Genomic DNA, 141228 nt, shown 5'->3' on the forward strand with positions numbered 1-141228 from the left:
AAGCCGGTGAGGGGAGGCTTCAAACTCTGAGTCTTTCTGGGGTTACTGGGTGGCTCAGTCGGTTGAGCGTCTCTTTTTTTTCTTTAATTTTTTTAACGTTTATTTATTTTTGAAACAGAGAGAGACACAGCATGAACGGGGGAGGGGCAGAGAGAGAGGGAAACACAGAATCGGAAGCAGGATCTAGGCTCTGAGCCATCAGCCCAGAGCCCGACGCGGGGCACGAACCCGCGGACCGCGAGATCGTGACCTGAGCTGAAGTCGGACGCCCAACCGACTGAGCCACCCAGGCGCCCCTAACTCTTGATGTCAGTGCAGGTCGTGATCCCAGGGTCGTGGGACCCAGCTCCACGCTGAGTATGGAGCCTGCTTAAGATTCTCTGTCTCTCTCTGCCTCTCTTCCCTGCTCACGCTCTTGCTCTCTCTCTTAAAAAGAAAAAAAAAATCAGACTTTCTGAATCCCAGAGCTGCATGGTCTCTATTCTCTGAGCAGCTCAGACTATGGAGCCGAGTCTCCCTGCTACGGGCTCTCTGCTTGTGGCTGCTTCTGTTCCCCTGCCAGTATTACATTTGAGGGAAGCAGGGACTCCTACAGAGCCACCCTCTGCCCCACTCTGTCCCCTGAAGTAACCCATCTTCCAAATACGTCCCAGATCCAGCCGCTTTCCTCCACTGGGTCCGAGTCTCCCTTCCCCTTCTCCCCTCCGCTTCCTTCTGGTTGGGATATAGTTCACATATACGTTAGCCGAGGTTCTCTAGAGAAACAACACCGATAGGGGTAGGGATAAAGACAGCGATGGGGTAGGGATCGGTATAGATACACGTAAGAGGGGATGTATGAGGTGCCCGGCTGGCTCAGTCAGAAGAGCGTGTGACTCTTGATCTCAGGGTTGTGAGTTTGAGCCATATTAGGTGTCGAGATTACTTAAATAAGCAAATAAACTTTTTTAAAAAAGGAGATCTATTCTAGGAACTAACTCACATGGTTATGGAGGCTGAGAAGTCCCATGATCTGCCATCTGCAGGAAAGTCCGTGGTATAATTCAATCTGAGTCTGAAAGCCTGAGAACCAGGGGTGTAGATGGTCTAGTTCCGATCTGATTCCAAAAGGCCCAGAAGCAGGGGCACCAGGGTCTGAGGGCAGGAGAAGATAGCCGTCCCGGCTCAAGCAGAGAAAGTAAATTCTCCCTTCCTCCATCTTTTCTGTGCTATTCAGGCCCTCAGCGGGTTGGGTGATGCCCACCCACATTGAGGAAGGCTACTTGCTTTATTCAGCTCATTAATTTAAATACTAATCTCCTCCAGAAAAACCCTCACAAGACAAATCCAGAAGTAACGTTTCACTGGCTATCTGGGCATCGCTTAGCCGAGTTGGCATAACACATAAGATCAACCATCCCAACGTACTAAAAACTTCACCTTTTAAAATTCAGTGAATTTAATATAGTCACCAACTTGGGCCATATCATCACCATCTAACTTCCAAATTATTTTCATCACCCCCAAAAGAACCCCCCTCATCTGTTAGCAATCGCACCCTCCCATGGTCTCTCCCCCTAGCCCTGGTTAACCTCTTATCTAAATTCTGCCTCTAGGATTTGCCTACTCTGGACATTTCATATAAATGGAATCACAGAATACATGGTCTTTTTGTTTCTGGCTTCTTTCACTTAGCGTAAGGTTTTCAAGTTTCATTCACATCGTATCACAAGTCAGTACTTCCTCGTTTTTTTTTATGGCCAAATATTCCATCGTATGGTTAGACCACATTTTGTGTATCAATTCGCCAGTGGACAGACATTCGTGTTACTTCCAGTTTGGGGGCGTTATGAACAAGGCTACGATGAACACGTGTACAGTTTTTGTGTGGACACCATTACTTCTTGCCTGAACCAGACCACTAACACCCACGCTGGAGTCCAAGCTCCTGCCCTTGGCCCCCAAGGGTCTGTTCTCACAGCAGCCAGAGGGGTCCTTTGAACATGGAAGTCAGGTCATGTCATTCCTTTGTTGTAAACCTCCAGTGGCTCCCCATTACCCTGAGGATAAAGTTGAAGACCCGGCACAATCTGTACCCCACTTCCAGCCCCGCGGTCACCCGAGGGTGTCTGTACTTCTGCTTCCCTGGCTGGGTCTCAGTTCCTCAAACGAGCTATGATCCTTCCCACCTCCATGCTTCTGCAAGTGCTGGCTTTTGGTTGGGAGCCTTCTTCCTGCTCCTTCCTCTCTTCTGTCTGCAAACTCCTCATCATCCCTTAGGTCCCCTGGGAAAAATCACTCATATTTGCAGACAAGCCTTCTGTGACCTTCCCACTAGAAGGCGGGGCAATCGGGTTCAGCAGGGCAAGGCTGGGGGGGTTGCCTTGAGGCTGCATTTTGGCAGCTATAGAAGATGCTGTTGGTATTCTGTTCGGGTCCCTCTTCCCAGCATCCATTGTCCAGACACTAGGAGCATTGCTGCTTCTTTTGCCAGAGAATTGCCTTCATCTAAGGGGTCTTGCCTCACCTAGGAGGTTCCAGCACCTCCTACTGCTCCCCCCCCCCCCCCCAGCAGCCTGCAGGCAACGACTGATACAGGGACGCAAAAGACTGGATGTCATGCCTCAGTGTGGGACAAATCTATGGTGTAGTTTAGACTCCAGGGCACCTCGCCCTCTGCCCCAGCTGTGGTAAATCAGGCCAAGGCTAGACTTTCTCTAGCCCCTCTCCCACCCCATCCTGCTTCCCTCACTCCTTCACTGGCACCTGCCTCAGACTCAGCCTAAGATAATCACATTTTACGTGAGACTGAAAAATTGTCCGTGTCAATATCAAATACATCCCCTCCCGGCTTCTGCTGATAGAAATGATGGGGAGGAAGGCTATGCCCTTCCCCAAGTCCCCTTTGGCACTGACCCTGTGACTGGGCACCCCATCGGTACTCCCAAGGCGTCATGCACTTCCCTTTGTGCCCCTGCATATTTCACTGGTTTGTTGACTGTCAATTGTCTCTTCCTCACTTGACCTTAAGTTCTCCAAGGGCACAAACCACATCTGTGTCATTTTCTACCTTATCCTCATTATCCACCGGGCACCTTGGGGGAGCTTAACCAATATTTGGTGAAGGGTGTTCCTTGCTTCAGCGCTCATGATACCAAGAGGTGGGAAACAACCTAAACGTCCGTGAAAGGGGAATACCTATCCGTGGTACTTGTACGAGAACCCCTGGCCAGCTGGCTTGCTTACCTAGCAGGTTGCTTCCTTGCTTGATTTCATTAGGTTCACACGCAGCCGGAAGCTCTGGACTCCAGCTTTCTTGATGCCTTACATGGAGGCCACAGAAGTCAGAGAAATCTCAAGGACCCTCCCAATCATCAGCCACCCACTTAGGAGCCAGCATAAGGCAGAGGAACCGGTGTGGGACTTATTCGGCTATATATATTCCACAGCCACCCCCTCCCATAAAAGTACGCAAACACTTCGACCTAGAAATTCCGTCACTAAGAACGCATCCTAAAGGAAAATCGAGGATTATGCACCAAGGTTTAGCCGTAAGTATATTCACCGAAGGATCACTTTGACGGTGGAGGGAAAGTGGGAACAACCGTCACCGGGCTGGGGGTGGGGGGGACTCTTGCTATACTCTTTCTGAACAGCGTGGCCTTAATTTACTTAACTTCCCTGGACCTCTGTTTCCTCATCTATAAAACGAGGACACCCGCAGACGCCCTGTGTTAATCAAGATTGGCTCGCTGCTGAAACAAACAACTACGAAGTCTCACTGGCTTAACCCAACCACGGTTCATTTCTCTCTTGTGCCAAGTCTGATGCAGATGTTCCTGGCTAGGTAGACAAGCCTTCTGCCAAGTGATAGACTCAGGGATGGGGTTGCTTTCCATCATAAGGGTCCACCGTCTTAAACTCCTTTGTTCCCTTGCATGTGGCCGGGAGAGAGAACATGAGAGGTGGGGCGGGATGTTTCCGGGCCAGGCAGGGTGGAGTGGACATCCTTTCCAGCCACGCTCTACTGGCAGCACAAGGCACACGGCCCTCCCTAGATGCAAGGGCGCTTGGAAACGTGGTCTAGCCAGGGCCCAGGAAGGGAAGGGGGTGCAGTGAACCCTTGGCTTTGTTTCTGATCCACGCCTCATGGTGGGGGGGCTCCTCTGAATGAATGAATGAGCTTAAATGAAGTAGCGCATAGTAGGTACTCAGGCTTTTCCTCGTTCCCTTTCCTTTGTGATTGATTCTGCCCTGACTTTTCAAACACTGGTGCCCTCCAGATAAGTTTTGTGTAAACTGAGGCAAGATGTTTATGCTGGGTTGGGGGAGAGGGGATGGTAAACTGGAGGTCAGGGTGTCCATTTAAAGGAGCCCTAGAGAAGAGGTCCTCCCATCCGCCACTCCACCCTCAACCCACCTAGATGACTCTCCCCCCCAAAATTTATATCCTGGGGCACCTGGATGGCTCAGTCGGTGAAGCGTCCGACTTCGGCTCACATCACGGTCTCGTGGTTCGTGGGTTCAAGCCCTGTGTCCGGCTCTGTGCTGACAGCTCAGAGTCCGGAGCCTGCTTCAGATTCTGTGTCTCCCTCTCTCTCTGCCTGTCCCCCATTCATGCTCTGTCTCTGTCTCTGTCTTTCTCTCAAAAATAAACATTGGGGCGCCTGGGTGGCTCAGTCGGCTGAGCGTCCGACTTTGGCTCAGGTCATGATTTCACGGTTCGTGGGTTCAAGCCCCGCGTCAGGCTTTGTGCTGACAGCTCAGAGCCTGGAGCCTGTTTCAGATTCTGTGTCTCCCTCTCTCCCTGCCCCCCACCACTCGCGTTCTGTCTCCCTCTGTCTCAAAAATAAATAAACATTAAAAAATTTTTTAAATAAAAAATAAACATTAAAAATAAATAAATAAATAAATAACTCTTACCCTCATTAAAAAAAAAACCAAAACTGTAAATACCACGATGTTTCTCTTCTTCTTAAAGCCTTCAGTGGCTTCCCATTGCTTTAAGGGCCAATCTAAACCCTCCCCCTGCTCGTGGGGTCTGGCCCCAGCTCACTTCTCCAGCCTCCTCGCCCTTCGTAGCTTTCTTCATCCTGTCCACACTTCCTTAATTTCTAGAATGTGCCTTGTTCCACACAGCCTTTCCACGCTACGGAGAGGCCCACCCAGCACTTCCTCAGGAAAATCTCTCTGACTCCCCATTCTAGACGCGGTTCCACGGGCCCTACCCTCATGGACTCTCTCTGCTTTTTCTCCATGGTGACGAGCTAATTTTTTGATTTAACATTGGTCTCTCCCACCAGGCCGTAAGCTCAAGAGGGTGGGATTAGTGTTCATTTATTTACCACTGTAAGTACCCAGTCCTTTATCTTCCTCACCTGTGAAATGGGGATGATAACTGCTAACGACTGAATGTTTGCCTCTCCTCACTTAAATTCACAGATTCACAAGTTGAAGCCCTAATCCGCAGTGAATGGTATTTGAAGATAAGGCCTTTACAGAAGTAATTAAGGTCAAATGAGGTCATAAGGATGGGGCTCTGATCCAATGGGATTAGTGTCCTTCTAAGAGACACCAGAGAGCTCATTCTCTCCTGCAAAAAGGACAGGTGAACACATGGTGAGGAAGTAGCCGCCTGCAAGTCTGGAAAAGAGCCCTCAGAATGAAACCTACCTTGGAGCGTCTGGCTGACTCAGTGGAGTGTGAGACTCTTGATCTCGGGGTCGTGAGTTCAAGTCCCACACCGGGTGTAGAGATTGCTTAAAAATAAAATCCTAAAAAAAAAAAAAAAAAGAATGAAACATACCTTTCTGGCACCTTGATCTTGGACTTCCAGCCTCCAGAACTGGGAGAAATAACATTTCTGTTGCTTAAGCCACCCAGTTTGTAAATATTTGTGGAATGAATAAACAAATCCTTTTCTGCAAGTTTGAGCTCTTATGCGACGGTTTCCTTAAAGTGAACCTACCTGCATTACCATCCCAGAATATTCAGACACAGATGAACTCCTTAAAAAAGGACCCTATTGGGGCGCCTGAGTGGCCCCGCTGGTCGAGCATCTGACTCTCGGTTTCGGCTCAGGTCATGATTTCGGGGTTAGTGGGTTTGAGCCCCACATCGGGTTCTATACTGGCAGTATGGAGCCTACTTGAGATTCTCTCTTTTTCTCCCTGCCCCTCCCCTGCTCTCTCTCTCAAAAATAAATAAATAAACATAAAAGAAAGGAATTTAACAACAAAAATACAGTCTTAAGAGGCTGTGTGTGTGTCAACTCTTGGTTGTTTTTTTTTTTTGTTTTTTTTTTTTTAGAATGCCCACCAGAGGGCTCCCTGAGGTCTTTCTCCTTCCAAATCATGATTGGCCCCCGGGGAAAGGACCACTACGGGAAGGAAGAGAAGCTGTGTTCTCATCGGGCTTACCCCACGGGAGTAAACAAATATATAAACGAAATTGTTCAGTATGTGCTCGGTGTTGCCTGACTTCTCTCGCTCAGCATAATAACTTTGAGGTTCATTCACGTAGTTGTGCCTGAACGAGTCATTCGCGAGTCATACTCGATTGCATGGAGAGAACACAGTTTATCTGTCCACTGGTTGATGGTCTCTTGGTTCACCTCTCATTTTTGGCTATACGAACATTTGTGGCACACGTTTACATGTGGGCAGGTGTTTTCATTTGTCATGGGTAAATACCTAGAAGTGGAGTGGGAGGAGAGGGTAGTTACGTATTGAACTTTTTTTTTAAATTTTTTTTTTAACGTTTATTTATTTTTGGGACAGAGAGAGACAGAGCATGAACGGGGGAGGGGCAGAGACAGAGGGAGACACAGAATCGGAAGCAGGCTCCAGGCTCTGAGCCATCAGCCCAGAGCCCGACGCGGGGCTCGAACTCACGGACTGTGAGATCGTGACCTGAGCCGAAGTCGGACGCTCAACCGACTGAGCCACCCAGGCGCCCCCGTATTGAACTTTTAAAGAAACTACAAGCTACTTTCCAAAGTGGTTGTACCCCCTTACGTTTCTAACAGCAGTGCACCAGGGCTCCAGAAGCTCCGTGTCCCTGCCAGCACTTGTTACGGTCTTTTTCATTGAAGCCATTCAAATAGGTGCGATTTTGGAGTAAGCACTTTTTCTTTTTCTTTTTTAATTTTTTTTTAACGTTTATTTATTTTTGAGACCGAGAGAGACAGGGCATGAACGGGGGAGGGTCAGAGAGAGAGAGAGAGACACAGAATCGGAAACAGGCTCCAGGCTCCGAGCTGTCAGCACAGAGCCCGACGCGGGGCTTGAACTCACGAACCGCGAGATCATGACCTGAGCCGAAGTCGGACGCTTCACCGACTGAGCCACCCAGGCGCCCCAGTAAGCACTTTTTCTATGCAGAGCAAGGCTTCTTTAAAACACAGTTTCTCGGGGCACCTGCGTGGCTCAGTCAGAGGAGCATGTGACTCTTGATCTCGGGGTTGGGAGTTCAAGTCCCACGTTGGGTATAGAGATGACGAAAAAGAAATAAATGAAAAAAGATGAGGAGGGAAAGAGTATGAATAATCACACCTAGGTAATAATAAATTAGCTCATCTCACCCTCATATAAACCCCAAGGGATTATAAAGATCTTTAACCAAATTGCAGGGAGGAAGAAACAGGCTCGGAGAGAAAATGACTTGCCCCAGGTCACACAGCCAGATCCAGGATTTGAATCCAGACCCACCTAGTTCAAAAGTTTGTGTTTGCTCCTCTCCTACAGACGCCACTGTTTTGGATGCCATGATCTTAGAAGATTCCCACCTCGCTCCAGAGGTAACAAAAGTGGGGGTGGGGGCGGGGGGGGGGTGGCGAGGGAAATTAGGGCCTTTTCGCTAGGAAGAGAAAACTAGCAGTGGTGTGAAAATAGTCTTCAGACATTTGAGGGACTGTATTTGGCCCAGAACACATCATTTTTTTTAACTCTCCCTTCCTCTAGATGATAAAAATGTTTTCAACTAATCGTGTGATAATCGACAAAGATCATCATTTCTCGATTCATTCTTTCATTTTAAAATAGTCAACAGTTAGGAAGTAGGAATCCGTTTCAATTTTAAAGACACTGTTGAATTGAGTGAAAACACCATACGTGAACTAAAATCAGCACTGACCACCAAGAGTGTTACATCTTGCTGTTCACACGGTGCTTCGCGGTGTTAAATGTTAGAAACAAAAATTCCAAGTGGCCACGTAAAATGACCGAATTCGAGGTAGGCTGAGTTCTGTTTCTTCGTCTGTATAGTCACTGTATTCTGCTTTTTTTTTTTTTAACCCAATGACTTTATATTATTACAAACTTACTCTTGAAACCAAGATAGCTGAGACCAGCCATGCCACCAGCTGTATAACTGGAATTCTCCGAATTAACTTCCCTACGAGTACTCTACGATATTTAAAAAAAAAAAAAAAAAAAAGGTAAGTTATTTCAAAGTGCTAGTTTTACGTTTATATTACTTGTGTTCTATTTTTAAAAAGTTTTTTTAACGTTAATGTATTATTGAGAGACAGAGACAGGGCAGAAAGAAGAGGAGACAGAATCCAAAGCAGGCTCCAGGCTCTGAGCTGTCAGCACAGAGCCCGACGCGGGGCTCGAACTCACAAATCTCGAGATCATGACCTGAGCCCAAGTCGCGCTTAATGGACTGAGCCACCCAGGCGCCCCTACTTGTGTTCTATTTTAATTTATAGTGTGCACTTGTTATATAATCGTTTATATTATTAAAACCCAGCAGTAATTGAAGCAATTGTTTATTTTATTTTTTAAAAATTTTATGTAGAAATTTTTTTAATGTTTACTTATTTTTTTTTAATTTTTTAAATTCCTTTTTTTAATGTTTATTTATTTTTGAGAGAGACAGAGACAGAGCTTGAGCGGGGGAGGGGCAGAGAGAGAGGGAGACACAATCCGAAGCGGGCTCCAGGCTCCGAGCCGTCGGCCCAGAGCCCCACGCGGGGCTCGAACCCACTGACCGTGAGATCATGGCCTGAGCTGAAGTCGGATGACCAACCGACCGAGCCACCCAGGCGCCCCTTTAAAGATTTTATTTTTAAGTAATCCCTGCATTACTTATCTCGAGCTCACAACCCCGAGGTCAAGGGTCGCAGGCTCCACCTTGACTGAGCCAGCCGGAAGCCCCAGCAGCAATTGTTTTCAGAACAATTAAACCAACTCAGAGGGGAAAGTATTTTATCACTCGCATTGGTGAGAACTTCTGCTGCATTTTGGCAATAAAAAACTGCTACTGTACTTTGATAAAAACTAACTTTGAGCTGGTTTCCCATTATGTTAAAATTCTCTACACAAAATGTTCCCCTTTGTTGATAGCTGTTCCCATTGCCCCGCCAGTGGTACGTGACCGGTCCCATGGACGAGAGACTGGCCATCTCGGGTGGCATAGAGGGTAGGACCCAGGTGGGTGGCTGTGTATAGCTGTGCAACCTTGACTTCCCTGAACCTCAGTTTCATCATGGCTAAAATGAGCATTTCATAACATCTCTTTTAAAGGACAGCTGTGAGGGGCACTTGGGTGGCTCAGTCTGTTAAGCGTTCTCCTTCGGCTCAGGGCATGATCTCGCGGTTCGTGGGTTCGAGTCCCGCATCAGACTCTGTGCTTGCCAGCTCGGAGCCTGGAGCCTGCTTCAGATTCTGTGTCTCCCTCTCTCTCTCTGCTTCTCCCCTGCTCCTGCTCTGTCTCTCTCTCCCACAAAAATAAATGACAAACATTTTTAAAAATTAAAAAAAAATTTTTTTTAAGAAAAAACCAGAATTTTTTCTTTAATTTATAAATAAACAAATAAAGGACAGCTGTGAGATCCAATGGCCTAATGCACGTGTAGATGCTTGCTCTGTCCATTGGGTTGATCCCTTTCCTTTGGGGGTCATAACAGAAGAGACTCCGGTCTTACTGATCTTTACCGCAGATGGGGACTCCTGAGTCCATACTGTCCTTGTCATCTTATTACCCACAGCGTGACTTGCAGTCCCAGTGACGAGGGCTTTCTTTCCCTCTCCCTGACCTCATGCCGCCTCACCTACCTTCCTCCGAAGCCACCCACACGCCTGGACCTTGAGTATGGTGGCGAAGACCTTTCCTTAAGGCAGCGGTTCTCCAGTTTGAGCCTGCTTCAGAATCCCCTGCAGGGCTTAGGAAACGCTGGCTCCCTGGGTTGGCTGGAAGATTTGCATTTCTAACAGGTTCTCAGGTGAGGCGGATGCCGCTGGTCCTCACCTGCATTTTGTGAACCACTGGCCTAAGTCAATTGTGGTAATTCTTTCTCCTTTCGCCCTCGATCAATCGATTCAGAGCTGGCCGAACCAAAACGGTGTAAGCAGCTCCTCCCTCTGCTTCTTCCCCCGCTAGGCCAACATGCCTCAGTGAGTGGTGGCAGCCACTTTGTCACCATGAGGGGAATCGCCAATCAGGGAGGCTCGTGCTATGGACGGCTGAGAAGGAATATGGCGAGAACCTGAGGTCCTAATGATGCCATGGAGTTGTCCTTAGCTGCCCTAGGGAAGGCTGTGGATGGATAAGTTTTCTGGGGAGAAGATGGAGAATTGATTTGATTTGAGGTTTGTTTGTTTAATTTATTTATAATCCCAAGCAGGTTCCACGCTCCACACGGAGCCAGACTTGGGGTTTGATCTCACGATCAAGAGATCATGACCCGAGCTGAAATCAAGAGCCAGATGCTTAACTTGACTGAGCCACCCAGGCGCCCTGGAGAATTTTAATCCAGGCTAAAAATCATCCTTTATAGCTTTAACTTTGCTTCCCTTGTTTCCAGAACTACACTTTTGATCAGCCTTGGCCTTTTCATTTTTTTTTTTCCATTTCCCCGTTCGTTCCTGAAATATAAAAAGGGCAAAAGTGAGGGTGGCCTGGGGACCCCCAAACTTGCAGCCGGTGTGAGATGAGGGTGGTCTTGTGGAAGATTGTGTCCCTCTCCTTGAGTTTTGCCAACTCATTGCAGAAGGGTCTGGCTGTCCACCTAAAATAACACCTCCTTTCCTTGCAATTTGGGGCAGGTATGAATTTCCACCACAGATGCTAGGGAACAACACTTTATTTTTCTGAAATTTTCCAATTATTCCTGACCCAAGACTTGTCTGTGTTCAGAGGGCGTCGTTTCATGCTGGGTCATAACTCGGCTTCTTCTTTTCAGTCTGGTACAAAGGTTGCGGGATTTTTGGTTGAGGGGGGCCTTCCGGCCTTTGGTCTACACTGGTTACGCTAATATGCCCTCTGTTCAAGCCTGTGGAACCACCCCCCCCCCCAAGGCTGGCAAGACCCTGTGCCAAGCTTTTGCAGGTGTCTTGGTTCAGACCGGCCGCTCCTACCCAGGATCAAGCCTCCTGGGGTTTTGCCTCCATAGCCGATCCTCAGGCCCCCCAAATCTTGGGATAGCTTCCACTCCCCAGAGGATGGGCTCTGTGTCAGCCATCGTCTCTCCCAGCTCCTTCTCCCGCCAACCTGCCTGGAGGGTCCCCCGTAATCTCCTTTCAACGGGCCTTTAGAACCGGCGCTGGCCTCTCTTCTCTGTGGGGGGCGTGACCCTGGAGTTGTGCAAAATGGCAGCCCTGTGATGTTCCCTTCCTCCCCGCCCGCCTACTTGTCTCCTACCTTTGCACAGCTCCCGCCCTCCCCTCCTCCTGCCACTCTGGCCATCACCCATTTCTGTAAAGGTGTCAGAGTCCCCACCGAAGCCCCTTTTTGTAAATTGCTAAGTGCGCAGTTCTGGGAGTCTGCTGACTATCAAAAGCCTTTCTTCTCGGAGTTTCTGCTGACTCGCAGAGGGGAACAGAGGGACTTTGGTCTCACCATCTGTTGACTCCTCTGGGGGCAGGAGCGCGGGGAGGATGGGGTCGGCTGGAGCGACGGGGGTTTCCATGCCAGAGAGGGGCGGCCAGTCTTCTCTCAGTGTATTTACAATCAAACCTATCTCAAACCACAGAGATTAATTTCCTTCTGAAAACATTCCCCCCAGTCTTCTGCTTGGAAATTAATATTTCCCCAAGTCACAGCATTTTGATTCCATTTCAGGAGAACCGGTAACCCTGACCTTATTATGCTAAGGGAACATTCCCCCTCCCTGCTTGGGGTCACATTACAAAGACTTCTCACATCAGCTGCTCACAGTTAAGGGGCCATGCCCAAATGGCTCCTCTGTCTTTGTGCGTGTGTGTGTGTGTGTGTGTGTGTGTGTGTGTGTGTGTTTCCCTGGCTACGGAAGGGGCAGAGGTCAATCTGGTTTGACCAGGCCACACTGGTGCACTGCGTCTGGCACATAGTAAGCGCGGAATAAATGGAGGTGTTATTGTTATCATTTGTAGCTAGTTACGCATCCAATATGCTTTGTTTCCATTTTTCCTTAGTAACAGGATCCTGATCTTGTCTAAAGGCCTATCCCTGCTTCTCTTACATCTAGGTGTGGCCACGTGACTGCATTTTGTTCAGTGAACTGTAGGTAGATGTACTGTGTGAGACTCTAGGAGTCTCAGCCTTTAATTCGGTTCTGACGCTAACTACCCAGGGTTGGTGCAGACCCCATAGACTAAAGGCTTAGTCCCGCGATACTGCCCCCACCTCGGACGCCAGTCACAGGTACTGGGTTCCCAGGGTACCCACGCTTCTGTCCGGCTTGGCCTCAAATCAGAAGCTCCCAGGACCCTGTCCTTAGGCTCAGTATTCTGTTGTAACAGCTCATAGGATTCAGGGAAACATTTTACTATCACTGGTTTATTGGAAAGGATATTATAAACGATGCATGTAAGCAGCCAGAGGAAGAGGGACATAGGGCGGGATTTGAAATGGTCCCAAGTACAGAAGCTTCTGTCCCCATGGAGTTGGGGGGCACCACCTTTGTGGTGCATGGATATGTTCACCAACCCGCCAAGCTCTCCCAACGCTCTCTCGTTTAGGGTTTTAATGGAGGTTTCGTTATGTAGGTATGGGTGGTTGAATCATTGGCCTTTGAGGATTAGCTCAGTGGGCAGCCCCTCGTCCCTCCTCAGAGGTCAGGGGTGGGGGTGAGGAAGGTGGGGCTGAAATTTCCAATCCTCTAATCCTGAGTTGGTCTTTCTGGTGATGAGCCCCCATAGTGCCCCTCCTCCCCCTCCTCTCCCCCCACCCCCGCTCCCCCCCAGCCATCAGTCATCTCCTTAACATACAAAAAGACAGTTTTATCACTCTGGAGATTCCAAAGATCTTGGAAGGTCTGAAGTCTGGAACCCAGGACTAAGGTCAAAGATTGTAACAGAAGATATTCCTATCACCCCATCACTCCGTTTTACAAGGATTTAGGGGCTCTGTGCCAGAATCCAGGGATGAGGACCAAATATATTTTTCTTACATCATCAAAATCACAGTCACCTCGGGGCACCTGGGTGGCTCAGTCAGTTAAGCATCCAGCTTCCGCTCAGGTCACGATCTCACGGCTTGTGACTTTGAGCCCCGCGTCGGGCTCTGTGCTGACAGCTCAGAGCCTGGAGCCTGCTTCCGATTCTGTGTCTCCCTCTCTCTCTGCTCCTACCCAGCTCGTGCTCTGTCTCTCTCTCTCAAAAATAAATAAACATTAAAAAAAATTTTTTTTAAATCATAGTCACCTCCATTGTGTGGTGGTCTGGTCTGCCCTGCAGCGGTGATCTCCAGTCTCCACTCTGCTCTGTGTCCCGGGGAGTCTTCCTGTCCCTGGTGGTTGCCTGGGGCAGGTGGGGAGACCCTGGGGCAGGTGGGGAGACCACACTGGAGTGGAGGTGGAGGTATTTGCTGCCCTCCCACCTCCTGGCTTGGAGTCACCTGGTTCCGGCCTCTCAGGACAGCCCTTTCCAAAGCACTGAAGGCCATTCCCACCCCTCACGTGTCCAGGTTGCCGACCAGCCCCAGCCCCAGCCCCCACCCAGATACTCCATCCCTCGGGTTTTTCTACATCTCCCACTTTGGTAAAGAGCCCCTTTACGGAAAGTCTCATCATCTAATTTGAGAATGCCAGCTGGATCCTGCCAAGGTGCCGTAAACATGAAACAGCACAAAAGAGAGGACTTCATCCCACCTTGTCCTCCAGTCCTTGGGTTCCCCGCCCCCCTGAAACAACCAGTGTTCCTAGGCTCCTTTGTCTCCATCCACCCAGAAACAGAATCACTGGCTTTTGGTTTATTTGTCCTGGATCATCAATGACTCGCGAAGCGTGAGGCCCACCGAGGCATGTGAATGGATGTGACTCCAATGCCAGACCCCGGGGACACCTGCTTGAGTTTGATGGAGCAGTTCCTTCATGTCCCTTCTCCTCACAGGGGCTCCATTTTCAGTGGGTGGAGTCCAGAAGCTACGGCTTTCTGGAATTGCCCATGTCCTGTATTGAGGCTGTGACTAATTGACTTTTGTCCATCAGCGATGCCAGGGCATCGGCACTTCCTGGTCCCCCGAATTCAGGTGCATGGGGGCCAATCTGGGAAAACTTGTAGGGCGAGGACTCTCGCCTGCACCTGCTTCCCACCCCTCAGCTGCTTTTTGGACTTGCTCAGCTGATTGGTCGACTTTTCTCCAAAGCAGCCAAGGGCCAATGTTCGTGACGGACACGGTAGTTTCGTCACCCTGAGGCCATTTCATCCTGGGGCTCAGAGCCAGGCTTCCTGGGCTCCAATTTCAGCTGTCACTTCTAGCTGGGAGACCTTGGGCAAGTTGCTTAACCTCTCTGGGCCTGTCTCCTCATCTGTGAAAGGGGGAGAATAATACAACCTATTTCACAGGGTTATTGTGAGGGTTGAAGGAGCTGATAAAGTAAAGCACTAAACGTGAGGCTTGGCACATGGTACATATTAGCTATTTTTGCTGGGACGAAAACCAACAGGTCAACGCCTGCTTGTCGTATAGATTAGTTCACTGAATTTATCTTATTGAATTATCCCACCCACCCTGGGAGGCCCACATCATGCCTACTTTGCAGGTAAGGAAACTGAGGCTCGACCTGCTTCTGGGACTTGTTCAGCCACACAGCTGGTACATAGAAGAGCTTTGCAACAGTTTACTCTGCGGCCAGGACCTTTGCCTTGCCCTGGGGCGGCCGAGCGAAGTCCTGGCTAATGTATTCATTTGCTTACTCTGATTCCTGTCTTTGTATTCTAGTAAGTGTCCCTGGGCTTCGGCTTTGCTCCTAAGGGGGGCAGAAGCCACATCTGAGACACCCGGGCAGCTGTGTGAGGCAGTTTCTTCTCCAACTTGCTTGATCCCGAGAAAATGGCCCAAGGTCTTGTTCAGAGAAGAGATTCTCTGTCATTTCTGTCAGAGTCCAATTCAGGAACAATGCGGGCGGGGCCTTGGAAACCGGACCTCTTTTACTCTGGGACTGGGGAGTTCATAGGAGATTTTTTTTTTTCTTTTTTTTTTTTGGCAATTTTTGCTGCGTGGAAGTAGAGCGCCCTCTTCTGTCAATGAGGAGGATGACATCGAAACAGACGAAGGCACTCTGAGCAGGGCCCCCCCACACCCCCTCTTCCACTGGTGTTTTTCGGCCTCACCTCTTTGTTCTACCCTGAAGGGCCCCTATGTGCCCATATCAGAACCGGGCAGGGGCAAGGGGGGTAAAAAGGTCAGGGTTCTCCTGCTTTCGCAGAGTTTACAATCTAATTTCACTGACAAGGTATCTTCAGAAAATCCTAGGAAACAGGTTCAGAAATCGTACTGGACTCCATCCCACGGGTACTGCCCGGGCATGTGCTGTGTATAGACCCCAGGAGTGTAGAATCAGAATGTATGAGCTCTGGGTGCCCAGTTGTAGACATACCGTGGGCTTTGCCACCAGGTGGGGATCCAGAGCCGAACACCTGAGATGGGAACAAAACCCTGGGTGCCACCATAGCCTGGGGAGCCTGGCTCTTTGGCAAGGGGGTGAGGGGGTAGGTAGGAATTACCAATTAAATAAAAATAACGTTATATTAGGGCGTCTGGTTGGCTCAGTTGGTAGAACATGCAACTCTTGATCTCAGGAGGTCCTGAGTTCAAGCCACATGTTGGGTGTAGATAATACTTTTAAAAAATTTTATTATTTTGGGGCACCTGGGTGGCTCAGTCGGTTAAGCGTCCGACTTCAGCTCCGGTCATGATCTCGAGGTCCTTGAGTTCGAGCCCCACGTCGGGCTCTGTGCTGACAGCTCGGAGCCTGGAGCCTGCTTCGGATTCTGTGTCTCCCTCTCTCTCTGCCCCTCCCCCACTCGCGCTCTGGCTCTCAAAAAAAAAAAAAAATGAATAAACATTAAAAGAAATTTTAAAACATTTATTATTTTAAAAATGTTTATTTGTTTTTGAGAGAGAGAGAGAGAGCAGGGGAGGGGCAGTGAGAGAGGGAGACAGAATCCCAAGCAGGCTCCGTGCTGTCAGTGCAGAGCCTGACGTGGGGCTTGAACTCACGAACCATGAGATCATGACCTGAGCTGAAACCAAGAGTTGGACGCTTAACCGACGGAGCCACCCAGGCGCCCCCCAACAACATTCTTTTTGATATAAAAAGTAAATATTCATGTTAAACTATTCAAATCATACAGAAAAGAATAAGCAAGAGAGTAAAAATTACCTGAAATCCCACTATCTAGAGATAACTGCAGATATATCTTTGGAGACCATCTTCCCATAACCGCTCACCGTGGTTTATACTGACACACGTCCACGCACCAAATCACTTCATTTTACATGTGGTGTCTTTTTTTTTAAGTTTATTTATTTATTTATTTATTTAAGGGCTTACCTATTTGGGCCACACTCCGGATCTACTAAAAATCAAACCCTTTGAATGTGCAGTCAGGAACCTGTATTTCTAACCCTCAGTCCGGGGTATCCTGGTCCTGCTCCAGGGAGGTAGGGAAGGCTGGCTAGTGAAGGCTTCTGTTGCTAATGGCAATAGGAGGGGTCAGAAGGAGGCCCGGGAGGATCTTCAGGACAGGTTAACAGGTGGAGGTGTCCAGGTAGAGGAAACAGCTTGTGCAAGAGCGTAGATGTGAGAGTTGCAGATGTGCTCCGGAAGTGGCCGATAGTGTGGCTGGAGTTGAGGTAAGGACGGCCTTGAATGCCAGAATCAGGGCTTAGCAGTCAAAGGGGATGGGTGACAGGGCCTCTTATGGGAAGAACTTCTGCAAAAGAAGAGAAAGCCTGGCCAAGGGGAGGGGGGCACTCGTGTTCATAACCATGTGACAACACTCTTTCGGTGGGGGGTGTGCTTACAACGTGCCCGTCACAGTGCCTCCTGTGTATTATCTCATTAATCTTCCTGCCAACTCACAGGGCAGATGGTATTTTCACCTCCACGTCAGCGAAGAGGAAACCGAGGCACAGAGATGTTAAGCAAGTGGCCCAAGGTCACACAGCTGGTAAGTGGCAGAGCCAGGCTCAAACCCAGGCAGCCACGAGTGGAGTCCGTGCTCTTGACCACTGTTTTATTCCTTGGCACCTTAGTCTCTTCATCTGCAAAACCAGCTCGAAAGTGTCAAGGCTGAGAGGCAGAATTGCCCAGAACCACCACCACCACCAAAGTAACAGTAACAGGGGTTTGGTGAGAGCAAACTGCCTCAAAAAAAAAGGTAGCGGGGCACCTGGGTGGCTCGGTCGGTTGAGTGTCTGACTTCGGCTCAGGTCATGATCTCAGGGTTCATGAGTTCGAGCCCCTCATTGGGCTCACTGCTGCCAGCATGGAGCCTGCTTTGGATCTTCTGTCCCCCTCTCTCTCTGCTCCTCCCCCGGCTCATGCTCTCGTGAGTGCACATGCTCTCTTTTTCTCTCTCTCTCTCAAAAGAAAAAAAAAGGTAGCATGGAAGAGTGGTTAGAGCTTGGACTCTGGCATTCGGGGGACTTGGATTCAAATCCTGGCTCTGCTATGCACCAGCTGGACAGGTTACATATCTTCCTAGAGCCCTGGTTTCCTCAGCTGTAAAATGGGATAGACGTCCCTACCTCCTGAGGCTGTTGAGGTGTTAAAGGAGAAAGTGGACGAACATTGCATACGCCAGCCACTGTTCAATAAGGGCTAAAGGGTAGAGGGGCTGGGAGGAAGAAGAGTCTGAGTCTGAATAGAGGGGGACGCTGAGATGGGGGTGGTAACTGATTTCCAAGAGAGCGCGGAGATTGGCTGAAAGGGCACCCCTCTCTTGCTGTCTCTGATGGCCAAGGGGGAAGCCTTATGCCTTCCCTGAACTTTGGCCTTGCAAATCGCTGCTCCCGGAGTGGGGCAGAATGGCGACAAAGCTCACAGCTACTGAGCTGAGTGTACTGAGTACCTACCGCGTCCACGTCGCTCGGTTATTAGGTGGGCAGGTCTCAGCCTGCGCACAGGTGCCCCAGGGGACCGCAGACCCTTTCAGAGGCTTTTTGAGAGGTCCACAGCGACACCTGCCGGACACCTTGAAAACTGCTAGCTCTAGGTAGTTCGCATTTTCAATGTCGGAGCTTCATTCCTTCGGATGATGTTGCAACTCGGTAGAGCTGGGTTGATGGCAGTTTCGATAAAAAACAAGTATAATGCGAAAATTACTGTGGAGCAGGAAATTAGGATGGTAATGACCAATCTAATTCCAAGGGTTGAGTTGTTGAGAGTCCAACAAGCTCTCATTCCATTAGGGTGTATTTAGGATTATTCAGGAAGGAACTAAAATATTACTCTTTCTTTCAGCTTTTGTGTATTTTGCAAGTGGCTACTAAGTTGTTAGAACATGCAGATTTAAGAGTTGTTTTGACCTTAGGGGCGCCTGGGTGGCTCGGTCAGTCAGGCGTCCTACTTGGGCTCAGGTCATGATCTCACGGTTGGTGGGTTCGAGCCCCACGTCAGGCTCTGTGCTGACAGCTCAGAGCCTGGAGCCGCTTCAGATTCGGTGTCTCCCTCTCTCTCTGCCCCTCCCCTGCTTGTGCTCTGCCTCTCTCTCTCCACAATAAATAAACATTAAACAAAATTTTTTAAAAAGGGTCGTTTTGACCTAATACTTACTAAACGTAACGGCTAGGTTTGATTTTGGTTTTGATGTTTTGTTTTGTTTCGCACGGGTGGGAGTAGTAGGTGCCCTGAAAAAATTTCTGAGACCCCGGGGGTGCCTCAAACCAAGAAAGTTTGGGATCTCTGCATTGCTCGCTTTACGAAAAGTCATCTTAAGCAACCCTAGGAGACCCATACCTCGTCTAGAAAGGCTAAGGTGGCCTGAGGCCAGCCAGGGGTGGGGGTCGGAGTGCGGTCAGTGACAAAGTAGGTCCTGTGTCATTCTCTAGAAGGCGAACAGCTCCTCAATTTAGCTTTATCTCCCGATTGTGGGGAAGGGCAGCCCTTTCTGCTCGTTGTTCCTTCGTCCCTGTGGAAACGCAGGGTCAGGTTCATGACGTTTCCCTTCTTATTCACACCAGGGAGCCCTACTCAGGGGACCCAGGACAGCAGCCTCTGTGGGTACTGGGACCGGAAGCTCCCTGGAGGCTCTGCCACCCCATCCCCCCCCCCGCCCCCAACCCACCTTCAGTTCAGAGTCCCAGGCTCAGCCGCCAGGCTGCGCAGCACACAGCAGTTAGAATTCAAAAGTGGTTCGAAGAATCCAGGCCCCGCCCTCCCGGTCCCTCCTGGGTGAAAGGTCACCACGGGGAGCTGCAGGTGGCCTCCCGGCAGGGGATAGCGGCCAGGAAAACCATGAGATCATGAAGGGGCAGCACACAGCATCCTGCCCTTCAGCTTGGACTTGAGAACCCGGCCCCGCCCCCGCAGCGAGCTGCCCGCTCCCCAGAACAACCTGCATCGGAGGAGAAGCCCTGGAGGAAAGGCGGGGTCCCACTTTCCCAAGGGGCAACTGCCAGCCTCATCCTGCGCAGGCGGGCTGTTGGCTCTGGGGGACTCTGAACCAGTCACTTAACCCCTCTGAGCCCGTTCCCCCCCTGCAGATGGGAACAGCAGCACCTACTAGGCGGAGTTGTTCTAAGAACTGAATGCATTATTAAAGCCTTTGCTTAGCGCAGAGCTAAGTATGCATGGTCCTTGCGCAGTGAAATTTAGCTAGCGATTCACTCTCAACAAATATTTATTGAGCACCTACCGTGTGTATGTACATTCTAAGCACTGGGAATACAGCAGGGCACAAGCCAGGCAAAAAACGCCTTGCCCTCAGGGTGCGTACCTCCTAGTAGAGTGAGACGACCATTAATAACAAACAGAATGGGTAAGTCAATTATAGAGCAGCTCCGTCCAATAGAAATATAGCGTGAACCATGTATGAAATCAAAATTTTTCCAGAAGTACCATTACAAACGTAAAAATAAACAGGTGAAATTCATTTTTCTAATGTTTAATTAAAAACATTTTTAGGGGCGCCTGGGTGGCTCAGTCGGGTAAGCGTCCGACTCCCGCTCAGATCACGATCTCATGGTTCATGGGTTCGAGCCCCTGCGTCGGGTTCTGTGCTGACAGCTCTGAGCCTGGAGCCTGCTCCGGATTCTGTCTCCCTCTCTCGCTGTCCCTCCCCTGCTCATGCTCTCTGTCTCTCAAAAATAAACTAAAAGAAAAATTAAGAAAAAGAAATTAAAAAAATATTTAAATTGTGTTTAAAAAAAATTGAAATCTCACCCAATATATCCAAAATAGTATCATTTCCACCAGAGGCATTAGCCACATTTCCAGGACTCAGTAGCCACGGTTACGAAGGGTGTTAAAAGATGACTGGAAAGATGAAGACATGGTTCAGGGCAAGGGGGACAGGAGCCCCAGGCAAGGGGGCAGATGACGGACAGAGAAGGTGAATTCCCGCGGACAGAGAGCTCTGTTTCAGCGGTCAACCAGCTCCCGTTCCTCTGTGCTGGCCCGGCCTGGCCCGCAGGAGGGTTTTCTGGCCAAAGACTTGTCCTCCCCTCCTCTGCCCCCAAGCATGACCCTAGCTCTGCAGAGCCCTGAAAGATGCACCACCCTGCTCATTCCAGGAAATGGCGTGCACCCCTTTTTCTGGGAGCTTGGGGCCACCCCAGGGGGACAAACTGCAGGAATTTTGTCAAGGATCTTGACCTGAACTGGGAAGAGGCTGGGGGTGGTGTGGTGTGTGAGGGACGAGTCCTTGCCCGGGGCTGGGATTAGCTGGGATTAGCTGGGATTAGCTGGGATTAGCGGGAGGCCAGTGAGGACTGCAGCCCGTCTTTATTTAAGATTGTGATATTTTAGGGGAGGCCGAGTGGCTAAGTCAGTTAAGCCTCGGACTCCTGATTTCGGTCAGGTCACGAATCTTGCCTGTTTGCGAGTTCGAGCCCTGCGTTGGGCTCTGCGCTGACAGTGTGGAGCCTGCTTGGAATTCTCTCTCTCCCTCTCTCTGCCCCTCTCCTGCGCTCTCTCTTTCTCTCTCTCTCTCTGTCTCTCAAAATAAATAAATAAACTTAAAAAACCCAAACAAACCAGGGCTCAATTCAGGGGCACCTGGCTGGCTCACTTGGTAGAGCGAGTGACTCTTGATCTCCGAGTTGTGAGCTCGAGCCCCACGTTGGGTGTAGAGATTACTTAAATGAATAAATTTAAAACACTTAAAAAATAAAGTGCTCCATTCCGTGGTTTTTAGTATTTTCACCGTTGTGTGACACTGCCTAATCAATTTTAGAACATTTTCATCATCCCCCAAGAAACCCCGGCACCCATTAAGCAGTCACTCTCCCCCCCATCCCCCCCCTCCCCCGCCCAGTCCCCCATCCCCACCCCCTGGCAACCACTAATCTACTTTCCGCGGGCATGGATTTGCCTGTGCTGGACGTTTCCGATCAGTGGAATCCTATGCGACCTCTTGTGACCGGCTTTTTTCATTTAGCGTAATACCTTCAAGTCTCAGCATGTCACTCACTCCTTTTTATGGCCGAATAATATACCATTGCATGGATACACCACATTTTACCTGTCCATTTGTCCCTCAATCGATGTTTATGTTTCTTCCCCTTTTTGGTTATTGTGGACCATGAACTATGAACATTCACAGGCAAGTTTTTGTGTGGACACGTTTTGAATTCTTTGGGGGCCTGCATTACTTTTGATTTTTAATACATTGCATATTTTTGTGTACTTTAGTACACCGAATACTTTTACATATGATTACTGGAGTTTTTGAAGACCCCTTAAAATTTATACTTGAGTCAAGTGCCTGACTGGCCTCCCCTTGCTCCCACCTTGCAAGTCCTGTCCCTTGCTAGCTGTGTGACTTTGGGCAAGTTGTTTAACCTCTCGGTGCCTTGGTTTCCTCGTCTGTAAAATGGGGATGATCCCTGTACCTACTGACAACGATTAGGGGGATACAATGAGGCAATATACACAGGGGGCCTGGTGTTGGGCCTGCACAGGTGGGTCTCAAAATGGATGTGACCTAGCCTTGACCTTCAGGAGAGCCGGCCCGCCTGCCTAGAACCCCTTGCTGCTTCAGTTCCCAAGGGAAACCCGCTATTTTTCCCTCTCTTGTCTCGGCCTGAACCCCCTACAAAGTCCTCGGGGCGGGACCGAAGCTGTTCGCCAGAAGGCCTCGGTGGCCCCCAGCCCCTTCCGTCCCAGCTGCCCTGCCCCCTGCCACGGCCTCCCCCACCCTCCCCGCTGCCCATTCCCGTTGAAGGCCTCGGCTCCCCCGTCCCTCTGCGCTGCCGTGAGGCCTGCACTTTGCAGGGCTGAAGTCCAAAGTTCAGTCCCTTCGCTAAGCACACGGATAAATATGAACCTTGGAGAATTTCCCCAGCTCCAATGTAAACAGAGCGGGCAGGGGCCCTGATTCACTGGCCGCTGGGGCCAGAGTTGGGGGTTGGGGGTGCCCACAGGGCTTGGTTAGTGGGGTTTGGGGGGGCAGTAGGCGCAAAGGGCCTGGTTCGTGACTGCCTGCCGATCGGCCAGCCAGTAGACAGCCCACTCGGTGGGGGAGGCGGCCGGTGTGGTGGCCCCAGGCCGCGTGGCCCGGTGGTGGTGGAGCCATGGTGTCTAAACTGAGCCAGCTGCAGACGGAGCTTCTGGCGGCCCTGCTCGAGTCAGGCCTGAGCAAAGAGGCGCTGATCCAGGCCTTGGGGGAGCCGGGGCCCTACCTGCTGGCCGGAGATGGCCCCCCGGACAAGGGGGAGTCCCGCGGCGGTGGCGGTCGGGCGGAGCTGGCCGAGCTGCCCAATGGGCTGGGGGAGGCAAGGGGCTCCGAGGACGAGACGGACGACGATGGGGAAGACTTCACGCCGCCGATCCTCAAAGAGCTGGAGAACCTCAGCCCCGAGGAGGCGGCCCACCAGAAGGCCGTGGTGGAGACCCTGCTGCAGTAAGGACCCCTTGCCCGTCCCCAGCGTTCAAAGAGCCCAGGGAGGCCCACCCTCGGCTCTCAACTAGCCCTTCGTCTGGGAGCTATGGCTCTTAGCCTGGCTGTGAGGAAGGGGGACAGGGCCCCCGAGAGCTCAGGGCGTCCTTGCTCAGAGGCTGGAGCCTCCCAGCCCCTGAGCTGGCCCTCGGCAAGGTCCCCAGTTCCCGTGAGCCAGGGCTTTCCACCCAGTGCTTGAGAAGGAAGGGCATGCTCCAGGGGAGCTCTGAGCCGGGGGGGGGGGGGGGGGGTGTGGAAAGCAGGAAAGCCCATAATTCAAGTGCCTGGAGAACCAGAGGGTGGTGGGAATTTTTAGCCACCAGGGCCATTTCTACTTCCCAAACCCTAACTTCCTGCTACGCACTCAGATCGCAGGCTCCAGGGTCAGGAAGCACTGTTAGCGAGAGGGGGTGCCGAGGTTAGAGGCTCCCTTAGCCACCCAGGGACTCAAGCATTAAGTCAGGAAAGCCCAGGTCTTACCTGAGCGAGATGGAACCTCGGAGCAGGACCTGGTTCCCGTTTCCTGCACAGTGTTAGTTAGGCCCCCACAACTCACCAGCAGGCACCATTAGAGGTCTCCCTGTGTACCCCCATCCACTGGCTGGCTCCCCATCTCCCAGAGAACTGGGTGGGTCTGAGCCCGATGCCTCCCCTCTCCTCAGCAGTGCTGACCTGGTTACTAATTACCCACGAGCTTTATTATTTCTCTTTTGTTTTATAAATTTATAAACGGTAAAAGGCTCTGATAAGGCCTGTGATCATTAACTTGTAAAGATGGCCTGGGGAGACCTGGGCCAACCAACCTCCCACCAAGCAGGGGTGGGGGGAGGGGGCCCAGGGGCTACAGGGACTTCCTCCCCAAAGGCTCCTACGCTCTAATCCTAACAGCCAGGCACTGTGCTGCAGTTTTACACGCAGATGTTCAGATAATGTTGAGATGAACCCTGGAAGGAAGCTAGGCATAACTCTGCTTCACAGATAAGGAAACCGAGGCCCAGAGAGGGAAGGTAGCTTGACTAAGGCCACCCAGCTGAGACTCCACAGCCACTCTGTTTGGTGCTTTCAACTGCCAGGACGAGGCAGCCAGAGGGAGAGTCCCAAAGACGCTCTCTAGGGGACCATCTCTTTTTCTGTCCAAGGTCCTGATCCCAGCTTGGGGTGGGGGAGCCCTCAGGGTCTGCCTGGCCTTGTGAGGGCCTGGGCAGGGGGCAGGGAGCAGCTTGGGCCCCCTGACTTGGCAGGAAGAAGAGGGCAAAGGGCCCTGCTGAGCTGCAGGGGAGGGGCAAAGAGTCAGGCATTGCCAGACCCAGGGCGAGGGCCACCGGGACAGGGTGGGGCTGGGCCAGACCTGCTCAGGGCCCCAGATGGGACTGGGGGCTTTGGGGTGGGAGTGGGGGCAGGAGGTGCCAAGGGCCTTTCTTACCTGGCTGGGTGGGGCCTGTTGATCAGCAGCCCCTTTAGTGGAATGGTGGGTGGGGGGGAGGCTCGATCCACAGCACTTGAGGGGGGAGCAGAGGTCAAAGTGCTCCCTGGGACCAGCAGAGATCCTGGAAGCTGTGAGAGAGAGAGAGAGAAGAGCCACTGAGGAAGAGAGAGGGCATGGGGGGGGGGCGGGGGTGAGATGCAGAGGCCTGGAGAAGCACAGGATAGCGGAGGAGCCAGGAGGGCAGAGGGGCTCACACCCAGCTGGGAGAAGGGGCTGGGGAGAGAGCGAGATGCCCCAAGCTGAGAGGAGGCTGGAGTGCTTCCCCGCCTGCCCCGATTGGGTTTTCTTTAATGCTAACAGCATGCTATTTACTTTCCATTTAAATTTGAGATGTTGCTATAAATTATCAACCAGCTCCTTGTTCCTGCGGAGTTTATAACTAACTACCTGGGTTACTTATTGTTCAGGTAACAAAAGGGATCTGAAAACGCCCCGAGGGGAAAAAGTGGGGCCTCTACCCTCAGGGCACAGGAGGGAGTGGGGTGGGCACCCGTGAGGAAGGCCTGGACAGTGGGGGTGGGGGAGGTTGAGGCCGGAAGGGATGGTGCACAGGCCAGGTTTCCAGGGGAAGCCATGTCTTTGGAGAAGACAGTGTGTGGAAAGAGGCAGGGTGGGTCCTAGGTGAGCAAGTGGTGATCGGGAACCTGAGCTCTTCCCTCAGACTTCCACCCTTAGTTCACCGTGTGACCTTGGGCAAGTCTCTTCTCCTGCCTCAGTTTCCCTAGCTGGCCAATGAATAAAATTTAAATTCTCTGTCCTGGTTCCCTGACCTCTTCTTGAGGGACCTTCTCTCCCTCCCTCCCTCCCTTTCCTCCAGTTATGTTGAATGTGCTGATTCCTACCTCAGGGCCTTTGCATGTACAGTTCCTTCTGCGGACACTTCTTTCTAGATCTTCCCATGACCGATTCCCTCTTCTCCTTTTGTTCAAATGTCACCTCCTCAGGGAGGCCCTCCTTGACTCCCTATCTAAAGGCAGGACCCACTACAATCATGCTGTCTTCCACCACCTTCTGTTACTAGCCTTTGTCCCTTAACTTTATTTATGATGATCTATTTTTGTGTGTTCTCTATCTCCTGTCATGAAAATAGAAACTTTTCAAAGCTTCTGTGTGGCCTGGTTTACCACCCTGATATCTAGCCCAGTGGCTAACACAGAGCAAGAATGAATGGGTGGCTAGGGTTCCCTGAAGCTCTGGGGACATCTGTTAAGGTCAAGGGAGGAACCTGTACCCAGGGCTCCTTCCCGGATCTCCTCCTGGCTCCTCCCTGTTCCTGAGCAGCTCAAACCACAACCTGAGGGTCTCTGATCCTCTCCATCAGGCAGCACCAGGGCATTGAGACCCAGGAAGACAGTGGTTAGGGTGGGACAGTCTGACATCTCTGACTGAGGCCAACCTGCGTGGGTTCAAATCCCAAATCAACCCCACCCTAACCTGGGCAGGTGATTTCATGCCTCTGAGCCCTAGTTTCGTCCGCAAGGCAGAGATGACAATAACACTTACCCACGGGGCAGTAAACGGCTACTATGAGTAATAGTCCCATTTTACAGATGAGCAAACTTAAGGCTCAGAGCGGCAAAACGACTTGCCCAAGGTAATTTACAAAGTACTAAGGCTGGGACTGGGACCCCAGGTCCTCCTAATCCCTGTGCTCTGCACAGCACCCTTGAGGTTGTATGCCCTTCCTTGATAAGCTTATTTCCTTTTTATCCTCCCGAGTTCTTCTTGCTCTCAACCTCCCGTCCACTCACTTCCACGCAGGGCTCTAGAGGTCACGGTGGCTTACAAATCGTGGAACTCATTTTCTCCTCCTGGCAACCTATGAAATACTATTAACCCAGTATCACAGCTGGGGAAATTGAGGCACACTGAGGTTAAGCCATTTCCTAAGGCCACTTGGATAGCGAGTGGCAGAGCTGAGATTCAACCTGAGATGGGAACACTCCCCCCTCCACCAGCCACATGCACTGAGAACTCAGCTCCCCTTCCAGCTGGTCTCCAAGCTCCACAGCCTTGGACCCTCTGAAACCCCCGGGGCCAGCGAGCCAAAGGCCCAAAGTCTTGAACCTCTGATTGAGCCCATAATGTGTAGCAGGTGGGAGGAGGAGACGTGCGCAGATCTTCACCTCTCCTGGGTCCTCTGCCCTCTGCTCTGGGGCTGGGGGTCCCAGGGCCACATCATCATGATGACGATGATGATGATGATGATGGTGACAAATTGTACTTACTGAGCATCACGTGCCAGGCCCCGCTCTACGCGGTTCACTCCTGTTTGAAACTCACTCATTTGTCCCAAGGGCACTGGGAGGCAGACGTGGGCTTCCTGCCATGGTACAGATGAGGCGTGGGGCACGCTCACATCGTGCTAGGACGCCGTGGTGGGATGTGAGCCCGGGTTGGCTTGACCCTTAAACCCATTAGAATAAGAGCAGGAGATATCTGGAGATGTGGCCTCTTTGTGCTGGGTTGGGAGAACTGCCCTGAAAAGGGTCGGGTCCTCTGAGACTGATGTGAGCAAGAGACAGAGCAAACAACAGAGACACAGACAGGAGAGACAGAGAGAAAGAGAGAGAGGCAGAGAGAAGCTAAGACAGATACAGAGAGAGACACGGTGAATCAAATGGACAGTGACAGATAGTAAATCTTTAGTGTGAGCCAGGGAGGCCCCCCCCTGAGAGAAAGACTTAGCTCATTCTCTCCTGAGAAGAGAGAAGGGAGGGAGGGAGGGTTGCTCAGGAGGGTGATGCCTACAGCGGGGGGAGGAGGGAGGCCAACAGGCAGCCTGGCTCCAGAATCAGATAAACATGTTTGCCTCGAAGCACAACACCGGACTTTGTACCTCGTTTCCCTCCTGGCTCTGACTGGCATCCAGGGAGCCGGGGAAGGGTTGACAAGGAGGATCCTAAATGCAGGGAGGAGGAAAAGCTCCAGGAGAGCTCTGGTTGGGGTGGGGGGAGGTGTCTGGAAAAAAGAGAAATATTCTGGAGTCCCAGCTAGGTCGCTTTGCACAAGCACTCCCTTTCCGAGGTTCTGTTTTCCCACCTGTGAAATGGGCACATAAGTAGCACCTGGTTCCCAGGGTTACATGGTAAAATGTAAATGACCGGCCTTTAGCGCAGTGCCTGGTTCACGGCAAGTAAGAAACACGAATTCTCACGTCGGTCATTCTTGTACAACTGGGACTTTGCCGTACCGACTGCCGGCTAACTTAAATCGAATGGCCCCGGCCTCCCTTCCCTCCCTACGCGTACGGGAACTGCTGATAAAAAGGAGAAAGTCACGGGACCCAAGCTGCTGAAAGGCTCTGTGCCTATCACACCTGAGAAGGGCATCATCAAGGGGGCAAGGCCAGGCTGGTTCTTTGGGAAGGAGGGAAGGGGAGAGGGCAGTATGAGGTGGGCCTCAAAGTGCTGGGTGGTTTATTTGCTTTTTGTTCTTTTACAATTTAGTTTTAAGTGTTACACATGCATGTATAACATATTGTACAACGATATATTACATTATTTTAAAAGTGCGGAAAAGCAACAGAGGACACCGTCCTCTCCCCCTGTCCCCGGCACTCCATTTCTATCTCAAGACCACTGGTGTCAAAAGTGTCTTCTGTGTTCTTCTGGTATCTCATGCAAACACAAGCAAATATGTGGAAATCTGTCACGCCATTTCACATTTTACACAAATCGCACAGCAGACCTACCAGAGGGGCTCTGTTCCATCAGGGCGCAGGGAGAGCTTTCTCACTGGGTTTTTACGGCCGCATCTGCTGGAGGTAGTGGTTTCCCGTATTTTGCTGTGCCAGACATGGCGATGAACTGCCTCCCACGCCTGCTATTTGTCACACGTGCGAATACCGGGAGGCTCAAATTCTAGAAGCGAACGGCTCAGCTGAGGAGGCGAGAGCCTCAGGCTCTGGAGCCACACAGAGCTGGGTTCAAACCCCGCCCCCCGCCCTTGCTCTCCTGTGTCAGCACTGTTGTGTGGAGCTGTTTTCATCCGACATATTTGTCCCACAAGCTCAGGGGAGGACAAGGCAAAGAGAGGAGGGTTGAGACAGAACAGGAGAGGGAGAGAGGGCATCTGTGTAGTACAGGCAGTCAGAGCCCCCCATTCTCCACAGTGAGCAGGGGATAAGAACATGAATCGTGGATGGCTGTCTCTCCAGTGAGAGAGTCTCAGCCCACAGAGTGGGATTCAGGTACACACACACACACACACACACACACACACACACACATTTTTGTATGGGGCCTCTGCACACCAGCTGGCAACCTTTTCACCTGGACCTGTCTGCCCCTGTGCTCTGGGAAACCGGCCAGGCCACAGCCTAGGGGTTAGTACAGATTTTCAGGGGGTGTTCTGACCCTATGTGATTTGTACCTGATAGGTTGACTTAGAACTGAACCCCTTCATATGGGATGGGACTCTGCTGGGCTGTCCCTGTGACCTTGGCCAAAAGATGTTATGCCAGCACTCTTAGCATCAGTGACCCTGACCGTAAAATGAGAGAATTGCTTTTCTCTCCTTGTTTTCAGAACCCCCCCCGCCAAGTAGGTCTCCCTCATCCATCCATCCATCCATCTGCTTACACCCCTATTCACTTACCCATCTCTCCTCCTATCCATTCATCAAACTACCCATCCATCCATCCACCATTCACCATCCCATTTACCCAGCCATCTACCTGTCCACCCATCTACATATTCCCCTATCTACCTATCCATCTACCTTCCTATCCATTCATCCAACTATCCAGTCACTATCTATCATATATTTATCATCCATCCATCCATCCTCCACTCATCCATCCATCCATCCATCCATCCACTCACCCATTTCTCCGTCCCTCTACCCACCTACCCTCCCATCCATTCATTCATCCACCCATCCACCATCCCATCCATCCACCCACTCACCCATCCATTCATTCATTCATGCATTCACCATGGGCATGCAGGCCTATTCTGGGTGCTGAGAACCAGAGAGTTCCTGCCCTCCAAGTGTTTACGGTCTCTCACAGTGGATAAGACACAGCCACAAACAACATTTTGAGGCAGGATGAGGTGGGGGGGGGGGGTCTTCAAAGGAGGCACAAAGGTGAGGATCTTCCCCAAGTGGCTTGTATAGCTTCTGGTGGGAGTCAGTTCATGTCTTCATGTCAGTCCATATGTCTGTGCATTCATGTTTCTAAACTTTTAACTGTGCCCACGTCTGTGTGGCACTGTTTGAGGCCTGTGTCCACACGTGTGTGTCTATAAGTCTCTGTTCCCATGTTCGTGTGTCTGCGTTCCTGTGTCCTGGCACGAGTGCCCCTCCCTTGCTGTCCCTGAGTCTAAGGGTAGGTCCCAGGCTCCACGCCTGCCTTCACCCCCAACCCCCATTCTCAGGGCTGACGGGACCCCCGACCCTGCCTGCACCCCCACGCCCAGCAGGCTCTGTCCTGGCCCCTCCTCCTAGGGAGGACCCGTGGCGCGTGGCCAAGATGGTCAAGTCCTACCTGCAGCAGCACAACATCCCACAGAGGGAGGTAGTCGACACCACCGGCCTCAACCAGTCGCACCTGTCCCAGCACCTCAACAAGGGCACCCCCATGAAGACACAGAAGCGAGCGGCCCTGTACACCTGGTACGTCCGCAAGCAGCGAGAGGTGGCCCAGCGTAAGTAAAGACCACAGCCCGTCCTCCCTGGCAGCTCTGGGGTGGGGGCCGGAAGCTCCTCCACCGCACGACGGGGATGGGCCGTCTGAGCGGAAGTCCATGCGAGTCAATGGGCGCTTAGTACCTGGTCCGCGCAAGGCACTCTGGGGGAGGGGAGTAGGTTGGTCCTGGGCATCCGCGGATGGGTGAATGGAGTCCTTGCCTTCTAAGTGTTCTGTGTGGATGGGAAGCAGAAAAGATCATCATGATACAGCGAGACATGTATTATAATGTGATAAAAACGACAGTAACGGCTAGTGTTTATGGAGCATTCACCGCGTGCCAGGCCCAGGGCAGAGTAGGACTGCGTGAAGTATTTCAAAGTGTTGAGCTGGCAGAGGACCAGAGAGTAATCTATTGTCAGCGGGGAGGCAGGGGCATCAGGAGGGACCACACCAGAGGCAGGACTTTTCAGACTAGGTCTTAAAGTCAGAACGGAATTTTGGCCCATGGAGGCGGCAGGGAATGGTGTTTGGGCCAAAGGAGCAGCCTGAGTAAAGGCTCAGAGGCAAGGTGTAGGCTCAGGGAATCCTCCACTGCAAACTCCAGGAGGTGTGGCCACGCTCCCTTCAGAGAATTGTGGGTTTCCTTACTCAGACCTCACACCCCACAAAATCCCAAGTGCACTTTCACACTACTGAGCCTATGTGTAGACATTAAAAAAAAAAACGTTTCTTTTATGATTTATCCAAGTTTTTTTAAAAAGGCAATACATACTTAATTTAAAAAAATAGGAGGGGGCACCCGGATGGCTCAGTCGGTTAAGAGGCCGACTTCAGCACCGGTCATGGATCTCAGTCTGTGGGTTCGAGCCCCGCATCGGGCTCTGTGCTGACAGCTCAGAGCTTGGAGCCTGCTTCGGACTCTGTGTCTCCCTCTCTCCGCCCCCCCCCCCCCCAACTCACGCTCTGTCTCTCTCTCAGAAATAAACATTAAAAAAATGTTTTTAATTAAAAAAATAGGAGAAAATAGAGTTTACAATAAAAATTAGGTGTTTTTCTCCTAAAAGACACCCTCAGTTTGATGTATACTTCCAGAGATATTTAATGCATATACTAGCAATATATATGTATTTTCCTCTGCTTTTTTCTTTTTAATTTTAAGCGAGATTTTTTAATTTTAAGTGCACATGGGTGGGGGAGGGACAGAGACAGAGAGGGTGAGAGAAAGAATCCCAAGCAGACTCTGTGCTGTCAGCACAGTACCCAGTGAGGGGCTTGAACCCGCAAACCGTGAGATCATGACCTGAGTGAAATCAAGAGTCAGATGCTTAGCTGACTGAGCCACCCAGATGCCCTTCCTCTGCTTTGCTGCTAGCTATTCTGTTATTTGGATGTACCATTATTTGTTTAATTGGCTCCCTACCAAAGGACTTTTATTAGGGTTTTTCCAGTGTGCTGTTAGAACCAATTGCTTCAAAGAACATCCTCTTTTGTATCTATTTGTGCTTACACGAGAGTGTCTATAGAATAATTTCTAGAAATGAAATTCTAGGTCAGAGTGTAGGTACTTGAAAATTTTTGATAGATACTCCCGTAGTTCCTTATGAAGACATAGCGACAATCTGCATGTTTGGTAATTAAAAAAATAAACTTTCCTCGCCATGCTTCCTAAACGTTTATTAAAACGTTAAAGTCCTAAATTTCACATATCGATTTGCTGTTTATTTACTTATACAAGCTGGAAATTTTTTAGAATGTTTATTTATTTAAAAAATTTTTTAATGTTTATTTATTTTTGAAGGAGAGAGACAGAACATGAGCAGGGGAGGGGCAGAGAGAGAGGGAGACACAGAAGCAGAAGCAGGCTCCAGGCTCTGAGCTGTCAGCACAGAACCTGACATGGGGCTCGAACTCACAATTTGTGAGATCATGACCTGAGTGAAGTCGCTCGCCCAACCGACTGAGCCACCCAGGCGCCCCTGTTTACATATGAGAGAGAGAGAGAGAGAGAGAGGGAGAGAGAATGTGAGCGGGGGAGAGGCAGAGAGAAAGGGAGACAGAGAACCCCAAGCAGGCTCTGAGCTATCAGCACAGAGCCCGATGCGGGGCTTGATTCACAAACTGTGAGATCATGACCTGAGCTGAAATCGAGAGTTAGACGCTTCACCGACTGAGCCACCCAGGTGCCCTTAAAAAAACAACTTTTAAAAGCTGCGAAAAACTATGATATTGGCATTATCAACAGGCTGATTAAAACATTAAGTGAACTAACATTTACCGAGCAAGCACTATGGGAAAGCATTAATATTTTCTTACAAAGATGATCACTGATTGCTTATTCGTGCAGAAATAGCAACACCTCCTGATGCCCGAGGGGCCAGTGAGTGTCTCCACCACGTGTATCTGCCAGGAGCATACTCTCGGGTCTCAAGGGGCTGGGACTGTAGATGACGTACTTTGAAGGCACCAAGTGCTTTTAGAAAATTAGCATGGCTTTAATTTACGCCTCCTTAGCAGATAAAACTGAAATAACACATAATAGACTCTTAATTTTAGAATAAGTGTTGATTTTCAGAACTTCTGGGCAGATGGTAGAAAAACTTCCAGTTTACCCCAGACCCAGCTTTCCCTATTATTAACACTAGTATGGGACTTTTTTTTAAAGATTTATCTATCTATCTATCTATCTATCTATCTGTTTATTTATTTATAGAGAACACAAGCTGGGGAGGGGCAGAGAGAGAGAGAGAGAGAGGAAGAGAGAATCTCAAGCAGGCTCAGCACTGTCAGCACAGAGCCTGATGCGGGGGCTCCAAACCACGAACCATGAGATCATGACCTGAGCCTCAATCAAGAGTTGACGTTTAACTGCTCAACCGACCGAGCCACCCAGCCACCCCTAGTATGGGACATTTGTCGTGATTAACAAACCAACACTGACACAGGATTATTAAGTCCATACTTCATTATTCAGATTTCTTCGGTTTTTCCCTAACATTAATGTCCCTTTTCTGGTCCAGGATTGTATCCGGTTGTGGAGACGCTGTATATAGTTGCCATGTTGCCTTAGGTTGCTCTGGCTTGTGACGGTTTCTCAGATTTTCCTTGTTTTTGATGGACTTGCCAGGATAGTTTTTAATGTTTATTTATTTTGAGAGAGAGACACAGTGTGAGCAGGGGAGGGGCAGAGAGAGAGCAGACACAGAATCAGAAGCAGGCTCTAGGCTCTGAGCTGTCAACACAGAGCCCAACGTGGGGCTCGAACTCATGAACTGCTAGATCATGACCTGAACTGAAATCAGATGTTTAACAGATTGAGCTACCCAGGCGCCCCGACAGAATAGGTTTTTTTAAAGCTGAAATATCTTAGTTTTCTGGGCCAAGTCATGTCTGGTACTCCAGATCTTGGTCCAGCCCGCTGCCAGGAGAGATGGCCAGCGAAGTCAGTTGGAATCTGAGTCAAGCGGGCTTCTGGTGGCTTCTAGGTGGGTCTGATCCCACCTGTCCCCAGAGCACTGGTGCTGGCTTCTGCCTCTTGAAACTCAGATGATGAAGGCACTCCTGCGCTATCCCCGACTCGATCTTCCTGCCTCCCCTCTCATAAAAATGGCTTGGCATTTATCTGTTCTATTCTCTTGGAGGCTTGCTCAGGGATAATCCAACAGTTTCTATTAATGTAGAACCAGCTGACAAGGGCTGGCTGGGTCTCTCCTCTCTTGGCCAACACTTGCATTTTAAGTGTGCTTTACAGGTCTGAAAAGTTTGAAATAGCTCTGAACCTACTCAAGAAATGTGGTTCAAGTTTCTGTTCTACTGTGCATCCCTGGAAAGATATTTAGCCTCTCTGAGCCTCAGCTTCTTCATCTGTAAAATGAGATAGCAAATGTGTTAGTTAGATCTGAACAAATGCCAATGCTTACCTGGAGCCCTGTATTGGGAAAGATTGCGAGCTTATGTCTTGGCTCAGTAGAAAACTGTGCAGGTTTTTTTTAAAAATTTTTTTCTTAGGAAATTTAAGATTTATTTTTTATGGGTTTTTTAATGTGTTTTATTGTCAAGTTGGCTAACATACAGTGTATACAGTGTGCTCTTGGTTTCGGGGGTAGCCTCCCATGATTGTTTACATACGACACCCAGTGCTCATCCCAACAAGTGCCCCCTCAATGCCCATACCCATTTTCTCCTCTCTCCCTGCCCCATCAATCCTCAGTTTTTTCTCTGTATTTAAGAGTCCCTTATGAGGTTGCCTCCCTGCCTCTTGGTTTGAAACTATTTTTCCCCTTCCCTTCCCCCACGGTCTTCTGTTAAGTTTCTCAAGTTCCAATGTGAGTGAAAACATGGTATCTGTCTTTCTCCGACTGACTTATTTCACTTAGCATAACACGCTCCAGTTCCATCCATGTTGTTGCAAATGGCAGGACTTCATTCTTTCTCATTGCCAAGTAGTATTCCATTGTATGTATAAACCACATGTTCTTCATCCATTCATCAGTGGATGGACATTTGGGTGCAGGGGTTGATTAGTAATGTCTGCCTTGGACACAGGTTAAGACAATGGTGGTGTGTGTGCTGTGTGACTGTCATCACTGGATTAGATGATTTCTAAAAACATTTTTTTCTAATGTTTATTTATTTTTGAGAGAGAGAGAGAGAAAGAGAGAGAGAGAGACAGAGCACGAGTGGGGGAGGGGCAGAGAAAGAGGGAGACACAGAATCCAAAGCAGGCTCCAGGCTCCGAGCTTGTCAGCACAGAGCCCGACGTGGGGCTCGAACCCACAAACCATGAGATCATGACCTAAGCTGAAGTTAGACGTCTAACTGACTGAGCCACCCAGGCACCCCTAAAAATTTTTTTTTTAATGTTTATTTATTTTTGAGAGACTGAAAGAGACAGAGCATGAGCAGGGGGGACAGAGAGAGAAGGAGACACAGAATCCAAAGCAGGCTCCAGGCTTTGAGCTGTCAGCACAGAGCCCGGCGTGGGGCTCGAACCCATGAACCGCGAGATCGTGACCTGAGCTGAAGTGGGGAGCTAAGCGACTGAGCCACCCGGGCGTCCCCGGATTAGATGATTTCTAAATTCTAGCTGTAAGCTCATTTGGCTCAGCACCCTGGGAATGAGAAAGAACCGGGAGCGTGGTCAGGAGCGGGAAGGCGGGAGTGGCCAGGGCCCTGCTGATGGCTCTCTGTGCCTACAGAGTTCACCCACGCAGGGCAGGGTGGGCTGATTGAAGAGCCCACAGGGGATGAGTTGCCGACCAAGAAGGGGCGGAGGAACCGTTTCAAGTGGGGCCCAGCCTCCCAGCAGATCCTGTTCCAGGCCTACGAGAGGCAGAAGAACCCCAGCAAGGAGGAGCGAGAGGCACTGGTGGAGGAGTGCAATAGGTAGAATGGCTGGTGGGTTAGCGGGGCTGGTTTGGTCTGGGCTGGGGCAAGGTTGGGAGAGGGTGGCTCTGGGGTCTGAGGGAGGCTCGCCAGTCCTTGAAAGCTCCTCCTGCTGGCCCTGGGGCACTCAACTTCCGCTCAGTGTCTGCAACCTAGGTCCACTCCTAGCACCCACTCCCCACCCACCCGAGCAACCCTTGCGTGGCCGCTCATCTCATTCACCCTCATCTAGCCTCATGGCTATTTTGCTCACTTTATAAATGGAGAGACTAAGAGAGGCTAAGTCACTTGCTCAAGGCCACACAGCAGAACTGGGATTAGAACCCAGATCTGCCAGTTTTAAACACTAAGGTAGAACCCTACCGCTCAGAACTCTCTTCGCCACCTCCAGCCCCAGGAGAGGGTTCCTCTGAGCCTGGCCTGGAGGCTCATGAGTGGCCATTTCTGCAGGGCGGAGTGCATCCAGAGGGGGGTGTCACCGTCGCAGGCACAGGGGCTGGGCTCCAACCTCGTCACGGAGGTGCGCGTCTACAATTGGTTTGCCAATCGGCGCAAGGAAGAAGCTTTTCGGCACAAGCTGGCCATGGACACATACAGCGGGCCGCCACCGGGGCCAGGCCCGGGCCCTGCGCTGCCAGCCCACGGCTCCCCGGGATTGCCCCCGCCCGCCCTCTCCCCCAGTAAAGTCCACGGTGAGTGATATGTGGGCAGGGGGGTTGAAATGTAGAGGGTAGAGGGGACACGGGTGTCGGCTGGGGAGCTGGGGAGCACCACCTCAGTGGCGGTAGCCACCCAAACCGCTCAGCACTTCAGCTTGGATCCTTATCACTCCACTCCACTCATTACAGTCTCTATCCAGTCCTCTCCTGTCCATCCCACTGACCACGCCCCTCCATTCTCCAGTCCAGCCTAACCTGACTTGGGTTACTTCCATTCAGTTCATTCATTCAAGATCAATTGAATTCAGTTCAATTCAATTCACTTCAATTCAATTCTGTTCGACTCCATATGATCCAATTTAGTTCCTTTAAATTACACTCCGTCTAATTAAATATAATTGGAGGAAATGAAATTAATTCTGTACAGCTCAGTTCAATTCAATCCAATTCTCTTTGATCCGATTCAGTTCAACTCCACGCGCTCAATCTAGCTCAGTTCATTTCAGGCTCAATTCAGCTGGATTCCATTTCACTGAACTAATTCCAGTTCCTTCTATTCAACTTGGCTCACTGCAATTTCATCAGCATCAGCTCATGTTGATTCAAATGCCTTTCACTGCACACCTACTGCCTATCACATGTAGTGCGAGGCAGTGGGGGCCATGGGGCTAATAAAACTCAGGTCTTGCCTTCAAGGAGTTGGAGGCAGCCAGCCCAGGAGCTGGCGGGAGGATGTTCAGGTGAAGTTTGCCGCTGGCACACAGAAACACGGGGCAAGTGGCCTAAGCACGCCAGTGTGGTTTGGGGTGATGAGGGCCAAGGAGGGCAGGGAAGTGAGGTGCTGAGGCTGGACGCTGCTCCCACTCCAGGCGTGCGCTATGGACAGCCGACAACCAGCGAGGGGGCAGAAGTGCCCTCGAGCAGCGGTGGTCCCTTGGTGACGGTGTCTGCACCCCTACACCAAGTGTCCCCCACGGGCCTGGAGCCCAGTCACAGCCTGCTGAGCACCGAAGCCAAGCTGGTGAGTGTCCTCATACCCCCCGGGTGGAGGAGCGCCTTCCAACCCCATCTTCCATCCTCCCTTGGCCGGGAGATTCTGGAGTCATCCCCAAGGAGACAGTGTGGGGCTCCACCCTCACTCAGCTTGGTTTCCCCTCCAAGGTCTCAGCAACCGGAGGCCCTCTCCCCCCTGTCAGCACCCTGACAGCTCTGCACAGCTTGGAGCAGACATCCCCAGGCCTCAACCAACAGCCCCAGAATCTCATCATGGCCTCACTTCCTGGGGTCATGGCCATTGGGCCCGGTGAGCCTGCCTCCCTGGGGCCCACCTTCACCAACACAGGTGCCTCCACCCTGGTCATTGGTAAGTAGGTGGGCATGGTGGGGGGGCACCCGGGTGGGAGGGTTCGTGGGGCTGCCACAGGATCCAGAACCTGGAAGAGCCACTGGGACTCATTCATTCATTCATTCATTCACATACTTATTCAGAGCCTGCGCTGTGCCAGGTACTATGCTACATCAGTGATACACAGGTGAACCAAACAGACTGAAATCTCAATGACTCCAGTGGGGAGGCAGACAGCAAACATAATGCAGACGTCACACAGTGTCTTGGAAGGCAAAATGTCTATGGGAAAAGTAAGCGGGGAAAGGGGGATCAAAGTTTTGTAGGTTTTGGGTTGCGTGTTTTTTTTTTAAGATGTCTTATTTATTTTTGAGAGAGAGAGAGAGAGAGAGAGAGAGAGAGAGCAAGGGAGGCGCAGAGAGAGGGAGGCAGAGGATCCAAAGTGGGCTCTGTGCTGACAGCACAGAGCCTGATGTAGGGCTCAAACTTAGGAACTGTGAGATCGTGACCTGAGCTGAAGTCGGACACTTAACCAACTGAGCCACCCGGCGCCCCTGTTTTTTTTAAGCCCAGAAAGACTTTATTTGTAGGAACCAGGATGCAGAGGCTCAATATAGAAGACAGAGAGACAGCTGCGGGGAGAGGGGGACAGAGCTAAGCTGTAGGGCCTTTGCACTGCTGTGGAACCAACCTAGTTGGACAAAGCCCCTGCCCCTATAATGAATTAAAGGCTCAGAGAGGGGGAGCGCCTTGCCTAGATCAAGTAAGTTAGTGACAGCTCCTAGGGCAAAGGTGTTTCCTGGTCGCCTCTTCCCTTCCCCCACCCTTTGGCTCTGGGAGGGAGGGACAGTGCCCCCAGGGGTCAGTGCGGGGCCAGGGGAGGCAGTGAAGGGGGTAGGAAGGCTGGCTCACTCCCATTCCTCCCGCTCCAGGCCTGGCCTCCACTCAGGCACAGAGCGTGCCGGTCATCAACAGCATGGGCAGCAGCCTGACCACCCTGCAGCCAGTCCAGTTCTCCCAGCCACTGCACCCTTCCTACCAGCAGCCACTCATGCCCCCCATGCAGAGCCACGTGGCCCAGAGTCCCTTCATGGCCACCATGGCCCAGCTGCAGAGCCCCCACGGTGAGTACCCCTAGCCCCACGCTGTCCACGAGCACGGGGTGGGCGGGTGGAGGTATAGGGTGGCTTAGCAGCTGTTGTGGTCTGTGTGCGTGAGCGCTTCTGTGATGAGGAGGTCTGCAGGCCAGAATATGATTCAGTGTGTAAATATGCATGGTGTTTCTGTGCGTGGAAAGGCACGTGGGCGTTCACGGGTGTTTGCAGGGGCACACCCACGTGAGAGGACACCACACGTCCTTTCTCTGCAACCCACGGGGCCACATGTATTTCAGAATTCGCTACTTCTCAGACTTCACATGTGGTGGATCGCCGTATGTTTTATCACACTCCCAGCAGGGCTCGGGCGGTATCTCGTCGTCAAAGCCCTGGGATGTCTGCAGCAGGAGGTGGAAGGCCACGAAGGAGGTTAATAGAGACGGGGCACAACCTCACATCGGGCTCGGGTGGGAGTTTGCCACCAAAAGCGCTCTAGTGCCGACCTTATGAAAATCCGTGGGTTTTTCAGACCTTTTTGGAGTTCGGAACCGGGCCTGAGGGACTGTGCACCTGTGTATCTGTGTGGATTTGGTTCAGTGCACGTATTTATGTGCGTGTATGGTTTCATCTGCGTCGATGTGAGAATGTGTGCTTGTGTGCTTTTCTGCTGGTGTCCGTGTGCGTTCTTGTGGGGCCGGGCTGTAGGTGAAACTTTGGGTGACATTTTGGAGAGGTGTCCTGGAGGCGGAGCTACACGGCCCTCTGTCCCGCTCAACCCCCTAACGGGAGCTGCCAGCCTTTCCCTCCGTGGCCCGTACTTAGCACAGTAGCACCTGTGCTTCCCACTGCCGGTCACACCTGTCGTCCTCAGGCGGTGGGTGTGGGTTCCTGTCCTCCCCCAGCCTTCCCCCATGGAGCCAGCCTGAGCAGGGTCCTGTAGTTGGGGAGAGGGTCTAACCCCTCTATCTGGAGCTCCCAGCTTGGGATATCTGTCCTGAGTCCCCAACCACTGCTCCATCGGGCCACTTACCAGGCCCCGTGCCTCACCTCCCCCACAGCGCCCAGCTTTGAGGCCCTCTTGGGAGGGGCCCAGCCTGGCCCAGGGTGTCTGGTCTTGACCCCCCTCTCTCCTCCCTCCCGGCCAGCCCTCTACAGCCACAAGCCTGAGGTGGCCCAGTACACCCACACGGGCCTGCTTCCGCAGACCATGCTCATCACCGACACCACCAACCTGAGTGCTCTGGCCAGCCTCACGCCCACCAAGCAGGTAAGGCCCAGGCCTGCCTGGCCCCTCGCTCGGGCCCCACCCCACAGCGCACCCATGGGGGGCTCAGGAGGCCGCTCTGTTCCCCCAGGTCTTCGCCTCAGACACGGAGGCCTCCAGTGAATCCGGGCTGCATACGCCGGCATCTCAGACCACCACCATCCACATCCCCAGCCAGGACCCCGCCGGCATCCAGCCCCTGCAGCCCACCCACCGGCTCAGCGCCAGCCCCACCGGTGAGCCGCCTTTCCCTGCTCCCTCAGGCGGGGAGGAAGGTGTGTGCGGCAAACGGGAGGGTCCCCTGTGCTCCCCCGACGGGAGCCAAGAGGGGCGTGAAACCACAGGGAAGTGGGCCTGTCTTACAGGAATATCTCACTGACTAGGACGAGGAAAAGATTAATTGCGAGAGACAGGGGAGGGTGACGGTGAGGAGCGATCTGATCTGGCCTTGCTTTGGGCCAGAGGTGGCTCGCAGGCGTGTTGGGTGGCTCAGGGTTTAGCATGGAGTTCGTTGCCCACGTTTAAAGATGAGCTTTCACAAAGAAATCGTGATTTCTGGCTTTTCCTGGAGAATCGGAGACCCGTGTTCCCACGCAGCAACAACAGCGTGCGGGCTCTCTAGGTCAGCTATATCGCACTTGACCCATTCGTTTCCATCCCCCGGTGCCCCGAGCCCACAACCTACGATGTCGATGAAGGGCGGGCACCGGGGAGTCAGGCTGCTGGGCTCTGAGGCCGGGGGTGGCCACTCGCTAAGTGCGGGACTTGGGCAGCCGCTTCATCCCGTGAGCCTCAGGTTTCTCCGTCCAGCCCTGGTGGCTGCAGCGACAGGAACTGAGGGCTCCCTGCTCTACCCACGGGGCACGCGTCATCATCCCCGTTTTACAAATGGGAAAGCAGACGCCAAGGAGGTGAGGGACTTGGTCTTGCCTCCGACAGCTACTAGCAGGTGGCAGGGCCAGGACTTGAACCCAGGTCCAAACTCAAAGCCCATTCTCTTAGCTGTCGGAATCAGTCAGGGTTCTCGTAAGACACAGAACCAACAGGAATACAGTAGATGCCTGAACAACATGGTGTTTGAACTGCACGGGTCCACTTACATGTGGATTTATTTCATTGTTTTTTTAAGTTACTTTTTTTTTAAGTTTATTTATTTTGAGAGAGAGAGAGAGAGAGGGAGAGAGAACGAGTGGGATTGGGGCAGAGATTGGGGGACAGAGGATCCAAAGTAGGCTCCTCGCGGACAGCAGAAAGCCCGATGTGGGGCTTGAACTCACAAGTTGTGAGATCGTGACCTGAGCAAAAGTTGGAAGCTTAACCGACTGAGCTACCCAGGCGCGCCCACGTGGATTTTTTCCAACACAGCACAGGACTCAGGACTGTAAATGTATTTTCTTTTCCTTAGGATGTTCTTCTTTTTTTAATATTTATTTATTTTTGAGAGAGGGACGGGGGAGAGAGAGAGAGAGAGAGAAAGGAGGGAGAGAGACAGGGAAAGAGAGAGAGAGAGAGACGGGTTAAGAGAGAAGAAGAGGGAGAGAATCCCAAGCAGGTTCCCAGCTGTGTGCGCAGAGCCCGACACGTGGCTTGAACTCACAAACCACAAGATCGTGACCTGAGCTGAAATCAAGAGTCGGATACTTAACCGACTGAGCCACCCAGGCTCCCCTTCCTTATGACATTCATGATACTTTTCTCCCTCTAGTTTACCTTTTGTAAGAATACAGTGCCTAATACCTCTAACATACAAGATATGTGTCAATTGACTTGTTTATATTATTGGGCGACAGTAGCTATTAGTAGCTAAGTTTTGGGGGAGTCAAAAGTTACCTGCAGATTTGTGACTACGCAGGGGGTCAGCGCCCCTGACCCTCGCACTGTTTAAGGGTCAACGGTATAGATATATATTCAAGGAACTGGCTCACACGCCTGTGGGGCCGACCAGTCTGGCAGCAAAGGCAGGATGTGATCCTGAAATCTTGAGGTAGGATTCCTTCTTCTCTAGGAAGCCTCAGCTTTTGCTCTTAAGGCCTTTGACTGATTAGATGAGACCCACCCGTGTCAGCCAGAGAAATCTCCTTTACTTGAAGTCAACTCAACACCCCCACTGCAACACTTCAGTGTTTGGTTTCATGACTGGGCCGCAGCCTAGCAACGCCGAAGCCCGAAAGTAACCACACCGCCCCACCAGGGCTTCTCCGACGTTCCTACTAAAACGTCCTGAGGTGGCCACCCCCTGGGTGGCCCCGGAGCCTGGCTGGGGGTTAATAAGACCCAAGGGTAGAGGCGTGGCTTTGGGGGTCTGGTGATCTGCTGTAATTCAGGAGGTGGCGAGGCCCCGTGTGGCCTGTCCCAAGTGCCCCCAGGGATGGGTGCGCGAGGTGGGGTTGGGAAGGGCTTGGCAGACAGCCAGCTGTCTCACTTGCCCCTGCAGTGTCCTCCAGCAGCCTGGTGTTGTACCAGAGCCCCGACTCCAACGACGGCCACAGCCACCTGCTGCCATCCAACCACAGTGTCATCGAGACCTTCATTTCCACACAGATGGCTTCATCTTCCCAGTAACCACGGCAACCGCCCCCCAGGGGCCGGGCCCTGCCTGGAGCGCGCCTGGCGTACTTGGGGGGTGACTGGGACATGTGAGCCTGGGAAACTTCCACTGCCACAAGAGAGCGGCCTTCCCTGGAAAACTGCCACCCTGCTCTGTCAGCAACGGAAAGGAGGGTTTCAAGGCGCCCCGACCTCAGGAGGGCTGTTTCAGTGCACGAGAGGGGACTGTGGAGAGCTGGGAAGCAGAGCAAGACGCGGACGAGAGGGACTGTCCCTGCTGCTCAGGGTGAATCTTGCCACTTGGAACAGAAGGGGACGGCCTTTGGACTTTGGTACCTCCAGCCTGTGCCTGTGGAGACCCCCGGGAACCCCCAAGGGAACCCTTGTAGCCGCACTCCTCGGGACACAAGCCTGCGTAGCTGTGACTCACGGAGCTCAGTGAGAGGCCCAAGATCAACATGGCCCCGTCCTGTCACCTGTGCCCTGACCAGGCCCCTCCGCCCTGCCCCAGTTCCAGCTATTGACCCCTGCGCCCCACTCACATTAGCATTCTCCGAGTGGCTACCCAGTGCCCGGGCTGGGGCTCAGATGCCCACGCCCCAGGAGGGCTCAGGCTAGCAGCCAAGGCATGCAGGGCTCTCCAGCTTCTCTCGTCCTCAGCCACCCCTCCCCTGGCTTCCAAGATGGCTGGTCCTCTCGGCCATTCATCCCCCCCACCCCACACAGGTGTGGTAAGAAGGGCACCACACCTTCTCACGCCAGCCCGGCATCTCGCCTCAATGGGAAAGCCCCCCTCAGGACTAGGAAGTCCGTCTTGCCCCACGGGAGCCTCGTGACTCTGCGCCCGGTGCCGCTGTTGAGATTCTGATAACAGCTCCTCTGGCCCGTGGGGCCCTGCAGCCCCTCCCTGGTCTGGGGGACAAGCTGCTGGGGTCAGAAGGCAGCAAGGCCTGAGCAGATGACAGAGCTGAGGTGCCCAGAGGGTGAGGGGAGAGACGAGACCGGCGGAGAGGAGCTCCCCGTGGGGACGGGGCTGATGCCTGGAAGCTTGGGAGCTCGGCCGGCTGAGGGATGTGGAGGCCAGGGGGTCACAGCCACACCCAGGAGCCTGAGGTCCTGAGTGCCACCAGGAGGAACACTGTCAGCCCGGGGCTCTATGACCTCCTCTCCAGGAAGGGGCTGCTGCAGATAACTTGGCCTTGAGGGCTGCTCCCACCCTGGACGGAGGAAAGGGCCGGGGCAGAACCAGCACCCCCGAGGCTTGCAGCCAGCCAAGAGCCAACCTGTACTTTTATTTAACTTGTAGTAAAGGAAATGAGGAATGGAGTAGTGGAAATGCATACTGGAAACTTCTTGCTTGTCCACACGTTGCCCAGATGGGGCTGGGCAGGCAGAGGGAGGTGGTGGTGGGTCACCCTCTCACATCCTGCCTCTGTCTTTCTCGCTCTGCCAAACCTCAGAGTCAAGGCCACAAAGCCAGAATTCCACTTTAACCTTGAGCTTCTGCTCTTCCCCTGCAAAATGCTGCAGGTGTCTGAAAACCGGTCCACAAGTGCTGTGGTGCTTCTCGAAGTCTTGAGGCTGGGGTGCAGGAACACAGCTTGGGGTGTAGACAGGACTCCACCTACGTGAGGTTTATTTAGCATGTCTCATCAAGATTCGGCACGGACAGGGAAGGAGCACCCAGATCACTTTGTTATGTCTGGGGTCATTTATTTTCAACAATCTGGTTGGCTCAGAGACACGATCATGTGTGGCACATTCACAAATGTGGAGAAAGAAAATTCTGGCAGCCTAGGGGGGGAAAAAATCTCTCTCCTTCTTTTTATCAAGTCTGTGCAACCTGGAGGGAGAAGTACAAAACTCTTTCTTGGCCTTGTCATCTCAGGGCCCCTTCCCTCATTAAGGTGGTCTCCCACACCAGGTTGGGAAGGTGGAGGGGAAGGAAAAACTCTCCTGTCACTTACTCTCCTCAGACAGTGCTGGGAAGATGGAAGCTTTACCATGTGGCCTTCGGTCTTGAGTAACTGGAAGGCTCCTTTTTCCTGAGGCCATGGAATGTTCTGGCATCACAGGTCTGCCCCAGTTCCCAACGGGAGCACAGATGGGCAGGCCTTGATTAGGCTTCTCACCCCACAACCGTGTCTCTGTCCCAACCCTTGGGCAAGCCCCAATCATGGGCAGAGTCTGGACCTCTGTCCAGCCAAGTCCTTGAACTTGGAGGGAGGTGGGGCTTGGAAATGCCTCGTCCTCGGGCTAGTTGGGCCCCGTGCCTGTGGGGCTCCGATCAGTTGGCAGGCACGGCCACTGCCCTCTTTATCGGCGGGGATGGGGAAGCCTCGCCGGCCTTTGCTTTTTTCCTCCTTCTCTTCTTTTTGGTCCCAAGTGATGTCTGGTCTCCATTGAGCCTGGGTGAATGCTTTTCCTGCTTCCCTATGGTGGCCCCGCTTGTGGTGGTGGTGGCGGCCGGGGCGACCGAGTCGGCACCGGCCTCCTTCTTGGCTTTCTTTTTCAACTTCTTTTTCTTCTTCTTTGCCTCTTTCTCCACTTTGACAGGGCCGTGGATGGCAGATTCCTGGAGGATGTCGGAGGCTGACACGGCCGCCTCCCGGCACCGCTGCCACTCGTCGTCGCTGTCCTCACTGCTACAAGGGGAGGGCACAGAGTGGGGACAGGGCCCCAGAGCCAGCAGGAAGAGGTCACGGCGGGGGGGGGGGGGGGGGGGGGGGGCGGTGCTAGAAAGCTCCAGCTTGGGAATGAGGCCGGCCTGGGTTCCAACATTGGCTTCTCCGCTTCCCAGCTGTGTGATCTCATTAAGTGACTTAACCTCTCTGACCCTCAGTGTCTCCATCTATGAAATGGGTGCGTGGGTCTCACAGGGATGCCCCAGGAGTGAGGTGTCTGGCACAAGATGACGCTCAAAAAGCAGTAAAGATCCAAAGCCAACTCCCAACAGAACCCTCTTCCCTCTCCCACTGAGGGTACTACTTCTCGAGCTCCCTGACACGGCTCCTTATTGGCCTAGATCTGACCAGATTCTCCATGGCTATTCTGGGGGGCTGGCAAATGCAGACGACGGGCAAAAAGGAGGGAACGTGAGGAGGGGGTGTGATACCTCACCTGGAGCCGGAAGGGAAGCGCTTTCGGCTGGGCTGGGGAGCAGCTTTCTTGCCGGAGTCTCCGGGGATGGATGTGAAGAAAAGGCGGAAGCCTAAAATCCAAAGGGGTCGATCGAGTCAGCACTGCCAGGGGCCAGCCCCTCCTCCCAGGTGCCAAGGCTGCCCCGCCTCTGCCCTCGAGGAGATCCCACAGATGTATGTTGAGAGGCACCGGGTGCCTCCTGGAGCCAGGGCCCGAGGTGCCAGAGGGGACGCGAGCTGCACATTCAGAGCAGCAAGCCCTCAGAGGCTTCTGGAAGCCAGGGGTTGAGCCTTCTGCCTAAGGCAGCTTCCAAAGTGGCAGGTGGGTTGGGCGCGGGACAGACACTCAGCAGGGAGAGGCTGTGAAGTGCCGTGGTTAAGATGCCCCTGCTTGGGGTTAGACAGACAAAGGTGCTTCAGACAAGTGACTTCGTTTCTCAGAGCCCCAGCTCCCATGACACCCTGCCCTGCAAATAGGGGTATCAGCATCATACCCGCCTCAGAGATCCCAGAACGTACCAAAATGTATTTCCCGGCTCCAGATACACATGAGGTGGGAGACAAGAGCTGGCCTTAAGAGTATAACCACTCACCATCATCCTCCGGGGGGACTTTCTGTATTTCAGTCTTTTTCGGCTCCTTCACTACTTCTGAGATGGTAATTGAGCTTCGGAAGGAGGAAATGGTTGATTAAGGATGAGATTTTGGGTAACAAAAAAATTTTTTTAAGTGGAGGGGACGGGGGGCATGTGATGTTAATGCAATGGCAGCAAGCACGCCGGCCTGATAAGAACAGTTAACGCCTACAGCCATAACATGCTGATCAGCCCCCGACAGCTGAAACTGCAATGCCTCATTTGTTTGAACCCCACTTTATTCCAGGAAGTACTGAAGAAGTTTTAAAGATACACACAGTACCACAGAATGAATGCAATTTTGAATAGAGCAAAGAAAATAGGCCAGGAGGGACAGAAAGTGCTGGAGAGCAGGCACATGTTTTGCTTTGAGCATCCCGGCAGCAAGCATGAAAGGGGAAATAGGACCGACCGATCTAGAGAACTGGTTCAAGGTCAGCTGTCACCTGGGACACAGTGTTTTTTTTGTTTTGTTTTGTTTTTTGTTTTGTTTTTTTTTTTTAAGACAGATTTATTTTTTAATTTTTTTCATGTTTATTTATTTTTGAGAGAGAGACAAAGCACGAACAGGAGAGGGGCAGAGAGAGAGGGAGACACAGAATCTGAAGCAGGCTCCAGGCTCCTAGCTGTCAGCACAGAGCCCGACACGGGGCTTGAACCCATGAACCATGAGATTATGACCTGAGCCGAAGTCGGACACTCAGCCGACTGAGCCACCCAGGCGCCCCTCTAACACAGTGGTTTAATGTAGGTCTGCAGGGCATATTAAGCAATGTCTGGACACATTTTTGGTCGTCACAACTGGTGGTGGTGGCGGGGGGTGGGGGTGGGGAATGCTATTAGGATCTGGTAGGTAGAGGCCAGGGATGCTGCTCCCCGTTCTATAGTGAAACAGGAAGAACCAGTCTAAAAGGTTAGTGGTGCCAAGGCCAAGAAGCCCTGATCTAACACAAGAGACCAACTAGAGCACCATTTAAGTCTCCTTGCAGAGAAACACAAAAACGCCGCAGGGAATGTGCTGACTGCGGTTGACACGCATCCGGCTGGATTTCCACCTGCGGAAAAGTCTGATGTGGATCATCGCAGTGCTGGGTGGGCCTTGTTCACCCTGAAGCCGAAGAGTCATGAAGAAAAACTGCACCCGTGTGTTGAAATGCCAACAGACCCTCCTACATGTTTACCACATTCTCGAGCTGGGGCACTGGTACTGAGACCGCGGTGGTTCAGGCTGCTAAGGTCTGGCCCACCACTCTATCTCAGAGCAGCTGGTTTACACTGTGATGGGACACGTTTGTCTTTTTCATGTTTCGGGACTGAGGCCTGAACATCCTCATTTCCCTTGCAAAATCTGGTAGGGCTCAGTCAATCAGGGATGGATCTAGGCCAGTGTCTCTTGAAATGTGTTCCATGCCTACGCCGATCGGCCTTCCATGGAGCAAAGCCACTGTGGCCAGATGAGTTTGGAAACTGCTGGGCCAAGCAAAGTCACGCATGTCCCTTTACCGCAGATTCTCAGAGCCTTGACTACGCTATTAGGAATCTAAATCTCCGGGGGGCACCTGGGTGGCTCAGCTGGTTAAGTGTCTGACACTTGATCTCGGCTCAGGTCATGATCTCACGGTTTGTGAGTTCGAGCCCTGCGGAGGGCTCTGTGCTAACAGAGTGGAGCCTGCCTAGGATTCTCTCTCTCCCCTTCTTTCTGCCCCTCCCCAACTTGTGCTCTCTCTCAAAATAAATAAATAAAGGTAAAAAAATATCAGCTCTGCTCTCTCCTCCCTATGGCTTCGAGCAAACGCTCCTTCTCCCAGAGAGCCTGTTTCCTCACCGGCAGACGAGGACAACGACAGGACCTACGTGGCAGATTGTGCGTGAGGTGACACAGCATGTGCTCCCCACAGCGCCTGCTTGCACACCCCAAGCTCCCCACCGACGTGGGCCGCTACTGTTCGTATTAATGGAAGCAGGGGAAGAGAAGGAACATTTTTGGTTACCTGTCCAGCAGGGCTCCCAGTTTCTTGGCTACGTGGGCTCGGAATTCAGGGGTGGTCTGAAGCTCATTGCCATCTTGTTCATGTTCGTCCGCTTTCCGCCTGCAACGCACACGAAAGGACCTCACTTCCCGCCAGCTCAGAGGCTGCTCCCCACCCCCCACCCACGAGGGCAGGGACGACATGTGTCTCATTCACCCCGATAGGCCAGGGTCTATCCTTGCATCTGGCACACAGTAGGGGATAAATATTTGTTTAGAGAATGGATTAAACTTGGACCCAAAGCACACAGTACCTGAGACTTGGCTGGCTGGCTGGCAACTGATTATTTGCGGCATCTGTGGAAATAACGAAAATTGAGGCATTTATAGAGGAAATGACAGGAACAGTATCTGCTGTGCGTCAGAGGTGATTTTAAGTGATTTACACGTATAACTCATTGAATGTTGCCAACAACCCTGTTAAGGGAGTTATTATTCCCATTTTGCAGAAGAGGAAACTGAGACGAGGAGATAAGATAACTCGGCCAGAGTCACACGGCTAATAACCGAGAGGGTTGGGGCCAGACCCAAGTCATCTGGCTCCAGAGCCCCCTCTTAACCACCATGCTGAACAAGAAAGTGTATTTGATTCCGGTATTTATTGAGCATCTACTGTGTGCCTGGCTCTGTGCTAAGTGCTGTGGGGACAGAGAATCCATTATGTAGATCACATTTTTTCAAGCCGAGACTGGAAATGGCTGGCCTGGTGATCATTCACTCAACTGAATACTGAAGCTCTAACATTACCCAGGTGGTGTTCTAGGTGCTGAACAATTTAGACGTAGACGCCAGTCCTCACGGAGCTTACATGCTGGTTGGTGGATACGGAGGACTAAAACACACAATTAAAATATAAAATTAGATCATGATAAATACAGAGGGGAAATAAACACAGCAGGAGAGAGAAGTGGTGAGGGCAGGCGGGGGATCATTTTATAAAGGCAGGTAGGGAGGACTTCACGTATAGGTGACAGGTGAATGGATTTCAGAGAGGCAAGGGAGTGAGTCAAGCGGGGAAGTCATCTGGGGAAGAGTCTTCCAGGAAGAGGGAAGAGCACCTACAGAGGCCCCAAGGCAGAAGCCTGCCTGGTGCATCTGAGAACCAGCAAGGAAGCCGGGGTGGCTGCGGCCCAGTGAGTTAAGGGAGCAGCAGAAATGGGGACCTTATGGGGGGCCAGATCATGAAGGGACTGGTGGGCCAGTGTGACGACCTGGGCCCTGAGGGAGGTGAGGAGCCACCGGAGTCTGCACAGAAGAGGGACACGAATGGACTTGGGATTTTACAGCACATCTCTGGCTGCAGTGTGGACGTAGACCCTGGTGGGGCAAGGGCAGAAGGAGGGGGACCATGGCAATCGTGGAGGCGATGAGAAGGGGCAGGACTCTGGATGTATTCTGAAGGAATCAACAGGGTTTTGCTGACAGATTCGATGGATGGTGCGAGAGACGTATGAAAGACGGTTCTGAGGTTCTTGACTTGAGTAATGGGACAAAATGTTCTTGTGAGTTTAAGGAGCCAACTGGTCAAAATGATCGCTTGGCAACTCTGGGCCCACAACAGGGCCATGTGGTGTTAAAACAAGTGCGGGGCACACAGTCCACATTGTGGTCTATGTCAAAAGCGCTGTGGAGCATAACACGGAATGCAAAGTGCCCGATGCCCCTGGAGTCGGAGAATGCAGATGGCCGGGATAGACCCAGAGTCCCTCCTTCTGAGCATGCCATCACAAGGAGGAGAAGCATTTCCTCTGTCGTGACTACGGAGCGAGGGCTGTGATACAATGTCACGGAACAGAAACAGCATTAGACCCCAGGCCTCAGAAGACAGGTTTCAGTTCAGTTCTGGTTCTTCCACTGTGACTCCGGACCAGTCCCTTTACCTCCCCGAGCCTTTGTTTTTAGATCTACAAAGTGGGGATAAGACCTCCAACTTCCCAGAGTCACTGTGAGGATACAGCGAAATTTTACATGGGTTTGGACACTTTGTTTGCACGTCTGTCTCCCCCTGGATTTGAAAGCTGCTGGAGCACATGGTCTGCGTCTTGCTTTCTGTACGGCTCCAGCTCTTGGCATAGTGCCTTGGTGTGAAAGAAACATTGCATAAAGTAATCACAGTGTACGTTGCCTTAAAATGTAAGTGGTTTGAAGTGTGGGTGACCAGTGCTTCATTACTGGATTAAAGAGCTGTATCAGGGGTTACAGTAATAATATAGTAACCTACAGGGGCGCCTCGGTGGCTCAGTCAGCTAAGAGTCTGACTCTTGATTTCGGCTCACGGCATGATCCCAGGGTCGCTGGAATTGAGCCTCAAGTGGGGCTCTGTGCTGGGCATGGAGCCTGCTTAGGATTCTCTCTCTGCCCCACCTCCACACTTGCGTTCTCATGCTCTCTCTCTCAAAAAAAAAAAAAAAAAAAAAAAAAAATATATATATATATAGTGACCTACATTTCCACATGGTTATGGACCAAAGGGTCAGAGTTTTGCCCACAATGGGCAACTGTCCGTGGCAGGGAGGGGCAGAGGGCAGTTAATAGCATGGGCTTGGAGGCATAAAGACCTAGATGGATGCCTGGCTCTGCTACTTACAAGCTGGAGGACCTTTCTGAGCATCAGCTCTCGCATCTGTATAATGGGGCTAATAGTTGCTGGATTGGTATTGTTGGAAAAATTAAACCAGACACCAAATGCGAAGTGTTTAGAGCAGGGCACACAGTAACAGCTCCACCCGTGGCGGCAATTTTTATTATCCCACGGCCCAAGAATGCGTGTCACGTGTTCAGGATCTTGCCTGGCACACAGTAGGTGCTCAATAGGTAACAAGACTTATCATCGGCAGTCACATCTACTTTGATCGGCAGAAGCTTCATGAATGCACCAAAGGGTAGGCTATAAAAGTGGTATCTTGGATGCCACTCCTCACATGTGCATTGCTTCACATGTTGGCCAAAGCTGTTCACGTATGAGACTCACCACAACCCTAAGGCCCAGGCGTTTTACGGATGAGAAAACTGTGGCTTTCAGAAATGATTTTCCTTGTCTAGGACCAGCTTCAGAGCCGGCACTTCCTATCAAGTGCTCCCTCCACTGCCACAGAGAAATCCATCCTGCCAAGGCGGAAGCAACTGGCCCGGAAATCTAGTTGGAGTCTTGGCCCGCCCCCCCCGCCTCATCAGAGAAGTGCCTTTCTGGCCAGGTCATTCATTCAAGAACTATTTTCCTGAACGCTGATCATGACCTGTGCCAGGCCCCGGGGGAGGGGATACCACGGTGAAGGGACAGGCCAGATCCCAGCCTTCATTAAGCTCCCGTCACGTAACCTCTCCCTTGCCATATTTGTGGAGCAAGTCAGGCCAGGTGCGGCTCAGGTCATGATCTCAAGGTTCTTGAGTTCGAGCCCCGCATCGGGCTCTGCGCTGACAGCTCGGAGCCTGGAGCCTGCTTCGGATTCTGCGTCTCCCTCTCTCTCTCTGCGCCTCTCCTGCTCGTGCTCTGTTTCTGTCTCTCAGAAGTAAATAAACCTTAAAAATTTTTTAATATGTGCCAAGCATTGCAGATGTATCATCTGGGTTACTTCTCAACCTTGGGGGCAGGGGTACCCACCATTATCCCTACTTGACGGATACCTTGCCCCAATTCTCACTGCTAGTGAGCGATGGAGATGGAGAGGCAGATCTGTAGACAGAGCTTGAATGAGAAAACTCCCGAGTTTTGGTGTCCAGAGATGGGAGGATATAATACTGTTTGGCATCTACCTATGGGACATACAATGTGGCAGGACAGCAAGAAGGGAGAGGCAGGGGGGAATGAATTACCAAAAGACTTGTAAGTCCTTTTATTTATTTTCTTTTTGTTTATTATTATTTTTTAACATTTATTTATTTTTGAGAGACAGAGAGAGACAGAGCATGAACAGGGGAGGGGCAGAGAGAGAGGGAGACACAGAATCCAAAGCAGTCCAGGCTATCAGCACAGAGCCTGATGTGGGGCTCGAACCCACAAACCTTGAGATCATGACCTGAGCCTAAGTAGGACGCCTAACCGACTGAGCCACCCAGGCGCCCCGACTTGTAAGTCCTTTTAAACAAAAGCAGGGGTTCTTAACCTTGCTTTGCTATGGCCTGTTCCGGCAACGTGGGAAAGCTTGGATCCTTTTTCAGAATAATGTTTTAAATGCATAAAACACAACACATTACAAAGAAAGCCAATGATACAGAAATTCAGTTATCATTAATAGTTAAAAACAAACAAACAAACAAACCCAAATTTGGCACATTAATAATATATGTGCTTCTTTATTAATGCATTAAATCTTTATGAATGCATTACGATCTACTAGTGGGCCCAAAAATGCCTGTAATTTTTTAAATGGATTAATTAATTGATTTTTGAGAGGGAGAGAGGGCACAAGCAAGGGAGGGACAGAGAGAGAGGGGGACAGAGGATCCGAAGCGGGCTCTGCGCTGACAGCAGCAAGCCCGATGTGGGGCTCGAACTCAGGAACTCGAGATCATGACCTGGGTGGAAGTCCCATACTCAACGGACCGAGCCACCCGAGCGCCCCCCAAAACGACTGTACTTTTAAAGCAGGGATGAGTGTCAATTATTTTTTCCCAACATTTTACCGTGACTAAAATGATATTTTGATACACATGCAGACGGTAACGGGATATGGAAATCTGTGATTTTGTTAGGACCAAGTGACAGGTACTGCCCAAACTGCTGTAGCACTAGATTGTCACCGTCAGACACGTGGAGGACCCAGCTCGCTGACAGCCCCAGGGTCTGAGAAGGTGCTGGAGGCGGGGAAAGGCTGGGTGCCAGCATCCGGGAAGGGGGGCTGTCCCAGCCATCTCGGAGAGGTGGCGGGCTGCCAGCGTGCGGCAGTGAGGAAGGACCGAAGGAAGCAGAGTCAAGAGGCATTCAGGTGCCTCAGTTTCCCCGACCGGGGTAATGGAAGTACCCTCCCTGTTGCACCGGCCCGCTCTCTTGAATCTGAGTCCCACGCAGTCCCCGGAGCTTTCTCAGGGCAAGAAGTCGCGTGCCGGTCACCCCCTCCTCACCACCCATCCTCTCAGACCCCAGGGGAAGACCCCACGCCTTTCGGCCAGACTCCCTGCACATGGCCTCCTACCGGCTCTTGGCTTCTCCGGCCCCCTCGAGGGATGCTCCAAGCCCCAGGCCGGCATCGCTGCCTCGCGGCACCGTGCCAGCTCCTCCTCATCGCTGCTGCTGCTGCTGCTGCTGCTGCTCTCCAAAGCGCTCAGGGGGCCACTGGGCGCGGCCATCTTGGGCCACCGCGAAGGATTGTGGGGAGCGTTCCACTAGCAACCCTTCTCCACCACGGCACTGAGGGCGGAGACGCGCAGGGCATTGTGGGGATTGTAGTTCTCAGGCTCAGTCCGCCCTCGGTTCCCCCGGACTGCCCTAATGGTTTCCTCAAATATGAGAGCTGGAAGGGCCTAAGAGGTGAACTCCATCCTTTTCTTGATGAGGAAAATGAGACCTACAGAGGAAAAGGAATTGCCTAGGTCATACCAGAACCTTGACTCCAGCCCAGACCTACTGAATCGGAACTTGCATTTAACCGTGATTGCCTGGTGATTGGTGTGCACATTAAAATTCAAGAGGCACAGTCCCGGGTGATTCTGATGCACAGTTTGGTTTTGAAAACATTCTCCAATTTTTTACCTCAGGACTTCTCCACTCAGCCTGCACATTGGAAACACTTGGGGAGCTTTTACATACTGACTCCTAGGACCCACCCAGGACCGACACATTAGAATCTCTGCAGTTAAGATACTCTGCTATGTAGGATGAACAAAGTGACTTTTGTCTTTGGGATGCTTCTCTTCATGTTTTACCTTTGAGGCTGCGTGTCAGAAATTGTATTAAAATAAACTCTCGGGGTGGTGGGGGGGCCTGGCTGGTTCAGTCGGTAGAGCCATGTGACTTGATCTCAGGATTCTAAGTTCAAGCCCCACCCTGGGGCAGAAATTACTTAAAGGAAAAATAAAATCTTAAAAACAAAAACAAAACCTCTTTGGCCTTGGGCTTTTCTATTATGAAAGAGAGGAAGGTGACTTATTCATTCCTTTTTTTCTTTTTTAAACAAGAATTTTCCCATTACAACGTGGGTACTGGGGGCACTATCAAGAGTAAAAGCCGGGGGGGGGGGGGGACCAGCCTGTCTACCCTATGGAAAGGAGGCAGTTGTTCTGTCCCTTAAGGCAAAAGAAGGCAGGGAATGGGTTACTATTGGTAAATTGCCCAGAGGCTGCTGAGAACCAATTATAAAGTACATTTTATATTCTATAGTAAGGGAGTAGTTCATCAGAAACCAGGGCAAAGGGGAGGAGTAAAAAGGAAACTTTTTACTGGTTGATGGGAGTAAACCTGATCACATGATCTCCTCTGATGATAAAGATACTGTTCTTTTCCTCAAGTCCTTGGACCATTATGTACTGTTTGTGTGTGTGCATCAGGAGTTGAAGGGATCGTTTTACACTTCATCGTCCTCGCTGTCCTGGGCTTTGTCTCTGTCTGTCTCAGTTTCCCTGCAGTCCTCGCCTCCCAGAGTTAGGAGGCTCAAATGAGTAAGCAAGAACCACCAGGACGGCATCAGCACCCGTAGAAAGAGATGACGACCACCCAAAGGAGAATAAACAAAGATGATTTATTTCCAACTTGCTATTGCAAGGGAGTCAGCCACCATCCCTCGTAAACTGGCAGAGATTCCAAGACAGGGAAAACTTTATAGTGGAAAAAAAGGGAAGGCTTCAGGTATACTCTGATTGAAGCTGTTGGTATGGGGAAGCAGTAGGCAGCTAATTAGAAGCAGGGCCTCCTCTGTGATTGGTTAGGGAGCCTATCTGGATTTTTCTGGTTGATTCTAAGTTGGAAGTGAGGTCGAATTAGGGAAGCTGGCAGTGATCAAGTCCTGATGATTTGGGGGTGCTTGCTGCAGAGGTGATAGTTTGGCTTCCTGGGCTAGGGGACTGCAGAGGCTGTGGGTCAGAATTCTATTGTCATGTATGGTCTGGCCATTGTGCATCGTATAGCAAGTGTCCCACATCCCTCCTGGCGGGGCTACGCTCACTATTTACAAAGCTGGTGAAGACATGGGACCTCCCCCAGGCGAGAGCTGGAGGAAGTGGTTGATATGCTGAGTCCCAGATTAGTTGGGCAGAAAAGGAAACTTTCCAGCTTTCTTCTTGGAGAGGATGAGGGTATCACTATCCCGGATACCATAGCTCCACAAAGACACCCAATCCTGCAGGACTTGGCCTTGGAACTCCAGCTGCTGCTGACTTGTGGGCAGCCCCTGCTTGTCTTCAATCTGCTGCTTCAGGCCCAGGATGAAGCTTTTGGGGTCAATGGCGTAGGCGTGGCTCCCACCATTGGGATGATTCACAAAGACCTGGATCTCGGGGGAGATGGTCTCCACCAGACAGATGCGGATGTTGGAGAAGACTCCGTAATAGGCCAAGGAGCACTGGCTATTGAGGGGCTGTCGCTTGCCACCAGGCTCCTGGAAGGACAGATGCTGTAGGCCCACACAGCCCCGGCTCTGCCAGATCTTCTCTTTAACCTTCTTTATGGGTTCATAAGGGTTCACCCTGAGGATCAGATCTGAGTAACCCCACTGTTCCACGGTCACTTGGATGTCTCGTGCCCGCTGGAAGGGAGAGAAGAGGGAGGGAGAGGGGTTAATTCCACCCTCCTCTGACATGCAAAATTTCCCTTTACCCATCCTTGTGTTTCCAACAGCAGTAAACATTTGGGTTGTGCCAACCACCTTCCAGGCCCTGGGCTGGGCACCTGTCACACTCTTCTGAATGCATTTTATTGTCACAGCAGCCCTACGACCTTGGTTCCTATTATCCCGTTGTACAGATGAGGAAATTGTGGTCGAACGTGGTTAAATAACCTTACTGACCATCACAAAGGTGGTGAGGAGCACCGTGGGTATTTGACCCAAGGTCGGTCAGATTTCAAAGTCTGTTCTGAACCACCATCAGCGGCCACGCTCGAGGGCCTGGGAGTCCCTGGTGGCTGAAGAACACCACCTGGAAGGTGCTGGGGAGGGTTGGACACCAGCTGATTTTTCAAGAAGGAACATGAGCCCGGAATCCCCAAGTCTTCTGATTTTACAAGATAAAAGTCTTTGCACAATGGGTTTTAGATTCAGGAAAAACCCAGAGGCACATACTTTTCAGTCTATCTGTGGGCCTCAGTTGGCTGGTAGGCCCCACAAAGACCTGGGTGCAAATTCTGGCTCTGCTGCCCCTTTGCAGTGTGATCTTGGTTAATTAACTGAACCTGCCTGAGCCTCAGTTTCTTCATCCCTTGAGGGTAGGGGTTAAGTCTTATTTCTGCACTACTGTTGTTCCATTGCCCCTCCCCACAGCAACCCCAAATGCCGGCACAAGAGAGCTGTTGAATTGACTCGCCTGCGCTCAGCTCATGCAAAGAATGCTCGCGAGCATGACTGATTCTCCAGGGGGTTGTGGGAAAGAGAAAGACAAGGAGAACACGAGTTTGTAAGAAAGGCTGAGGCTCAGAGGGTTGAAAAAATGTCCCCGAGTTCACAGAGCTGGTGGGTGCCCCAGCTAGGCTTCCAACTTCCTGACTGCATCGACACAGAAGTAAGTATATGCTATGCAGTTACCCGCTTCCGAGCTTCAAGCCCTTGACAACCCCGAGAGGAGCCATTACCTTCACGGTCCAGCTGGGGACTGGATTCTCCTTGTCGTCATAGCAACAGTTCTGTTTCAGGCACTGGGAGGCCCTCTGAGCGACGATGTCCCATCTGTACCCTTCTGCCACATTGTGGGTGGGGTCAGCTGGATCCAGGATGACAGGCCTGCAACACAGGGAGAGGGTTCTGTGTTTGGAGCCCTGGGCGGGCTGTCAGGCTGAGAGGACCCAAGAACATTGGTGGAGAAGAAGCGAGAGGGGATGATTATATTTCCAAGAATTCCTTTTGGGGAGAGGTGCGTGCAAGGTGTTTGGGGGGGGGGGTGTGGAGTGTTGAGATGCCCCAAGGGCATGGGTAGCGATAACAGGTACCCGCTTAGGCAGCTGGGCAGAGCTTTTGTTTTGCTGAGGCTCCATAAGTAAGTTGAAGGCTAGGGCTGCTGAAGTGCTTTGGACGATAGAAACACCACCACCACCACCAACGACTGATATTTATTGAGGCGCTGGGCCACACCCTGTGTGAATTCACCTATTTTAATCCTTCTAACAATTCTGAAAGGCAGCGACTATTGTTGCTGTTGTTGCTGTTGTCCCCATTTCACAGATGAGGGAACTGAGGCACAGACTTCTTTCTATGAGTTCTCACAGCCAGCAAATGGGTGTTCTCACCCATGGGCTCTGCCTCAGTAGAGCAGGGGTTAGGCTGCCACCAAATGTCTCTCTTCTGTATAAATGGTGAATGAATTTTTAAAGAATATTGGCTTGAAGGAGGTCTAATCACTTCCTTAAGTGGTGTGGCGTGGCCATATGTGTTGGATGCCAAGCCCATGATTAAGACCTGGCCCTCATACTCCAGGAGCTTTGGGCATAGGAGGGAGCTGTGACTTTATCCGTGACAGAATGCAACATCCCTGCATCCCTGAAATAATCCTGCCTGAAAAAGGGGGAGGTGCCAGGCTGTCCTAGAGGGTGAGATCACCTGACCCAAAGTGACCCACCAGGTGACCTGACACATAGCGCCTGTGCCCAATGGGTAGACTAGTTCCCTCTGGGGATTGGACCAGGGATGATGCAGGTTCTTCATCAAACGGAAGTAAGAGAGGAACAGGGCAGGTGTAGGGAGAGCAGCAGAGGTCATGGGAAGAAAGAGGGCGTGGGGACCACGAGAGAGACAGAGAAAGAGGGTGTCTGCAGGTTTGCCTCGGGTCCCAGTGGCTTTCTAACCTCACATTCCTGGACATCCTTATAATAAAAATCCCCTTCTCATCAGGAGATTGGGGTTTTCTTCCTTGGAAAGAAATAAAAAGACCCAATACTCATATAAGGGAACAATAAATATTGCTTGCAGCTACCTAGAGCTAATGTAAAGACTTGTTTCAGCTGGATGTCCCCAGAAGTAGGTGCCAAGAGCAGGATCTGAGTGCTAGGGGTTTATTTGGAAGGATATGTGGGGAAGCACCACATGTGGGGAAGCATATGTGGGCCACTGGCGGTCAGTTCCACTGCAGGGCCTCTGGGAAACAGTGTAGCACATGTGATCCAGATCCATCTGAGACAGGAGGGAGCTGGGGTATTTATCCCCCAGCTTCCACCAGTCATTAGGGGAGGCTGAAAACCCTCAGGCAAAGGGACCCAAGTGCTGACGCTTCAGGTTGAGCCAGCTTTCGCTGAAATGGTTGATGGCCCAGGGCTTGGGGGCGGGCGCTGGTGCTTTTCCTAGAGCTACATGTGCTCCAACGGCGTGAGCTACAATAATGAACATTTCCCCGGCATCTACCATAGACTGCACCCCATAGGCCCTTCACACTCTGACCCTTACAACAGCCTGCCCTGTGGGTGCCAGTTTCTCCTCTTTTCCAGATGAGGAGCTGAGGCTCACAGAGGTGAGACAAAAAGGCAGGACTGGGATGACACCTGGCTCTCCGTGATTCTTTCCATTTTTCCATGCTGTCGCTAAAACGCACCGAAATGGGCTTTTGGAAGCCAGAGAGGAAAGCAGGGCGAGGTTCCTTGAGGCACAGGGAAACGCCCCTCAACCCCTCCGGGCCCCTGCGAGTTTGAAAGGTGGCCAAATTTTTTTTTTTTTTTTTAGTTTGGATACCATTAATTTATTATAAAAGAGAGACATGAAAATTATTTACATGATGAAAGATTTCGCAACTTCACTGGAACAGGCCGCTTCACTTCACGCCATTTCAATAATGATTTGTTTCAGTCTACATACTTTCCGTCTCTAAATAAGAGATAATCCATCTCTAAATAAGAGATGCCACCATCTCTAAATAAGAGATAATCCTTGACGAGGCACCTGGGTGGCTCAGTGGGTTGAGCATCCCACTTTGGCTCAGGTCATGATCTCATGGTTCATGAGTTCAAGCCCCACATCCGGCTCTGTGCAGACAGCTCAGAGCCTGGAGCCAGCTTCGGATTCTGTGTCTCCCTCCCTCTCTGCCCCTCTCTCGCTCATGCTCTGTCTCTCTCTCGCTCTCTCCAAAATAAATGAACATTAAAAAATTTTTTTAGGGGCACCTGGGTGGCTCAGTTGGTTAAGCATCCGACTTCGCTCAGGTCATGATCTCACAGTTTGTGAGTTCGAGCCCCACGTCGGGCTCTGTGCTGACAGCTTGGAGCCTGGAGCCTGCTTCAGATTCTGTGTCTCCCTCTCTCTGCCCCTCACCCGCTCACACTCTGTCTCTCTCTGTCTCTCAAACATAAATAAACATTAAAAAATTTTTTTAATGTTTTTTTTTTTTTTTTTAAAAAGAAAGAATCCTTGTCATCTAAAACTACTTTGGTGCCTCCATATTCTGGAAGAAGAACTTTATCTCCAACTTTCACATTGACTGGTTGAATCTCTCCATCCTTTCCTTTAGATCCCCATCCACTGGCCACCACTGTTGCTTGCAATCCTTCTCCTTGAGATTTTTCTGGAAGCACAATGCCTCCGTGGATTACAATTTCGGCGGGACCCCTTTCAACTAAAACTCGGTCAAAGAGGGGAAGAAACTTTCTAAGCGCCTGTTCTGCCATCACTCCGGCCGCCCCAGTTGGTACTCCGAAAGACGGCCACCTGGAGGTGTGCCCCGAGTCACTGTGAGATTCCGGTTCAGTTTTACTACTTGATAAAGCCCAGCCATTCAGTGCGACACCGCTTTTGCCTCCCTTCTCTCTCCGGTCTCCGTGGGATGTGGCGAGCAAGCAGGGGCCCAGTACCTGTCTCTTTTGAACTGTTTTCTGACAAAGCCCTTGATGAGTGGGTTCTGGAATGTGTAGTACTTGGTCCAGTAGATGCAGAGGAACTTATACTCCTGGAGCAGCTCCATCACAGTGGCAAAGCCCTCGTCCAGCCTGAAGCTCTCGCCCTCCTGGGCACCTACTTCCCAGGCGTAGATAGTCAGCAGCTCAAGGGCATAGACAGGGGGCAGCGCCGCCCTTGGGCACTTGGCTTTCACGTACTGTAGAAAGAGACCCGGGAGAGAGAGACTCCAAGATTGTGTGTCAGGATCCGCTCTGGACGGACCACAAACTGGAAAACCCAACTTCCTGTGTCAGCTCTGCCACCTACTGGCTGTGTGATCCTGGCCAGTCACTTTCCCTTTCGGGCCCTACATGATTTTCCTGGTTTTAGACTTAAGGGGCTCGCTCAGTTGGCCCAGTGGGTTTCAAAGTATGCTTTTTTTTTAAGGTTTTATTTAAAGAATTTTTAAAATATTTATTTTCAAAGACAGAGACAGAGAGAGCAGGGGGAGGGGCAGAGAGAGAGAGAGAAAGAGAAAGACACACACACACACACACACACACACACACACACACAATCCCAAGCAGGCTTTGTGCTGTCAGCCCTGAGCCTTATGTGGGGCTCGCGAACCCTGAGATCATGACCTGAGACTAAATCAAGTCACTTTAACGAACTGAGCCACCCAGGCACCCCTTAAAAGATTTTATTTTTAAGCAATCTCTACACCCTACACGTGGGGCTTGAACCCACAACCCCGAGATCAAGAGTTGCATCCCTCAAACTAGGCTTGACATAACCCCTGGTGTGGACTTACAGAGAGATGTCCCACGGAGTGAGGGGTGGGACTCTGCTACTAGATCCCAGCCTAAGCAGCTCCATTTCTATCTCTCTTAGTGTACTGGGCTTCTGAAAGTTTTCCTTCAAAGAAAAGTCTTCTTAGCTGATAGAAAAAAAAAGGGAGGGGTGGGAGGTATCTATAGAATTTGTCAATAGCTGAGATTCTGCGGGGAACGCAGAATGCTCTAGCAGGCATCTCTTTCTTCTCCATTGTGTAGTGGCAATGCTGGTTGGAGGATGGGATTAGCATCCCCCTCAACTCCAGGGTGGATCCTGACTGGACAGGGTCATCAGCATAAACCTATTCCCCTTGCTGAGTGATTGGTTCAAGAGAAGCTTGTGATGTGAGCTGGCAATGTGAGTGAAGCCCAGGGGGGCTGAAAGGACAGAAATCTTCTCCCATGTGTGGATATGAGGGTAGAAATAGCTGTGGCCATTTTGCCATCCTGAGGTTAAATCAGCCTGAAATCTGAGTTGGGAGAGAGAGACAGAGACAGAGACAGAAAGAGAGAACTTGAGGCAATTCTAGAGAAAACAGACCTGGAGACCCCCCCCCCCCCCCGCCTCAAAACAGTGCCTGAAACCCCATCCCCACTGTTACAGGTTTTCACACATGAGCTGATAATTCTCCTTGGTGTTTAAGTCAGTCTGAGTTGGTTTTTCTCTTACTTGCAAAAGAAAGCATCTTAACTTAAGCATCTTAAAGAAAAGCATCTTTTCTTAAAAAGAAAGCATACCAGTCACTTCTTGTCTAAACAATTTGTCTAGTATTCAGTTAGAAAATGAAAATTTCTGTCAAACATCCAGCTATTTGGTTCGTGGATGTGACATTGACATCTTGCCCTGTGGCCACTAACACCCCATAGTCAAAGGGGGAAAAAAAACCCTACTTCGACTTTGAAACAAACAAAAACAGGTCATCTAAAGAATAACAACTTTATTCTCAACTTTTAGAAGCATTTTTCATTGAATTAAAATTTATTTACAAATTAATGAATTTGTTTTCATAACATTTTTTGAATTCACACTTAAAACTCAAGACTAATGTAATTTTGTTAAGAATTCAAACTCATAGCAATACAATTTATTTTCTCCAGTATTAGGGAGATTTTACTAGTGGGATTCTTTTTTTAAAAGTTTATTTATTTATTTATTTTGAGAGAGAGAGAGCTGGGGAGGGGCAGAGAAAGAGGGAGAGGGAGAATCCCAAGCAGGCTCCACATTGACAGAGCAGAGCCGGACGTGGGGCTCAAGCCCATGGACCGAGAGATCATGACCTGAGCTGAAGTCTGATGCTTAATCACCTGATCCATCCAGGTGCCCCTACTAGTGGGATTCTTAAAATTTAGATGATAAATATAATGCAGAATGCCTGTAATCGTAAGATGTAAGCCTTAGGGAACATGAGCCCTTTCATTCTCTTAGGAGCTTCAACAGACTATTTAATGGTACAAAGAAAAACAAAAACAAAACAAAACAAAACAAAACAAAACAAAAAAACCCAGAAGAAAACATCTGTGTTCCCTTCCAGGGCTGATCTTCAGAGATACTTTGCTTTCTCCATGTTCAGAATGTTTCTGACTCTTGCAATGGCGCCGTCTGAGATATGTCATGACCTTTCTAGTTATGATAAATGTGAGAAAATTGCCATTTTTCCATGACCAGACAAACTCTAAACCTAGTCTTGATAATTGTTGTTTCTTTAAACACCTATTATATTTTCCACTGGCTTAAGCCTTTTCTTCTGCAGTCTGATTCCCTGGCAAACTAGCCTGCAGGTTCTTATTTAATAAGTGACTTTTGTCTGTTAGTTTCTTTTTGCAGCAGGAGGTCTGTCTCACTGAGATTGTCCAGGAGGATTTATTTCCCAAATGACCTGAACTGTGTTGCCTGAGAAATGTACCCCATGGGCTTTGACATTTGGACACGCCCCTTTTCCAGCTCCCAGGGTGGACCTTGTGTGGCAACAGCTTTACCCTTGCTGATGTTTCTTTCCACCTTCCCCAATCCGACTGTTTGTACGTCTGATCCTATTTAAGTCTGATTCTTGGCCAAATCCGATTCTGGTTCGTGTTCTTACTTATTTGTACAGGGCCGTTTATGTCCCTTTTGGTGACAATGACCTGTGCATCCAGTTTTATGGTTTGACCATTTGGTCTCTATGGGGAGACAGATGATAGGACTTTATTCTCTGCTGGGTGGCAGTTGATGGGACTTTGCTTGTCTTTTGCATCTTTCTCTGTTTCTCTTTTGGTCTGTTTTTTTTTTTTCTTGAGGATTCTGGTATCTCCCAGGAGGCTCACTGTTGTTGTCTTACGAGTTTTTAAATTACTCAAAAAGTTGTCTGCATGTGTGAATATGTGTGCATGTGTGTGCACATGTATATGTGACTCGTGGAAAACAGCCCTATGAGATGAGGAGCTGACTGATGGCTGGATTTATTTTTGACCATAATTAAAGTAGTAAAACCAAAAGTTGTAGTTCTTTTTGTTTTTGTATATAAAAGAAGAAAACATTTTACAAAAGAATGATCTGATTACAATATAATCTACTGGTAGGTAGATTTCTTTCTTCCCACTCAGAGATTGGAAATTTATGGAGCATAATTGGGAATAAATTCATATTCCCAAAAGGGGACTGAGACAGAAGTTCACCAGATTCTTTTATTCCAGAAGCAGATGACTTCATAAAAGCAGATTGCTTAACCAAAGATCAACAAAATGAGAATTAATTATCCAGATTAATGTTCTATTTTTGATGGATATGTGACAAAAAAAAAAAGACCCATTCTTTCTTCTTAATCTAATTTCTATCCTCAATCTATGACTATACTTGGGCAAGCTAAGTTTAAACTTTCTTTAAATGACATATTATTCCAACACCTCAGGATAAAAAATGCCTATAAAAATTCCTACCATCGATTATAATCTAACAAATCCTCAGAAAAACAAAGATAATGATGCTGTAAAAGCATAGCATATATAAATTGGCCCTGTTTACAAAACTATTCAGAATGATGGTTAAACATTTACAGAGTGATTTTATTAACTTCTTTTTCATGAATACGTAGCATTTACATAAGTTCAATACAAATTTATCCTTCTTCCTACGAGGATAGGTTTAGATAAGGCAATGTGTCAATTAACCGATAACCAATAATAAATCAAGTTTATAAATAAAATTGTTTTCATGCAAGAAATCTCATTTCATTAGGTGTGAAAATTCCACTATTAAGAATCAAAGACAGGGGTGCCTGGGTGGCTCAGGTAGTTGAGCGCCCAACTCTTGATTTTGGCTCAGGTCATGATCCCAGGGTCATGGGATCGAGCCCCACATCAGGCTCTGTGCTGGGCATGGAGCCTGCTTAAGATTCTCTCCTCTCTCTTTCTCTCTCTCTCTCTCAGCCCCCTCCCCAGCTCTCTCTCTCTCACACAAATAAATAAAATTAAATTAAAATTAAGAAAAAGAATCAAGGACAGGGGCACCTGGGTGGCTTGGTCAGTTAAGTGTTTGACTCTTGATTTTCAGCTCAGGTCATGATCTCATGGTGGTGAGATCCAGCCCACGTTGGGCTGTGTGCTGGGCATGCAGCCTGCTTAAGATGCTCTCTCTCTCCCCTGTCTCTCTCTGCCCCCTCTCCCTCAAAAGAATCAAGGACAAAATAAAACAGACCAGAAAGACAGATGATGTATAATTCCATTTAAATGAGGGACCCAGAGAAGAGGCCAATTCACAGAGACAGAAAGTCAAATGATGGTTGCCAATGCCTGGGGAGGGGGAGGATGGGGAGTTACTGTTTACTGGGTGCAGAGTTTCTGCCTGTGAGGATGAAAATGATCTGGGAACAGACAGTGGTGAGGTTTACACAGCACTGTCAATGTAATTAATGCTGCTGAACTGTATACTTAAAATGGCAAAAACAAAAACAAAAACAAAAACAAAAACCAAAAAAAAACCCCAAATGAACAAAAAACCTTGTGTGAAAAGCACAACTAAAACACTGGGAAAAGTCCCATCTTGTTCCCAGAACTGTACTGAATTAAATACTTCCAAATATAAGAAACAAACATCATTTTGTCCGTAAAAGAAAAACAAAAACAAACAAAAAAAAAAACAACAAAAAAAAGCAAGAATAACCCCCTCCTCTTCACACATGGAAATGATGCTTATAAAATCCCTGCCAGAAACTGATCTGATACTGTTGCAAGGCTGATAGAAGCCCAGCATTATATAGATGGCAAAAATAACACTTTGGGGACAGGCTACGAGCATGAACACACTTAGACGTCTCTAAGATCGGTGATAACCTTACAGTCAATTTGAAAGATGAAACCCCCGAGGAGCTAAGTTGCGTGCTCCCTGGTCTCTGACCCCCTAGTTGATGGACTGAAAAGAAGAATGAAATACTTCTGAGCCATGAAAGCACATGACAACTCCTGGGACTTTACAAAGCCTCCAAACAAACAAACAAACAAACAAACAAACAAACTTCAATCTTTTAACCACAATGAGACTCTAGTTGTGTTTACCAAATAGCATGAGCTCTTTATGTCCTTCTATATTGACCAACACATCTTGCAACACTCAGCTAAACAAAACTAGTTGAACCAAAGATATCATCAAATCAGTAACACTGAACCAAAAAACTGTTTTAAGAAACCACACGTGATCAAATCCCTGTTTTAAGGGAGAAGGCTTGAATAAAAACAGAAGGGAGGATTGTAGAAGTAAAGCTGATATGTTGTCCCGTGGATATTACAAAAAAAAAATGTGTATATCATATGCAGGAAGAAAACATTCAGCGCTCAAACAGACAAAGCAAGCAAATGAATCATTCTTTTGGGTTCAAATTCTTCAAGTCCACAAAACCTTGCATCATTTCCTGTAAGTAATTGACTCACCAACAAAACCAATTTTATTCTTGGCTTTGGCGATGCTGGTGTGTGAAGATACATCACAACCTTGGTTGACGTGATAATCATGTAAGAAAATGCTATTTTTCCACCAAGTAACTGCAAACTTACTAACCTTGGAAAGTTTTTAAGTTCTTAACATTTATTTATTTTTGAGAGAGACAGACACACACACACACACACACACACACACACACACACACACACAGTGTGAGCGGGCGAGAGACAGAGAGAGAGAGGGAGATACAGAATTTGAAACAGGCTCCAGACTCTGAGCTGTCAGTACAGAGCCCAACCCGGGCCTCGAACCCACAAACTGTGAGATCATGTCCTGAGCCAAACTCGGATGCTCAACCAACTGAGCCACCCAGGAGCCCCTTGATTTAAAAAAAAAAAATACTTTTTTCTTAAAAAAAAAACAACTTCCTTTTTAAAAATGAACAAATCTTTCTAAAATATGACTTTCTGAACATTTATTTATTTATTAAAAACTTTTTCCTTACCATTTTTTTTAAATAAGAAAGCAGCTCCCCCCCACCCTGCCCTTTTTCATTTTTGAGTTTGTTTCTGAATTTTCCTTTTGTAATTTTAGAAGACTTGTTCATGTGGATATTTTGGAATATCCTTGGTACCTTGCAAACTATCACGTGTGAAATCTAAAAAGTAGCTATTAGTGGATATATTTAGTCAATAGTGGTTGTGATAGGAACCCAACCATTTGTGGGGGGAAATTGGTGTGGGTGCAATTAAACAAGACTTTCCTCTGGTTAGTCCTTAACCAGCTGAGATTAATTAATGTCTAGAGAACTCAGTGAAGTTGACATTAGCCAACATAGACCATAACTGGGGTGTTACAAACATTTGTTTACTGAAATACTGTGTGTTCCTTATTTTCCTCCTCCCTTCTCTGTTCCTCTTTCTCCTCCTCCTCCTTTCCCACCTTTCTCCACTGTTTCACTTTACAGTTTAAAAGATTAGCAGTTTCTTCCCCCTCCCCCAGTTTCCTGGAATGACAAATCAGCCCCCCCCGCCCCCCCCCCCCCCCCCCGCTGCTTCTGCCAGCGACCCCTTCTGCCCCCATCCTGGCAGCCCCCTCACCTGCAGGTACCAGTGTTTTACCAGCCGCAGGAGGCTTTTCAGCTTGGTTGGCCGATGTTTCACAAAGTTCCTCTGCAGCTCGCTGAAGGATGGGGAGAAATTTCCAGGGTAACCGTGGGCCTCAATCAGACTCACATAGACCTCAGGATGTGGCTGAGAGTTGGAAACAGAAGGCCCTGAGTGGGAGGAGGCAGAGGTAGAGAGTGGGGATTTAGGAAGCCCCAGGTTGATAAGAGGTCTATGGAGCTAGCCTGCTCATGCATTGGAGTGTCTCTCCAGGGAAACCTGAGACCTCACAGTCTAAGGGAATCAAGGTTTGCCTTGCTTGATTGTACTTCTGGAGAACCAAAAGTGGGCTTTCCATTCCTCGGGTCTCAGAAGACTGTGGTCTTCTCTCCACGTCCCAATACCCCAGGTTTCCTTAATGTCTGCTTTGAATTTCTTTCTCGGGGATTTATTCCAAACTCCTGACCCCAGAAGCAGAGAACCAGTTCCAGATAAGAAATCTGGGCTCCTCAAGCAGTGTGCTGCTGAACGCTGTGCTTTCGTGGCATGCATCACTAATGCATCTGGGCACTCTCTTTCTTGCTCACGTAGGATCCCACTTCTGACACCTTCTCTACAAAGCAACTCCTGGCAACCACTCTAGTTAACAGGAGCTGGCACAAGAGGAAACATGATCATCTGAGGTTGTAGCTGATACTGTTTACTTCAAACATCGAGGACTCTTTGCCTGAGGACAAACTAGAAGTGCTGGGGAGTTAATGGTCCTGGGAAGCAGCCGTCAGCCAAGGGTGACTGCGAAGTTGGGGCATAAACTCCAACATCCCACTTGGGATTCAGTTGAGGGGTACTGTACACAGTGACTTAGAGTTCTCCAGGAGCACAAAGCCCTGTGGTTCATAATGGTGACCTTACGATGCTTCTTTCCTCCCCTGTCCCTCTCCCGTACTTCCCTATCAGCATCTCCTGGGACTGCTTGTCCTCAAACCCTTGTCTCAGGGTCTGCTTCTGGAAAAGCACAAACACTACACCTGTGATAAATGCTACAGAAGCACCCCAGATTATGCTTCTAACACATTCCCCTCTGTGGGTCTCGTCTCCTCTTGCAATCATATATTTATCCACATGATTATTTGGTAAACGTTTCCCGAGTTGGGTGACACAGTAGCCCAAGTTGGGCCAGTCCTGGGCCCTGTGGTCGCTGAGCCCCCAGCTCAGAACATGGGTTGAATGGATGAATGCAGGTGTCTGCATGTGGTCATGAACGGGAGGTGAGGGAATTCGGGTCTCCCGGGGAGGGCAAGTGTGTGAATCAGATCGGCTTCCCCTCCCCTTACCCAGGGCCCTGTAGGCAGGCATGACGGTGACAGTGACGAGCTCTGCGGTCTTCCTGGTCTGGATGGTAAAGACGAGGGCATCGGGGACTCCTTGGACTATTTCCACGTTCTCGAGCCCAAGGGCCAGTAGGTCCCGGCAACACCACAGCTTTTTCCACATCAGACTCAGAACGGCTTGGTGGTACCTGGCCTCCTCCCGGAAGCTGTGGAAACAGCTCAGGAACACCACCAGTTCCACCTCCGAGGTTCTCCTGAGCACCGTGCCGTTCCCAAAGGAGCCTACCTGCAGAACACAGAGCCCCGTCACCCTGGGCCACTGCCCCTGCCAGGCAGTCCCTGAGGCTCTTTATAGGAATTATCCCACGTAATGTCCACCGCAGCCCAGAGGTACGGGTGGGGGTACCGCCATCCCCCTCTTTCCGGGTGGGAAAACTGGACTTTCAAGAGACTAAGTCACTCACCCAGGGTCACACAGTGCACAGAAGGGTCTGGGTCTGAATCCAGGCAGCCGGACCCCAGAGCCCACACTTCTTATTAATGACAACGCATTGCTTCTGAGACAGGGTATTCTCAACCTGTGGAGTGACGCCTCCTCCAAGAAACCTAGTGGCGCCTTCTGTACAGCGCATTCTGAGCCTTCTGGGTGTCTGAGTAATTTCATGACAGTAAAAAGCGGGGCGCAGGATTGCCTGGTGGATAAGAACCGTAGGGCAGCCTGCGGGATGGGGCAGCCTGACTTTGACCCCGATTCTTGCCCTTGTTTCTCAGCTGTGTGATCATCGTGAACCCTCATTTCTCATCTGTGAAATGAGAAGAGTAATGGCACTTGAGTCACTGGGAGGAGTGGATGACACATAAGGCATGGCAGGGGCTTACCGCGTGCCCGGAATGCAGGAGGTCAGCAATATATTTCTCATGCTCTTCTTTGTCTAGTGGACTGAGATCATCCCTTCTCTGCCTGGGATTCTGTTTCCCCATCTGGATGGAAGGGGCCTGAGCTGGACAAGTTGGAAGTGGTCTATTTGATGTTCTGAGAGTCTAGACCTGCTCTCCCGCCCCTCCTGCCTCTGTTCTACAAAGCCCCACAACTCTCCAGCCTCAGGTTGGGCGGTAGAATTGCTAGTGATGCCCCAGACCTCAAGTTGGCTACCGCTTCTGGGGGGTGGAGTCACCAAGGGTTGATTATAATCCAGCTGTCACGGGGGGTGGAGTCACCAAGGGTTGATTATAATCCAGCTGTCACGGGGTGAACACTCACTATATCACTGAAGGCCCTTTGCACATACAGTATCTTTTAATCCTAACACCCGCCGATTGAGGTGGGTACAGGTATGATTGTCCCCAGTGCACAGATAAGAAAACTGAGGCCGTGAGGATTAATCAACTTGCCTTGGACTCAGAGCCAGGAGTCATAGTCAGTCAGATAAAGGGGCAGAAGACAAGGGTGGTTCTTCTCCCTTTCTTTCCTGTGACCCAAGTCTCTGAGGCAGGCCCTGGTTCTGAGGAGAAGACTGCCATCTTTTCTTCCCCCGCCCTTTTGCATTCTCTTCCTTCACTGAGACCCAGCATTTCTGCCCCATTTGGCCGGGCTGGGGATGGAACCCTGTGTGTGAATGAAGGGCTCATCCCCCTGAAAGCTATAGGCTTCCTGCCGTTTTCAGTGGTAAGACCCAGGCAGAGAAGAAAGAACATTCTAGAATAATCTTCATGACTTGCTTCAGCCTGAATCTGTTTAAACCCAACTCGTTCAAGGACAAGCCCAGTAAATCAGGTTTTTGGGGGTGGGTGAGGGGGGGGAGAGGGTTTAGGGTCTGAATAAAGCAATATTTCTCATTGACCATTGCTTTTGGGCTATCTCTTTTATTTTGTGGTTTCAGGGAGGAGGCAAGGGCTATAGTCTTCAGGCAGAGTTTGAGGGCTGGGTAAATACCACTTCCTGCCATCAAAACTCGTCCTCTTTGTAGCATCCTATAGTCTCTGGACCTGCCCCATTTCATCTACTCCATTCTCTGGATTGTTAGGGGTGGGGTAGGCTGGGAGGCTCTGCCTGATTCAGAGCAAGAATTTATAACAACGCTTTTGTTTTTGAGCATGTACCAGGTGCTAATTTTTTTTTTAATGTTTGTTTATTTTTGAGAGACAGGGCATGAGTGGGGGAGGGGCAGAGAGAGGGGGAGACACAGAATCCGAAGCAGGCTCCAGGCTCTGAGCTGTCAGCACGGAACCCAACGCGGGGCTCGAACCCATGAACCGTAAGATCATGGCCTGAGCTGAAGTCGGATGCTTAACCGACTGAGCCACCCAGGCGCCCCCAGGTGCTAATCTTTTAGCTTTTAGCTTTTGCTGGACAAGGAGGAAATGGTGATGAGGAGACAGAAGCTTGAGAGAGAAGAGGAGTTAAGATCACGCAGCTGGTAAAGAAAACATGCCAAGAGTCAAACCCAGGTCTGTGGAAATCATACGGCCTCAGGCTCTAGGCGCTAGGGGTGGTTGTAAGGAAGGGCTAGGGACCTGAGATTTCTAAATCCTTCCCTGGGGTGGCTGCCCCTGGAGACAGGACTAGAGCACTGCGCTGGAAGTCAGGTGCCCTAATTCTAGTCTTGCTTTTGCCACTAGCTCTCTGTGTGAACTTGGGACACCTATCACCCTCTCTGTGCTTCAGTTTCCTTCATTTTTAAACAAAGGTGTGGCTGAGACTGTCTGATTCTCCAGGGCCTTTCTCGCTTTGACCTTCTTGAATTTTGACTCTAGCCAGGTCAAGAAGCAGCTGAAGGAAGGGCTTGGGGGGACATCTCAGTGAGGGCAGCCTGGAGCCCCGGCTGTGGAATCAGATAGATCCTGGTTCAAATCCCGGCCCCACCACTAGCTGTGTGACCTTGGGTAAGTCACCTCGCCTCTCTGAGCTTCCGTTAAAGAAAACTTCTTTTTTTTTTTTTTAGGTTATTTTCTTTCTTTTGAAGGCTTCATTTAATTTTTTTTTTTTAAATTTACATCCAAATTAGTTAGCATATAGTGCAACAATGATTTCAGGAGTAGATTCCTTAGTGCCCTTTACCCATTTAGCCCATCCCCCCCCCCTCCCACAACCCCCCCCCCCCGTAACCCTCAGTTTGTTCTCCATATTTATGAGTCTTTTCTGTTTTGTCCCCCTCACTGGTTTTACATTATTTTTGTTTCCCTTCCTTTATGTTCATCTAAGAAAACTTTTTTCATCTAAAACTTAAAACGTAGAAAAATAGAAAGAGAACACAACGAGCACTCATAGATCCAGGCAGTGAGATTCAACAGGTTTACACTTCTCGCCACATTTGCATCATCAAAAACACTTTAAAGCAGATTACAGATACTTTTTCCCTGAATACTTTAGGGAGCACATTTCCTCCCATAACCGCCAAACTGTTACACCTAATAAAGTCAACGATGGCTGTCTTAGATGACCTAATCTCCAGGCTGTATTAAAATGTCCTTAATTGTCCCCACACTGTTATTTTCCAGATGGTCTATTTCACACCTGGATCCAATCAGAGACCTCGCATTGCATTTGGTCACTAGGAACCTTAAGCCTCCATTGTGCTCATCTGTAAAATGGGCAAAGGACAGTGCATACCTCACAGGGTGCGTGGATTAGAGACAGGGTATGTTAAGGGTTTGGGCTATCACTAGTTTCCTTATCAGGCTTGTTCGGCTCAAGGCAGACAGTACGTACGTACTACAGGGTGCACGCGGCTAGCTGGGGTGTCCTGACGTGTCAGCAGCGCGGGCTGAGGATAACGAGGCGAGACGTCCCCAAGCATCCTCTGACGCGAGGACCCCCATGCTGTCTTTGCCGGGCCCTGGCCTGTGGATGGGAGGGACTAATCTCACCTTGACCACCTTCAGCACCCGCGCTTCCTGGTCCAGCCCATGCTCCCCCTCAAAGTGCTCTTCCCTCAGGAATTTTTGCACCGTCCGCACGGCCTCCAGGACCTCTTCTTTCCAGTCCCGGCTGGGCTGCAGCCACTGAGTCACGAAGGAGTCCAGCCGGGAGGCAGGGGTGTCATAGAGCTCTGGGGTCAGCGCCATCTCTGAATGAGGAGAGTACCACTGGGGCACAGATTTATAGCCAGGCACCTACCCAGCTCCCTGCACACACCCACTTCTTTAAGGGGGCTCCCCCTCGGCTGACTGCCAGCGTCCTGTGGGATAAAGGGACCAGAGAGGAGACGGAACCAGGGGTGTCTGGGCTGACCTGGGTTCCTCTTCTTGGAGACCCCTTGCCGCGGCGAGGACACTGAGGGACAGCGAGCCAAGCTGGGAGATCTGGGGCCACCTTAAAATGCTTGGCTTCCAGTCCACCTTTTTGCTGTTGGTTTCGATTCTCAGCTTTTAGAGTTTCTAGAGTTTCCCTTTCATGACGTTTGGAAACTGAAATTGGCTTGGGTTTGGCCCCAGAGGAGGCAACTCTCCCAGTAGGTCAGAGGGATGGCATCCATCGGCCCGGCCACCCCCTCTTGTCACACAAAAATGAGGCTCAGAAAGACAAGGGACTTGCTCACGGTCGGTTGGTGGTCGGTCAGGGTGAGCCAGGGGAACCCCAGAGTCCGGCAGAATAGACTGCCCGCCACACTCTTAACTTCTGTGACCCTCGCATAATTCATCTGTAAAAAATAATGCTAACCCCCCCCCTAGGAGGTTGTGCAGATGAAGCACTGAGCATTGAGCACAGAAAGCACCCGGTAAATGCAAATATTATGATTCAGTCACTAAACACCTATTGAATGCCTGCTAGGTGCCAGATGCTGTGTTAAAAAGACAATGAGATGTAGTTCCTGTCTCAGGGGCTCCCAGAGCAGTAGGGGAGCCGGACAAGAGACTCTGAGAGTCCAGTGTGAGCCTTCAAAGACCGGGGATGCGGCCAGAAGGGAGAGGGTGTTCCAAGAACAAAGTAAAAGTCCGGACGATCCCGGTGTGTGCCAGGGACTCAGCTGTCAACTATGTGTTGGCACAGAAGGTAAAGGGGGGGGAGAAGAGAGGGATGGGCCTGGACAGTTGGGCAGGAGTCGAATCTTGGCCATTCATTCATTTATTCAACAAATATTGATTAGCTACTACGTGCCAGGCAGGTGCTGGGGATACAGCAGTGAAGAGACAAAAATCCCTGCCTGCAGAAGGCTTGCATTCTGATGGTGGAGACAGACAATAAACAGGATAACTATGTCAAATTTTATAGTAAATAAGATGGTGAGAAATGCTAAGGAGAAAAAGAGAGCAAAGCAAGAGGTTAAGAGGTACCCGGTGTGTGTGTGTGTGTGACTGTTTAGATGTTCGGTCTTAAATGACGTGGTTGGAAAGGCCTGAAAAGGAGATATTTGAGCAAAGACATGAAGGAGGCTAAGGGTGAGCCACATATATGCTAGAGGGAAGAGGCTCATTCGTGGCAGAAGGAGCAGCAGGTGCAAAGGTCCTGTGGTATCAATGTGCCTGGTGGGTTTGAGGAATAACAGGATGACTGGAAGGGAATGACCAAAGGGGGTGAGTGGGAGGGGATGAGGTTTAAGTGGCAAAGGGTGGGGAGTAAATGCTATGGGATCTTCAAGACCAGTGAGCCTGACTTTTACTCTGAATGAAATGGGGAGCCACTGGAGAGTTTCAAGCAGAGGAGTGACATGGTCTGACTTTTTTTTTTTTTTTTAAGTTTATTTATTCTGAGAGAGGCAGAGACAGTGCGAATGGGGTTGGGACACAGAGAGAGGGAGAGAGAGAGAATCCCATGCAGGCTCCATGCTGTGGTCACAGAGTCGGATGCGGGGCTCCAACTCACGAAACCGCGAGATTCTGACCTGAGCCAAAGTCGGACGCTTAACTGTCTGAGCTGCCCAGGTGCCCCTCTCCTGTGTTATTTAAATGTGAATCCTAGACATGACATCATTTCCCTGCGTATATTTTGAATATAAACAAGTCTTGCTAATGGATAGAATATGATGTGAGACAAAGACTAGACTCAAGGACCACTTGGAAGCTTTGGGTTTAACAACTGGAAGGATGGAATTGTCCTTAACTGAGTCAGGAAAGGCTGGGAAGGGAGTGTTGTGGAATGCCTCTAACCCTCAGGATTCTCACCTGTAAAACGGGACAGAAGGTGTTAATCCTACTCCTCCATCTAACTTCCGGGGTTGGAGGGGGGGAGGGATAGGGATCCAATGACATCATGGTGGTAGAGAATCTTGATGTCAATGCCATGTCGACGCATGGAACTATGAATTTAGTGAAGAACAGAGAAAAAGAATTTTACTGAGCTGCAGAAGCAGACCTTAGTCAAGGTTTTGGGGCACACCTGATCCGCTGTGATCTGTTCAATTTAGACTGATGAAAGGTTGGGGGGGGGGATTCGATTTTTTTTTGTAATGTTTATTTATTTTTGAGACAGAGAGAGACAGAGTGCAAGTGGGGGAGGGGCAGAGAGAGAGGGAGACACAGAATCTGAAACAGGCTCCAGGCTCTGAGCTGTCAGCACAGAGCCCGACGCGGGGCTCGAACCCACGAACTGTGAGATCATGACCTGAGCCGAAGTCAGACGCTCAACCGACTGAGCCACCCAGGCGCCCGATTTTTTTAAAAGGGCAGGTCTAACAGCCCCCCCGCAGTGTCTCTCCCTGGGCCTGTGTAAGGGCTTTGGATTCTCTCTTGCTATGCGTGGCTCCAGTGCTCCATTGTCTGCGTGGAGGGGTGTCTTTTTACTCACCTGTAGACTTGAGCTGAGGCTGATCTGTTCTGACTGCATTTCTGCTTAGATGTTCACCCTTATTTAACTATACTGGGAACTGGCCCCACCCACCAGGACTCAAAATCTGATAGGCCAAGTAGAGCCAATAGACGGATTCTATGCTGGGTCAGCTGATTCCTTTGCGTGGTTGGGTTTGGACAGATGAGTGACGCTATTGGGTAGGAGCATGGAATGGTCTACGACTCCAGCACCGGGCTTGTATGGGGGAGAATGGGCAATCTCAAAGAATGAGACGTAGCTGGGGGACGGGTGGGGGAGCATTCCAAACCACGTGGTCTCCAAAACAGAACTGGCTTGAGACCGTCAGGAAGATAATAGGGAAGAATTCAAAGTCATTCTTTGGTTCGTTTGTTTGTTCAGCAAGTACGTGCTGAACACGTACATCAGGCCAGCAGCATTCTAGACCATGGGGACACAGGAATAAGGCTCTTGTCAAGTCTCTTTAAATCAGGGAGACTTATGATCCCCACGTGGGAACACAATGAGGGTCCCAAGTGCTTTCACGGAAGGTCTGACCTGGGTGTAGGGGCAGAAAATGACTTGGAAGGCTTGTTAAGACACAGATGGCTGAGTCCCACCACCAAGAACTGGCTCGGGTGAATCCGACATAGTTGTTGAGAAATCTCATTTCTAAGATGTTCCCAGGGGATATGCCAATTCTGCTGGTCTGGGGTCCACACTTGGAGATTGACTTAGAGATGTGCGTGTTGAAAGACGAAAGCATGGGGAAAGGAATAGTTGATTCACAGTCATGGAGGTATGATCCGGCATTCGGTGCTCTGGAGATGCAAGGGTTTGGGCACATCTGGTGTGTTTTGAGAGTGGTGAGGCGAGATTAAGAGGTAAGCAAGGGCTAAATTGTCAAGGACCTTGAATGCCAAGCAAAAGAACTTGAACTTTATTACATAGGTAATAGGGCCATTGGAGGACTTCATGCAGGGGAAGGGTCTATTCATATTTATGCTTCAGAAAATCACAGTGGCCTGGGTAGAAGGGGGTGGGTGGGGGAAGAGGGCCATAGAAGTCTAAATCATGTACAACCCGACCGTGGGCACTCCTAGGGGCCTGTGGCTTCTCCTAATGAGCATGATGGTGTCACAGTCTTTGATCTGCAGGTCTGAGAGGCTGCAGTGGTTCCTCAGTTTCCGATTCTGGAACTTTAGTATCTGATCCTCCACGTAAGGTCCTTCAGCCTCCTCAATCTTCTCTTTCAAGGCATAGATAGAGTCGTCAGGGTGGATGGCATAAGGCTTGCTCTGGCCGCTAGAGTTCTTCACGAAGACCTGGATCTCGGGAGGGAAGGTCTCCAGCACCCGGATGCTAACCTTAGAGAAGATCCCGTAATGGGCTAACGTCCGCTGGCTACTGAGCAGCTGCCGTTCCCCTCCCGGCTCCTGGAAGGAGAGACGCTGTTGCCCTCTGAGGCCAAACGTCCTCTTGATCTCCGTTTTCATCTTCCAGATGGGACTGTAGGGGTCCACCGACAATATCCAGGCCTCCTCTCCTGTCTTTTTCACCATCACCTGGACCTCTCTTGCTGGCTGGAAGGGAAGGAGGAGCAGACAAGGATATGTGATGGTCGTGGCTGTTGCCCCCAAATCCTCCTCTTCTTGTCTACCGATGATATGATGTATCGCCTACCAAGACACTTGGAGTAGAAAAAGGGGCTATCGATGATTATCGCAGCAACGGGTATAAACCAGGACTGTCCCAGGCAAAACAGAACATTCGGTCGCCCTAGGCTTACAGGACCACTGGGTCACCCTCTGTCCTGTGACTCACCCTGATCAGAGTAACAAGTGGCAACCGTTCTCCAAAGAGCCACTCTTCCTGTGTGGCATTATTGAGAGTCCCCACCTGTCACACGGGGATAACATTTGCGCCTACCCCACAGGTGCATCATAGGGTTGTTCTAGGTTAAATAACCTAACAGATGTCAGGCACTGGGCCATATGTTCAAGGATATTCACTGTTATGGCAAAAGTCTGGGAGCAGCCTAAAGAATCTTTCAGTAGGGTGGGTATGGTCATAAAAACTACGGTACTTTCATTCACTGCATCATGCATGACACAGCTGTTAATCCAGGGTGACCCGATGTTCCTGTTGGTCTAGGGCAGTCCAGGTGTATGTGCCTTGTCCTGGCATAATTAGCCTCACCCCATCTCATGCTCAAAAATATCCTGGTTTGGAGTTTATGTTAGATGGTTACGCAGATCTGCCTTTGAGGCCAGCCTCAGAATTTTCCCGCGAGATGTGACATGTGGGAGGGGCAACAAGATTTCTCTGGGAGTGGCAGGTTGGGGAGATTAGCTCTCAGATGAGCTAATAGTCCGGGTCTTTGAAGCCTGGATTCCTATGTAGTGTTCAGACCCAAGACTGCTATGATGGTGCAGGAAAAGCTGTGCCCAGGGGCCTTCACCACTGGTATCGTTGTCTGTGGTCAAATCCTATGTTCCTCACTGACTGTTTTGGTTGCGTCTATTAAGTCTCTTTCTCTTTCTTTTTTTTTTACATTTTTTTCTTTTTTATTAATGTTAAAAAAAGTTTTAAACGTACTAACTTATTTGGAGAGAGATAGAGACAGTGAGTGGGGGAGGGACAGAGAGAGGGAGAGAGAGAATCCTTAGCAGGCTCTGCACTGTCAGCACGGAGCCCGATGTGGGGCTTGAACTCATGAACGGTGACATCGTGACTTGAGCTGAAACCAAGAGTTGGATGCTTAACCGACTAAGCCACCCAGGTGCCCTGATCCCTCTCTCTCTCTCTCTCTCTCTCTCTTTTAAATGCTTATTTGTTTTTGAGAGAGAGAGAGAGAGAGAGAGACAGAGAGAGAGACAGAGACAGAGACAGAGTGCAAGCAGGGGAGGGGCAGACAGAGAAGGAGACACAGAATCAGAAGCAGGCTGCAGGCTCTGTGCTGACAGCTCAGAGGGGCTCAAACTCATGAACCGCAAGATCATGCATGACCTGAGCCACCCAGGTGCCCCTTGAGGGGATTCTTGGGGAGTTGACATGCGGTCATCATTGAATCATGACTGGGGGTTGGGGACAGGGACTGTACCTGTACATGCCAGCCCTGGCTGGGGTCTTCATTCCTACAGCAGGCCTGCCTCAGGCAGTGAGCAGCCTCTCTGGCCACCAGGTCCCATCTCTTTTCCTTTCCCAGGTTGTTGGTAGGGTCAGCTGGGTCCAGGATCACTGGCCTGGGAGAGAGAAAGGGAGTGGATCTCCATCACACTTAGGATCCTGGCCTCTGTCACTCAAGTCTATGGGATCGTACATGCTTGTGTGAAGGGAAGCCTTCCTGCAAGCTCAAGTTCTCGGTTCCTGATTGGATTAGGTTACAAACTGTAACCCAATCAGAGTGAGCCTCGGGGATTTTGCTTAGAATCCTAGCACAAAGGCGTACTCCCTCTTGCAGTGGAAGGAAGGAGTTCAGATGAGAAGACTAGAAAAGATGGAAGTCATGAAGAGATGAGCCTGAATTCCAAGGAAAACCTCCCCGGGAAGGGCAGATTTCACAGGATGGGACCCTGAGGACATAGTGAACATCTGGATCACATCACACCTGAAGCTCCATTCATCTCTGGACTTCTCAGTTACAAAAGCCAGTAAGTTCCCCTTATTTTGAAACTCGCATGAGTTGGGCTTTCTATTCCTTGCAGCCGAAAGTAATACTCACCTGCATTCCTTCAACTGTTGTTTGATGTAGATTCTGACAGTCTCATTTTGGAAATCATAGTACTTGGTCCAATAGACGCAGATGTCTTCATAATCTATGAGGAGTTCCATCACGGCTCTAAACCCTTCATCCAGGTTGAAGTTCTCACTTTCATCTGTACCTATTTCCCAGGCGTAGATGGTCAGTAGCTCCAGTGCGTATTTTGCGGGCAATGCTTTGTTTCGATATTTAGGTTTCAAGTACTGCAGGGTTGAGGGGTGGGGAGAGGGAAAGAGGGAGGGAAGGAGGGAGAGAGACAGAGAGAATGGATATGAGATTGCTACCCTGGCAACTGGGAGTTTCCAGTTCTGTTTCCAGGTCCCAGTAACATTCTGTCAACTTCAGGGGTGCCTGGCTGGGTCAGCCAGTGGAGCACTGACTCTTGATCTTAGGGTTGTGAGTTCAAGCCCCATGTTGGGTATAGAGCTTGCATAAAAATAAAGAAATGAAATAACTATTTTGTCAACTCCATTTTACATCTGGATTATGTAGCACATCCATGAAACCTGAAATGAGCCCAGCAGCTTGGGCTCTAGATGGATTATGTCCTGGGGCCATCAAAATTTCAACGAAAGAGGAAACCGAGGCCTCTCATGGACCTTCTGGGCCAGTGAGTCGGAATGGGGGAGGCCATATAATATAGTGTATATGGGAGCCAAATAAAAACAAAAACACATCGACACACTGAAAACATACAACAAAATCGGAACAAACTGAAAGATGGAGAAGGTGTAATCATGGGAAATTTTCAGTTCCTCAAAAACTAATTTAGAAATTTATTGTAATTACAATTAGCATCCCACTGGTGTTTTTTAGTGGGAGAAAAATGATCTTAAGATTCAAATACAGGAATAAATGCTTAGGAGACCCAAGAAAATTATGAAAAAGAAAAACAGAGAGGTTGGTATTTGTTTTCTCAGATATGACTTAGAAAGCAGTTGTCCCCCAAATGGTGTGTTTTTGGTGTCAGTATAAACCGTAGCCAAGTGTAACAGAACAGAGTGCCCAGTGGATACAGAAATTTAACAACCGGTAAGGGTGATGAACAATGGGAAAAAAACGCATAATCCAACAAATGATGCTGGCGCAACTTGTCCGCCAATTTGGAAGAAAATAAAGATGATCCCACTGTCACACCAAATACCAAAATAGATTGCAAATGGAGTAAAAAATATATATGAGACATATGAGAAGAAAATTAAAAGACCACCTACACACTGCCGGCAAGATAGAAAAACGACAACCCAGAAAAGTCAGCCCTGTTTGTGTAGTGTAAAAATTAGAAATAATTGTATTGCCAAAGATACGATAACTAAGGTCCACAGAGGAGTGGTCGATTGGTAAAAATATTTGCAACACATGAGAAATAATGGTAAATATTTACAAAAAGGTCTTTCAATTGATAAGAAAATGTCCCAGTGGGAGAAGATGCAAAATACATGAACAGGTTAAGTCCCCAAAGTTCAACTCCAAAGGTCCGTAAGCAAATGCGTTTTTGTAAAGAGTGTACCATAGAAAGAGTACACGTGATAGGATTCCACTTAAGTAAGCTCCAGGCATGAGCTGTGTGAACACAGATACAAAGAGGGGCGTAAGGTATAGTCTCCAAAAATGTTATTAGTATCATCTCACACATCTCATGTAAATTTAACAGATTTTTTTTAATGTTTATATATTTTTGAGAGAGAGACAGAGCATGAGTGGGGGAGGGGCAAAGAGAAACACACAGAATCTGAAGCAGGCTCAAGACAGCACAGAGCCCGATGTGGGGCTCGAACCCAGGAACTGTGAGACCATGACCTGAGCTGAGGTCGGACACTCAACCATCTGAGCCACCCAAGCACCCCGCATTTCATGTAAATTTTGCCTTCTCTCTTATGCTTTTTTTTTCATCACTTGAATTTTTCATGAGCCCAATGTAACATACAAATAATCAGAAAAAATAATTGTTATTATGAAAATTATGATTATGAAAAAAATTATTATTATTATTTTAAATGTTTTTAATTTATTTTGAAAGAGAGAGAGAGTGAGAGAGCGGGGGAAGAGCAGAGAGAGAGGGAGAGAGAATCCTAAGCACCGCCTACACTGCCAGTGAAGAGCCTGATGCGAGGCTCAAACCCATGAACCATGAGATCATGACCTGAGCAGAGATCAAGAGTTGGACACTTAACCGACTGAGCCACCCAGGAGCCCCATGAAATAAATTATTATTGTAAAAAGCCAGGTGGCATTGTTGATTAAGAGCACACAGGCAGGCACCTTTGTGTTCAAATCTCAGCCCAACTTTAGCCCTTGAGCCTTGGCTTTTTCATCCCCGAAATGGGGCTAATGAAAAATACATACATTACAGTGCTGTTGGAAAGACTGAGAAAAAAATATGCAGAGCACTCAGCATAGACCACGGCAGACAATTAATGGTTGATACATAGCGGGGCGCCTGGGTGGCTCAGTCGGTGAAGCGTCTGACTTTGGCTCAGGTCATGATCTCACGGTTTGTGGGTTTGAGCCCCGCGTCGGACTCTGTGCTGACAGCTCAGAGCCTGGAGCCTGCTTCGGATTCTGTGTCTCCCTCTCTCTCCGCCCCTCCCCTGCGCACACTCTGTCTCTCTCTCTCAAAAAATGAATAAACGTTAAAAAAATTAAAAAAAAAAAAGGTTGATACGTGGTAGCTTTCTTCTTACTGTTGTATGAAATGCCTGAGGTCTGAAGCCTGTGGAAAATCACATTTGTGCATGTCAGGAACCATTTAATTGTCCTTTAGAAACCAAGAGGCTGTGACCAAGGCACAGTGCGTTAGAAGTTAAGAGAATATCTGCACAGAGAAGGCAACAATCAGCAAAACTAAAAGGCAACTGACGGAATGGGAGAAGATAATTGCAAACGACATATCAGATAAAGGGTTAGTATCCAAAATCTATAAAGAACTTATCAAACTCAAAACCCAAAAAACAAATAACCCAGGGAAGAAATGGGCAAAAGACATGAATAGACACTTCTCCAAAGAAGACATCCAGATGGCCAACAGACACATGAAAAGATGCTCAACGTCACTCATCATCAGGCAAATACAAATCAAAACCACAATGAGACACCACCTCACACCTGTCAGAACGGCTAACATTACCAACTCTGGCAACAACAGATGTTGGCGGGGATGCAGAGAAAGAGGATCTCTTTTGCATTGTTGGTGGGAATGCAAACTGGTGCAGCCACTCTGGAAAACAGTATGGAGGTTCTTCAAAAAATGAAAAATAGAACTACTCTACGACCCAGCAATTGCACTACTAGGTACCTATCCAAGGGATATAGGTGTGCTGTTTCGAAGGGACACATGCACCCCAATGTTTATAGCAGCACTATCAACAATAGCCAAAGTATGGAAAGAGCCCAAATGTCCATCGATGGATGAATGGATAAAGAAGATGTGGTATATATGTACAATGGGGTATTAGTCGGCAAAAAGAATGAAATCTTGCCATTTGCAACTACGTGGATGGAACTGGAGGGTATTATGCTAAGTGAAATTGGTCAGAGAAAGACTAAAATCATATGACTTCACTCATAGGAGGACTTTAAGAGACAAAACGGATGAACATAAGGGAAGGGAAACAAAAATAATATAAAAACAGTGAAGGGGACAAAACAGAAGAGACTCTTAAATATGGAGAACAGACAGAGAGTTATGGGAGGGATTGTGGGAGGGGGGATGGGCTAAATGGGTAAGGGGCATTAAGGAATCTACTCCTGGAATCATTGTTGCACTATATGCTAACTAACTCGGATGTAAAAAAAAAAAAAAAAAAAAGTTAACAGAATAGAGCAACACCAAAGAACAGCCACAATAATGCAAAATGCTGTCCACCTCCCTACAATTCAGTTTCCAATTACATCACCTGCCTACACTATTTAGCTCTATTCTTTTTTTTAAATTTTTTAAAAGTATTTATTTGTTTTTTGCGAGACAGAGGCGGGGAGGGGCAGAGAGAGAGGGAGACGCAGAATTCAAAGCAGGCTCCAGGCTCTGAGCTGCGGGCACAGAGCCCAATGTGGGGCTCGAACTCATGAACTACAAGATGGTGACCTGAGCCGAAGTCGGACGCTTAATCGACTGAGTCACCCAGGTGTCCCTATTTAGCTCTATTCTGAGATGGCTTGTTTCCATCTTTTTCTCTTAAAAAAAAAAAAAAAAATGTTAGCGTGTACCTGCCCTCCTTGTTGTCCCTGCACCTCCCAGCCCGGCAGCCCAGCCCCACACCTGCAGGTACCAATGTTTCATCAGTCGCAGAAGGTTCTTCAGCTTGACAGGGCGACTTTTCACAAAGTGCCTCTGCAACTCTGTGAAGCTTGGCGAGAACTCCCCAGGGTGGCCGCCACTGGTTATCAAATCTTCATAGATTTCCGGAGGTGGTTTCGAGTCCGGGCAAAAATTTCCTGGGAGACAAAAGAACCTGTGTGAGAAAATCCACTCTTTGAGGAGAGGAAGATGGGAAATAAAACCACGAGGTAGCCAGTGGACACGAATTGTCTCCTGCACGAACAGCATTATGTTTCCCATTTTCCAACGGAAGCTTAGAGGGTTTGGTGGCCCCCTCAAAAGTCACATAGATTTTAAAGAGCTCCCATTGACCAAAGACTTAGCATGAGTCAGACACTGGGTGAAGCTCACGGAATCCTTAGAACAGCTCCATGCAGCAGGTAAAATTAAGTGGAACCATAGGGAGTGCCCTTTTTGAGGCTCAAGCGTGGTCAAATGTTGTCAATTTCCTATGGTTCAACCTGACATTACGCCATTTGGCAGGTTGGTATATTGAGTCTTGGAGGTGTTAGATAGCTTTCTCAAGGTCGTATAGTTAGTAAGTCTTAGTGCCAAAATTTGAAGACATTAAGAGCCCTGGTTTGTTTGTTTTTTTAAGTTTATTTATTTATTTCGAGAGAGGGAGAGCACACACTTGCGAGTGTGTGGACAGAGAGAGAGGTAGAGAGAGAATCCCAAGCAGGCTCCACACTGTCAGCACACAGTCTGACTTGGGGCTCGATCTCACAAACCATGAGATCATGACCTGAGCCAAAATCAAGAGTTGGCCGCTTAACCCACTGAGCCACCCAGATGCCCCAAGAGCCCTGTCTTTAAGAATGATTCCGACCTAGGGGCGCCTGGGTGGCTCGGTTGGTTGAGAGACCGGCTTTGGCTCAGGTCATGATCTCATGGTTCGTGAGTTCGAACCCCGTGTCGGGCTTGCTACTATCATTGCAGAGCCCTCTTGGGATCTTCTGTCCCCCCCTCTCTCTCTGCCCCTCCCCTGCTCATGTTCTCTCTGTCAAAAATAAAGAAACATGAAAAAAAAGATTCCAATCTAACTCCAAAGACCCTGAAGTGCCTACTTGCCCTGGTGTTTCCCAGAAGGTCAGAGAAGAGTCTCCTCCCTGGGTTGGGTGGGAATCCAGAAGTTCCCTAGCTCCCCGGCAGCGGGACGTGGAAACACATGAGTTTATGGAAGGAATTAATCTTCAAGATATAGCTCCAGTCCCAGCCCTTCAGGGAAAAAAAGGCAAACTCCACTCTCCCGGCTCTGGCTTCCACTTTCCCAAACCTCCCCCAAGGCCAGGTTGGTGGAGGGCCCCTGCCTAGTTTCTCTGGCCCCGCCCCATTGTTGTCTTTACTTAGAGCGTCATAGGCTGGGAGCACATCCACTCCAATGGCTTCACTGTTCTTCCTGGCCTGGACGTGGAAGGACAGGGAGCGGGGGACCCTGTTTGTCTCTCTCTGCGGGACCATGGTGATGCTGTAGGCCAGGCTCCTGCCATACTGAGTCAGTCTCTTCTCGATGAAACTGATGACAGATGCACGGTGTTCTGCCTGGTCTTGGAAGCTGGGGAAGCAGCTCAGGAACAAGACCAGGTCCACATCGGAGCTGTAGTTCAGCGTCGTTCCCTTCCCGGAGGATCCACCCTGGGGAGGACAGTAATGTTGGAGCTTCACCTCCCCTGGGGACTGAAGCTTTGAGGCTGGGGTGAAGCCAGGGGCCTCATGTTAGGCTGTCTACACAGGTACCAAAAGGAGCTCCTGGTTTCCTCCGTACATGGTGGCCTTTGCCGACCACGTCTTTTCATTCATTTAGAAAAATTAAGTACATGATAAACAGTTCAAAGAATATAAACGAAACGTAAAACCCTCCTGTACCTCAGGCCCTAAGCTCCTTCTGCAGAGGCCCCCACAGTTACCAGCTTCTTCTAGCTCATTCCAGAGATGTTCGATGCCTAACTGCGTGCCGTCCAACATGGTAGCCAAGAGCCACATGTGGCTGCTTAAATTTAATGTATGTTTATTTTTGAGAGACAGAGTATGAGTGGGGGAGGGGCAGAGAGAGAGAGAGAGGGAGACACAGGATCCGAAGCAGGCTCCAGGCTCTGAGCTGTCAGCACAGAGCCCGATGATGTGGGGCCCAAACCCACCAACTGTGAGATCATGACCTGAGCCGAAGTCAGACGCTCAACCAACTGCGCCACCCGGGTGCCTCTGTGGCTACTTAAATTTAAATGAAATGAAATTTATAAATTCAGTTTCATAGTCACACCAGCCTCACTTCAAGTGCTCAACAGCCGCCCACAGAGAGTGATGATTACATTGGGGGGCACATGTGTAGAACATTTCCATCACTGGGAAAGTTCTATTGGACAGCTCTGGCCTAGACAACCATACTCTTACGTATGTATTTTGTACATATGTTTTGTGTGCGTATGCACAAATACATTTTTTGGACTTTGTGTGTGCGGATGTGTGGGTATGCAGGGATGCTGGAAATTCCAGTGTGTAGGTAACATATGTGTTCATAGAACAAGGCACAGCGGTAGCCTTGAAAGATGCATCACAAATCTCTCCTTCTGGGGGCGCCTCATGATGTCGCCGTTTGTTAGTTTGAGCCCCGCGTCAGACTCTGTACTGACAGCTCAGAGCCTGAAGCCCGCTTCAGATTCTGCGTCTCCCCCCACCTCTCTCTCTGCCTCTCCCCCACTCACGCTCTGTTTGTCAGTCTGTCTCTCTCAAAATTAAATAAACATTAAAAAAAATTTTTTTAAATAAATCTTTCCTGGAAAAGAAAGAAGCAGGGAAAAGGAATTCGGATGTCATGGACAAGCATCAAAATCCTGGTACAAAGTGAGGATGGGGTCCACCTACTGGAGGGGGACTGAGGACGGAAAGTCCTGCCTGCCCTTAGCTCACCTGCAAATGATCTTCCTCTGGCCTTGTCCTTTCCCCCTACTTAGTGCCGATGCAGTTGCAGGGAATGAACTAGAAAACTACATGTTCTTAATATTTGGTCAAAAGAAACCTCAACAAGAGAAGGAGAAAATGTGTTCTCTTCCGCCAAAGTGTGGAAAGGCAGCCACTGTCCTATGGAATGTTATATATATTGTTAAGTTTATATATATATATATATATATATATATATATATATATATACACACACACATATATATGTATACACTTATGTATAAATATGTATATATATACTTATGTATGTATATATATACACACACACACACTTATGTATAAATATATATATATTTAAATAAAGTTTATTTATTTGTTCCCCTGTCCTGGGGAATGTTATTTTTAAAGACTCAGTTTTCGGGGAGCTTGGGTGGCTCAGTCGGTTTAGCGTCTGACTCTTGGTTTCGGCTCGGGTCATGATCTCAGGGTTTGTGGGTTTGAGCCACACGTCGAGCTCTGTCCTGACCGCGTGGAGCCTGCTTGGGAATCTGTGGCCTCTCTGCTCCTCCTCTACTCACTCTCTATCGCTCTCTCAAAAATAAATACATAAACATTAAAAGAAAAATAAAGACTCCCAAATTCCAGGGGTTGTTGCTACGTCTGAGGGGCTGTCTCTGCTCCTTGGCTGGGTAAACAGTGCTGAAATGAACATGTGCTCTGAGGAAGGGGGATCTGGGGGTCTCCTTCAGTAGGCAGGGAAGGGGGCTGGCCCTTCTCCCCCGCACAATAAATTGATTTTTATTTTGAAATAACTACAGGTATGCAGGAAAATAGTTTAGACAGGTCTGCAGTTTCCTCCCAACGATCACATCTTATCTAAATATAGCCAGGAAATCAACATCGATGCAAGGCAGGCACATAGTTCTAAGACATTTTACGCATGTGTAGATTCCTACAATCACCACTGAAATCAGGATACAGAACTATCTCATTGTATTTCCTCCTTCTGCTCTTTTAGAGACCTAACCACCTGCCCCCCCCCATCTCTAAACCCTAGAAACCACTAATTTGTTTTCCATTTCCATAATGCTGTCATTTCAAGAAGGACACAAAGGCAATTGTACTGTATGGGACTTTTTAGAAGCCGGCTTTTTTTGTTTTCACTGAGCACAGTGCTTTTGACATCCATCCCTGTTGTTCCATGTACTGCTAGTTTGCTCCACTATAACCACCTTTGTTACAGGTTGTTATTTGAGTTTTGACTTCGGTCCCAAATCGGCCTAATGTTGTTTACTTTTCAGAGTTCTTAAACACTTGTTTTTTGATGTCTGTCCAGAGTTTTAGCTATAATTTGTGTGAGAGTTTGTAAGAGCCTTACTTCATCTAGGTTGGTGCCAGAAATTACTTGTATAATTTTTAAAAATCATGGGGCGCCTGGGTGGCTCAGTCGGTTAAGCGTCCGACCTCAGCTCAGGTCATGATCTCGCGGTTTGTGGGTTCGAGCCCCACATCAGGCTCTGTGCTGACGGCTTGGAGCCTGCTTCAGATTCTGTGTCTCCCTCTCTCACTCTCTGCCCTTCTGCTCGCGCTCTGTCTCTCTCTCCTTCTCTCAAAAATAAACGTTAAAAAAAATCATGAGGGGCGCCTGGGTGGCTCAGTCGGTTAAGCATCTGACTTAGGCTCAGGTCATGATCTGGCGGTTTGTGAGTTTGAGCCCGTGAGTTCAAGCCCCTTGTCAGGCTCTGTGTTGACAGCTCCGGGCCTGGAGGCTGCTTCTGATTCCATGCCTCCTTCTCTCTCTGCCCCTCCCCCACTTGTGCTCTGTCTCTACCAAAAATAAATAAATCTACAAAAAAAAATTTTTTTTTTTTTAAATCACATGAGGCTGGGGCACCTGGGTGGCTCAGCTGGTTAAGTGGCCGACTTCAGCTCAGGTCATGATCTTGAGGTTCACAGGTTCGAGCCCCGCATTGGGCTCTGTGCTGACAGTTCAGAGCCTGGAGCCTGCTTCAGATTCTGTGTCTCCCTTTCTCTGCCCCTCCCCTATTCAAGCTCTGTCTGTTCAATAATAAATAAATGTGAAAAAAAATTTAAAAAAGTTATGAGGTAATTTTGATCTCAGGTTCCCATGTAGCCTTGATTTTGGCATCGGGTTCCTTGACCTGAGGAAACAGAATAGTACAAGGAAGAATATAGATGTCAAAGGATGGCCATGATCAAGCACTGCAGGGGATATCTTTGCAAAAGTTACTGCTGGTCCCAGAAGACTCTCTAGGTCACTCATGGTATCCAATGGTATCGGTAACATTTAACTCAAGAAAGTCACATTACTCTCACCACCATATAGATAGACGGAATCAGGAAAACTAGATGCAACTTAGAAAATCTAGTGCTTACCAAGGTCCAGAAAGGCAGAGAGAAGGAAGTGTTGAATTAGTGCAATGTAACCTCTTCCTTCCTCCTCACATAGAAACAGAAACATTCATTACCAACGTGTGTCCTTTTTGCAGTTGCTGGTTTACCAGTGTTTATCCAAACAGGGCGTTTAACTCCATAAACATTCCTTCTAGGCATTTCTGATACAGCTCAAAATACTTGGGACATAGTTATTCCAGGAGTATTGAAACTTCTGGAAATAAAGATCATTGAGAGAACAAGAGGGAAAGGGAAAGTGATTGTTTTCTTCTTCTTCTTCAAATAGTCTCCACTTGACACATACCCCTAAAAGTGAGAATGGGAACTTCAGGGCAGGGGTATTCGAAGTAACATAAATGACATGTAGAAAATGCAACGTGCATCTCCAATGGAAACACAGCACTTTCAAATTCATGAAAGAGCTCTTTTTACGACATATGTTAAAATACTTGAACACTTTCAAACCCACCCTTCAGAGAATATTGTCCCATTTCTGGTTTTCTTTTTTTTTGGTTTTCGGTCCTGAAAGCATACATTACAGTCCCTCCAGGAAGTTCAGCTATGTGGAACAGGCAGAGCCCCGCGGTGCAAAGTTTGTATCTTTTTAAGTAGAGAGTTTGTAATTCTTGATTTCCATTTTGTTTTTTTTTAAATTTTTTTTTTTCAACGTTTATTTATTTTTGGGACAGAGAGAGACAGAGCATGAACGGGGGAGGGACAGAGAGAGAGGGAGACACAGAATCGGAAACAGGCTCCAGGCTCTGAGCCATCAGCCCAGAGCCTGACGCGGGGCTCAAACTCACGGACCGCGAGATCGTGACCTGGCTGAAGTCGGACGCTTAACCGACTGCGCCACCCAGGCGCCCCTCTTGATTTCCATTTTGGAAGCTCATGCTATGCTGGTGACACCCCTGACTCTTTGGTTTCCACCCTTTATTTAAAGATTCTTAAAAAAAAAAAAAATTCCTTAAAGCCGCGGGTCCTTCCTTTGGCAGCCATACCACCCCCAAGGCAAAGCCTGATTTACTTAAGTAAATTTTAGATATATGAAAATTAAGGGAAACCTCACAAAATGGGGTCTGAGGCCAGAGGGGGAGGCCAGCAGGAGGAGCGGTACCACTCAATATCAATTGCAGGAATTGTCAATTACAGACCCCAACAGAATTGTAAACAGACACATCAATTGCAGTGCCCCCCCCCCCCCCAAAAGATGCACGTTGCATTTTCTGCAAGGAACCGACTACCCCTGCAACTCAGCCAATGAGAAAGTCTCATTACTCTGACCAGCTTTTCCTTCAGAACAATCCCTCCCACGTTCCTCTTCCTTCCGGTAAGTTCCTCCTCTACTTTGCGGTGGGACTTGCTTATTATGGTTTGCCAGAGTGGGCCTGTGTTGAGTTGCCATTCTTTGTTTTTCCTGAATAAACTTATTTTGCTGGTAAGGTACTTGGCTACTTTATTATTATTTTTTAGGTTCATAGATATCTTTCATGTAGCGAAATTAGCAAAACCTAGCCTTATTGATGGTCAAGGCACTTTTGACTTAGGGTGATATGTTAAAAGTTGTATTACAATTTAGTACTTTCCAGGAAAAACCATGATATAAGTGAGTGTTGAATTACATGGTCAGTCCGTTTAATCCATTAAGTACTCCTAATTGCTAGGTAGATTTTTTAAAAAAATATTTATTTATTTTGAGAGAGACAGCAAGCTTAGCCATATTTTTCCTGCCACCCTGGCAACCAGCTTGATCTCAAATAATCATCATCATCCCTTACCATCCCTCAGATTTATAGGATGATTTACTGTTTAAAAGCACTTGTCCATGCGGTAGGGTCCCCTCCCTAAGGGGGAAAAAACACCTCAAGGTAACCTGGCTATAGGCATATATGACAACATCCCTCACAACCTTGTAACATGAAACCACTCAACCAGACTACACGTTTGTGTGTTACCATATATGGGAGACAAAGAAGTAAAAAATATATGAAAAACTACGTCACATGGCATTGGGGGCTCACTTCTTCCCGTAGGAACCCAAGTGATCAGTGCCAACACGAATAAAGTTGCTTCCTGTAAAGAAAAGCCTGGGTGTCACGACTCTCTCTGTGAGAATCCTGCTACACCCACACTTTAACTCATTTATTCCTTGTAACAAATCTAGGTTAAAGACGGGGTGGCGGGTGGGGGTAATGAGGCTTCCAGAGATGAAATGACCTCTCCCGCCAGGTCACATGGTTTCCAAGCGCAGGGCTTGGGATTCAAGTCCCCCACTCAAGTTCCCCCTGGCTCACCTTCACCACCTTTAACACCCTGACTTCCTGGTCTAGAACCAGCTCATCATGGAAGCATCGATCCCTGAAGAAACGTTCGATCCTCTGCCAGGCATCCTTCACTTCCTCCTTCCAGTCCCCCTCGGGCTGAAGGCTCCGCTCCACAAAGGCGGACAGCATGTCTGCGGGGGTCTCATACAGGTTCTGGAAGAGCTCCATCTCTACAGGACCAGGCTGCCCCTTAGGGTGAATTCTCTGGGCTTCTGCCTTGCCCTGTAAGGGGTCTAGCCTTTCTCCGGAAGGCTAAAGGACGGGGGGAACACATTCCATTCCTCCTCGGGCGGCCTCAGGCCCAGAGGCGGTTCTTTCCCGGGCCTCGCTCACTGGGTTTGGAAACCGAAAGTGAATTTGCTCAGCTGTAATTTTCTTTCTGTTTTTACGTGATCAGGAAAAAAAGGGCTGAGTGTGGGGCCGAGCGCCCTCTGGAGATCACTCACTGACTCTCAGTTTGAGCGTTTCCCAGGGTGCTGGCCTTCCCTGCCCCCCCCAGGAGCTGGCGCCTTCTTGAGGGTCCTTTTTCTCTGCCTGCCTCTGTTAACCCTTTCCCTACTCAGGGCCAGGCCCAGGATGAACTGAGCTCTTTCTTTTCTAAGAGCCAAGGTAAACACACCCTTCATTTGCCGTTTTGTTCCTCACATCCAGGCCAACGTCTCCCTTATCCCCAGGGTGTGCAAAAACTTGCCGGGGTCGGTGTTATGAAGTCAAAGCCGCCCTCATCCAAACTCCTTCCACAAAATGCCAACAAAATGCCAGGAGGATTTTTCTTCTCTTTTTTTGTTAACGGCAAGGATAAGATTTGGCCATTCATTGAGATCGTAGGTATGGGGCACGTCTGGGGAAGCCATGGCTAGGAGGAGGAGACTGGGTTTTGGAAATACGGATGCTAAGGTGTGGTGAGGGACCAGGAGAAGCTGACTTCTGGCTGCACGGGCCACTCCAGGTTTTGTGGGAGGGAGAAAAGCATGCAAAGTGCCCAGCCCAGAGTCAGCAACACAGGGTCTGATGTGTCCACGGTACTGTGGATCTTTTTTCTTTTCTTTCTTTCTTTCTTTCTTTCTTTCTTCCTTTCGAGACAGAGCATGAGTGGGAGAGGGGCAGAGAGAGAAGGAAACACAGAATCCGAAGCAGGCTCCAGGCTCTGAGCTGCCAGCACAGAGCCCGATGCGGGGCTCGAACTCACAAACCGCGGGATCATGAACTGACCTGAAGTCATAGGCTTAACCAACTGGGCCACCCCTCTTTAATCCTTTTAAACGAAGCTAGTGACACTCTTCGTGGAAAGGGTTCAGGGTTCCTGCCAAGGAACAGCCTTCCTCTCGCAACACCTGCATCCCTCCTCCAGACCAGAGGGAGCGCGGGAGGAGCGGGTCAGCATCCCTCCGGGAGGCGGGCGGCTCCGGTTGGACGCCCTGCTGAAGGTGAGCACGTTTTGGATATGCATTTTCATTTCTCTTGAGTGTATACTGGGTCACACCGTAACACTGTTTCACTATTTGACCGCCCACCTGCCAGACTGTTTTCCAAAGCGGCTGCACCATTTCCTGGACGATCGATCGCTGTGGGCTGTGATTGCTCGCCTTCCTCTCCAACACTTGACGCTCATCTGTTCTTTCGATGATAAGTCACCCTCTGGTGGTTGTGAGGTGATACCTCACTGTGGTTCTGATTTGTCTTTTTCTGATGGCTAACGATGTTGGACATCTTTTCATATGCTTGATGTCTATTTCTGTATCTTCTTTGAGGAGATTGTTCAGTTCATTTGTCTTTTTTTTTTCTTTTACAAAGATGCCTTTTCTAGTATAGGGTTCCTGCCACTTCCTTCTTTCTCCTCCTAAATCCACTTATTCATTCCTTTATATTACATGTTATATCATCCTGGGTCTGAATGTGAAATTCCTTTTTTCTTTACAGGTCACTTTGTTACCATAATCCTTTACTAGCTTGGATTGCAATTTTAAAAAAATTGAAGTCTTTTTATAATTGAATCATAGTTGTTCTTTATTCTAGATACAGGTTTCTTATCAGATTCATGATTTTCAAATTTTTCTCTCTATTGTGGCTTGTTTTTTTCACTTTTTAAATCATGTCCTTTAAATCGCAAGAGTATTAAATTTTGCTAATGTCCAATTTATGCATAATGGAGTCTTACTAGTTAGAAATTATATAGACCTTAAGTCACATCCTCATCAATATTTTGGTTCTGTAAATTAAAAGCCAACTGTGAAAGGATCAGGGAAAGATTTAGATTAGTTCTAGATCAGAAAAAGTTCATTGGGGGTGCCTGGCTGGCTCAGTCAGTAGAGCACAGGACTCTTGATCTCAGGGTTGTGAGTTTGAGACCCATGTTGGGTGTAGAGCTTAGTTGGAAATGAAGTCTTAAAAAAAAGAAAAAAAAGTTCATCAGGAACATGTCATTCCCCTGCGGAAATCCTCCGGTGGCTGCCTACGTCCTCGTCTGTGGTTAAAGTTCAGGCTTCTTCGTGGGGTTGTGGCTCAAGGTGTCTCCGATTTCAGCCTGCCTCGTCTCTCATTACTCTCCTACCTGTGTTTTCATCGTTGCTGCCACTTCCCCAAACATCCCGGCCTTTGGATCTTCTCGTGATGAGCTCATTACTGCGCACCCCCCATTCCTTCCATCTGCTGAGTCCCGGTTGTCCTTTGGGAGCCTCCTTCCTCATCCCTGCAGGCAGACGTCGTCCTTGTCTTCGTGCCTCCTCCATCCATCACTACTGTCTGCTGCTACAAGGAGCTGGGCCTGAACTCGAGCTTCCTGTCTGGGAGGCGCCTTCCATAGAAGGCAGGATGTGAGAGAGAAGTTCGCTTGCAAGGCGGACCGGGTTCCCTTGCTCACCGCTTGGTCTCGAGCGCCTGTTGGGTTGTTTGCTGAATGAAGGGTGATTGAAGTTAATCGGAAAGATCTTGAGGTCAGTGCACGTCTCGGATTATTATACACGTCTTTGTGGCCTGGGCTGAAGTAACGCCGAGTGATTCCCCTCTGCCTTTCTGGCACCCAAGTCCAGCCGTTGCCAAAAAATTGCTCAGACGTAAAACCAAGCGTTTGAAGCATTTGTCCAAGGGCGGAACATCCTCGCGGGTTCTCTCCCCTTGATGACCAGCGGTGACTGGTGCACAGCCTTCTCAGTAGGACAGATGGCCAGGGAACATTTTTAGTTTGGTAGGATTTACCACGCCAAATGGAGGCCAGCCCTGCTGGTGTGGAGTCGGTCAGTACTGGAACCACCTCTGTGTATACCTGATAACGGGTGTAAACTGGGTTTTCAGGGCACACGCTTTCTTGCTTTTCATTCTTTTTTCCCCTGCTTTCTTGCTTCCCTCTGAGCACCTGAGTATTCCTTATTTTTTTCCTATGTTCATTTTTTTTCTTGTTTTCATGGTATATCTTTTTCTCATCCTTGCATTTTTTAAATTAATAGACTTAAAAACATTTTTTAAATGTTTATTTATTTTTGAGAGAGAGATAGACAGGGTCGAGGGGCAGAGGGGCAGAGAGAGAGGGAGACACAGAACCCAAAGCAGGCTCCAGGCTCCGAGCCCGATGTGGGGCTCGAACCCACAGACCCCAAGATCATGACCTGAGCTGAAGTCGGACACTTAACTGACTGAGCCACCCAGGTGCCCCCATAGACTGTTTTTAAGAGCAGTATAAGCCTATGGAAAAATTGTTAAATAAACAGAGTTCCCATTTACCTTCTCTTTCTCAACCCCTCCCCCCCTGCCCCAGTTACACCTCTAATTAATATCTTCCATTCGTGTGGTGCATTTGTTATAATTGATGAATCAGTATTGATACATTATTATTACCTAAAGTATGTAGTTTACATTAGGGTTTATCTATGGGTTTTGAGGAATGCAGCTTGACACATATCCACCATTAACGCTATTATACAGGAAAGTGTCTCTGCCTTAAAAATCTCTGGGGCCCCTCGTGGCTCAGTCAGTGAAGCGTCTGAGTCTTGGCTTTGGCTCAGGTTATGATCTCATGGTTTGTGAGTTCAAGCCCTGTGTTGGGCTCTGTGCTGACAGTGTGGAGCCTGCTTGGGATTCTCTCTTACCCTCTCTCTCCACCCCTCCCATGTGTGATTCTCTCTCAAAATAAATAAATAAACTTACACTTAAAAAAAAAAAGCCAACAAAGTGTACAATTTTTAATTCCCACCAGGATACGATGTTGAGCCTCATTTCATAAGCTTATTTGCCATCTGTATATTTTCTTTGGGATTGTCTTTAGGTCTTTCTTCTCCTCCTTTTCCTTCCTCTTCTTCCTCTCCTTTGCCTCCTCCTCCTTCTTCTCCTCCTTCTCTTCTCCCTCCTACTCCTCCCCCTCCTTCTCCTTCTCCTCTTCCTTCTTTCTCTTCTTCTTCTCCTCCTCCTCCTCCTCCTCCTCCTCCTCCTCCTCCTTCTGGCTTTATTAAAGTATGACTGACATATAACAGTGCCTAAGTTTAAGGTGCATGAAGCGATGATTTGATATACCTATTTATTGTGAAATGATTACCATAGTAAGGTTAGTTAATGCATCCATAGTAGGGTTAGTTAACATATTTATCATCTCATGGTTATATTTTCTCGAGTATGGTGAGAGCTTGTAAGATCCACTCTTTCAGCAACTTTCAAGTATACAATACAGTAGACCTTGAACAATGCAGAGGTTGGGGCGCTGACCTACCCACACAGTTGAAAATCTGGATATACCTTTTTTCTTTAAAAAAAGTTATTTATTTTGAGAGGGAGGGAGGAAGAGAGAGAGAGAGAGAGAGAGAGAGAGAGAGAGACAGCGAGCATGTGCATGAGGGGGGCGGGTGGGCAGAGAAAGAGGGAGAGAGAGAATCCTAAGCAGGCTCTGTGCTACCCGTGTGGGGCTGGACATGGAGTTCGAACTCATGAACCATGAGATCATGACCTGAGCCGAAACCAAAAGTCAGATGCTTAACTGACTGAGCCACCCAGGCGCTCCTGTGTATAACTTTTGACCGTCTGAAAACCACCAATAACCTCCTTTGACCAGAAGCCTTACCGATACCAAACTGCCAACCACATACATATCTTGTATGCTATATGCATTACATATTGTATTCTTACAATAAAGCTATCTAGAGAAAAGAAAATGTTATTAAGAAAATCATAAGGAAGAGAAAATACACTTTATGGTAATGTACTTTATTTGTCAAAAAAAAAAAAAAGCTGCATGTAAGTGGACCCTCGCAGGCCAGGCCCATGTTGTTCGAGGGTCAGCTGAATTGTTAACTGTAGTCACCATGCTGTAGATTAGATTCCCAGGATTCATTCCTCTTACAACGATGAAGTTTGTACTCCTTGACTACCTTCGCGCATTTCCCCTCACCCCACTCCCACTGCCCCAATCTACTCTCTGTTTCTGTGAGTTCTTTTGTTTGTTTGTTTCATTTATTTATGATTCCACATATAAATGAAATCATACAGAATTTATCTTTCTTGGACTTATTTCATGTAGGATAATGCCTTTGAACTTTATCTGTGTTGTCGCAAATGGATTTCCTTTTTTAAATTTTTTTTTTTTTCAACATTTATTTATTTTTGGGACAGAGAGAGACAGAGCATGAACGGGGGAGGGGCAGAGAGAGAGGGAGACACAGAATCGGAAACAGGCTCCAGGCTCTGAGCCATCAGCCCAGAGCCTGACGCGGGGCTCGAACTCACGGACCGCGAGATCGTGACCTGAGCTGAAGTCGGACGCTCAACCGACTGCGCCACCCAGGCGCCCCTGGATTTCCTTTTTTAATGTGGCTGAATAATATTCCATTTTAGTTTATTATGTTTTTTTTTTAAGTTTATTTTTGAGACAGAGAGAGACAGAGCATGAACGGGGGAGGGGCAGAGAGAGAGGGAGACACAGAATCGGAAGCAGGCTCCAGGCTCTGAGCCACCAGCCCACGGACCGTGAGATCGTGACCTGAGCTGAAGTCGGACGCTTAACCGACTGAGCCGCCCAGGCGCCCCTAGTTTATTATGTTTTAATGTTTATTTATTTTGAAAGAGAGAGAGAGGCAGAAAGAGAGAGAGAATCCCAAACAAGTTCCGCACTGTCAGCGCAGAGCCTGACGTGGGGCTCGATCTCACGACCGCAAGATCATAACCTGAACCGAAATCAAGAGTCGGATGCTTAACAGACTGAGCCACCCAGGCACCCCAATATTTCATTTAACATATCACATTTTCTTTATCTGTTCCCGGATCCCCACTCATTGTAGATTCCAGATTGAGGGACCACATCTGTCTCACGGCTGGGTCCCCAGTCCCAACACCGTCATGGCCATAAACAGATGCTCTCAAGAAAGATGCTTTACTTTTATTTTTTTTCAAATGAACTGTTTTGAAATAGTTTTAAAATTGCAGGGAAGTTGCAGAGGCAGTACAGATAGCTCCTGTATCCCCCCTACCTGGGTTCTTCCATTGTTATCACCTCCCGTTACCATGGTACATTTGTCACAATGAAGACAATGCTGTTGTTTATTTCCATTAGATAAACTCCATACTTGATTTTGCCAATTTCTGCCTTAATGTCCGTTCCCTGTGCAGGATCCAACCCAGGGCACCACGCTGCATTTAGTTGTCATGCTTACCCAGTGTCCTCTGGTCTGGGATAGTTTCTCCGTCTTGTTTTTCACAACCTTGACAGTTTTGAAGGGTACTGGTCAGCTCTTTTGGAGTATGAGCCTTCATTTGGGTTTGTCTGATGTTCTTGTCATGAGTTGGCTGGGAGTATGGGTTTTTGGAAAGAATACCACAGAGGTGAAGTGCCTCTGTGCCTTCTCGTCCCTTAACAGCAGGGTGGGGGGTGCCTGAGATTCACAGGACATTGCTGCTTTCTGTCATTCAGTTAAGGTTGTGTGTGCCAGGCTGCTCCACTAAATCACTGTTTCCCTGTCTATACTCTGTTATTTGGAAGCATGTTCTAAATCCAGCCCTCCTTTGCTTTAGGTGGGAGATGGGGAGGATTCAACTTCATTTCCTGAAGTGAGGAGTCTATTATTTGGAATTCTTTTAAAGGAAAATTTGCCTCTTCTCCCCCATTTGTTTGTTTGTTCATTTGCTTATATCAATATGAACTCATGCACATTTATTTCATGCTTTGGTTATAATCCAATGCTGTGTTACTAAGAAGTATTTTTGAATGACAAAAAAAAAAAAGAATGAATTTAAGCATCTCAGCAACTCTCTGAGATTGGTACCATTATTATGCCCACTTTATGGATGAGGAAACTGAGTCCTAATGTCAAAATGGCAGAGGCAAGATTTGAATCCATCTGGGTCAAGCAAAAATTGTCCCACCTCCTTGGGGGAATGGCTCTCTGTTGGATGACAGACAAACACTTTCCTCTCTCCAGAGTTCAGAAGATTCCAGAGCATCCAGGCCTCCCTTTCTCAATTATCTTCTTTCCTATCCCTTACCGCAATTATGTTCTGTTAATTCATTTGGTCTTTTATAAAGCCTCTCTCACCAGAATGTAGAACAAAAATCACATCTACCAGTCCCCCACAGCAGTTACTTCTATCTTATAAGTTCCCTCCCTGTCTTAACCCCTTGACACTCATTGTTTTATACTCTGTTAGCTCATGTGGGTACAAGATTTTACAGTTTATAAAGCGTTTTCACATGTCATCTGAGCCTCATGATGACCTTGTGAGGTAAGTGTTACAACCAATGTGTTTCCCATTCTATACATGAGATAGTTGAGGTCAATGAGCCCGAGAAACTTGCACAGGACCTACTGCTGGGAAGTGGCAGACCCTGTAAGGCAGAAGGAACAACACGTGAAATGACTCAAAGGCGACAACCAGTATGGGACATTTGGGCCAGTGTCTGCTGTTCATTGTAGAGTATTGATGTGTAGCACGTTGTGGCTATTCATATTTTCTACTCCTTTTGATTCATTCTCGGTAGGTTGTATGCTTCTAGAAATGTATCCATTTCCTGTAGGTTATCCCATCTGTTGGCATATAGTTGTTTATCGCTGTCTCTTCCAATCCCGTGCATTTCTATAGTGTCAGTTGTGATGTCTCATCTTTCGTTTCTTTTTAAGAACTATTTGATGCCTCCAGTGCTTTGATTCATGACTGAAGGAGCTTCATGAGGAAGGTTTGCTGTGCCCATTCTATCTGTGGTCACTCAGAAGGAAAAGATCAAGACAAATGGTCAGCTGGGAAAGCTGGCGTCCAAGATCGAGAACCTGGAACCACCGTTGAGAACTACTCAACAGCTTAACTCAAGGATGCTGAAGGTCCAAGGTGAGGCACCTGTCCTGTCTCGGGTCCTGTGACTCACATCCGGGGACAGGAGGTAGGAATTGGCCCCGGCTAAGATGTTGAAACATAAGGTCCAATCAAATGTAGGTGACCCTTATAGACCAGACACTTTCCGGTGGGCAAGGAACGCTTTACCACTGTCCCAGGGGAAGGCAGGTGAGCTCCTCTCTATGCAAAGCTCCAGTTGGGGAACCTAATGTAAGGAATTACAGGAGGAAAAGGCCAAGGCCCACCTGTGAGGAGCAGGTGTGCTAATGACACAATGTGAGAGTGGTGACCCTGCCCACCACCCCAATAGGCAATACAGCCCGTCATGACACCTGTACAGTCACAATGTACAGAGACCCGAAACTCCCCCCTCCTTTTCCTCACTTATAATCCTTCTTAACACCCCACCAAACTTTGCATACGGCTTTCAATGAAAAACAATCATTACGCTTCATATTAAAATCATTAATTGTATGGCTTTAGTGTATTCTGGCAAGGTAAGGTCACAGAAGACACTGCTTTTTAAAATATAATGCAAGTAATATTTATTTACAAAATTGGAAAGAGGAATGTAAGTAACTTGTAACCCTAACTCCTTAACCTATCCCAAGTTTCCCCTGCATTGAGATTCCTTCAAAATTTTCTGTTCTGTTTGGTTTTTACATATATGTGCAAAATCTATAGAATCCCAGCCTCAGAAACGGTGCCATGAGGTGACCAGGTCATCCACAGGGCTCCTCAGAGGCTGAGGGGCCCCCAGGGCTTGGGCAACTCCCAGCCCGGACTGGAGGCTGTGGTGTCCCCTCCTTGATGCTGGGCTGCTATGTGCCCACGGGGTTGCAGAGCTGGGCCAGGGGAGCCTCCCTCCACCATGGCAGGGAGCTCCGGGGACTCTGTCCTCCTCACCCCTTCCCCAGGAGCCTGAACTGGGAGACTTTGAGCCCACCTCCGCACTATCTCACCATATTGATTGGCTGAAGTGCTCCCTGTTTACCTTGAGAGGGTTGGGCGGGATAGGGTCCTGCAGAACTGGGTTCTTGAACCCTCCAGGGACACTTTCCACAAAGAACACGATGTGACCTGCTCCTCCTGCAGTCCGGCACACGGTGGCCCAGCAGGTGCCTCCAGCCCTGTCTCCCAAATTCAGCAGCCAGTGGAGGCCTCGGTCCAGCAAATGTAGGGTGTCCACTCCCTGGGAAATGTTGTCAGTACATTCACTTGTGGCAGTGGCCATGACCTTCGTGCCCTCCCGAGAGGTCATGCGCATTTACAGCCACCCCAGCGTGCTCCTGGAGGTTGAGGTTCCCTGAGGGGCACTTGCTTGCCTTCTGCCGTTCCTCCTGACTCTCTCCACTCCATTTCCTCTTCCTGTTCCACACCATGCCCCTTCTTTCTTGATTCATTCTCTTGAGTCCAGGACAGGAGGATTTCTGGAACCAGATTCCTGATGGAATAATTCTTTTTTTAAAATTGTGTGACCTTGGTAGCTGTAAGGCAGAAGACAGTCATGTGATTCCAGAGGCCCCCACCCTCTCTCTGGGGCAGGAGAGCACCAAGAGGGGGTCTGCCAGGGCAGACCCAGGCTTCCAGGGGGGACCTCCAGCGGTGTGGGCTCAGCCCTCCTCATTCCAGCCCTGCTCTTGGCCCACCACTCAAGGCTGCTCGGCAGGATTCAGTCATGCAGAGCTCAGGTCTGGAGCCAGGGTGCTGCTGGGAAAGTGGGTGAGGGGGTGGCGGGGAGATTGTATAGACACTGGAGATGTGAGGACCTCCCGTGCCTGGATGGGACCAGGTCCTTCAGGATGAGAATCGTCCAAAGAGAGAGCAGGGAAGAGTCACACAGGAGATTTATGGGCAGGAAATAAATAGAAAAGAGCCGGAAGTGGGAAGTAAATTATATGCAGATGGCTGGGGTCTGCATCCTAATCCTCAGGATCTGTAAAGCAGACTTCTGCGCACACAAGGGCAGCGACAGTGATGGGGTGGCCTTGGGGAAGGGAGGGTGAGGTCAGGGTGAGGTGAGAACTCAGGCCCCTGCCCCCGGGATTTGTCCCAACCCCAGATGGCAATTCTGTCCTCAGCGTGCAGTCCCCCTGGAGCCCTGATCCGATCCTTTCTCCAATGTGATGAGGAGCAGGTCCAGGGTCTCTAGGTCCTTCCCAGCCCTCAAATTCCATACCTGGGACCAGGAAGCAGCGCCTGAGCCACCCCATCCCTCCGAGTGGCAGTCACTGTCCCCAGGACTTTGTGTGCAAGACACTGCCCGCCTCCCAATTTCCCTCCCCCGGTGACCACCTGGCCTCCTTCCTGCCTCCTGATTCCTGTCCATTTCCCGTCTCCTGGTCAGCCTCCACCTTAGTAGTTTTCTCCAATATGGGGACAGTGGAACCACAACCATGGGTATACTGCGACCTTCCCTAACCAGTCAATCCATCAACTAATCGATCCAGCCAAATCCAGGGGCACCTTCATGGTTGTGCTGGGCCCGTGGAGAGTGACCACTAATTCCCCGTATCATGTGACCTGTGCCTGCTCCGACCTTAGGTACTTGGGAGACACTGGACGTTCACACAACCTTGTCCTCCACATGGGTCCCCGAGCCCCTTAGGGAGGGTGACCATGACATTAGAGGTAACGCAATTTATCCAAAGTGGCCCAGTCTATAGGCGAAGCAAGGGGAAAACACCCACGGGTGCAGCCACAGAAACACCTGTGCCTGCCAGCCTTTGCCCTGAGCACTGGGAGGAGTAGGAGCACTGGGAGGGCCTGGGCAGGCACAAGAAAGATCACAGTGTGGGCTATAAGCATGGTGTGGAGAGCAGGCCCATTGCCTGCTGGCAATCCCATTGGAGCAGTGGGATGTGACAGGGGCAGGAACCCCAGCCCCACTGCCAAGAGCCTCTGTCCTGGGCCTGTTCAGTCCTAGGAGACAGCTCAGCGGGGCTGTGAGAGCCAGTGTGTGCGGCCGGCCCGGAAGCCTTCACACAGGCCTCTAGAATTCCTGCCAACGAGGGAGGGCCTCGGGACAGCCGCACAGAGGTCTCTCTCACAGGGAGGCAAGTACGGGATTTATTCTGGCCCAGGGACCCAGGATTTGGATGAGGAGAGGAGGAGAGAAATGTGCTCCAGGGAGCACCTCTCACCTCGCTTCTGCAGAAGGTCCCGGGAGCACGCGCAGGAAGGAGGCCGAGAGGGAACATTCTCTGTGATGCCCACCCCGGGAGCGCCCTTTCACCCACGGGCAAAGCTGCGGGTGGCCCATGGAGGTGCTGCTCCGTGACCTGAAGGTGCAGAGGGAGAGGGTCCCCGGGTCCCCAGCGCCCGGCTCACACGGAAGCACCTTGTCTCCAGTTCCAGTGTGCGTGACAGAGTGCCTCATCGGACCGCCTCTGTCACAGGTCGCACCAAACCCGACCCAGTAACTGCCCCTGCTCGATTCCCAAGACGTGCGAGCCTAACATCGCCGAGGCTTTGATGCTTGGCAGAGGCAGAGCGGAAAAGAGCCGGTCTTGGGGGAAAGAGAAACTTTAAATAACAAAGCAAGAAAAGATGATTCAAAACAGTACACTCTAAGCCAACAGACATGACAGCTCTTATTCCTACATCATTAAAATACGAGAAGAGCACACATTTCCTTTTCTCTCTGATTTCACACCCCCCCTTCCTCAGTCTCCAAAGCTGCAGGTATAACCTGACTGCTCCTGGGAACCGTTTCCTGATGCACCTGAGGGCTGTTCCCTCCCTGCGGGTTCTTCGTCCTCGCTGCTCGAATCATGTCTTCTGTGGACGATCCAATCGGTAGTGACACAAGCATGAGCAAGCAGGTTATTAGAGAGAGGGGCTCCCCCGTTCCTGCTGCTCCCGCTGAGGCCACGCTGGCTCACCCGGCCTCACCTGCCCTTTCTCCGGGTCCTCAGACCTTCCCTGGGCTCGGGGGAGTCAGCCCTTCAACAAGACATTGGCCGCAGTTGTAAACCTTTAATGAGAGAGCATCCCCCTTCACCTGGCACTTCCCCAGCCGCACGGGATCATGGCTGTCACCTGCGACGGACCAGACTGACCTTCCTGTGATGGACACACGTTGGGGTAGGTGGGTTCCACGAGCAGACCCTGGGCCAGGCTCAGAGCAGCTGCCCAGGAGAGACGTCTGTGAGGATGGAAATGTTCTCTGTTGTAAACATGCACCTGCTGGGCACCTGAACTGTGGCTAGTGTGATGAGGGATGGAATGTTTAACTTCCTTTGCTTTAAGTAATTTAAACGTGAGCCGGCACGTCTGGCTAGCAGCTGCCCCCCCCACCCCCACCCCCGGCCCAATAGCGCAGCTCTAGCTTCTAAACATGAGGAAGACGGGACCTTCCTGCCCTCGGGGTTCCTGCAGAGGAATTTGCTGGCCTGATCTGATCTTTCATTCGTAGGTTCTTCCAGGGCTCATGCACACGTGCCAGGCACTACGTGAGGCCCTGGGGACACTCAGGATGGTCACCACCAAGTCCTAGAGGAATCCCAGCAGGGGCCCACTTGTCAGAGTGAAGAGGCCCCCCCCCCCCCCCCCCCCCGCTTGTAAGGGATGTGATCAGAGCAGTGGGGAGGGGTGGGGGGGACACCTCACCGTCCTCAGGAACCTACCCTTCTCTCTCTGATCCAGACTAGAGCCGGGACAGACACCTGGCTTAGTGTGAGGCCCAACAGGCCTCACTGTGGGGGAGCACTGTGGGGGACAGGAATGAGGGAGAGGCTGTCGGTGTCCTTGTAGTGACCACCCAGGGCTAGGGCTCCTGTGCCCATGAGTGGAAGGAAGGACACAGATAGGGTTTGGAGCTGAGAATTCCAATACCTTTCAGACAAACTCTCCAACTGATGTCCTCGGGGCCAGGAAAAGGTACAGCAAGGACCACCTTAACCCTGGGATCACCCCCACCACTTTGCTGAGCTCCCTGTGCACCGGAGCCTGAGCCCCTCTCACCTCCTCTGCAACTAGAATGTTCTACAGCTGCCCCGGTCACGTGGGGTGAGATCCCTTTCGTATGGATGTGTTTCCAGCCAAACAACCCTTGGCCAATGGTGTGTAGACAAGGACTGGTTGTCAGGTGACCCCCAGAAGCAGGTGAAAAGTACAAACTGGTCCCTCCTGGCCCAGGTGGATCAGGTCTGGGAACCTCCTTGTGTCTGGCCTGGCTCTGGTTCCATCTTTGCTGATGTGTCCCGGGTGGGAGAAAGGAGACCTGACTCCATTGTCTGCCCCTCCCCAGTGTCGATGAAGGAAAGAGTCGGATAGACGGAGAAGAGGCTGCGACGGGAAGGACGCCCCTCTCCCCAGGCTTTTAGGAAGATGTCGATGCCGTGCTCTCACCAGCCATGCCGGCTCGTCCTGCCCCATGCCTGCTCATAAGTGGTTCCCAGGCAGTGGAGGCGTGAGAGACAGTACGTGGGGCTTAGGGCCAAGGGCCTCGTCTCAGTGCCTGGCTCCCCATCCACACAGGCTGTGCTATTCCCCTGTAATCCATCACCCTCTCTGGTCTCCCTTTTCCCAGGGACCAATTAGATACCATTAGGGCTTCTTCTCTTTAATCAGAACTGATCCACCTGCCCTGGGGATAAGGAAACAACGTGCTCAGAGGCGAGGTCTATCATTAAATGAAGTGGTTCTTGACCCATTAAGGGTGATTCTCAAACAGCTTTGTCTGCTTAGAATGCTGTGAACCCTTCCTAGCTGGCCACGGGACTTCCCCCCAAGTGCTAATAAGCATACACTCAAAGTGCAGAATTTGATCAAGTTTGAAATACATATAATTGCATGAAACAATGGTGATGGGAATTTTCACTTAGAAGCTGATGTTGTCAACTGTGTTTTTGGAGGGGACACCAGTCGAGGGAGACACACACACACACACACACACACACACACACACACACACACACACTCAGAGCCACACCACCTAGATTCACACAGGGAAGAACCCACCGCCATGCACGCAAACCCTCACCAAAGGGAACAAAAGCGCTTGTGAAGAAATGGCCACGGTTCTTTCCCTGTAGGGTCAGCCTCGTTCCCCACATCCCCAGCCCCTGTTCCCAGCAGGCACCCAGAATCGGGGTGGCGTTCCCGATGAAAGCCAGCAGGAAAGCCCCGCGTCTCTTACCACCTCGATCTTTCCCCAGCAAGTGCGGGACTCCGCAGAACTTACTATTTTCACTTTCTCCCGAGACCACCTGCAATGACAGAAAAGCATGAGGATCAGATCGCTCCCATGTGTCCTCTGGGGGACTTTAGAGACCTAGCTGAGAGACCTTCCCGTCGAAGCCCCCAAGGCCAGCATAGAGGACGCTGCTGAAAATTCCTGGATCACGTCCTCTCAAGTTCATGTCGGTTGCCAATCGTGAAATTCTTGATCTGATGGGGGGGGGGGGTTCTGCTAAGGAAAGTCCTGCCCCCACACAGTCTACGAGCTGCTGTGGCCCTTTGCAAACAGCCACGTGAACCAGGTGTCACTGGCGGGACTCGACACCCATCCCCAACAAGGAACTGATAAATATCGTCTCTGATGAGCATGCCCACATTTTCACACATGAATTCAACCGAAAGAAAGAAACCTAGAAAGCAGGGTTTGTGTCTCAGACAAAGGCAGGTCAGCTCACCGTGGCATTGGACGGCGCCTTTGCCTCGGCCCTGTCCCAGGATGCTCCCCCACCAGGCCCTTGGGGGGCAGCTAGGAGGACACAGGGTAACCGTCAGTCACTGGCGGTGCTGCTGGGCTCACGCCGGGGGGTTCTGCTTGACGTGACACGGGCCCAGCCTGCCTGGCAGCAACGGGTTAACAAGCAAGAACTGAGCTGTTCCGGGCCACCTGTCTTGGTGAAGGAAGGAGGCAAAGGAGAGGGGCGGGAAGGGAGAGAGAGGCAGAGTCCGGGCTGATAACGAAGCGCATATTGAGTTCCTGTTTGTCACTGTCCCCGGCCACTAGGCTCACACAACCCAACGCTTCCAGGGCTTGTGGTGATCCTATTATTAAATGCCCTAAAGTATCTCCCCGAGTCTTACCTGCTTTGGGCCAGAGGCTGAGGAGTGACCCCAGCACTGACAGGTGTTGACCTACATTGTCCGAGGTGGCCTCACACTTCTCAGAAACTGTGGGCCGACCGGGAGCACAGGGCTTCCTCCGTGCATTTCGCGCTAATGACCGTGCCGAAGTCGGCTGAAGGCACTTGTGGCTGCGGGGGGCTGCGTGACCGATGAGGCCACCTTGTAAGGCTGGCAGGATCGGGGACCTGGGTAGACTCTGGCGCTCCAGGCATGTTCCCAGATGCCGTAACGCCCTCGCCCCACGTCGAGTGCGCGTGAGGAGTGCAGGTCAGAGTTCAGAGCTGCGGCCACGGGCCTGGGCGCCTCATGGTAGCTCCTGAGCTTGAGCCCTTCATCTCTGCACCTCAGCCCCTCTCTCCGAGGGGTGGGGAGAGAAAGCCAACGCCAGCACAGCTGTGGCGAGGGGTGAACAAGACAACGTATGCAAAGCGTGCGGGGTGATGGGGTTCTCTCTGAGAAAAGGGACCCGGCGTCGTGACGTGTACGTGGGGCCTGTCTCCTGGGGAAACACGTGCTCTTACCCACAGGCACTGCCCACACCACACGTTCACGCCACACAGACGCACACAGAGACCCCCGCCCCTAAAGCCCATACACACAGACCCACACCGCATAAGGGAGTGTGGCTGTTCCCAGGGACTGTAGGACTGGCCATGGTTCTTTATCTGGAAAATCGGTCCTTACAGAGACGTCCCCTTTCCTCATTCCCAACAGGAAGCTGGAAATGGGATAACCTTCCAGACTAAAACCAGCCAGAAAGCCCCACCTTTCCTTTCTTAAGGATTTTTCCTCCATAGGTAAATGATTCTAAAACACATACCATTTTCACGGGCCCTTGAGTCCCCCTGCGATCATAGAAATGAAAACACAGTGAGAGTCAGGTCATACTGTATTCTGCTTGCACGAGGGTTTTGTTCTCTTGGTGAGTCTAGAAAACCAGATGGGAAAAAGCAGTTGACTCAAGGGAACCCAAAGGCAAGAGTACGGCAAATGTACTTATGCCGAAAGGCACCGACTTTTCCTGGAGAATAGGTCTCAGGTCCATTTTGATTGGCAATTATAAAATTCTTTTCCAAGGAAGAGAAATTCCAAGATGCTCACTACTGTCCAGTTTGGAATGGATGCTGTCATTTTTGAGTGCCCTCTTGACTCAGGTATCTGTGGTTGAGAGACTCCCAACTGACACTCTCCCCACCATGGAAGTTGCATATGCCATCTATAATATACGTTGTCAGATCGTCCCGTGTGAAATCAATCAAACGTGAAATAAACCGCCAAAGCAACATATCAATCTCAGACATAGACAGGAGACCTTACCTTGGCATTAGATGGAGCCTCTTCGTCTGCCGTGTCCTGAGGAATTTCCTCGATAGGCCCTCCGGGGGATCTAGAAAGATACACCAGTCATGAGTGGTGCTAGTCGAGACTTAGGCAGGTTTGGTTGACTGGGCAAGGAAGGGGGGGCTTACAGAGCCGGTTAGTTAATAACCATGACCAGGGTTTTCCTTGGTGGAAAAGGAAGGCAATGGGGAGAAGCAGAAGAGAAATGAGAAACAGAGCCTTTTGACTTTCCAGTAAGGCCCATCTAAGTCACCGTGAAGTGTTCATGATTACAACTGTATGACATTTTGGAAAGGGCAGATCTGGAGAGACACTAAAAAGACCAGGGGTTGGTTTCAAGGAAAGAGGGAGGGGTGAACAGGTGAAACCAGGGGATTATTAGAGCAGTGAGACTATTCTGGTTGGTTGATAGCAGGTATTATATATTTGAAAAAAAAACATAGAAATGGGGGCATCTGTGTGGCTTCGTTGATTAATAAGCATCCGACTCTTGATTTCGGCTCAGGTCATGATCTCACAGTTCGTGGGTTCAAGCCCCGTGTCAGGCTCTGTGCCGACAGCTCAGAGCCTGGAGCCTGCTTCAGATTCTGTGTCTCTCTTTCTCTGCCCTCCCTGCTTGCACTCTCTCTCTTTCTGTCTCTCTCTCTCTCTCTCAAAAATAAGTAAACATAAAAAAAAAAAACAAAACCCATGCAGCAGACAGGCTGTGAGAAATACCTTTCCTTAAATGAGGCACTATAGAAAGTTAGCAGCGCATCGTGACTGGGAGCATGGGGTTGGTGCCCGATGGCATCTAGTGGTTCAAGTCCCACTAGAGACCACATGAAGCCGGGAAGGTTGGGCCATCCCTGTGTGCCTCAGTTTCTCTGCACTGTCCTATGAAGACTTCAGTGGAACCTACTGTTTCATATTACGGTACGAAGCTAAAAAAAAAAAAAGATTAAATACAGGTAAAGCCTTCAGACGATGACTGTTACTTCCCTACACGCTCTGTAAGTGTTCAAGGGGCGGCTGCCTCCAGAGAGGGGAGTTGCATGGCTCCAGAGCCGGGGGGTGGAGGTTTCCTTTCCATCCTTTGCATGGGAAGGATCTTTACAGCTCCTAAAGGATATCTGTAGTCATCTCCTGCGATCTCCACGTCAGCCCTGTGGGGTGGGCCGAGCAGGGCCTGGGGACCCCTATCTTATAGTTCCCGGCATGGAACTTTAGAGACCTTCAGAGATTCACAACACCGATGAGTGATGGATCTGGGACAGGAATGCAACGGGTTCCCGGGGACAGAGATCCCTGAACCCCCAAGCAAGTCCTTTGGATCATGCCCTTGACTCCTGAACCAAGGGCTTCCCTCCCTTCAATCCTCAACTCCTCCTGCTCCAACGTTCCTCCTGGAGGAGGCGTCTGAGCCAAAAGAGCGGCCTGAATCACAGCTCGGTCTCTTCTCTGTGTCTACCAATCCCTGACCCAAGCCCCACTGAAGGAGCAGGGGAAGCCCAGCCGTGCACGTCCTGCCCCCACACCTTCACACCATCAGCCGCCTCGTGTGGAGCCTTCCCCAGTGGCCAGCTGAGCACCGTCAGTGGCCAGGCGTCTGCTCGGCTCCCAAGCTGACTCAGAAGCCAGGACGTCCCAAACCAACCGTCACACGGCGGCTCTACCAAGAATTAGGTTCCCTTCAACTGGCCAACCCTGGCTGAGCAGCTAATGTGAACCAACTGGGAACGTGTCCCGTTGAGCTGGTGCTTTGGTGGTTTATTGAATGAAGTCTGGGACTCTCAGTGTTTCACTGACTGTTGATCTGGGTAACCGTCCAAGCAGTCTGGGCTAAGGCCCGCCTGACAGCAGGGAGGGGTTGTACTGGCTCTGAGGGGGCACCTTCCCTGCTCCTTCCTTCCTCCCCCACATCTAGGACTCCTCATCTATTCCTAGACCCTGCAGTGTCAGGGGACAGAGTCCCATCTCCTCTTAGATGGTCCACTCACTCCTTACCCACAGCCTGTGACCGGCCCCAAGATTTTCCTGAGGATCCCCAGACCCTCACAACCTCTGCTACCAAATGTTTATTTCACCACCCTGATAGCACTGTCCCTTCTCACCACTCTCCCAGGCAAAAGACAGGGGAGAACACTGGTTTGTTCTGGATGCTTTTGGCAGAAGGAGGAGGGCGGAGGGCTGTGGGCAGGGGTGCGAGGGGGGCAGGGGGGTGGGGGAAGGGGAAAGGACAGCATGGTGACCATCCCTGCAGAGACCAGCAGAGACAGAAACCCAAGGAAAGACCTGGTGTCAGGGGGACGCAGGCCCAGCTGCTGACCAGGGGCCCAAGCCGTGGAGATGCCTCAGCTGCGCCCTGCACAGACCCCTCTCCTGCCCGGGCATCCTGAGCCCTGGGGACTTGGGGGCAGCGGAGGCAGCACCCTTAGCTGGACACAGTACAGATGGAGCAGAACAGGGAAGATGGGCCTCTGAGCCCACAGACCCGGAGACCGGCACCTGGGGGGGGCCAGGAGGGAGGGAGGCAGGGAGAAGGCTGCTCCCGCACTGGCCCTGAGTCCTGGGTCCTGTTAAGGGGACCTTGTCTGACCTCCTGTGCTGAGGCTGCCAGCTTATGCGGGTCACATTCCTGGCTTCTGCGCCAACCTCTGTCCCAGCCTCTGAAACTTTCTCTTCCAAATGTCCTTCCTTTCCACTAGATGCTGCTCTACTGTCCCTTACAACACCCCCATTTCTGATTCCTAGGTCCTTGTGTGGACGAGGCACGGAGGTGATCTGGGGAGTCCTCCCCATTCCCCAGAAGGCGAGTGGAGATCCGAGCGTTTACCTGGGCTCTTGACATTATGGTGACAATATTCACTCTGAGAGCTAGAGCTGGACAGGCACTCAGCATGGTTTTTTTTTTTCTTTAATGTTTATTTATTTTTGACACAGAGAGAGAGAGACAGACAGAGCACGAGTGGGGGAGGGCCAGAGAGAGGGAGACACAGAATCCGAGGCAGGCTCCAGGCTCTGAGCTGTCAGCACAGAGCCTGACGCGGGACTTGAACCCACAAACCACGAGATCGTGACCTGAGCCGAAGTCGGATGCTTAACCGACTGAGCCACGCAGGCGGCCCCCAAATGGCTACTTTAAAAGGAAGAACATCTTCTCATCTATAGACACCATAAAATGATAAACCACAGAGTGGAAATGCTTTCTGCATACATATGTCCAATAAAGAACTTGTGTCTACAGAGGGAGAGAGACAGAGAAAATAGACAAAGATGTGAATACACATTTCACAAAAGAGAATATCCATTGATAAAACTCAAATGAAAATATGCTCAATCTCATCAGTTTCCAGTGAAATGCAATTTGACCCCTCCATGTGAGGCTGGCACACAGGCACCAGGAAGTCTAAGTGAAAATTGTCAATATCTAGGGCTGCTGGGGATTTGCAGGATCTGGAACTCCCTTCGGTGCCGACGGCTGCGTAAGTTGATTCGACATTCTGAAAGACTATGTGTCAGTATATCCTAAAACTACATTCATGCCCTGCGCGCCACGATTGCCCTCTGTATAGTCCCAACACAGACGTGTACTTATGCTCACAAATGCAGACAAACTGGAAGGTTCTGTGAGCACCACTATTCGTAAGTGCCCCGGACATGCACCTATCCAAATGCCCACCTACACCGCAGGATAAAGCACGGTAGTCACACAGTGGGGATGCCATACGGCATGGAGAATGAAAAAAGGCCCAGTGCAGGCAACAATGTGGATGAGTCTCACAACCACAGAGCCGAGGAAATCAGACCCCAGAGTATCTACTGTTTGCCAGGTAATGGGGTAGGCAAGTGACGCACATTGTCTCATTCAGCCCTAATCACGAGACTTTGACCTGCTGCAATTATCCCATTGTGCAAACAAGGAGACCGCGGATCTGAGCGTTTAGGTGTCTTGTCTACATTCAGAGCTCGTATGTAACAGACCATACAGTGCCCATCACACCAAGAGCTGGAAACAGTGCCCGGCCCCTTCCCACGGATGTCCTAGGACAAGGCAGGTACAGGCTGGTCAGACCCTCGCAAATGGGAGAGCACTTACCCGCCAGCTCCCCTGACACTGCACGCTAAGAACTGATTCTTTTCCGTTCCGGGTGATGTTCCTGTTGTTCAGGACCCTGAATAATTCGACCCTTGGTTCAAATGGTTCCAGTCCATGTGACTGGTGGCCACCATCCAGTGGGCTCCTCATCTGTCTCCCCCCCACCCACCGCAGCCCCTCTGGCCTCTTACCTGCACTACAGCCACAGGGGGACCTTTAAAATGCAAATATGGGGGCGCCTGGGTGGCTTGGTCGGTTGAGCGTCCGACTTAGGCTCAGGTCATGATCTCACGGTCCGTGAGTTCGAGCCCCGCGTCGGGCTCTGGGCTGATGACTCAGAGCCTGGAGCCTGCTTCCGATTCTGTGTCTCCCTCTCTCTGCCCCTCCCCTGTTCATGCTCTGTCTCTCTCTGTCTCAAAAATAAATAAACGTTAAAAAAAATTTTTTTTTAAATAAAATGCAAATATGACGTCAAGACCCTCTCCTCCAGTGCCAGGGGCTGAAGAAAATCCTTCACCGATTCCCCTGGGTTCCATTTATGGGTCCACTGGGAAGGGCTATGATTAGTATTATTTTTTTCACGTTATGTCCTTCTGTTCTTCATGTGTTAAGATGGTCTTCCTTTTTTGAAATGATACAGATACGTACCTGTTGTTGCTTTTCTAGTCCCGAATAACCAAAATAGAAAAAAAAAATATATATATATATTTATATATATTTTATATAAAATAATATTTAAAAATATACATAAAAATATAAAAATATTTAAAAATATATATATAAAATATATATATATATATATATATATATATATATATATATATATATATATATATATATATTTGCTGTCGGGGGGACACAGTTGGTCTTTTCTGCCATTAGTTTATAGCTTGGAGTCTTGTCTCCATTACCTCTTGGCTGTGTGACCTTGGGTAAGCAATCCGGCTTCTCTGCGCCTCGCTGCCTCCTCCCCGGGGCCTTTGGGAGGGTTAAGCGATCGAACCTGTGGAAAGCCCTCCTCCTTCAGCCCGCTGCTTGAGCCACAGCAGGTGGCAGGGATCATCGTCCTTATTCCCGGGGCAACGGTGCCACCTAGTGGCTCTTTATCCCTGCCGCACCGGGTGCCGCTTCTGCCTGGCAATAACGAGCGGGATCCTTGTACATCCGCCAAGGCTGAGGCAGAAGCAGGGAGAAAAGCCATAAATATTCATGGCCTCGTATAAAGCACAGGCCTGTCCATCTCCCTGAGAATAAAGTTTGTGCTCTGTCCAAGCTGTCAGCTCTAGAAGAGGAAAGAAAATGAAATCTCTCTCCCTGGCCCCGGGGGTGGGGGTGGGGGGGCGTGGGTTGCTCTCTGGGGAGGGGGGAAAGCTGTGTCTTCACCCTGGCTGACAGGGCAGTGGGGCCTCGGTCTTGTCACCCACTGGGGCCCGGGCTGGGTGTCAGGTCGCGGCCAGCCACAGGCTCTCCTTGCCTCTTGCTTTCCTGCGAGGTCTGAAGAATGCAAAAGAACAGTCAGCTGAAGCGGGAGCCCTTTTTGGGACAGTCACCAAAGAGGGACAAATGTAAGCTCCGTACTCCCTCCGGGAAGGGTCTTGTGGCCGACAGAGCCACTAGCCATTGGAAACAGCCCTCGGTCCTCAGAAAAGTTGCTGCAGGAGAGTCGGTGAGACCCAGAAGCCACAAGAGCACCCTCTCGTTTTACATTCCTGCCTGCGTGTGAGAGACTGACATTGACTTTCCTGTCTGTGCTCGGAGGCTTTGGTTTAGCCTGTGAGCCTGGGAAGGAGGCTCAGCAGGGGGCCAAGAAGGGTGGCCTCTGGGAAGAAGCAGGCTTGCAATCAAATCCCGTTCTGACACTTGCTGACTGTGTGGCCTTGGGCAAGTCGCTGTCTCCTTGACCTTGTTTCTGCATCTGTAAACTGGGGGTGACCCTAGTATACCCCTCAGGGATTCGATGCGGGATTTGAGTGTGCTAATCTATCTCGCCACTTCAGGTGTCTGCAGAGGCCAGGTAGGCTTTGGAAATGAGGGAGATGAGCCAGGAGCAGGGCAGCAGGGACTGGGGACAGACAACTCAAAATCCCAAGATTTGGGTGTCATATGTTTGGTTTTGCACAAGAGTCCGTGGGTCGCCTTTGGCACCGTGGGGCTTCACTGACCTGATGGGATAGATTTGGTTAGCAGGGGAGTGTGGTAGAAAGAAACATGGCCCCAGTGCTGCCAGTTTTTCTCAAACGTTCGAGAGAAACAGGAAATCAGCTGCATTTTTCAATGCTGGCCATTAAACGACATTTTATAAACAATGCACCGGGACGCAGACAAAATCCTGCGTCAGCTGTGTGACCTCGAGAAAGTCTCTTAACGACTCTGAGCTTCTGTGTCTTCCGTGAATAATGATGGTAAGAATACACCCAGCTCCTGATCTTAGCCATTTACAGAGATTACTCTGTTCAAACGTTCCCTCCGTGTGATGAGCCACGGATTGCTTTTAACGCTCAGTTTACGGGTGAGGAAACGGGGGCACAGGGAAGCCAAGGAGCTCGCCCAGAATCCCACAACCAGACAGGACTATTGTGAGGCTTCAGAATGAAATAGTGCATGTAAACAGTTAGTGGCTATTAGCTGCGGTTATTTGCATTGTCAGTATCACTACTGTTATTGAGAACAGAAATGGCTCACGGTCAGGTCTCACATTTAATTGGATGACCGAAGCAAGCCGCTAGACTTCAACCTGCCAGGCAAAGACAGAGGCCAGCTCTAAATGATGCTTTATATATATTTGCAGGTTGCTCTTGACCATCTTAACGTGTTTTTTTTTTTGTTTTGTTTTTTGTTTTTTTGGGTTTTTTGTTTGTTTTTTTACACACAGGCACCAGGCTACCCTGCCAATGGGTTTCCTGGGACGATAATTAGATTTAGACCCCTGGTGCAGTGGATAGATTTTCATCTCAGGGTGACCAAGCCAATCCTGACCTGTAATTTACAGCTTGAGTTGTTCTGAAATCAATATGGATTTGCTCTTCGCCGAGTGGGCTGTAAAACATGGGTGATGGGCGGCCCCGAAAAGCAGTTGACAAGGGAGCAGAGAGCTTGCTGGGGCCTGGAGAGAGAGGCCAGGCTACTTGAAAGGCAAGGCGGAGGGGGCGAGACACTGACCTCGGTCCCAACGGGCTGGGGTCAGAGCCGCCCAGCCTTCCCGCTGGGGTCCGCACGGGACCCGGTCTTGCTGAGAGAGTAGATCGGATTGGCAGCGAGGTGTGGTAGGAGGAGAACCAGTTTTGGAGTTGGGTAGAACCGGGTTTGTGAGCCAACCGTGCAGTTTTTCTGCCTGTGGTACGCCGGGGGGATTGGGCTCCATTCCCCGACCCTCAGCTTTCTCATCTGTAAAATGGGCAACTACGTGAGCCTATTGCAGAGATAAAGACGAGATGAGCCAGAGTTAGCAAGGCCCGTGCTTTACTGTCCCGTGAGTCTATCAAGCTCAAGAGTCTGTGGAGTCAGGAGGACCTGGGGGTGGAATCCTGCCCTTTTCCCCTTTACGCCCAGCAGCCTCAGGTAAGTCCCTCCACCACCCTGAGCCTCATTTTCCCTATTCGGGGCTAATCATCAAAGCCCCTACCTACGGTGGCCGTGATCGTTACATGAGCTAACGCACACGAGATGAATTAGCCCTGTGCACAGAACACAGCGAGGGCTTAGCGAGAGGAAGGCGCTATCTTCTGCCAGGCTGGTTCTTTGCTACCTCACGCCGGGCACAGACGAGGCTCTCCGTGAACACTGGCTCCGTGGCAGGGTGGATTCGTGTCTTCTCCAGGAAATAGAGAGCATCCTCCAACTGGTCACGTGAGGAGAGTTTAACGTAAAAAATTAATGACACCGAAAACATTCAAAGAACAAAAGAGTCATTAGAACGACGCACACATGCACTCTTTGCAAACGTGTGGATGAGGCATCAGACAGGCATCGTGGCAAGAGCCGGGTGGCACGGCTATGCCAGTAGCATACCACCCTCTCCACCCGTTTAGCAAGCGTTTAATAATTATCCATTAAAAAAATTTTTTGACGTGTACTTATTTTTGAGAGACAGAAATAGAGTATGAGTAGGGGAGGGGCAGAGAGAGAGGGAGACACAGATCTGAAGCAGGCTCCAGGCTCTGAGCCATCAGCACAGAGCCCGACGCGGGGCTCAAACCCACGAACCACGAGATCATGACCTGAGCCGAAGTAGGACGCTTCACTGACTGAGCCACCCAGGTGTCCCCAGAATTACCCATTATATGCCAGGGCTTGTGATGGGGGCCTGGGACACATGTGACTAAGACATGGTTCCTCTTCCTAAGAATGTCTAGATCCGGGGCGCCTGGGTGGCTCGGTCGGTTAAGCGTCCGACTTCGGTTCAGGTCATGATCTCGCGGTCCGTGAGTTCGAGCCCCGCGTCGGGCTCTGTGCTGTCAGTTCAGAGCCTGGAGCCTGTTTCAGATTCTGTGTCTCCCTCTCTCTCTGACCCTCCCCCGTTCATGCTCTGTCTCTCTCTGTCTCAAAAATAAATAAACGTTAAAAAAAATAAAAAAAAAAAAAGAGGTGGACGCCTAACGGACGGTGCCATCGGACGCCCCAAAACTCAACCAGTTTTTAATAAGTGACAAACAGGAAGTAACATCCTGTGCTGGTTATGCACGTGGGCTTTGAAGCCATCTCAACGTGACCTTGATGGTGGCCCTTGCCCGTGCTAGGCGAAGGTCCCTGTGCCAATCACAGCACCATGCCAAACCTCAGTTTCCACATCTGCTAAGTGGGAATGATAGTTGCATGTATTTCAGGGGATCATGGTGAACACTCAACACGGTAATGTAAGTAAGTCAACGTGCTGTGAGGGGGCCGCGTGGCAAGGAACTCGGATGCCCTCCAGGAACTGAGAGTGGCCCCAGCTGACAACCAGCAAGACAATGGGAACAAAGAACTGATCCTGCCGACGGCCGACCGTGTGGACTTGGAAGGGGACCCTGAACATCAGCAAGGGGCTCACTGACACCTTAGATGCAGCGGCTGGGGCTCTGAAGCTGTGCCTGGACCAGCGACTCGTGGAAACCACAAGATGTTAATAGTGTGTTATTTTAAGCTGCTAAATTTGAAGTCATTCGTTTTGATCACGAAGACATTGCGTAACACCAAGACGCTAAGACGTGATGGTCGCTAAGACATTAGGTAACTTGCCCAGGTCTACACAGCTCCTCAGGGATAAGAGCCGAGATTCAGAACAAGAGGGAACCACCACACCGATTGAAACCCCACCAGCCAGAGGGGTTAAAATGCAAAAGATTTTCTGATTAGCACTCGGCTGACTGGAAAATTTAATTCATCAGAATCTCTAATTCCTGGGCCTTGTGATGAGTCAGGGATTTTCTGGATTAGAAATCGAGTTTTCTGGGACGCCTGGGTGGCTCATTCGGTTGAGCGGCAGTCTCTTGATTCCTGGTCAGGTCATGATCTCAGGGTGGTGAGATCGAGCCCCGCACTGGGCTCTGTGCTCAGCACAGAGCTTGCTTGGGAGTCTCTCTCCCTCTCTCTCTGCCCCTTCCCCACTCACGCTCTCTCTCTCAAAATAAATAAATAAACTTAAAAAAAAAAAAAGAAATCAAATTTTCCATGGCGATCGGGACCAATACCGCGGATGCCCAGCGGAAGGGCAGCGACCCCAGAGCCGGAGAAGGAGGTTCCACGTCACGCGTTACACAGAGGTCTCATTCAGAATAGCCACCTGTTTCCATTTTGAAAATGCAGTGGGGTTGCTAACCTAGCCGCAGTCACCTGACCCTGTGCCTCTTCTGTGCCCCTCCACACTGGGCCCCAGGGGCTGAAAAAGTGATGTCTTGGGACGTAGGACTTATTCCTTTTGCAGACAGAGCGCGACTCCAACGAGAGGAGATGAACGTCCGCCAACCAAACAGCCACCCCCACTCCCAGTGTGACACTAGCGGCTCCCAGTCATCCAGCCCAGAGCCCGACGCGGGGCTCGAACCCACGGACCGCGAGATCATGACCTGAGCCGAAGTCGGACGCCTAACGGACCGAGCCCCCCCGCCAGGTGCCCCATGAGACAAACAGATTGACCTAGGCTCAGCCAGCCATTCAATGGCAGAGCTCGGACATAAATGTGATGCAGACCGTCCCCGAAGCCTGTGCTTTGGCTCGTTCTGTTGGACACTCTGAAGTAGGATCCAGCACACCGTGGGTGCACATGTGCTGTTGCTGAGGGCTGACTGTACCCGGGCTGAGCCCCCGCCGCAGGTGACAGACTCGCCGTGAGTCTGAGGAACCTCGGCTTCAGCACCCCTCCGGTGTGGTCCAGACTCCATCCATTCCTTAGTTGAGATTCACTGAGAACCCACGGTGACAAACACCCAGTGGGGAAGCAGGCAAAGTCCCTGCTCTCGGGGAACTTGAATTCTAACATAAAGGTAATCCTGATAAACAAGAAAAGCCGGAAATCAAGTAGTTTTAAAGATACGTGTCAGGGTGCCTGGGTGGCTCAGTCGGTTAAGCCTCCAACTTCAGCGCAGGTCATGATCTCACGGTCCGTGAGTTCGAGCCCCACGTCGGGCTCTGTGCTGACGGCTCGGAGCCCGGAGCCTGCTTCAGATTCCGTGTCTCCCTCTCTCTGTTCCTCCCCCGCTTGCACTCTGTCTCTCTCTCTCTCAAAAATAAATAAAGATTAAAAAAAAATTAAAGAAAAGAAAAGATACTGAGATATGAAGGAGCCACAGGGGATCTTCATAGGGAAACCAGAGAAGACCTATCTCAGGAGCAGAGCCGGGACGAGAATGGAGAGAGGGAGGGAGCCAGGCTGGGACTTGGAGGAAGAGTGTTCCAGGCCCATGGAAGAGCAGGTGCAAAGGCCCTGGGGTGGGAATGAGCGAGGCCCACACAAGGAAGAGAACGGATGCAGTTAGGAGGCTGACACACAGTACACACGGTGAAACACAGGGGGCACTGGTGTGGCATGAGGTCAGAGAAGGTCATCAGGGGTTTTAGGATAAAAGGAACTTGGACTTCGTCCTGCGGCCACAGACGGCCAGGAAGAGGAGAAGCAGGATCCAAGTTGCACAGACATTCCAATGTCCCTGACTGCCATGGGGAGATTGGAAGAGACAGCTCTAAGAATGGGGGCAGGGAGAACAGGTTGGAGGCCCAGCAGTGGTCCTAGCCCGGCCACCCTGAGGGACTTCTTGCTTTATCCCACTCCAGAGGCCCTGGGATCCTGACCCTCAATTCACTAAGCTCTTTCTTGCCTCCAGGTTTCTCACAAGGCGTTCCCTCATCTCACTCAACGATGAAAGAGACAATCCCCGAAAGCTCCTTTCTCTAACCACTTCTCCAGCTCCTTCTTTACACCGGCTTCCCTCCCTTCACGTCTGTTCACCTGGGAAGCGTTCTCTGACCCCACGTCCAAGTAAATGCCCGTGGCATCTAGCTCTTTCCGTTGGAGCTACAGCTTGCTCAGAGCTAGTGAAGGCTACTCACCCCTTCCCCTCCAAGAGCCTATGAAGGCAGGAAATACATCATTGTGCCCCCCCACAGGAAGCACATAGAAGGCCTTCAGCAAAGTTGGGGCGCCCGGGTGGCTCAGCAGGTTGAGCGACCGACTCTTGGTTTCGCCTCAGGTCATGATCTCACAGTTTCGTGAGTTCAAGCTCCGTGTTGGGCTCTATGCTGACAGGGCGGAGCCTGCTTGGGATTCTCTCTCTCTCTGCCTCTCCCCCACTTGCGCTCTCTCTCTCTCTCTCTCTCAAAATAAATAAGCTTAAAAAAATCTCAGCAAAAATTTAGTTGATGGAGTCATATTTTGTTGAAGCTAGTGGCAATTTGAGATTTATGCTGCTGACCCCAAATGCTTTTTAAACAATGAAGTAGGGTCAGTCTTTCAAACGAATGTGTTTGTCGAGCAATAACCGTGATTGGTAGCATGCCTCGTGTGTGCTGTATGCGATTTGAGTCCACGTCCGTTTGGGTACAGAGCTCATCATCTTTTGACCGCTGATTCCTGAAAATAGGTACACTCATTCCTTCAGCAAGTATTTACCAAGTAGCAGCTTTGCAGGTGGAGGAGGGTGTGCTGTGTATTAGCCAGGGCTCCTGCCTTCTAGGAGAGCAGCATCTGGTAGGAGAGATGAGACCCGGAGGGACGGGTCAGGACAGCGCTGATAACCTGGGATCCACATGAACCAGTTCCGAGAAGCACTGAGATCCAAAGAACAATTTAACAACCCCAGGAATACCAGCAAAATGACTCACATTCACTTATTATAATTCTCCAACGCTGTGAACTCATAGTGCACCGCAAAATGCCTTAAAACTCCTTTTCCAGCCCAGCGTCACCCCAAACTACCTTCTACACTCTTGACTGATACACTTTTTTCCCTTCTGCCTTAAGATTCCTTATCACCAAAGCTACAAACAGCAGACAAAACCTGAACCAGCGCCTTTGACAGGCTGCGAAGGCCGTGTTCTCCCAGGGACACGTTTCAGTGCAGACACACGCACCCACACGCACACACACACACTGATTTCACTGGTTTGCCTATCATTTCACAGGGTCCGCAGACCTCCGGAATCTTACCCGCTGTTTCCGAATGAGGATCCCCACCGCTGGTCACCTGAAAAGGCTTCAGTGCCTTAGCATTCACCAAAGGAAAAGAGCCTCTGTTCCTTCCGAGTGCATGAGAAAACTTCAGAAATGTGTGTAAAAACAGGTGCACTCCCAACCAAATAACCCGCCCCTTGCTGCTTCAGAAGCTTGTCTTTCTCCACAGTCTCCAGCCTGAAGTGGCTTTTGTTCCCGGGGAGCAGGAAACTCTGTGATTAGGAGAGGAGATGACAATGGCCTTAGCTGCCCTCCAGAGCTGGAGCTAACTCTCTCCTTTTTGGTCTGAGTTTGGGTTCTCCATACCCAGGGTGGTTTTAATGCAACTGCAGATTATGGTTCCGGAGACCAGCAATTCTCAGCCGCTGCACCTCCTCGCCGCTGGACGGCCATCATCGCCAGGGATGTTGGAAAACAACCTGAACTCTTGGTGAAATATCACAGTTGGGAAATGATTGGCTTCGAAAATAAATTGGAGAACACTCAAGTTTCTCTCTAGCATGATGCTGCTTTCAATGCCCTCTTTTCGGATGTGCTTTCCTGAAAACACATGGTGGGGGATGGGTGGGAATGGGCAGTGGGTACCGTCTGGGGGAATTCTGAATAACCCTAGGATACCCGCACAACCCTTCATGATTCCTGATTTTTTTTTTTTTATGTTCAGAAAGGCCTTCGTTAACCCCAAGGGGGTTTTTTTGGTCACTATTTTCACTCCTTCCAGAATAATGCTTCCAAACCCCAGTTATTTGAATGTCACTTTCAAGATTTTTGTCCTATCCCTTATTATTTTTTATCTAATATTTATTCCAATAGGCACCCTTCTGTAGTCTTACAATAATAATCATGAAATCATGGGGTTAATGTGTTTGTTATTTCCCCTCAAGACGCATTAAAATGAGGGCTCAACTTTAAAAATAAAAATCACTTGGGGAGCCTGAGTGTCTCAGTCAGTTAAGCGGCTGACTTCGGCTCAGGTCACGATATCACCGTTGGGGAGTTTGAGGCCCGCATGGGGCTTTGTGCTGACAGCTCAGAGCCGGGAGCCTGCTTCGGATTCTGTGTCTCCCTCTCTCTCTGCTTCTCCCCTTCTCGTTCTCTGTCTTTCCCTCTCTCTCAAAATAAATAAACATTAAAAAAATTTTTTAAATAAAAATAAAAATCACTATCCAGGTACAATGAAAAATCATTCCCTATATTCCCCTCACCCAGTGGTACGGTTACCACATTTTTTAATGTTTATTTTACTTTTGAGAGAGAGAGAGAGAGAGATACCATGCGCGGGGGAGGGGCAGGGAGCGAGGGAGACAGAGGATCTGAAGCAGGCTGTGCACGGACAGCACAGAGCCCGATGTGGGGCTCGAACCCACGAACCATGAGATCAGGACCTGAGCTGCAGTCGGATGCTTAGCCAGCTGAGCCCTCCAGGTGCCCCTGTTTGCCACATTTTGAGGACACACTGTTGTAATAAGTAAGTGCCTTCAGGAGTTGAAAGAAATTACCTTTGATCCATTTATTCGTTTGTGAATTGCATTTCATCTTTTAAAATCATCTGTTACAAAAAAATCTGTCAGTTTCTCACTACGTAGCAGGCACTGACCTGAGCACGTGCACACTCACAATGGTTGCCATTGCTGTTCCCATTTCACAGATGGAGAAAAAGAGGCTCAGAGAGGTCTGAGGGTCTTGCCCAAAGTCACACAGCCTATGCCTTCCAGGGTGGACAGAACCAGGTTCCTGTCTTCCTGTCTAACAGTCCCCCTCTAAACAGCCAAACCACAGCACGGACATTTGTTTGTGAAATATGTCGCTGTGTTCCGGCAGTCTAGAATATTTCCAAGAGTTTCTCAAAATCCAGCAGAATAAATATCAGATTTTTTATTGCCTACCACATAATAGGAATAGGACTTATTACTGTCGGAGCGCCAGACTTTCGGAAGCCTCCATAAATCTGGCGCTCCAATTGACTCCATATGCATTTCAGCAAAACCCGGCCCGCGCAGGGGAGCAGTGGATGTAATTATAATATGGAGTGGGGCTTTTGGATTAATCACATTCTGAATATTAACTGTGCATTATGCTGATTTCCTTGTAAATATATTCAGAAGCCCCAGCGTGTGTACCTGACTCAGGCTTACACAATCAGAATAGCAAATGTCCTGAATGTGGGGCTGGAAACAGTCCCATCTGCGGTGCGTGAAGCTGAGTTTCATTTCCCCCGAGAGAAAGAATATTTCCGCCCTCTCCAGGAGGCCTCAAAACACAATGTATGGTTTTCCGACACCAGGGAAGGAGCCGTGTTTGTTTTCAACTGCCTGGTTCAGAATGGATTTTGTCAAAAACGAGAACACATTTTTTTTCCCCCCAGCGAATTCTTGGAGGATATTTCTGGCCCTAGAACTTCTTTACGAATAAGCCCTTCCGTATGAGTGTCTTTACTAGGTGGGTGGTGGGGGCAGAAGGTGGCGGAGGAGAGAATAGGATGGGGAACAGTGTGACGAAGGACTGAGGTTTAGAAGGAAAGTCCTGGGGGCACCTGGGTGGCTCAGTCGGTTAAGCCTCTGACCTCGGATCAGGTCATGTTCTCATGGTTTGTGAGTTCGAGTACCGCATCGGGCTCTGTGCTGACGGTGCAGAGCCTGGAGCCTGCTTTGGATTCTGTGTCTCCGGCTCTTTCTGCCCCTCCCCCACTCACATTCTATCTGTCTCTCTCTCAAAAGTAAAAAAAAAGTATTAAAAAAAATTAAAAAGAAAAAAGGAAAATCCTGGATCACAGTTCTGCTAAGGACACCGCTGGGGTAAACTTGAGGCATGAGAACAGACAACACCCCCTGGAAGTCACACAATTCATCATTCACAAAGAAAGGCGTGTACTTGTACAATTTCATCCCGCACTCACGGCAACTGTGAGAGGTAGGTGTTATGATTCCCACTTTGCAGATGTAAAAACTGAGATCTGAACAGTCTTGCTTTGAGGAAATGTGAGTAAACCAGGTGTGGGCGAGGGGCCTGGAGATGGGCACGAAGCTAAAGGGGCACCGAAAAAGTCAGCAATCAAGAACAATAATATTTTAATGCCGTAATTTATAATTACTGCAAAAAAGCTGTGATGAGCAAAATAGCAACATTTTAAATAAAGACAGGATTAGTAACAGTGCTTTGCTGAGCCTTCTGGAGCCTGAGACAAAAGGCTATATCAGTAATACTGACTCACCTTTAGCTCGATTAACTGAGTTGGTTTTTTTTTTTTTTTTTTTTTTTTTGGTGTGTGTGTGTGTTTTCTTTTTGTTTGTTTATTTGTTTGTTTTTGGCCTCTCCTTGAATTTTGTGGCTCACTGGCCTCAACCTAGTTCCAGCCCATCATGGGAGCCAGAATTATCTCCCTAAATCACACATGTGCCCATGTCAGGCCTCTGATCCCATCCTTCGGAGGAGGAGGGTTCCATATTACCTACTGAAAAGAATCCAGATGGCCAAGCCTGCCTTGGAGAAGCTTCTGGAAGAGAGGGAGCACTGTGGCTCTGGGATTTACATGCATCAAATGATTAATAAGCTTTGGGATAACAACACAGTCTCTGGACTTCGGTGGCCTGTGTTGGGAACCTCTTCTATCATTTACTGGCAATGTGACCTTAGGTGATGAAGTAAAAGTCCCAGGATCGCGGTTTTCTCTCCTAAAAATAGGGAGGGCGGCCATGCCTGTCTCACAGAGTTGTTAAGAAAATTCAAAAGTAAGAAACAACGAGAATCATTAAAAAATAGCATCATTTATCGAGTACCAATTTCCCCAGCATCTGGCAAATATGGTTAGTGCTCCATCAATTCATTCAACTAATATTTAGTAAGCATCTACTACGTGCCAGGTACATAGTGCTAGATCTTTCGAGCCTCAGTAAGGGCTAGTTATTGCTCTTGCTGTTCTAGCAACAGCCCACGAGGCAGGTACCACTGTTTTCATGCTCCTTCTATAGGCAAGGAAACTGAGGCTCAGAGAGATGAAATTATACCCCCGAGATGAGCCACCGGTTAAATTGAAGAGCCAGGATTGGACCCCATTTAGGTCTGGCTCCAAAGCCCGCTGAGTTCTCAGTGAAGTCCGTCAGACGCGTTCCTGAGTGTGTTTGTCTCTGCCTTGGGACTGGGAGCTTCCAGAAGGTGTGCCCTGTGGGCAAAGGCCCAGCCTCTTGTGTCTGCAAAGGCCCAGCAAAGGGCTTTGTTTACAGCCAGTGCTCAACGGAATGGCCCACAAAGTAAACTGAGTCTTGTCTTGCAGCCTTCTCGAGTATGCTTTGAGGTTTGTGCCCTAGGATTTACCCCCATGATGGAGACTGTATGTGCTTCTTCTCTGAACTCCTGGTTCTTTGCAAGAAAAGAGAAGCCGGCTGGGATGGTGGCGGTGGTGGTGTCCACAGTGAAACTTGTCTTTTGCCCCCACGTGCCTGCTCCTTCTCGAGGCTCCTGTCTCAGTGGACGTAGCACAGTCCTTGGTTCACACGAGACAGCGGGCATCGCTCTTTCCTTCCTCCTCCTCTCTTGTCCCCTGGCGGTCACTCAGCTGCCACGTGCTGGGGATCCCACCCCTTACGTCTTTTCCCATCGGCCGCTTCTCTCCTTTCCTCCACCACCTCAGGCCAAGCTGCCTCCAGGTTTTGCTTGGATGCCTGAAACCACCTCATCCCTGCTCTGTACCTGCTTCCAGCCTGGCCCCCCTTCCATTCCACTCTCCACTGGGCAATCAGAACCGCTTTTTCAATCACAGATCTGACCCAGTCTCTCCTCCGCCTCAAACCCTGCAAAGGCTCAGTTTCCCATAAGCTGGTCTCTGAAGCGGGGCATCCGCAAACTGGGGGCGATGGATGCTGATCCTCCCGGCCAAGGGAAGAAGGTATAAGAACCACTTTTGTTTTGCATAAGAAGGTATAAGGACTCCTACTGTTTATTTTCTACTGTATCTGTTTGGAAGCTCTATTTTGAGTCACGTTTCATGACGTAACAATTTCTTAGTTCAATTTCCCTGGAAGCAGAGCTTGAGGCAAGGATTTGGATGCATGGGACTTCTTCAGGGAGTGCACTTAGGAGGAACCTATGAGAGAGTAAGGGAAGCAAGATGGAGCCGAAGGAAAACGCTACCCAAAGGTGTGGTCTCAGCTCTGGAGTCGAGCTTCAGCTTGATCCAACTGGGAGCTCTAGAAGGTGAATTGCACCACAGGGTGTTGACCTTCTGTATACCTCTATCAGCCGCCTGACCCTACGGTGATGGGCAATGTCCACTTCCAAACGAGGCAGCTGCTGTTGGCCAAGGACAATCTTTTAGAGGGGAGAGCAGCTCTTCTGTGATGGGCATTCCACATGGAAAAGGGAGGGGATCAGGCACCGAGAGCGTTGACTGTATGCACAGGGTGTGGTAAGAAGGTATTAGACTCTCTGTTAGTATCTACCTTCCACCTCTTCCTTTTACATTGTCTCCATATTTTATAATAGACACCTCACCACCGTATATGTAACGTATTATTAGTACAAGACCATGGATGCAGTTTAACAACAACTAGATCAGTGATTAGGATAAAAGCTCATCTGGTTTTTTTTGACTCCCTAGGGTTTATAGGTGAACTTGAATCTATGTCTGATTCCCGAGCCACATGGGTAGAATCAAGTCATACAGAGAAGCCAGGGCTCAGATAGGCAAGAATGCACCTCAAGCAGGGGGAATGTGGACATTAGAGGGCTCCAGGCTTGTTTATTTTGGAATCCAGCATTTGAACGCTTTGGCCCAGTCTCTTCTGGTCATTTCATCACTCACTGGGAACATGGGAAGGGAATGATTGCACCGAGGGGAGCCCTTGCAGTGGTTTTCAGAGGCTCTAATAATTCTGACATCTTTTTACCTTTTCTTGTGCCTCAACCCTTAATGGACCCTTCAGATGCTGTGAAATCCACAATCTATCTCATCCTTGGCCAAGAACGGCAGCCAGAGTGGAAAGTCTCATGGGAACCAACCGTGTGAAGGCAATCCGCTTTGAAACCACAGGGATTCCTGCCTTATGCCCACCTGGGCCCTGCATGCAAATTACTCTGATCTGAGCTTCTGGTGCTGGGCTGGGAGGTCTAAATTCAGCTCCCACCTGGAATAGAGTCCAGTGAAGAAGGAAGGACTCGGAAGTCAGATACAGTGGGGACCCAACCTCACCTTGGCCAACTACCAAACCCTACAGCTCTGTGCCCCTGGGCAGCTTACATAATTTGTCTGAAGTCAAGGTGTTTTTTTTTTTTTTTAAGTTTATTTGTTTATTTTTAGAGAGACAGAGACAGCATGAGTGGGGGAGGGGGTGGACAGAGAGAGTGGGAGAGCGAAAAGCCCAAGCGGGCTTTGCGCTTCTGGCACAGAACCTGATGCGGGGCTTGAACTCAAGAAACCGTGAGATCAGGACCTGAGCTGGAACCAAGAGTCAGACACTTAACGGACTGAACCACCCAGGCATCCCTGAAGTCAAGGTCTTTACAACATCTAGGTCAGTTTCCCAGAGCCAAACCCAGGACAGACAAACCACAGGACTGTGCTCAATAAGACGTGTATATCTATATGTATATGTGCATATATAAAATGTGGGTGTACACATACATGTATATCTGCTAATTTAATAATCTCAAAAACCCTGTTAGCTGGGCACATTGTCTTAATTTTATAGATGAGGGACCCGAAGCTCAGAGAGGTTGAGTTACTTACTATAGCCACTACCCGATGGAGCTGGGATTCGAACCAGGCAACTTACCTCTCGCCCTTCATTGCCTCCCAGATCCTCCCTTACTTAAGTTATTAGCACCCAGCTGCAGACTCCGAACACTTCCGAGACGGTGACGGCTTCGTTCGCAGGCGCTTGGAACTCATAATCAGAAAGCAGACGTCATCTTTATTAAATCCCACGTGGTAGCCAGTTGGGTGTAGAAACAGCACGAATCTCATGGTTTGAATGTCTTCTTTATCCCGGTTGGTGCCTACCCTAAATTAAAATCCCCCGAAGGTACCGCTGTCTTAATTAACAGTTTGCCTGGTTAACACGGTAAACATTTTCCTTGTTGTGGAGCGGATCGTGCCAATTAAAGGCACAGATGATGCTGAGCAGGAGGGCAGGGTGTGTGCGCCTGCTGAGAAGCCCAGCCTTTTCTGGCCAGCTGCGGTCCCCACATCCCTGCTGGGGGTTCACTGAGACCCAGGGCTCTGGAACGACAGCCATTTCTGCCCAGGATGCAGCTGCCATGCGCCATCGGCTACCCGTGCCGGTCGGGGTCGTGGGTTTGGAGCCATTGAGACATGCCTGTGTGTCTGGCCCCCTCCCTGTGTCCGTTTCCTCAGCAGTACCTGCCTCATGGGGTGCTACAGAACTTGCTTCATGAGCAGAGGTGAAGCCTGAATGAAGAGACGCGTACACAGGTACTCAGCACGGGGCTTGGCGCTCAAGAGTGGAAGCCCTTCTCCCCTCCCCCTCCATCTGCGCTAGTGGATATTTTTTGACACCCTTTTGGCCAGTGAGCATCATTACAATGTTCTTCCTCAGTGGGGGCATTTTCCCTTAAGAGTCCTGCTTACTCAAAGAAAGACTGAAAAATTCACTTGCGAGCATGTGACTCAACCCCGGGACTCAGTCTTGGAAGACCGGGATTGTTTTTGTCCTTGCAAATTTCCTATGCAAGAATCACATGGCGGGGGGGGGGGGGGGGGGGCACCTGGGTGGCTCAGTCAGTTGAGTGTCAAACTCTTGGTTTCAGCTCAGATCATGATCTCACAGTGGAGTTCATGACCTCAAGCCCCGCCTCCAGCTGCAGGCTGAGAGCACAGAGCCCGCTTGGGATTCTCTCTCTCCCCTCTCTCTGCCCCTTCCCTGCTGATGCTCTCTCTCTCTCTTTCTCTCTTTCAAAATAAATAAACTTTAAAAAAAGAACAACATACGTATAGAAAATCACACACAGCTTAATTATGCCCTTTATTAAATATTTACAAACCAACTATTTTCCTGTATCCAGGCATAAAACACAAAATAGAATGTTGCCAGCTCCCCTGGAGACCTTGCTGAGCCCCCTTCCCCTTATTATTCCCCAGGGGTATCTGCTGTCCACACCTCTAAAAGCACAGGCTAGTTTTGCTCATGTTTGAACTTCGGATAAATGGAATCAGGCAAAGTTGTATCTAGAGAGACATTCATGGAGTTTCTATGAAAGGGATTAATGGAAATATAAGTGGGGGTGGAATATAGATAGAATCGAATGAAATTATATAAAGAATACATAAACTGTCTGTCTTCTTTCATTCAACACTTTGTGGGCTTCATCCGTGTTGTCGCATGTAGCTGTAAGTCATTCAATATTATTTCAGTGTAGTGCTTCACTGTGTGACAATTCATTCACTCAACTGTTTAGGGACATTTGGATTGTTTCCGGTTTTCAGCTAATACAAGTAGGGCTTCTATGAACATGCTTACACATCTTTGTTGGTGACCAGACGTGTGCATTTCCTTTGAGTAGAATTGCTGAGTCGTGGCGTATGTGTGCGATTGGCCTTGCTAGATACGGTGAAATCAACTTACGAAGGTTTATATCAAGTTACACTGCCACCAATAATATATGAGAGTTTTCGATTGCTCAGATGCTTGGTGTTGTCTGTCTTTTTGATTTAATTATTCTTATTTTTTGTTTTTAATTTTATTTTTTATTTTTTAAAATTTGCATCCAAATTAGTTAGCATATAGTGCCACAATGATTTCAGGAGTAGATTCCTTAGTGCCCCTTACCCATTTAGCCCATTCCCCCTCCTACAACCCCTCCAGCAACCCTCAGTTTGTTTTCCATATTTCTGAGTCTTTTCTGTTTTGTCCCCCTCCCCGTTTTTATATTATTTTTGTTTCCCTTCCCTTCTGTTCATCTGTTTTGTCTCTTAAAGTCCTCAGATGAGTAAAGTCATATGATCTTTGTCTTTCTCTGACTAATTTCGCTTAGCATAATACCCTCCAGTTCCATCCACGTAGTTGCAAATGGCAAGATTTCATTCTTTTTGACTGCCAAGTAATACTCCATTGTACATATATACCACATCTTCTTTATCCATTCATCCACCGATGGACATTTGGGCTCTTTCTATACTTTGGCTATTGTCAATAGAGCTGCTATAAATATGGGGGTGCATGTGTCCCTTTGAAACAGCACACCTGTATCCTGTGGATAAATACCTAGTAGTGCAATTGCTGGGTCGTAGGGTAGTTCTATTTTTCGTTTTTTGAGGAAACTCCATACTGTTTTCCAGAGTGGCTGCACCAGTTTGCATTCCCACCAGTTCGCAGTGCAAAAGACATCTTCTTTCTCTGCATCCCCACCAACATCTGTTGTTGCCTGAGTTGTTAATGTTAGCCATTCTGACAGGTGTGAGGTGGTATCTCATTGTGGTTTTGATTTGTATTTCCCTGATGATGAGTGACGTTGAGCATTTTTTCATGTGTCAGTTGGGCCATCTGGATGTCTTCTTTGGAGAAGTGTCTATTTACGTCTTTGGCCCATTTCTTCACTACATTATTTGTTTTTTGGGTGTTGAGTTTGATAAGTTCTTTACAGATTTTGGATACTAACCCTTTATCTGATATGTCGTTTGCAAATATCTTCTCCCATTCTGTCGGTTGCCTTTTAGTTTTGCTGATTGTTTCCTTCAATGTGCAGAAGCTTTTTGTTTTGATGAGGTCCCAGTAGTTCATTTTTGCTTTTGTTTCCCTTGCCTCCGGAGACGTGTTGAGTAAGAAGTTGCTGTGGCCAAGGTCAAAGAGGTTTTTGCCTGCTTTCTCCTTGAGGATTTTGATGGCTTCCTGTCTTACATTGAGGTCTTTCACCCATTTTGAGTTTGTTTTTGTGTATGGTGTAAGAAAGTGGGCCAGGTTCATTCTTCTGCATGTCGCTGTCCAGTTTTCTCAGCACCACTTGCTGAAGAGACTGTCTTTATTCCATTGGATATTCTTTCCTGCTTTGTCAAAGATTAGCTTACCATACGTTTGTGGGTCTATTTCTGGATTCTCTATTCTGTTCCATTGATTGGAGTGTCTGTTCTTGTGCCAGTACCATACTGTCTTGATGATTACAGCTTTGTAGTATAGTTTGAAGTCTGGGATTGTGATGCCTCCTGTTTTGGTTTTCTTTTTCAAGATTGCTTTGGCTATTTGGGGTCTTTTCTGGTTCTGTACAAATTTTAGGATTATTTGTTCTAGCTCTGTGAAGAATGCTGGTGTTATTTTGATAGGGATTGCATTGAATATGTAGATTGCTTTGTGTAGTATTGACATTTTAACAATATTTGTTCTTCCTATCCAGGAGCATGGAATCTTTTCCCATTTTTTTGTGTCTTCTTCAATTTCTTTCATAAGCTTACTATAGTTTTCAGTGTATAGATTTTTCACCTCTTTGGTTAGATTTATTCCTAGGCATTTTATGGGTTTTGGTGCAACCGTAAATGGGATCGATTCCTTGATTTCTCTTTCTGTTGCTTCATTGTTGGTGTATAGGAATGCAACCGATTTCTGTGCATTGATTTTATATCCTGCAACTTTGCTGAATTTGTGAATCAATTCTAGCAGTTTTTTGGTGGACTCTTTTGGGTTTTCCATATAGAGTATCATGTCATCTGTGAAGAGTGAAAGTTTGACCTCCTGCCGGCCAATTTGGATGCCTTTTATTTCTTTGTGTTGTCTGATTGAAGAGGCTAAGATTTCCAATACTATGTTGAATAACAGTGGTGAGAGTGGACATCCCTGTCTTGTTCCTGACCTTAGGGGGAAAGCTCTCAGTTTTTCCCCATTGAGGATGATACTAACATTGGGTCATTCATATATGGCTTTTATGATCTCGCGGTATGCTCCTTCTATCCCTACTTTCTTGAGAGTTTTTATCAAGAAAGGATTCTGTATCTTGTCAAATGCTTTCTCTGCATGTATTGAGAAGATCATATGGTTCTTGTCCTTTCTTTTATTGATGTGATGAATCATGTTAATTGTTTTGTGGATATTGAACCAGCCCTGCATCTCAGGTATAAATCCCACTTGGTCATGGTGAATAATTTTTTTTAATGTATTGTTGGATCCGATTGGCTAGTATCTTGTTGAGGATTTTTGCATCTATGTTCATCGGGGAAATTGGTCTATGGCTCTCCTTTTTAGTGGGGTCTCTGGTTTTGGAATCAAGGTAATGCTTCATAGAAAGAGTTTGGAAGTTTTCCTTCCATTTCTATTTTTTTGGAACAGCTTCAAGAGAATAGGTGTTAACTCTTCCTTAAATGTTTGGTAGAATTCCCCTGGAAAGCCATCTGGCCCTGGACTCTTGTTTTTTGGCAGGTTTTTGATTACTAATTCGATTTCCTTACTGGTTATGGGTCTGTTCAAATTTTCTATTTCTTCCTGTTTCAGTTTTGGTAGTGTATATATTTCTAGGAATTTGTCCATTTCTTCCAGGTTGCCCATTTTATTGGCATATAATTGCTCATAATATTCTCTTATTATTGTTTTTATTTCTGCGGTGTTGGTTGTGATCTCTCCTCTGTCATTCTTGATTTTATTTATTTGGGTCCTTTCCTTTTTCTTTTTGACCAAACTGTCTAGGGGTTTATCAATTTTGTTAATTCTTTCAAAGAACAAGCTCCTAGTTTCATTGATGTGTTCTACTGTTTTTTTAATTCAATAGAATTAATTTCTGCTCTAATCTTTATTATTTCCTGTCTTCTGCTGGTTTTGGGTTTTATTTGCTGTTCGTTTTCCAGCTCCATAAGGTGTAAGGTTAGGTTGTGTATCTGAGATCTTTCTTCCTTCTTTAGGAAGGCCTGGATTGCTATATACTTTCCTCTTATGACCGCCTTTGCTGTGTCCCAGAGATTTTGGGTTGTGGTGTTATCATTTTCATTGGCTTCCATATACTTTTTAATTTCCTCTTTAACTTCTTGGTTAGCCCATTCATTCTTTAGTCTCCAAGTATTTGTTACCTTTCCAAATTTTTTCTTGTGGTTGATTTCGAGTTTCATAGCATTGTGGTCTGAAAATATGCACGGTGTGATCTCGATCTTTTTGTACTTACTTAGGGATGATTTGTGTCCCAGTATATGGTCTATTCTGGAGAACGTTCCATGTGCACTGGAGAAGAATGTATATTCTGCTGCTTTAGGATGAAATGTTCTGAATATATCTGTTAAGTCCATCTGGTCCAGTGTGTCAATCAGAGCCATTGATTCCTTGTTGATTTTTTGATTAGATGTCTATTGTTGTGAGTGGGGTGTTGAAGTCTCCTACTATTATGGTATTACTATTGATGAGTTTCTTTATGTTTGTGATTAATTGACTTATATATTTGGGTGCTCTCACATTTGGTGCATAAATGTTTACAATTGTTAGGTCTTCTTGGTGGATAGAGCCCTTGATTATGATATAATGCCCTTCTGCATCTCTTGATACAGTCTTTATTTTAAAGTCTAGATTGTCTGATATAAGTATGGCTACTCCGGCTTTCATTTGTTGACCATTAGCATGATAGATGGTTCTCCATCCCCTTATTTTCAATCGGTCTCTTGTAAACAGCATATAGATGGATCTTGTTTTCTTATCCATTCTGTTACCCTATGTCTTTTGATTGGAGCATTGAATCCATTGATGTTTAGAGTGAGTACTGAAAGATGTGAGTTTATTGCCATTATGATGCTTGTAGAGTTGGAGTTTCTGGTGGGATTCTCTGGTCCTTTCTAATCTTTGTTGCTTTTGGTATTTCTTTATTTGTATATATAGAAATAAATAATTTTTTTCCATCTTTTCTCCCCTCAGAAAGTCCCCCTTAAAATTTCTTGCAGGGCTGGTTTAGTGGTCACAAACTCCTTTAATTTTTGTTTGTCTGGGAAGCTTTTTGTCTCTCCTTCTATTTTGAATGAAAGCCTTGCTGGATAAAGAATTCTTGGCTGCATATTTTTCTGATTCAGCACACTGAATATATCCCATCACTCCTTTCTGGCCTGCCAAGTTTCTGTGGATAGGTCTGTTGCAAACCTGATCTGTCTTCCCTTGTAGGTTAGGGACTTTTTTTCCCTTGCTGCTTTCATGATTCTCTCCCTGCCTGAGTATTTTGTGAATTTGACTATGATATGCCTTGTTGATGGTCAGTTTTTGTTGAATCTAATGGGGGTCCTCTGTGCTTCCTGGATTTTGATGTCTGTGTCTTTCCCAGGTTAGGAAAGTTTTCTGCTATGATTTGCTCACATAACCCTTCTACCCCTATTTCTCTCTCTTCCTCTTCTGGGACCCCTATGATTCTGATGTTGTTCCTTTTTAATGAGTCACTGATTTCTCTAATTCTCAAATCGTGCTCTTTTGCCTTAATCTCCCTCTTTTTTTTCTGCTTCATTATTCTGTATAAGTTTGTCCTCCATATCGCTGATTCTCTGTTCTGCCTCATCCATCCTTGCCGCTGCAGCATCCATACGTGACTGCAGCTCAGTTATAGCATTTAAAATTTCATTCTGACTAGTTTTTACTTCTTTTATCTCTGCAGAAAGGGATTCTAATCTATTTTCGACTCCAGCTAGTATTCTTATTATCGTGATTCTAAATTCTGGTTCAGACATCTTGCTTGTATCTGTGTTGGTTAAGTCCCTGGCTGTCGTTTCTTTGTGTTCTTTCTTTTGGGATGAATTCCTTCCTTTTGTCATTTTGGTTTTTTTTAAGTTTTTTTTTTTTAACGTTTTTTTATTTTTGAGACAGAGAGAGACAGAGCATGAACAGGGGAGGAGCAGAGAGAGAGGGAGACACAGAATCAGAAGCAGGCTCCAGGCTCTGAGCCATCAGCCCAGAGCCCGACGCGGGGCTCGAACTCACGGATCGCGAGATCGTGACCTGAGCTGAAGTAGGATGCTCAACCGACTGAGCCACCCAGGCGCCCCAACCTTTTGTCATTTTGAAGGGAGAAAAGGAATTAATGAGGTAGAAAAATTAAAATTAAAAAAATATTAAAATTTAAAAAGTATTAAAATTAAAAAATTAAACACACACACACACACACACACACACACACACACAAATAGAATAAATGATTCTAGATCCTAGGTGTGTTTTGGTCTGGGTGTTGAAAGTGGTTTGACAGATTAGAGGAAAAAAAGGGGGGAAAGAAGAAAAGGAAATCGTTTGAGAATTTGAAAAAAATGAATACACTGAAGTAGACTAAAATGAGATGATGGGAGTAAAATAGAATTTGAAAAAATTTACACAAAGGTAAAGAATATATTAGAAAAAAATTAAAGAAAAATATTTTTAATAAAAATTAAAAATAAAAATGAATTTTTTCTCTTTCTATATTCAAGAAAAAGAAAAGAAACAAAAAAGAGAAAAAAGAGAAAAAAAGAAGTTGTTTGAAAATTTGAAAAAGTGAATACACTGTAGTAGACTAAAATAAAATGATGGAAGTAAAATAGAATTTGAAGAAATTTATGTAGAAGCAAAAATATAGTAAAAAAATTAAATAAAAATATTTTTAATAGAAATTGAAAGTAAAAATGAAGTTTTTCTTTCTGCATTCAAGAAACAGAAAAGAACCAAAAAAGAGAAAGAAAAGAGAAAGAAAAAGGAGATCGTTTGAAAATTTGAAAATTTTCTACTGAAGTAGACTAAAGTAAAATAGAATTTGAAAAAATTTACACAAAAGTAAAAAATATAGTAAAAATATTAAAGAAAAATATTTTTAATAAAAATTGAAAATAAAAATGAATTTTTTCTCTTTCTGTATTCAAGAAAAAGAAGTGAAAGGGAAAAAAAATTGAATAGATGGACCTGTTAACAGATTGAAATAGGACTGAAGTTACTTCCTTTTCCCATAGAAGTCAGACTATGAAGTGCTTTATAGTCCATAAACTAAGTAGGTGGTGAAACTTGTGTTCTTAAAGAGTGAGGTTGGCTCAGTTGGGCGGGGCTCAGTGTAACGGCTCCGTTCTCCACTAGATGGCGCTGCTAGCCTACCGGGGTGGCGTGTTTGGCGTTCGTAGGTGCGTATGCGCATGCGCGGGAGCGGTGAAAATGGCGTCACCCAGCTACCCGGTCTCTAGTATCGGAACTCTGTTCTCCCCCATCAGCAATCGGGCACCCGTCCTCTGTCTTCAGGTTTTGTCCACTCCCCGCTTTTTCACTGTCCGTGACCAGGCCCCAGGGAGTACCTCTCTCCCGAGTTTTGTCTCCGATGCGGCTGTTTTCCCCGGCCCCTTACTTCTGAAGGACTGCGGCTTTGACCTGTTCCACCCCTCTGTGGGAGGGTCTCACCGAGCAGTGGCCGAATGAGCAATGGCTGAATGTCAGCTGCACCCAGGAACGCCTGCTGGAGCCTGCTGCTGCCGGTGCCTCGAGACTGCGGCCAGGTGCCAGCCTGTCCCAGAAAAAGTTCGCGAGATAGCGTAGCAGCCGTTTTTCGGGATTATGGAGAATCACAGCACACATCTGGCACCAGACTTCACCCTTAACGACCTTGTTCCAGCACCAGCGAATGTGGCCATTCTCTGGGATCTGCTGGAACCAGGTGGCTTCAACAGTCTCTACCAAATGTCCTTCCAGCAGTGGAACCGCTTTTCACCGAGTGGCCCGAGAACCTCCCGGACCCCACTCTGTTCCTGGGGATTCGCCCTTCCCACCAGAGCACTACCAGGTATCGAGCTGCGGAGTTGCAGCCTTTGCATTCCCCTCGTTTATAGTCTTAATGGAATTTTAACCCTCTCCTTTCTCCTTTCTCCCTTTTTAGTTTAGTCCCTGCGGCTGTTTCCAATTTTCCACTTTCTCTCCAGCTGCTTTTGGGGAGGGGTGCTTTTCCCGTATTCCGCCCCTGCCTCCCCCATCTCTGTCCTCTCTCCACCGGCCCGCAAAAGCACCTCCCTTTCCACGGCTTCTCGCTCCCCAAGTTCACCTCTCTGTGCCATGTACCTGCTGAATTCTGTGGTTCAGGTTGTGCAGATTGTTGTGTTAATCCTCCAATCAGTTTTCTAGGTGTGCAGGATGGTTTAGTGTTGGTCTGGCTGTATTTCATGGACGTGAGATCACAAAAAACTTTCATGCTATTCTGCCATCTTGACTCCTCCCTGTCTTTTTAATTTTAGCCTGTTATGGTAAGAGGGAGAGATATTACATTATAGTTTTGATTTGTATTTCCTTGGTGTCTAAGAACCTTTTCATGTATCTTTTGGCCAGTTGGATATCACCATTTGTGAACTTCCTGTTCATGACTTTTGCCCATTTTTCTTTGGGGTCATCTGACTTTTCTCTAACTAAGTTGTAGAAATTACCCTCGAACAGTGCAGAGGTTAGGGGCACTGACTCCCTGCCCAATTGAAAATCTATGTATAACTTTTGACTTCCCCAAAGCTTAACTACTAACAGCTACTGTTGAGTGGAAGCCTTACCAATGACATAAAGAGTCGACTAACACATATTTTGTATGTTATGCGTATCATAGGCTGTATTCTTACAATAAAGCAAGCTAGAGAAAAATAAAGTGTTATTAAGAAAATCATAAGAAAGAGAAAATACATTTAGAATCCTATTTATTGAAAAATCCACATAGAAGTGGACCCCCATGCTGTTCAAACACGTCTTGTTCAAGGGTCAACTGTTTTATATTTTGGATAGAAGTTTATTTTGAATTTGCAAATATCCATTCCCATTCTACTGGGCATCTTTTATTCCCTTCATGGAATGTTTTGATTACTATCAAAAGATGTAGTTGTAGTCCAATTTATTGGTATTTGCCTCAGTTAACTCTTAATGTGAACTGTTTAAGAAATCTTCGCCTACCCCAAGGTCATGAGGACATTCTCTTGTTTTTCCCTAAAGGTTTCATTCTTTTACCTTACACATTTAGCTGTATAATCCATCTGGAATTAATTTTTGTGTATGGTGTGAGGTAGGGTTCAAGAAGAAATTTTCTTTTCCATACGGATATCCATATCCAATTGAACCATAAAAACATCCCTTCTCCCTCTGCTTCCAGTGAACCCTTGTTATAAATTGTGTGGTTATACAACTATAAGTCTATTTCTGGACTCTATTTTGTTTCATTGGTCTATACAGCTAATGTTTTGGAAACGTTCTTATAGAAGAGAGATTTGTGAAGAAGGAGACATCCCGAGGAATTCATTATTGGTAATGGTTGTGGGAGAGGCGGAAGAAATCCAGCCAGTTTCTGGAGGCAGCTATAGCAGGGGCCTGAAGGCTTGATAGTATGAATTACAGTGTCTGGGGCCTCAGTGGCACTGGTCGTAGACTCTCCCCTGGAGCAGTCCAGGGGCATAAAATGGGCATTGCCCTTGGCCATGTAGACCTGAAGCTTAGTCTTCTGTTTCTTCCGTAATGTTGGATGCAAAGATTTTGAATCCTCTGCTTGCCTTCCCGTGAAACCAATTTGCCCCTGTGTGCTCCTTCCCCAGTAAGCTGTGAAATACAAGGTCTCCTTGTAATACTTTTATACACTGCTTGCTGCAGTTTAATATATGAGACACTGCATCATAGTCTGGAGGTTCAAAATTACCTCGAAGTAATCATTTCCTAGAGGGCTGGTAGTAAACATTCTGTCACACAGCTATAGATTGTCGCCTGTCGCCATCAATCAGCCCCCAGGGAGATATTAGGGGAAATGATACGGGAACGAATTGAGAACTGGTGCACGTGGCTGCCAGGTCTCTGCAGAAGGAAACAGGCTTGGTGGCCCATGGCAGGCTGGCTCTGTGGGGGGTAGGCGGTGTCTGCGCTGCAATCCGAGGTTGTGGCTTGAGCCCTGGGTGGGCTGGTGGCATAACTCAGCTCCAGGGTCATGGGGTTCTTCAGCGTAATCCTGACCGTGGCATTCTGGTATCTTCCCTACCTACTTCAGAACAGAGCCAGCATCTGTGTTTGCAAAAATAATAACAATGCCCATTTACAAACGCCCAACTCTGCAAGAAGGAGTTGGCCAATCCTTTTGATTAATCCTCAGAGTGATCGACTCCATGAAGGACTTACCATATCAGTCCCATTTCACAGCCAAGGAGGCTGCGGCTTGGAAATGTTGGGAAACCTGCAAAGTCATGCAGCAGGTCAGTGGCACAGGCAGGATTTGAATCTGGGAGTTCTGCCTCCAGGGGCCAAGTGCTGAATCACTGCACACTGCCTCTGTTAAACGTCCAGCTCTACACGGAGCCGTTGGCTTGAATCCTCACTAGCCTTGTATGCACGCTGTTCTTGTGTCCGTCGTACAGATGAGGAAATCAAGGCTTTCAGAAGTGCAGCCTCATCTGAGGCCAGCAGGTAGATGCCTGGCTCCACTCCAGGGTTCTTTGGCCACACGTCTATAACTTCCTCCTTGGGAAGGCAGGTAGAATGTGCGGGAAACATAGCTGCCTGCAGACTTTGCAGGACACACGCAGGTTCATCTGGTGGCCCTAAAGTCTTGGTGAACTTTGGCCGGAGGCCCCAAGAGGGTCAGATCACGACTTGGGGACTGAAGCTTATGTATTTTGGGTGACTTTTTTTTTAACCCACAAAATTATTAATAAATATGAGGTATAAAAGTACGTATTTATCTGGCAGGTCCATTCAGGTGAGGGGTCCTGAAACTTAAATCTCACGAAAGGCACGGCCAACCCACTTTGGTCTCTGTGGGATTCCACCTTGGATGCTAAATCTCTAACAATCAGAGCTGTAATGATTTCTTGCCCCTGTTGGTCCTAGTTGATCACCTCAGATCAACTGAGTCAGGATCTCTAGGACAGGCCTAGGCATCAATATTGTTTAAAAGTTTCCCAAGTGCTTGCTCCTGAGGCACGCTTGATCTCTTGGTCAGCCACGGCTGCAAAAATGCTGTGAAACAAGTAACTCCCACTTCTCAATGACTTACAATAACAAACACGTGTTTTTTTCACTTCTGTGTCTGCAGATGGGCTAAAGTTCGGTCAATTTCAGTTGGGTGTAACTCTAGGCTGTGTGTCTGCTCTGTGTGTCTCTTTCTGGGACCAGCAGCTTTCTGGGGGTGATTATAATGGTGATGTCAGGAGGGCACCCTTATTATAATGGTGATGTCAGGAGGGCAAGAGGTCGTGACACCTCCCGAAGCTAAGTTTAGAAGGATCACTACCTCTAGCGGGGACGCTATCACCCTCTCCCGCATCTCATTGGCCAACACAAGTCACATGACCAAACAACAGTGGAAGGAGGAAGTAGACGCCACCTACAAGTCACAGGGGCAAAGAGCATGGATGTATAATTCTGTCAAGGAGGCATGTGGAGGTGGAAACAGTAATCCAATTTACCAGAGCTGAGAGCCATGCCTGGTTAGAGTAGGTGCTCAGTAAACATTGTGTATTCTTCTAGAAAGCACATTCCCACAGCTTCCTCTGAGGCTGTTGCATGGGAGCCATTCTCCCTCCATGATGGGTTCCAGGGATGAGTTAACTTCCCACCCTGGCATACAGTTAGTCTCCAGGGAGAGAGGGCTGTGCCGTAATGCACCAAATGCTTTGAGTTCCTAGGAAGAAAGATCCCAATTGGAGGCTGCGAGAACTATTATCGACTGCTTAAATATCCATTTTCCCATCCACCACTCACAAAGTGCTCTATTTATTTGCACACTCTCTGTAATATAGCAGCGGAGGGAGAATTCATTAAGGCAAATTGGGAGGGTAGCTTTCAAAAAAAAATTCATCTCTCTGTTTTATGCACTGCATAGTTCCCTGCTTAATGAGGACTCTGCAAGTCCATTTTCCTTAAGGGTTTAATAAAAGTATAATTTAAAAAATTAAGACAGATGGGGAAAGTGCCGAGGGAAGCTATTTCTCCCATTAACACGCAGAGTAGACCTTCTAGATACTGCGAGATGGGTGGGGAGAGGAAAAGACCCTAGAAGCTCTCAGGAGTTCTTTAGGCTCACATAAAATTCTGGCCTGGGTTTATGTGGCTTAAGGATTCCTGCCGACCAGATAGGAATTAGATTTATTGGTTGACAAATGGGACTGTTACTAGCTGGCAGTTTAATTAATGCTGATATAGGAGCTTTGCCTTCTCTTAGAATTTGAACTGCGGCACTCCGGAAAGGAGACATTTACATTGTTACAACTTTCTCAGCAGTCTTGGTTGCTTTTGGAGGGGAGAGGAGCACCGGGCATTTGAGGGAGGCAGAATCTCTGGGTGTGGGTGGCCAACATGGGATTCTCAGCTCCCTGCGTGTGGCATCCTAGGGACAAATTTTTGGTTTTCTTCCATCCCTGCTGCTGCTCCTGGCTTCTCGAAGCAAGGTAGAGCCTGCAATATAATCATTTAATGATATACCAATAACAACAACAACAACAACATAACCACGTTTATATAATTAAAGAAGCTAAGAATTAGTATTGCACACATTCTGAGTGCTTTTTTTTTGGTTCATCTTCACTGGGAAGCTGGTGCTGTTATCATCATCCCCATTTTACAGATCAGGAAACCAAGGCTCAGGCAGATGTGCCAAACAGACAGAAAATTCAGAGCCGGGACTTGAACCCCAGGTTGGTGTCTTATACCCTGTGCTACCATTTTTTTATGTGACCTTTGAGGCGCTGAGTCTCAGAGAAGCTTAAAACCCCCACGGCTGAACAGCAAGTAAATACAGAGTGAGAACTCAGTTTCTCAGCCAGCAGCTTTCCCCACTACATCTCTCACATTTAATACAGGGATTCTGACTCA

At 49.0% G+C, this 141228-nt stretch overlaps 4 protein-coding genes and 1 long non-coding RNA gene across 7 annotated transcripts; 1 reads left to right on the forward strand and 4 right to left on the reverse strand.

The window, feature by feature from the left end:
• Positions 1 to 16313: 16313 nt before the first annotated feature.
• Positions 16314 to 28997, reverse strand: LOC132665455 (uncharacterized). 2 transcript variants are annotated; one of them, XR_013551350.2, is made up of 4 exons: positions 28469 to 28997; positions 23032 to 24842; positions 19476 to 19508; positions 16314 to 19319 (listed from the first exon to the last, which is right to left on the reverse strand). It is a non-coding gene; the product is annotated as an uncharacterized LOC132665455 (long non-coding RNA). The 2 variants fall into 2 exon arrangements; XR_013551349.2 differs by lacking the exon at positions 28469 to 28997 and adding an exon at positions 24969 to 27463.
• HNF1A (HNF1 homeobox A) lies at positions 22238 to 44029 on the forward strand. Its single transcript, XM_060612466.3, has 10 exons — positions 22238 to 23252; positions 30226 to 30425; positions 35605 to 35791; positions 36242 to 36483; positions 37320 to 37471; positions 37612 to 37813; positions 38728 to 38919; positions 40038 to 40159; positions 40248 to 40392; positions 42591 to 44029. The coding sequence occupies exons 1-10, from the start codon at positions 22924 to 22926 to the stop codon at positions 42716 to 42718; spliced, it is 1899 nt and encodes a 632-aa protein (XP_060468449.1). The 5' UTR covers positions 22238 to 22923; the 3' UTR covers positions 42719 to 44029.
• Positions 43976 to 53828, reverse strand: CD3H12orf43 (chromosome D3 C12orf43 homolog). 2 transcript variants are annotated; one of them, XM_060612471.3, is made up of 6 exons: positions 53640 to 53828; positions 48762 to 48804; positions 48470 to 48568; positions 46437 to 46510; positions 45824 to 45914; positions 43976 to 45345 (listed from the first exon to the last, which is right to left on the reverse strand). In XM_060612471.3, the coding sequence occupies exons 1-6, from the start codon at positions 53791 to 53793 to the stop codon at positions 44991 to 44993; spliced, it is 816 nt and encodes a 271-aa protein (XP_060468454.3). In that variant the 5' UTR covers positions 53794 to 53828; the 3' UTR covers positions 43976 to 44990. The 2 variants fall into 2 exon arrangements, with proteins under 2 accessions (XP_060468454.3, XP_060468453.3); XM_060612470.3 differs by having other exon boundaries at positions 43976 to 45348.
• A 1334-nt stretch (positions 53829 to 55162) lies between these two features.
• On the reverse strand, positions 55163 to 72712 carry OASL (2'-5'-oligoadenylate synthetase like). The gene is made up of 6 exons (XM_078435706.2): positions 72496 to 72712; positions 68632 to 68914; positions 67292 to 67467; positions 60419 to 60660; positions 57224 to 57371; positions 55163 to 56183 (listed from the first exon to the last, which is right to left on the reverse strand). The coding sequence occupies exons 1-6, from the start codon at positions 72691 to 72693 to the stop codon at positions 55683 to 55685; spliced, it is 1548 nt and encodes a 515-aa protein (XP_078291832.2). The 5' UTR covers positions 72694 to 72712; the 3' UTR covers positions 55163 to 55682.
• Positions 72713 to 76260: 3548 nt separating this feature from the next.
• Positions 76261 to 91429, reverse strand: LOC132665453 (2'-5'-oligoadenylate synthase-like protein 2). The gene is made up of 6 exons (XM_060612468.3): positions 91041 to 91429; positions 84780 to 85068; positions 83374 to 83549; positions 79077 to 79318; positions 78456 to 78597; positions 76261 to 76935 (listed from the first exon to the last, which is right to left on the reverse strand). The coding sequence occupies exons 1-6, from the start codon at positions 91236 to 91238 to the stop codon at positions 76420 to 76422; spliced, it is 1563 nt and encodes a 520-aa protein (XP_060468451.1). The 5' UTR covers positions 91239 to 91429; the 3' UTR covers positions 76261 to 76419.
• Between the last annotated feature and the right edge of the window lie 49799 nt (positions 91430 to 141228).

This window comes from Panthera onca, chromosome D3 (assembly GCF_046562875.1).
Source record: "Panthera onca isolate mPanOnc1 chromosome D3, mPanOnc1 haplotype 2, whole genome shotgun sequence".
Classification (NCBI taxonomy): domain Eukaryota; kingdom Metazoa; phylum Chordata; class Mammalia; order Carnivora; family Felidae; genus Panthera; species Panthera onca.

Bases quoted from the DNA above. Each gene is read 5' to 3' on its own strand.
- CD3H12orf43 (XM_060612470.3), bottom strand. From the start codon at position 53,793: ATGGCCGCGCCCAGTGGCCCCCTGAGCGCTTTGGAGAGCAGCAGCAGC. The intron at 48,805-53,639 runs GTAGGAGGCCAT...TTATTTCCACAG, and splicing joins GCCGGAGAAGCCAAGAGCCG to ATGCCGCAAATAATCAGTTG. The intron at 45,915-46,436 runs GTGAGTGGTTAT...TTTGGATTTTAG, and splicing joins AGTCCCCCCGGAGGATGATG to GCTTCCGCCTTTTCTTCACA.
- LOC132665453 (XM_060612468.3), bottom strand. From the start codon at position 91,238: ATGGAGCTCTTCCAGAACCTGTATGAGACCCCCGCAGACATGCTGTCC. The intron at 85,069-91,040 runs GTGAGCCAGGGG...TGTCCTCCCCAG, and splicing joins GGGTGTTAAAGGTGGTGAAG to GGTGGATCCTCCGGGAAGGG. The intron at 83,550-84,779 runs GTAAAGACAACA...TTTGTCTCCCAG, and splicing joins CCCAGCCTATGACGCTCTAA to GAAATTTTTGCCCGGACTCG.
- HNF1A (XM_060612466.3), top strand. From the start codon at position 22,924: ATGGTGTCTAAACTGAGCCAGCTGCAGACGGAGCTTCTGGCGGCCCTG. The intron at 38,920-40,037 runs GTGAGTACCCCT...CCTCCCGGCCAG, and splicing joins CCAGCTGCAGAGCCCCCACG to CCCTCTACAGCCACAAGCCT. The intron at 40,393-42,590 runs GTGAGCCGCCTT...TTGCCCCTGCAG, and splicing joins GCTCAGCGCCAGCCCCACCG to TGTCCTCCAGCAGCCTGGTG.
- OASL (XM_078435706.2), bottom strand. From the start codon at position 72,693: ATGGCGCTGACCCCAGAGCTCTATGACACCCCTGCCTCCCGGCTGGAC. The intron at 57,372-60,418 runs GTACTGGGCCCC...CCTGTGTTGCAG, and splicing joins AAACAGTTCAAAAGAGACAG to GCCTGTCATCCTGGATCCAG. The intron at 56,184-57,223 runs GTAATGGCTCCT...TCTCCCTTCCAG, and splicing joins TCCCCAGCTGGACCGTGAAG to CGGGCACGAGACATCCAAGT.